The sequence below is a fragment of the Paramormyrops kingsleyae genome, chromosome 11, assembly GCF_048594095.1.
Source record: "Paramormyrops kingsleyae isolate MSU_618 chromosome 11, PKINGS_0.4, whole genome shotgun sequence".
Classification (NCBI taxonomy): domain Eukaryota; kingdom Metazoa; phylum Chordata; class Actinopteri; order Osteoglossiformes; family Mormyridae; genus Paramormyrops; species Paramormyrops kingsleyae.
In genome coordinates, this window is record NC_132807.1 from 7,123,044 (window position 1) to 7,227,623 (window position 104,580).

The 104,580-nt window shown below is 43.8% G+C and overlaps 3 protein-coding genes across 8 annotated transcripts; 1 reads left to right on the forward strand and 2 right to left on the reverse strand.

Moving 5' to 3' along the window:
- The first annotated feature begins 13,692 nt into the window (after positions 1 to 13,692).
- LOC111845071 (fibrillin-1-like) lies at positions 13,693 to 80,676 on the forward strand. Of its 3 annotated transcripts, XM_072717944.1 has the most exons (66): positions 13,826 to 14,231; positions 14,490 to 14,772; positions 16,263 to 16,345; positions 18,609 to 18,707; positions 19,149 to 19,244; positions 19,476 to 19,571; positions 30,307 to 30,504; positions 32,009 to 32,134; positions 33,592 to 33,717; positions 35,051 to 35,203; positions 35,703 to 35,951; positions 36,362 to 36,502; positions 36,591 to 36,710; positions 36,867 to 36,992; positions 37,756 to 37,878; positions 38,681 to 38,803; positions 39,428 to 39,580; positions 40,975 to 41,028; positions 41,183 to 41,308; positions 41,407 to 41,532; positions 41,607 to 41,726; positions 42,481 to 42,618; positions 42,740 to 42,790; positions 43,176 to 43,301; positions 43,883 to 44,110; positions 44,190 to 44,315; positions 44,443 to 44,571; positions 45,130 to 45,255; positions 46,753 to 46,878; positions 46,965 to 47,087; positions 48,639 to 48,764; positions 50,371 to 50,496; positions 55,636 to 55,758; positions 56,125 to 56,247; positions 57,012 to 57,137; positions 57,310 to 57,432; positions 57,553 to 57,675; positions 57,955 to 58,122; positions 59,623 to 59,691; positions 59,806 to 59,931; positions 60,380 to 60,502; positions 60,657 to 60,815; positions 60,917 to 60,988; positions 61,104 to 61,229; positions 61,378 to 61,500; positions 62,144 to 62,269; positions 62,415 to 62,531; positions 62,666 to 62,791; positions 66,458 to 66,577; positions 68,101 to 68,226; positions 69,373 to 69,525; positions 69,659 to 69,721; positions 69,800 to 69,925; positions 70,007 to 70,126; positions 70,233 to 70,355; positions 70,832 to 70,963; positions 71,561 to 71,686; positions 72,075 to 72,281; positions 72,377 to 72,502; positions 73,056 to 73,178; positions 75,761 to 75,877; positions 77,218 to 77,346; positions 77,484 to 77,603; positions 78,021 to 78,252; positions 78,355 to 78,526; positions 79,105 to 80,676. In XM_072717944.1, the coding sequence occupies exons 2-66, from the start codon at positions 14,600 to 14,602 to the stop codon at positions 79,483 to 79,485; spliced, it is 8,685 nt and encodes a 2,894-aa protein (XP_072574045.1). In that variant the 5' UTR covers positions 13,826 to 14,231; positions 14,490 to 14,599; the 3' UTR covers positions 79,486 to 80,676. The 3 variants fall into 3 exon arrangements, with proteins under 3 accessions (XP_072574047.1, XP_072574046.1, XP_072574045.1); XM_072717945.1 differs by lacking the exons at positions 44,190 to 44,315; positions 44,443 to 44,571; positions 45,130 to 45,255; ... (36 more) ...; positions 78,355 to 78,526; positions 79,105 to 80,676 and having other exon boundaries at positions 13,698 to 14,231; positions 43,256 to 43,301; positions 43,883 to 44,019; XM_072717946.1 differs by lacking the exons at positions 41,407 to 41,532; positions 41,607 to 41,726; positions 42,481 to 42,618; ... (42 more) ...; positions 78,355 to 78,526; positions 79,105 to 80,676 and having other exon boundaries at positions 13,693 to 14,231; positions 41,150 to 41,243.
- On the reverse strand, positions 64,413 to 85,453 carry dut (deoxyuridine triphosphatase). Of its 4 annotated transcripts, XR_011993760.1 has the most exons (13): positions 85,218 to 85,453; positions 83,866 to 83,989; positions 83,404 to 83,495; positions 83,275 to 83,319; positions 83,059 to 83,133; positions 82,606 to 82,676; positions 65,781 to 65,979; positions 65,627 to 65,695; positions 65,376 to 65,429; positions 65,190 to 65,285; positions 64,886 to 65,060; positions 64,643 to 64,731; positions 64,413 to 64,534 (listed from the first exon to the last, which is right to left on the reverse strand). XR_011993760.1 is itself a non-coding variant. In XM_072717948.1 (8 exons), exons 3-8 carry the CDS (start codon positions 65,638 to 65,640, stop codon positions 64,495 to 64,497), a joined length of 468 nt encoding a protein of 155 aa, XP_072574049.1. In that variant the 5' UTR covers positions 65,641 to 65,695; positions 65,781 to 65,979; positions 66,056 to 66,462; the 3' UTR covers positions 64,413 to 64,494. The 4 variants fall into 4 exon arrangements, 2 of the variants coding, with proteins under 2 accessions (XP_072574049.1, XP_023669928.2); XR_011993759.1 differs by having other exon boundaries at positions 64,643 to 65,060; XM_072717948.1 differs by lacking the exons at positions 82,606 to 82,676; positions 83,059 to 83,133; positions 83,275 to 83,319; ... (1 more) ...; positions 83,866 to 83,989; positions 85,218 to 85,453 and adding an exon at positions 66,056 to 66,462.
- Positions 85,454 to 85,900: 447 nt separating this feature from the next.
- slc12a1 (solute carrier family 12 member 1) lies at positions 85,901 to 102,637 on the reverse strand. The gene is made up of 26 exons (XM_023814157.2): positions 102,097 to 102,637; positions 100,735 to 100,857; positions 100,412 to 100,487; positions 99,204 to 99,299; positions 98,842 to 98,981; positions 97,976 to 98,086; positions 97,590 to 97,701; positions 97,105 to 97,232; positions 96,398 to 96,482; positions 94,289 to 94,440; positions 94,046 to 94,153; positions 93,696 to 93,819; positions 93,172 to 93,273; positions 92,690 to 92,845; positions 92,473 to 92,572; positions 92,176 to 92,287; positions 91,723 to 91,863; positions 91,415 to 91,521; positions 91,245 to 91,327; positions 90,778 to 90,894; positions 90,371 to 90,499; positions 88,314 to 88,425; positions 88,132 to 88,218; positions 87,899 to 88,034; positions 87,660 to 87,727; positions 85,901 to 86,923 (listed from the first exon to the last, which is right to left on the reverse strand). Exons 1-26 carry the CDS (start codon positions 102,385 to 102,387, stop codon positions 86,788 to 86,790), a joined length of 3,132 nt encoding a protein of 1,043 aa, XP_023669925.2. The 5' UTR covers positions 102,388 to 102,637; the 3' UTR covers positions 85,901 to 86,787.
- Positions 102,638 to 104,580: the final 1,943 nt, after the last annotated feature.

Consider the following 104,580-nt stretch of genomic DNA (forward strand, 5'->3'; position numbering starts at 1 on the left):
CCAGTGATGGGTTGGCACCCCACCCTGGGTTGTTCCCTCCCTTGCTCTCAGTATAGATTCTGGACCCACTATGACCCTGAATAGGACAAGTGACTGCAGGAAATGGATGGATTGTGATTTTTATCTTTCTTTGCTTCTATTAGGTCTTTCCTTTTTGAGCACAGTCCAGGGAGCAGATGGAAGAAGCATTTCACCACATGTATGTTTATTTGTGTATGTGAGGATAAAATTTGAAACTTGAACTTGAATAAAGTGGGAGATCAATGGAAAAACAATGAGGCTGTGTAAGGAGACAGGGGGCAGGTGCAGAATGGGGGCCTGGCAACTGGTCGGCTGTGGACTTGCATCGACTGCTAGCCTGTGCCTACAGATGATACAGAAAATGAAACCCAGCTGACTCCTATTAGGCTGATCACCTTGGCTGGCTTTTGATAGGGTTGGCTGGCCCAGTTTGAGAGTGATGAATTAGTTTGAGGCACGTGCCCATGGACGTGGTTGGTGGGGACTTATAAGGGACCTGTATCACGAAACCAGATTCCGAGCTTAGCCGGAGAACTTGTTGGATTTAAGGTAGTCTGGGCTGCACCTAAACGAACAAAGTTAAACTGAGTTATCTGTTATCTGGCTAAGCACAAAATCTGGCTTTGTGATACAGACCCCAGGTTTGTAGATCTCAATGTTTCTTGCATTTCTGTTGGAGCCTTTTCCTGTTGGTTCTTGGTTGGGGTGAAACCTCTCGCCCTCTGCCCCCTTCCTGTCCTCCACCCAAAAACTGCCTACGATTAGTGGACTTTGAATCCTCTGTTAGCTATTATTAATATTTTTATTATTACCATCAGGCATTGATTCCAACTGTTTTCCATGATGAATCAATAGTTGTTATAACAGTGTTATTAATGCAGGGCGCATTGTACAAAAATCATGATGAATATTCTAAAATGGTGACACATCTCGACTATTCGTTCGTAAAAGTGAATAAATGGTCTGTGCTGGGGTCATTTTATGGGGGACACACTGCAGAATTATCACACATCGGCCATAAGTCGTAGTGAGAGTGGGAACAGCTGCTTTTGAGCTCAAAAAAGCATCTTTCTGTATTTTTTTGGGGGGGGGAGGGTGGTCCTGCTTTTATGGTTTGTAGACAGATGCGACTTGAAGAGGGCAGGAGAACGCCACTGCTATTCCTGTCGGGACGAGCGTGCTGACGTGGAATCAGGATCCCGATTTGGCCTCTGCACGGCGTGTGGAAGAAGAGCAGCGTCACACATTCTACAGACGCACCAACTTATCTTCCGTCTTTGGGATTTTAGTTCTGGGACATTCTTAAGGAAAACATATATTTTCATTGAAGCCCTTTGTTTGAAATGCTTTTACGGAACTGATCGGGGCACTCTTGTCTGTTTGTGTTGCAATAATAAGAAGGTTTGTTCTTCTGATATTAGCAGGTATTTTCATGTTTAGCACTGCTGTGCAGATAGTCTTTGGAGAATGCTGGTTTTCAGGTGCACAGCCCCTCCCATGGTTTGAGAAACACCACCTTCTCGAGATCTGATGTAGCAAATTTCCTGACACAGCTCAGTTTGATGGATTGCATGTTAAGTGCAGCTAATGGGCTGAATTAGTGTGTCTGGTTGTTATGTATATTTAGTGCATTACAGTTGACTTTTGTGTAAAGTTCATTCTGTACAACAATTCCAGGTTATTTAACTGGCTTAAGCAAGCTAGCGCTACTTGGAAATTCTGGTTTTTCTCATCTTCTTCCAATGTAGTTGTTTCCTACTAATATTTATTACACTTTGCTGTTCACAATGAACACCTATGATACCTGTAGTTAACCACAAATATAGAGGATGTGACCCCCCCAGTCCTGCCTGGATGATGTCACTCTCTGTTTGTGTAACAAACATGGGTGGAATTTGATTTAATTAACACATAAGGAAAGCAAGATGTCTTCCCCCCCAAATGCAAACATCCATATCAAGATGGTGGTCATGTGGACACATGGAGCCTTTCTCCCTACTTGGGGTGCAATGAACCATGGGATTGTTCTTGTTTGCAAGGATGCAACCTATGGACTTGTGTTCTTGAGTATTGGAACGGGTGTTCAGCAGTGAAAGATGATTAAAAACGGGTAGGCGAGTGCACAAATACGGTCAAGTGGGCATATTGAGAAACGCCCATGCATATGCTTGCAGCTGACTGAGAGAAAAACACATCAGTCATGGCGTCTGTTCCAGTCGCTTGACACTGACATTTTACAGTGGTAGGCGTCCATCATGCTCAGGGTGGAGGACTGGAGTCATGGGGCTGGCCCGGGGCCGGGGCCACGCTGCCCAGGAGGGTTTCGGCCCTATTTGTGGTTTGTGCAGCGACATGGAGAAAGAGAAAGGTACCCCTTCCAAAATTTTAATACACATGAAAATCATTTTATGGTCCTGGTTTACTCATTAAATGATTAAGGCGGGTTTCTCAAGCCAATGCAAGCAGCTGCCCTGATTTTTTATTATAATTTTTTTTACTTTACCGTGGTCTGGGGGGGGTGGGGTGGCATAGTAAGGGCCTCTGATGATGGGTGTGGCTCTACATCAGTGTTTCCCAGTCTTTCTGCTCCTTCCCAGCTCCCTGCCACACAGTCCACATTTTTGCTCCCTGCGAGGGAGCAAAAACGTGGACTGTCTGTGTGTTCCCAAGGACCGGAATGAGAAATGCTGCTCTACATCATGGGGGAGTCCATAGCTCTAGATTTATAATTTATGCAAAACTGGCCCATTAAAATCAATTGAAACTTGTAGTCATCATGACAACAGTATTTTTCATTATCTCATCTAATGGATAATATGGCATCCAAAAGTTGCTGGTTTTGTTCCTCTAAATATACCTTAAAAACTGATCAGTGTTTTCCATTGTGAAATTAAAGTGAGTCCCAAGAAATGCAAAACCATTCTCATGTATCACATGCATGAGTAGAGTGCTGTACGTAATTAATGTGACACCTCACTCACACAGCACTGTTCCCAGCTTATTAGGCAGATATACTGTAAGAGGCTATAAGCATTCTGTGGTAGTTAATGGGTCCCATTGAACCATGAAACTCCCTGGTTTGGCGTGTATGTTCCGCCAGAGTGACAGGTAAGTAGCTTGCCTGTCACCCTGCTCCGCTTGCAAAAACCCATCAGCCTGAGGCCTGTAAAGACAGAAACACGGCGAACTTCAGGGAAAACAAATCTCCTGTAGTCACAAACATTACGTGCGAGCATTAGCATGGCGTGCTATGTATATGTTAGCATAGACCCTTTTAGGTGTTTATCAACCAGGCGTGTTAACATCAGTCTGGACCAGGGATCATCCTAAATATTTACGCACTGAGCTGCTTTATTAGAAGAACGTGGCTCACTGAGTGAAATATGCACAGACAGAAATGTGTGAGAACCTCACGCCGTGTCCTACAGATGCGTCACCATGATTCCAAGAGAGTGGATTCTCTGGAGGTGCAGACCAGCACTGGAGGAGTCTATTTTGACCAATGGGACCCCCTCCACACCCTCGGCTGTAAGGTCTGCTGAGGGCATCGGCTGGTACCAAGAAAATGACCCAGAGCACCATCAGAAGTTTCTCACCCTTCACCAAACCTTTCATTCTTTCTCTGCCAAGCTTTAGTTAATAAAAATGGCCGTTGCCGTTGATGTCATCCAGTTTTATTAAGTCATGTCTGTCACACGTCCTCTGCCATGGTCAGAAAAACCGGCCATGATACCATTTGTCCCTCGCCGATGTATTAAATACAGCTCATGCTTGTCACCACTCTTAGTGATGTTGGGGCCGCTTGGCTGAGTAACCCACTTCTCGGCATCTGCGTCGGTTTCAACCTCGACTGTTGTGTCACGCTTTAGTCATATTCACGCACACGCACACACACGCACGCACATGCCGAGTCACATCCGAGAGCCCATGCCGGAACCAGGCATAAGCGTGCAGTAGTGCTGCATCATTTCCTGTGAGACGGAGAATGTAAACAGAAGCAGACAAACAGATCTGTTTTTGGTAAAGGATTGGGGGGGGGGCGGGGGGGGGATGTGGGGGCGGGCAGTGGGGGGCGGATTACAGGTCAGAGCGAGTCATTAAAGTTCCAGTAAGGAGCCTCGACTCTCACATCTGCGAATACTCCATTAGCCAGGCAGCCTTTGCTGAACGGCAGGTCTGAGAGGTGGGAGATGTCCGCAGATATGCCATTACTGTGGCCACAACCTGCCGCTTTCATTGACTGGTAGGAGTGTATCGCAGCTGATTACAGCTTGCCCTGCCTCGCTCGCCCACCTCGTTTGCTGCAGGGGCTGGGGGGGTTGGTCTTGCCCTCTCTTTCCAGTTTTCCACTTTTACCAGTAGCGAGGCTCCTCCGGAGAGGCCGGAATCACACTAATGAGCACAGCAGCGGTCGTAGCCCTCAGGGACGCTGGTAGCTGGTAGCTGTACTCGGGGCGCGTTGCTCGCTTCTTCAGGACCTGCAGAAGGTCCCACTCAAGCTGCATTCTGGCCCCGCATATGCTGGCAGTCGGAGACAGGAAGCCAGGCCGCTCAGGTGCCTACTGCCACGCAGCCAAAATTTCCCATAATGCCTCCCTGACTTGAGGAAACTGTGTCCTCACAGCTTCCAAGACAACATGGCCTGAAAGGCCCCCACTTACTGCATCGTAGGAAATTAGGTCAGCTCTACTGTTACGAAATCCCCTGAAATAGCTGTTATTTGTATAAGGGTGTAAATCAGTTTGCAAAGCTCTTTATGTCATTATTTTGAAACCTGTCTCTGTGTACCTAAGGTGACGTGTTCTGTTGGATTCTACATTAATTGGCTTGAAGCCCTTCTCAGTGTTACGGTGGATATAATGCAAAATAGATTATCACCCAAAACCGAGGTGTCCCATCAAACTGCCAGGTGTTACACCCACAGTTCGTTGAAAACAGGCACACACCAACGGATTAAAAATAGCAACACAGGAGTTGGCCAGGAGATGGACTCCATCTAACTAGGAACTATGAAACAATCTGACAGAGGAAAAACAGGAAAATGAGACAATATTTGAATGGTAGACTAAGGGCAGCTTCGCAAAACTTACACAGCGTCATATACTCCATCTTGTCAGGAGAACACCAAACAAAACAGAGCAAAGCTTGCTGCTGTCATTATATAGCTACTGGACCCCTCCGGTATTTCTGGGTTGGAGCATGGGGTCACATGACAGTCAGGCACTCGGTCCGAATGATCAGTGTCGGCATAAGATGCACAGCTTTATCAATACCTTAATGTTGGCTCACATTAAACACTTCAATACTGCATGATACACGAGGTTAACTGTAACAGCTGTAGGGATCCACTGTTACCAGAGAGGGCAGCATTTAGATGGAAAGTTATTAAAGGGCCCCAGTTTCAGAGTGAAGCCCTGACGATGGGTTTTTCTCAATAGCAAGAAAGCAAAGGTTGTATTTGTGGTCTTAGCAAGACCGGTCTTGCTAATTTGCCTCCAAGAACTTGGGGCTCAATGAATCATGGGATTGGTTTCATTTGATGAGGATGCAATCCATGTATCTTTGACATTTGGGGTGGTGCATCAACGACTTCAAGGGATTTTTACCCTCCTCTGTACTTCTGTTGTGGAGTATTGAAACTGGTCTTCAGCAGTGGAAAATTAAGTAAAACTGGTACATGAGAACAGAAGTATGGTCAAGTATGCATGCACATCTTCAATGTGCTTCCTGTCTCCTCTTGTTTCCGATATGCCCTTTGTGCTCCATTTATGCCCTTTGCTCGGACCTGTTTGCATCGAGGAAATGGAATTCTCTGGATTAGAAAACAAGTCGTTGAGTTTATTGAAAACAAATGGGTCGTCTGCGTGGTGTGTGATTGGGGCTGGGTCAACTTCAGGGGTGTGGAGGAGTCATTTGTGTAGCACATTGCTTGTTCATACTGATGATGTCAGGGGTACAGCGAACTGTCGATTTTACGGAAGTGTGGCCCCTGTGACAGCCTGCTGCCCGCCCTCGGGGCCGGTCCCGGGGGCCTAGCTACATACATGCCAGAGCGGTCAACGCAAAGCAGACTGTGGCCACGAGGTCTAACCACTGATAAGGCCCCGGTTCCGAAACTGTTCCAAGTGCACACTCCCTGTCACGTGACACAGGAAGAGTGCAGCCTTGTGTCAAAGCCTCACCGCTCCGTGACCTGTGTTAAACAAAGTGGGCTCTTGCCGTCTCTTTATTTGCTCATTTAAAATAAAGTTCACAAATGTGTTTTGTGTTTCTTAAAGCTCTTCCGCTGTCCTTTACTTGCATTTGCCTTTCAGGGCTACCAAAAATGAAGCCTTTAGTTTTCTGCAGGCCGTCTGGCAAAGGGTGAAGAAAACAATGAATAGATGTGTGCATGTGAAAAAAAAGCCCAGCCAGACAGAGCTCCTTACTTTGACTCTTGGAACGTCTCACTCGAGAGCCTAGACAAGGGGGGGGGGGGGGATTCCTGGATCTGGTGCAAACTTCAGATACTGGAGTGGGAAAATAAATCCACATGTTTCCTGAGGTAAACCTGAAAAAAGAAAAGCCCAACAGCCATTCCTTTGAACGTCTCTGTCTTTATTATACTTTGGCTACTTCCACGAAATTTTCTCAGGGTTTCTGATGAGAAGAAGGACTCCGCAGCTGAAATCTTTGATTTTTTGCAGTAAGAAATCAGGGGTGTGACCACGAATTTAAGTCTGTCCTGGTGCTCTTGCTTATAGCTGTCAATGTTTTGTTTGAGTTTGTGAATGCTGCTTTTGGAAGGAGAAATGTGAGGGGCGGCAAAAGGTGCTAACAAATTATTTTGCTGTAACTTAACGCCCAATCATATCTCCTACAAGACAGATGGCGTTCGTGAATTTCTCTCTGGGTAAACTGCATATTTTCCATTCCAAAGATGGTCAAATATGTGAAAAGGACACTTTGCTAATTTAAATGAAGTGTTTTGTCTGTGTAACAGTCTTGAAAACTTGCTGACTGCAGACAGGTGAAAAATGACTAAGTGCGCTGACTAACTCCTGGGAAGTTAGTTCAGTTTCCAAATGAATTCATCTAAGAATTCCAGAGAATTTGGATAAATAAATATGAATAACAGGTGTGGTACCAACTGAGGATGGAAGCTGAACCACTGCAACCACCAAAATTTAGCAGGCAAGAGGATTAGTCACCTAAATTAAAGACCCCCAATCAGGGAACCAGTCAATGTTTGGGAACTGCTGTCATCATCATAGCAGACATATATGACCCAATACATGTTCTGGGCTATAGCAGAGACAGATAGGAATATACCAGTATTTCATCCTTCTGGGCACATCCCATAGTTTCCTCATATATAATATGGTACATGTTAGTGTCATTAAATATTATGGGTTTCATCAGTTGATTATGGGTGGGCAGTAAAAGTATGGAACAGAAGTGGCTAGTCATATGGATCCTTTAATACTTTTTGGATGGTTCATGAAATCCCTCTTCACATCTACCTTGCATTAATCTTCTCTAATGGGATAACAAAGCTGATTAGCTTGAATTGCAGTATGTATGTTTAACGTGTCTATGCCATGCCTTTGTACTAAAGTTCTGCTTTTATTACCGCTACTACGGCTATAGCTGGAGTCATTTTCTTGATGGATGAAGGTGATTTAACTCTAGCCTTCAGAGACTGATTGTGAGCTCACATGAAACATTCATCCTTGGTTCTCTCCAAGGGGTGGAAAGGGCTGATTCTGAGGCAGGGGCGTCACTAGAATTTCTGGGCCCCTTGGCGAAATGTCCCCCGCCCATTTTTACATATCGTTTTATTATTTAAGGGTAAATGTAAAGTGCTGGGCCTGCTGAATCTGCCAGGGTGCCCATGCCCCTGCTGCGCCTCAGTTCTGAGGTTCCACTACACGCTTCTGGTCCTCTGTCAGCAGTAATGTAGCACCACCAAACTCAGCTAGAGCGTCTGGCCTCATCGCCACAGTAATGCCCCCTAGGAATTGTGTGTAAGAAATAGTGAAGTCGTCTTAGACCAGTCACCGTGCAGTCCTAGCCTGGAGAAACTGAGAAAGCTGCAAGTAAAAATGGTCAGAGATGTCTACAATAGATACAAAACAGCAGAGGGAGAAGAATTATACCTCTTTGCGTAGCATTTGATCTGCATTTTGTAGTAAGTGATGTGACACTGAGCTTTTAAAGTTCAGGTAAGGGACAGTCCAGGGAACTTCCAGACGTCCATCTCCTGACTGTGTCTCTGCATCCACTCCAAGTGTTTGATGAGTGGGATTAATCTAAGCGTGATTCATTCCCATCTATCTCCTCTCTCTTGGCTGGAAACCACAGCAGCCCATATTGCTGGAGCTTGGAAGGTTGGTTTTGGCCTCGCACTGTACCTGCTCAGCGTGACGATCTGGGGGCCTGAGGAAGTCGCTGCACCTGTTGGTTTGTCAGAGAATGCTTGGGTTAGTGCTCGGCGACCAGGGGTGAAACACAAACCGGGCTGCTTCTCCTGAAACCCAGCAGGATCCTTCTGAATGGTGGAGACTAAGTCTAGGTACAAAACAGCAACACGCTCATCTTCCCCCTATCCCAGAGCTTCCTGTTTACTCTTGAACATGTGCCTTATCGATATAAGATAATTGGCAAAATATGCCACAAACAAGCTGCCAGATGACTTAAAACAATAACTGAATAAGCAGGTAGAGTGGGTTTGCTTTAGAGGCAACTACTCAATCTGTCACGGGGAGTGAGCTTAGTGAGTTCAGGCCATACAGATGGGAAAAACAAAGCTGAACCTAATATGAAAAATATACTGAAGGAGATGACGTTGAGGAAGAGTGCGGAGCAGAGAGCCCTGAGGGTTTACAAGCAGATCCCTGCCAATGTCTTCAGCAGAGGATGGCGCAGGGGAAGCAGCTCGTACATCTGAGGGCTAGATCTGATCCTGAGGGCCTCTGCATTCTCTTGGTGCAGAGGATAGGCGAGAGATTAAGATGGATTTGGGAGAGCACAGGGCCTTCCTCATGGTCTGTTTTATTCTGCTCTGACACTTGACACATGAATGACTAGGAAGAGAGGGAGAGATGGTTTTTATCCTCCCTAATCCTACTTTGGATGGTTTAAGTATGAATTTCAATGTTTATCTACCTCCGGTTGCATAAGCATACTGTACATAGAATATACTAATATAGTCTGTCGATGGAAGAGCTAATGATTCATCGATTGGTCATTCGTGGGTTTCTCGTGTGCTGTCCTTTGTTTTTGTTTCTCGTGTTAACTGTGGAAAAATGCACACCTGCTTTGTAGGTGTAAGGTGATAAAATAAGATGTTTGTGGACCACAGGCCATGACTGGGTGCATTTTACTAGGGTGTGTTTTGTTACCATGGACATCAATCTTTGACTAACAAAGGCTCATGGGAAACAGGGAAATAGTACGTAGGTTGTATGAAGGACCTCCGCATTTATTGTAAAAAAGTACAATACAGATGACCATCCATCCATCTCTCCTTCTGTCCATCCATCTGTCCATCCATCCATCTTCTCCTTTACAAGGTAGCTGGGGGCCGGGAGCCTCTTCCATGCCTCACAGGGCTCATGACAGACAGACACCCTGAAGGGATGCCAGTCTATTGCAGGGCAGACATGTTAATTTAAATAATTTCACAACTTGGCTTGTAAAAGGGAACCAGGAATATATAGTCTGTGAGAGTAGTGGATACAGAGATTTGATAAATGTCAGTTTGACTGCCAGTTTTCAGTGTGCAGGAAGTCCACTGTGAATATGCTTCAGATAAAAGCTAGTCTAGATATTTCTCTCTGTGATGTCAGAGGGTTTGTGAAAAAATAAAAGTCCAGCACTCTGTGTAAGGTACATGCAAAAGGAGCTTTTGGATGCTCTGGATCAATATGATTTTCTTGTTTTTAGGTCAGGAAATGCCTTCATTTTTCAGATCGGGGCATTGTTTGATGTTGGACGCTTCACAGGCAAGCTCTAAGCAAAAACGCCTTTTCCACTATGGCAGCCTCTCTCAGTGTCTTGAGGATGTTTGGCAGCTTGTGTGGAAGTTTGCTAAACAGCTCCACAGTGCAGAGAAGACAAAGGGAAAGTCTACAGAGGCCAAAGACAACAAATAATGTGGGGAAGTCTGAGAGAAAGGACCGGTTTGAAGGACATTGATGTGAATCTCTGCAGCTAAGCTGATTTTGTGAGATACGCAGATGATGGTATTTATTTGGGTAGTGCATTAAAAGGGAAATGCAGAAAAGGCAGTAAAAATCAGAGCATAACTAGGTCATGCTTTTTTGGCTGCTGTTTTATTCTGACTATTAAAAGCCCAACTTGATTCCCAATGCAATTTCAGTAATGGGATAAATATTCTAACAGAATAAACAAAAAGCTGAAAATTGAGCTATAAGTGAAACAGTTTTTATTTGACCATGGTTAATATATGGTACGGTGGTCAGACTAATGTGTCAGCGCGTTGGCTTTGGATGGAGACACAGATTTTTTTTTTTCTCTCTCGCTCAGAGCAGAGCGAGATACTACCTTGAAATTCTATACCATTATAGAAAGCATTTATATTAGCAAGCAAAAATGGCCGATGAAAATAGTTTACTGGGTCCGTGGCAGAATATCCATCAAACTGCTCATCAAACAGATACAAACATACTGTGGGTACTCCTACATATACAGTTATATGTACTCAGCACTGCCCAGTTGCATAATTAGAAATACTACATAGTTACAGAGCTCTACTCCCTATTCTGTCATTATTATCCTGTGGTATATTCAGAGCTATACTCTCTGTAGTGTTATTGTTATCCAGGGGTATTTTCTTACAGATATATAGTCTCTGCTGCATCATTATCATCCAAGGGTATTTTCTACAGAGATATATGGTCGTGTGTTAGTATTATCTATGGCTTTTTGCACAGCTGTGTTCTCCATTGTGTCATTATTGTCCAAATGTGTTTTCAGCATTTGAGAGGGGAAAGTTGCAATTCTGTTACTTAGGTGTTCTTCATGCAGCTTTTGCTTACTGTAAAAAGTCTGATTAACATTCTTTTAGCCATATCTGTACCGCACCAATGACAAATCTCAGGCAGCAAGACTTCTGAATGTAATAATAATAATAATACATTTTATTTATAGAGCGCTTTTAAAGGTACTCAAAGACGCTTTACATAGAATTAGAGACACAATAAAGTTAAAATATACATTAAAACACTTACATAAAATCAAAAAGCTTAAAACACCTGAATGTTCAGAACTTATCCAAACAATAAAGTCTGCACAGCGTGGTTGTAAGGCTGTAGTTCCGATATACATTTACACACTTAGCAGATGCTTTTGTCAAAAGCGACGTATCAAGTGAGGCAAATAGCACATTGTAAACATTTGCTATGCTATCGAGGAGTCAACTAGATATCAGTGCAGCTAGGCTGAGCTTCCCAATCAATGCCCAGGTGCAGGAATAAGCAGTTATTGGAGCAGGAGCTACACAAGGAGCTGTAGAACTGCACATAACTCAAAGGAGGAACCTAGTAAAACTATGTGAGGGCCAGTCAATGCTACATTCAGGGAATGTAAAGAGACATCAGTCTAGCAGAGGGATTCATGGAACAGATGGATCTTCAGGCGGCTCTTGAAGGTGGAGAGGGAGTCTATTGTTTGGATGTAGTTCAGCAGCTCATTCCACCACCGGGAACCACACAAGAGAATCTGGTGTGACCCTTCTCACATGGCGGAGGGAGCTCCAGGCAGCGTTGGTCTCCTGACCAGAGGGGGCGGGATGAGACACAGGTGAGGAGCCTTTTGATGGAGATGGGTGCCTGTCCATTGATGGACCTGTAAGCCAGCACCAAGGACTTGAACTTAATGTGAGCACCAATAGGGAGCCAGTGAAGAGAGACAAGGAGGGGCGTGACAGGAGAACATTTGGACTGACGGAGTATCAGATGTGCCGTGGCTTGTTAAGTCATCTCCAGCGGTCTGATGGCACCTGGCAGACCTGCCAGTAGAGTGCTGCTGTCAAGTTGGATAAGTTGGATAAGTTGGATAAGTTGGATAAGTTGGATATAAGCCTAATCTTCCTGTTGCCAAATAAACTTTCAAGTCTCTTTAATGTAAGACAATGAATAAATATCATTTTATTGAGTTGATACTAGCAAGTTGCTGGCTCGTATTTGCAGGGGAAATCACAGAACAGTCTAAATTTTTGAATATGGGAATTGTCATCACATTACTCATACCACTTGTCAAAAACAGAAGTTTTCAGTGACATTGATGGGTCCCTTGACCGCTGCTACTGACGACTGTGGTCTAGCAGTCCTGGTCACATGATCTGGCTACTGCCAGCACGTTACTGTGAGAGGTATGATGTTAACCTGCAGTGCATGCTGAGCACACAATACGATATCAGTGAACACAATGATAAAGGGTAACACCAGCTTTGTTAGTGCTACATATATGCATGCAGTATATGTTGATATTGCTGAAGTGCTGTACTTATCTTCTGTCTCTCAAATGTTTCACCTGACAGAGAACAAAGAATAGATCCCAGCCCCCCAGTAAGACTCTGCATTCCTCCAACTGGAACGGACCTTAGATTTCCAGCACTTTCAAACTCTTTCAAGGCGGCGTAGAAGAAATTGGCTCAGTCATCCAGGAATCACTCCACCAAGAATTGGGTGTGTCTCACAAAACAAATTATTCCCATGCTCTGCAAAATCCCCCATCTTTTTTTCTGACCCACATATCTCTGTGGCTGATTGTTCTGCTAGTAGCATTTTGGCAGATCAGCCTGAATATTTAACAACGCAGCAGGTCACTTCATGTGATTTCACAACGTTTCAGGGAAATTCGGAGTCCATGTGTGTGTGTTTTTTTTAACTTCTTCATGTGGGTAACTGCTGTGGCAGTCATGTAGTACCAACAGCATACTCCCACTGGGAATGCGGGGATGAAATTTACTTCAGCTCGGCTCACAGAGGTCTAGTCCGCATACTGTACGCGCAAGTGTGTGTCTGTTTTCTGTCACCATTGAGCTGTTTATATTATCTATAGATTTAATCAACAGTTATTTGTAACAGTGGTGGCAGTTACTCTTATGTCACAAGGTATCTCAGTGAGCTGCAGGCTTATGGGGTATATTTATGGATTTTGTAGACCTAGGGAAGGTATACACTATGTGTCTCGTTTTTACAATCCAAGGCCATTTTCATTCTTAGCAAAGCGGATGAGTATCGCTTGGCTTCCATTCAAAATGGCGGAAAATACGTCAAGGCACAGAAGCAGGACATGTTTCGGGCATAGGACCAAACGATGATCTAAAATATTATGGTGATGTAATGTTAGAGCACATATGTTGTCTTTCTTTGGGAATACAGTGAATTATAACATATACAGACCGTCTGGTACAAGTAACTCAAATCTAAACGTTAAACACCAAGCTCTCCTGCCCCAAGCCTAGCAGCCTGACAGTGGATAAGGATGCGGATGGGGGTGGGGTGGGGTGGGGGGGGGGGGGCTTTGCCTGTATTTTGCTGCTATTCCAAAATCTACATGTTTAATACAGGGAGCAGCGATATACTGATTCTGACAAGAATAGGCAATTGTTATTCTTTTGTTACAATTAAGTTTTAAAACTATGGAAAAGGAAGAGTTTAAATATTGTATTTTTTTATGCCTTGTTACATGTTTTAATATAGGTAATTTAACACCGGGCGTCTGCCATTAAACGTTCCGAAAATCTGACATTTGTCAAATTGACGGTTTTGCTTACACGCCTCGCATTGAAGTTAAGGCAGGAATTCTGCCATCTGTGTATCGCGAGAATGAGAGCAAAAAGTTACTGAAACGAAAAGGGACGAGAGAGATAGAAGAAAGCGGCGAACAGGGAGGCTGAGTGGGAGAAAGGGAAGGTGCTCACCACCCATCAGAGCCAGAAGTCCCAGCACTTTCAATATTGTTCATATTGGAAACTGATAGCACGACAAGACATTTCCTGCCGAGAAGAATCAGGGTGGTAAACTTTAAAAAGTGTTCAGAACACTGCGTTATCGTTTTGCATGGGTGGATTTTTAATAATTTTTTATTTTCATCTGTTTTCTTGGTAAAAACGTTTATCCAGTACTGTACAGACTGTAAAAAAAAGCATTTGCATATTTTCTGGGGTGTGTGGAAGACTTTCTCCTATTGGAGAGAAGGTACCGTGCAGTCCTCTTTATTGTTTATATATTGGAGTTCAGTTGATATGTGTAATATTTATTCCGTGTATCAACCAAATACGTTTTTCATTTATATAGGTATTTGAACGATGAAGTGCGTTTAATTCCTTATTTAATATTCTGTTAAGGAGAGGCTTCATGCAATACGACATAATTTGTTTGCAGTTTTGAAACATGACTAGGAACCTTAATGCGTATTCTTTTCTTTGCTCTTAAATTATTGTTTTTCTCTCGCAGATTTTCTTTTGAGGCCACGAGAACGTTTTGGATAGAGAAGAGGACTTGATCTCAAATTAAAAGTTTTTTAACGTGGATTTGCTGCCCTATAAGAAGAAAATCTGCAAAGTATGTGGCAGGGAGGAGTGCTGAAGCTTGCATTGGGACTTGGAGCGGTTGTATTGCTGATCGCCGAGACCACGGGGAGTGCAACTGGAGATGTAGAAGCTGACAAACAAGCAGAATTCCAAGTGAAACGGAGATCAAAGCGGAGAGGAGGGGGTGCTCATGATGTTCTTAAGGGGTAATGTGTGAACATAGCATCCGATTGCTTTAATACAGTGTTTCGTGTGTGATTAATGCATTAATGACATAAAAGATATAAGTCCGACTGTTCGCGTTTCATTAGAATGCCAAGCTTGACTGGACGTTAATTAAAACTCACGGCAGACTGACAGAAAATATGTTACAATTGTCAGGTTGAGAAAAGAAACTTTTCGGGAGTTGTGCAATTGTTCAAAGGATATTTTTTTCGGCGAGTTCGTGACACCCATGTTAAAAAGCGTACATACCACTCATTAGACGCCGTGCTGAAGCTGAGAGGTATTTTAATTAAAGATGACTGACGCATTAACATCTGTTCCATTGCGCTCATATTCTGCCAGATAGCACAGTATCATACAGCAACGCGTGTCAACGAAAATAAGTTTTCGATCATCACTTTAACTGAGTGCTGTGTTTACTGTGATACTTTGTTTTTTTTTAATTGTAGGAAAATGCATGAACCGATAACAAAATTCTCCTGAAGGGTAGCTTGGGCTTCTGTAATTAAATTCTGGCAAGGATAGAACATTCCTTTTGGGCTGCAGAAAATAAATTATCCTCTAAACAAAGAACTCCTTTAGAAATTTGTGCCATTCGGAATGTTTGGGGATGTACTATACAACCATTTTACCTCTGTCTTGTGGACATTTTTCCTCCGATTCTGACACCCCATATATGGATATAATGAACTTTAGTACAACATATGCCACATAAGCCGATTTACTTGAGTGTGGACCACAAAGCTAACGGCAAGGTCAATATGCTCTGAGAAACGGCACTACTGTGTAATTAAAAGAGGACAAATGATTCACTTGTATTAAGGGATTTGGGGCATTAAAGTCTATGAAAAATACAAACAACCGTCGTACTACGATGTGGGCCTGCATCCCTGTAGAAATTAGGCTATAATTATAACAAATTTCAAAGAGATAAAATCTGTTTGCTTAGAAGCGCGTATTAAAGTTTTATTTCTGTCACTTTGTTGAATACCGCTCTCTGATTTATTCTTCGAAATGCTTCCAGATTTTTCACAATCGGTATTCACCACCAGATGTCACTGTTTTCAGCACAACAATGAGTCTGGATCACTGTACTTGCACTAGGTGGACCACCGGGCAACAGAATTTCTCAAACGTTCTGCATTTAGTTTGCTTATAAAAATGTTCAAATGTATTTTTTCACCTTGCTCCAGAAGGAGTCTTTTAAAGCTTTTAAGCCCTGATCCTTTATGTGAACAAACTTTAATATACCATGAATGTGGTGTCAACCCAGAGAAAACAGATTTCTAAACATTTATGTCATTCAGTATAAATGTAGATTGAGTTTTGAGCTGCTGAAGGTGGAGAAAGTCTGAAAATTAAAAAGTGTTTTACATGTATGATGCTGAATTTCACGTCACCCGCACATACATGTGCAATGATAAAAGCATGTACTACACTACATACTTCATCATGTGTTTCTTTTCTTCAGGCCAAATGTTTGTGGATCACGATCCAGTGCATACTGCTGCCCAGGATGGAAGACTCTTTCTGGAGGAAACCAATGCATTGTTCGTAAGTGTCTCTGATTGGCCAGTTGTCTGATGGGTTTTACTCCTGATAGGATAAAGTTAATGGGCCTCATTCACCAATATTTTCTTAAGAATTATCTTAAATTTGTTCCTGCGAAATTTGTTAAGAACAACCTACGTCGGATTCATGACGTGTTCTTAAGTATCAGCATTTTTGACACCTTTGTTCTTAAGAATGGTGAATCCCACGTCTTCGTAACTGAAAGCGCGTGCCAGTTTGTCCTAATTGTCCTAATTAGCATAGGGAATTTCCCATAAAAGGGCATGAGACTGTAGGGCCGTGTGCAAGGAATGGCGAAGAGGCGCGCCAGTTGTGAGCTGCTTGGCACTAAGAGGGAAAAAAACTTAAGTAATGCTGAAGTAGAAGCATTAATACAGTAAAGTCCCGATATAGTAGACTCGCTTATAACGGAACCTCATCTATAACAGACGAGGTCCGCTGGTCCCGGCCGTGCGCCTTTAGAACATGCAGAAAAAGTATCGGATGTAGCGGACTCGCATTTAACGGAATTTCGCTTATAACGGACAAACAATTTAGTTCCCAGCGCCGCTTTTAGCTGTAGTTTTGTTCGGCTATAACGGACATGAAGCTCCGCCGACAAGGCGCGTGGCGTATCGGTGATATACAGCGCAGATACGTAGTCGGGATTATTAATAGTCACGCATCTGCTGAGGTAAAGTTGGATTACTACATATACAATATAATAATTTAATGGGGTGTGCCATGAGTAAATGGTGTCCTGTAGTTGTGTTCTGGGCATACAGCAACTCTGCATATAACGGACTTTGGATATAACGGACTGTTTTGCCAGGTCCCTTGAAGTCCGTTATAACTATCTTACTGTACAGGAGGTAAATGCAAATAGACACGTTATTTAGTAGCGTAATCAGTGGATATAAAGCCCCAAAGAAAGCTGATACATGGAAAGATATCACCTTCTCTGTGAACGCTGTGTGACAAATAAATCTAAATGATCTTCAAACATGCGTACGCCCCTTCTCAGAGCACGATTGGCAAGCTCTGCAAGAAGTAACAGAAATGCCATTTTGATTGCAAGGCCAATACGCAGAAACAGACTTATTTATAATCCGCATGATCGCCGTTACTACCATGAAAATAATTTGTACACTTTAAAATTATTTTTTATATTTTACTTTTATAAATTATTCAAATACTTTCATTTTATAAACTGTAGAATGAAGAAAACTGCTACAACCGATTATTTTGAACAAACTATCATTACTCAAATGTGCGTACGAATGGTCTTAAGTGTGCGTAGATTCTGTTCTTAGCTAAGAACAAATTCAGATAAGAAAACATTGGCGAATGTCAGAATCTTCGTAAAAAAATTGCGTACGTTTAAGAACAAATTTGTTCGCATGAACGGTTGGTGAATGAGGCCCAATGAGTGTAGAAATGTTTTCGTATATTTTCACTTTGTCAAAAAAGGAAATTTATTTCACCTTGTCAAGTATTCTATATTATATCTGGCCACAAAACCATTACATATGAGCCAGAAAATAAAAATTAATGCTTTAGTAAATGTCGCGATATGGCTGGAGAAGGATGATCCAAAGGCAGGCAGGCTGCAAGTGAAACCATTAGAAGGGGAGTTTATTATGGAGACTGGAGAGGGCAGCACACATGGAGAGAGAACAATGAGCAAACAGGGCAGCATAGGACTAGGAGACTCCTTTATACATGATTAACAGAGGAGTGAACATGAGGCAGCTGTGGCTGGTTAACGAAAGCAGGAAGAAGAGGTAAGACTAAGGGGCTTCAGGCGTGGCTGATTAGCAGCCACACCCCCGGGGAAACGCTGGGAACAGACAAGCAGGGTGGGGCTGGACGTGACAGTAAACTCTATCTTGAAGATTAGCTAAAAAAATTTTGGTGGAAAAAATGTTCTTCCCTGATAGTAGCATTCAAACGGCCCACCCAGAATAAAAATGCAAGCAGATGCCAACAGAAAGAAAATTCAACTCAAACACACGCTGTCTTTGTGGAGATTTTCTACTGAGTCTCCTTATAATGATTTCTAACCTCATTAAAATTGACAAACAAATGTAAACTGATAAAAAAAAAAACAAAAGTAATGTTTGTTTAGTTTTCTTTTCAAATCTGACTTTCCAAATAGATAGCCTACTTGGGCTTTGCCATCTTTGTGGAGCAGTTTTAGTGAAAAGTCTTTTTTTTCTTCCTCCCCCGTCCACCTGTGGTTGCATCATGACCGACGCACCCGCAGCGATCTGCAGGAGCTCTTGTGGAGATGGGTTTTGCTCCAGGCCCAACATGTGCACTTGTCCTAATGGTCAGATTGCTCCTTCCTGTGGCTCTAAGTCAGGTATGCATGTATCATGGGAAGCAGAACAGATCTTAAATGAACTGCATGTTTCCTTTTTTACATGTCCATTATATATTGCTTAGATTGTGGAAAATAATTAAAAATAAGGTTTGCTAAATTATTTCTTATGCCAGTGTTTACCGACTGGTCCTTGGGGACCCACAGTCGGTCCATGTTTTTGCTCCCTCCCAGCTCCCTGCCAGACAGTCCACATTTTCGCTCCTTCCCAGCTCCCAGGAGGAGCAAAAACATGGACTGTCTGTAGGTCCCTGAGGACTGGATTGGGAAATATTGCCTTATATGTAAGCCAATGTTTAACAATTGTCTATACAAGCAGATTAGTAGGCATGTTCCCTGGTCTCGAGGAGGGTGCATGTGGCAGCCTGGCAGAAGCTGTGCACTCACTAGCTTACATTCTGCTGTCCCTCTCTCCTGGAACAGTCCAGCACTGTAACATCCGCTGCATGAATGGAGGCACATGTGTGGAAGACAGCTGCCGTTGCCAGAAGGGATACAACGGTGCTCACTGTGGCCAGTGTAAGCAGCCCCATCCGTATCCCAGCGAGCCCGAGAAGCCCAGCAGGCTGCTGTACTCTTGAACCCAGTACTCAGAGCTGGTCTGGTAAAAACATGCAGATGTAACAGTGTGCAAAGTCACATGTTACGTTGCGTGGAAGTGCCGAGTCAGCGGATATTGACAACGTGACATTTGCGATGTTGTGCAGTCCCAAAGAACCCTCAGCTGAATCCTCCTCTCTCGCCACACAGCTATCTGCGAATCGGGATGCTTGAACGGAGGGAGGTGTGTTGCCCCAAACCGCTGTGCCTGTACTTACGGCTTCACTGGGGCCCAGTGTGAAAGAGGTAAGCCATCCTCATCCTGTCTTTTGCCCAAACTGCTAAACCTTCTGGTGGTTGATTACAGCAATCTCTCTTGATGAGCAAGTGTGGAATTTCATCTAGACAAATGAAAGTCCAGTGCTCCTCCTGAAAGTCTCGTCACCCCATCGGGATACTTGCCTCCACCTTACCAAAAAGGGATTGTCAATTTGTACCTGTTCCATGTTGTTTTTCTGTAATTGGGCTCATGTGGGAGCAGCGTAGAATATGTACATATACCTGGATACCTGAGTGCTTAACCAAGCAGCCAATGGGAATGCAGATCTTTAAGATGCAGCTGCCACGAAATTAATTTAAAAACTGGTAAGTTAGAGTATATCCTGCATATTATCATTCCATGAAGTCACAAAGGTGGGACAATGAAATAGCGATTTGCATGTCCGTAGTAGTGTTGGCTATTTAGTGATGCAGCATATGAAATTGAGGAATTGGTCCAGACAGCACGTGGGATTGGGCACTTTGGTCAGGTTAAGAAGGTGCCCTGTTATTGCATGCTTAAATAAAAAGATTTAGCTGTATCAATGGCCAAACCTTTGGTTTGTAAATTGTAGTGCTTGATTGTAAATTGGTGGAATTATCTTGGTCTCCATGGAGTTTCAGGACTTTTGTAGCATCTGGGTTTGGTGCAAAGGAGATTAATGAGGTTAAATGTAGCACGTTGGCTACATCTGTAACATTGTTTCCAGTTATCACTTGTCACTTTGCATTTACTTGCATGTGCTGTGGCCTTTTGTTTTGCTTTCATTTTCATTTCATATCCCTATAAACTTCATTGACGGGAACTAATTACGGTTGTGTGTCGGACACTGTGTTTGAGTATATATAGACAGTTTGGATGATAATGCTACTTTACAGTTTAGTATATATATCACGGAGCTTTTATTTTTTTGCTGAAATGTGACCACACTGGCAACCTGAATGTGGCTTGCAGTTATGTAACACAATCTTTAATTTAGCTTTCACGGCATAATGACTTATTTTTCTTCATTTATCCGAGGTACAACGTACAATGTAATGCAGCTTAATAAATCATCAAAATGTCAGTTCAAGGTGGATAATTATGATCCATTTGTTTATCAGTAGTAGTTAGTGGTGTACCAATGTGGAAATCTTTTTTTTGTCTGATGTGGCCAATACTGATAACGGGCTGACCTCTGAGGCACTTACAGAGTGGCCAATTTTTAATTACTTAAAATTATGTCATGGTCTGTGTAAAACTGTCTCACGGTTGTCACTTTGAGACCATTTTTTAGTGGCGAATGAGCCAACAGAATCCATCATCCTCCACTATGGAAAATAGCTGACCATCCAGTACAATCATCTCCATTGTTTTAGCAATTAGTGCTTCTAATGCTGATTGTAAATATTGATGAAGATTATATACAGTATCAGGCACCAGTATTTGCCAAGATGAAGACATCAGACCGATGGGCCATGAATATGGGCCAGTGCTGATACTGTATGTTAAGCGAAATCGTCCTGCATCTCTGCTACTAGCGTTTTCTGTTGTTATATAGTCAGCCTGACAGGATAGCACTTGCGTGGAGAAAAAAAACTAATATTTGGAATTTTGATTTCATACAGGTTTATTTCAATAAAAGCGTAGCCTGGCTGATTAAAAGGGTTGGTCCTGACATCTACGGTACCGACAAGACGAAAGCATACGAGAATGAAATTAAAGAGGAGCATTTTAATTAATAGGCTAGCGTGAGGGGAGGGTTTGAATCCCGCCCGCCTCTGCTCCATTTCTGTGGGGTTTGCACATTCTCCTGTGTTGTGTACGTTTTCTCTGGGTCCTCCAGTTTCCTCCCACAGTCTAACATCATGCTTTAAGATTAATTGTCATCTCCAAGTTGCTTGTCCTATGAGCAATTTACCTGTGCCTTGTTCCCTGTACTTCTGTGGGTAGAGCACAAGCCTCCCTGCAAATTGGAAATAGGATAAGCAGTGGGAAGGTGGATAGAAAAGTTTTAATTTGATACTTCAATATCTTGAAAAGGGAAGGTTTTTAACCTTGTGGTGTGTTAGTGTATTTAGTAACTGGATCTTACTTAAGTAAATGGTCTTGAATAGGCTGGCGTTCTGTTTAATATTTATCATGAACATTTAACAGCTATTCTGGTACCTGCGATGTTCTCTATCAAGCAGAAACATTAAAGACAGTAAGCAGCCTCTAGGATATAGCCATCCTACACGCTGTGTACTGTAGGTGACCATTAAACGTTCATTTTTTTAAATGTCGCAGTGTTTACATCCCGCAGACATGCTTAATAAATACGGCCGCCTGCTTTTCTCGTCTTTGCTGGAGTGCATGCAGTGCCATGTTAGGGCATTCGTTATTGCCACAGATCAGGATTCCACCCCAAAAACTCTCTCATGCCACTTATACAACAGAGACTGAAGTTGGCTAGCTATATTTGTAAGTGTCCAACACTGGTGTTACGAGCAGCAGTTTATCGGCAATGATGGAAAAACAATCCTGTAACCAAGAGGTTCTTTCAGACTTGCAAATTATAGCTTTATTTATATGTTATAGTTACATGCTCATTTATATGGCTTATATTTATTTTCCTTAAATGTCATGTGATTTCAGCAATAAGGATATTATTTAGAGCACGGGCCGCCATCCTATTTTACAGTGAGAACTACATTTACAACAAAAATTTACCAGGGAGTCACCACTTCTGCAAACATGGCAATATAAAAATGGCAATTGATGAATACGGTTGTAAATTATGTATGAAAATAACTTGAGTGTAGCTGATAGCAACTGCCGATGGTCAGGTGACAGAGCAGCTGCAGAGGGGGGCTGATGCAGATCACTGTGTCAGTACACAGGGTCATAGCAACACGTGGCCTCATTCTCGCTGTTGCAGGCCGGATGTCTGGGTCTGGTTGATGGTCTGGTAACTTGCGGCCAGGTGGCTCCATGTGGGAGGCAGCAAGAAAAGCAGCAAAACTATTTTGCTTTTGCTGATAATTATTTTGCACAAAAATAGAGACAACCAAGTTCAGCACAGAGCAGCCTCAGGCAATAGACAGCATAATGATGTATGCGAACGCAAAAGAGACGTGACACAGTACAAACATACAGGGTGAGGATGTAATTATACGCCGTATTAGAGTAACAGCACTGACTGCTTGTCTAACAAACGGTTCTGTGGTTAGAATATATCCTGCATTCAGCTCCTGTAGCAACCAGAGCAGTTTAAGCAGTTGAAGACCCTTGGGGAAAGAATTTGTGCAGTGAAATAGCATAGGATTACGATAATTTGGTCAAGAGCTAATGAATGTTGGGCCAGCTTGTCTGCATCATTCAAAGGCAGCATTTTTTCACCTTGCCAATATTCCATAGATGAAACAAAGACACTTTATGTGTATTAACATTGTAAGAATCAAAGTCAAATGTTTAGTTGCTGGAACTTTGTGTCGCCCAAACAAGATTCAGGTTTGAAGTTAAAACATTTTACTTTGATTGGCAGATACATGTAAATGTCCATCCATCCATCCATCCATTATCTATACCGCTTAATCCATCTGGGTCGCGGGGAAGCTGGAGCCAATCCCAGCATCTTCGGGCGAGAGGCAGGGTACACCCTGGGCATGTTGCCAGTCCACCACAGTATATGTAAATGTGTTTCATCAAAACAGCAATGGTAATGAAAATGATGGTAGTGGACACTGTCAACAAGGAACAACATATACAGATAAACGAGTAACTGACCCTCTGTGAGCCATACAGTATATCTGACCAGAGAGTATTTCAACAGTCCATCGTATTGTCAAGCATATAACAGTCTCATAGATAAAACCTAATTGCGAAAGGAACTGTCCACTAACATTGAGGTTTTATTGTCTGCTTGTCATCTATAGTGTCAAAGTTGCACATAAATCCAGAATTAAAGGAACACAGACATTAACACAATCAGAGGAGAAAGGGTTAGAGTCATTCATTACTCTGACAAGTTCTGCTTCAGTGTTATTCTGTTGTCTAAACCCAGACTGAAACATGTCGTGGACATTATCGGAGGACAGGCAGCTGTTGGGTAACACGTTTCTCTGAAATTGTGGATAAAAATGGAATTTTTCAGCCAGGCCTGTAACTAGATAGATCACTCAGAACCAGATTAGGCTTCTTGAATAAGGGCTTAATTACAGCTCTCTTAGAAGACTTGGAACAAATCCAGAAGATAAGGGTGTATTTGTCTTATCTAACATGGGCTCTCCGATTACAGTCTGAAGCTTCTTCACTAACTTTGTAGGTATGGGAGCCAGTAAACAAAGGGATGGTTTACGAACTCTAACTAGTGTAACCTTGTCCCTTTGTTTAAACAAAACAAATGACTCAGCGTGCTGAGAATGCGTAGCAGCATAACACGCATTACAGACCCACGGGTGGCTGTAAGGACTGGTCAAGATGCCTTGGATCTTATCCGTGATGTTCAAAAGTCATGATTCTTCCAATCATCATTTATAATCTCTCGTCCAGTTCAGGGTCATGATAAAGAAGTTAATTATTTGTTCTTTGAGGTGATTAATAAAGACATGCAAGATCTGTTCTGAATCCATCAATTAGACTGGAGAATTATACTGACCGACCTACAGTCTAATTGTTTGTTTTATTAGGTAAGATGAAAAGCCTGAAATTTTGCACACTACCATTGGTGCCCTGAGCTTTCAGAAATCTGTTTCATGCTGGGCTGAGCTTATCATACCTGGAGGCTATGCGCTTGAAGTGTGACCGTTTTAGAGGTATCTCTGTATCTATGGTAATGATAACGGTGATGGGACACATGCTGGATGAGATGCTTGTCCTGTGCAGGGCACACACACACACACACACACACGTCTGTATTCATATCTCCATGGGGACTGATCCATTCATTTCTATGGGCAAAACCCTAATCCCAGCAATGACAGCTTTAACCCCTACCCAGCCCTAACCTTAACCATAAGCAACCTGACAAAATACAAGACTTGGCATTTTTCGTTTTTTGATTGCAGTCAAAGATTTTTATAAAATTGAGTTTTCCCTAATGGGGAACGGAAAAAATGAACCCAACAAGTCAAATGACATCTGATCCCCACAATGCAATATATATATAACCCTCACACGCACAGATAGACACACATTCTCATATACGGTATTGTTTTCTATAGTGAGATGACTTACCACAAATGCATGCCTTGACATTAATTGTAATTAGAAAGAGGTCCAGTAGAACAGGATGCTGAGGAATGACAAAAGCCTATGTGAAATAGTTTCATGAAAGAGGGCTGTAATCATGATAATGAGTAGGGTTTATGTTAATGGACAGAATGTATATGATCAGGAATATACAGTGGTACCTGAGAACTTGAACTTAATCCGTTCAGAACTCGGGTTTGAATCCTAAAAAGTTCGAGTTCTGATCTAATTTTCCCCATAAGAAATAATAGAAAACCAATTAATTGGTTCCCAGCCCCAAAGAATTACACCTAAATATGTTTTTTTAGCCTTTAAACACAAAATGAACAGGATAAAACAAGAAGAGCATATACTAAACACATTTTCGCAATTTCTCGCAAACACTGCGCCAACACTGTACACTGTGCGTAACATTTTTTTCTTAATGGCTTCCAAAACGATAAAGAATGTACCCCAACACTACCCCAAGCCATGCCCCAACACTGCCCCAACACTAGACTATGCCATGCGGTCCATTGTTTATTTTTATTATTACTCTGTATTCATTAATTTGTTCGTAAATCGCAAACTTTTAGGTTGTAACATTTGTACAACTATTGCGTAACTTTTTGGTGAGCAATGGCTACCAAAATGATATAAAGTACAGTGTATTACCTGATACAGTATTTTCAATAAAAAAAGCACTATCACCAATAACATATTAACTATCACCATAATATATTAACAGAATCGAAATTAATGGCATATTGTATATTATTTTTACTTTTTAAATTAATTCCATTGCTGTATCACTGTCAGTATACTGTATCAATTTTAATTTTGTAAAAAATAGTTTATTTTGGACTGAATCCTGTGCACGCTTGGTCGCACCCAGGAAACACATGCTGTTGGCTGTCTGATGCCTCACTCAGGACATGTTCCAAACTGCATACTTGTTTCGGTATTTAACAAAGGGTGGAGGCTGGCAGCCTCAAACCTAAGGTGGCGTCCAGTTTTTATGGGCCTGCACCCTTGAACTCTTAAATGTGTCTTTCATATCAGTGCTGCAAAACATATACAACTATAAAAGAATAATTTTCAAATGAAATACTATTGGAATGTGTTGCCTTTACTGCATGAGAATCAGGGAGAATGTAGAAGGTTTGGGTTCTGGCAATAGCACAAGTGTGCAGGAGCTTAGGTTAGACTAAAAACAGCAGTTGACGTATACAGTAAACTGATTTAATAATAATGATGATGATGCACTATTGGTCCCTGCAGAGAAATTCTCTTTTTGCCTATCTCACCTTGATCTCTGTAGCATACATGCAGGTGAGAGCAAGCTTGGTGCTGAAAGGCAGCCACCTGCAGAGGCACCCGTGGAGCTGAGGGTTAGGGCTTGTCACAGACATGACTATTTCGCTGAGGTCAGGCTTGAACCAGCAACCTTCCAATCACAGGTTTAGGCTTAGCCCACTGAGCCAAATGCTTCCCCCCGGTTCTGTAGTTCTAGATAGCAGAGTGCGGTCATTTTGGAGCCTGGTTTTCCACGTCATTCTTGGGCTAATATTTCCTTCCAGCAGAAGAAAATGTGGCCTCGTACCATTTTAGTTTTCTCATCAGCTTGTTGGTTTTTTATATCTGAACTTGTTGGAGCACAAACTGTTATGCCCCAAGGAATTAAGATTTTTGGATTTTTTTCTCATGGTATTTTCTTATGTTTATTCTTGAATAGAGTTTATGTGAGGTCATGGATCTAATTAGTAAATGTTTGCCATTCCCTGTTGCACGGCATATTTTTTAAATGTGATTTGTTTTCTCCCTTGTGATTTGCTCTGGGATTCCCCTGGTTGTGCTTAATATTCTCGGGTATCACACGATGTCATATTACATTAATTATATATGCTTTTCACAGTTATCTGACCAGTGGCATTTTCTGTTTTCTGTTCCAGTCTGTTGCAAGCGGGGTTAGAAAACGTGTTGTCTGACTGATATTATGACTGATACCAGTGAAATCGTCCTCTGAGTTCATGGCTTATGTTCATGCCGTGTGAGCCGTTATCGCTTGACACGCTTCAAGATGTGTCCCTTGCGGGCTTTTCCTCATTAAAGCAGCGATTTCACACCAAGCACTGAAAATGCCGTGACATCCAGTCACTTTTCAGTGGCTTCTGGGCTTATATATTTTTAAACTGGCATACCAGGACATTTACTTGCTATAGCGTGTGCAGACCTACACAGACATACGTTATCCAACCTGAGACCAGTCTAAAGAAGCTGTTTAAGGGTGGAATTTTCTGAAAATAGTAACTGACGTGATGTACTCAAGCACATTAGTTATATTCAAGCTTAAGCTTGAGATTGGACCTGCACAACACAACTGTTCTTTGTCTGACAAATTGAATGGGTCGGGCTGATTCAGCTCTGATACAGCTCACTGCAAAAGGCAATAAATAATCCAAACTCCTTATCTTGCACCATTGAGTCAGATTTGCCTTCGCTGAATTTTGTGGGTTTATCTGCATGCTAGAGTAGCGCTATGTGCAGTGAATCAGGGCATTTTGAAAAACAGTATGATGTCATGAAGTTGGATTTCATAAATGCAGATTGAATGTTTGTTAATGTTTTATGTGGTTTCTGACGAAGGAACATGGTAATTAAAGCAGTGGGGAAAGATAATGCTGCCCGTAAGGAGTTTGTATATTTGCCATTCAACAACTGGAAAGGTCTTGGTTTGGACTACCTGGGTTTTTGACCACAGAGATAAATGATCTCATTCATTCTTTGGTCTTCATTCTTCACATCATGTGTGATTTGCTGTTTTGGGTCAGTCCTCGAAACGTATTCCGACTACAAGTGAGGGAACAAACCTGAATGCCCTCAAAGTCTAATTATTTACAGAGAATCAAAGTGTAATGGAGACCTAGAGCATCTGGTGAAGCGACTCATGTCAGACTGCGCTCTGGCAGATATGGACTCCAGCAAGCAATGGACACAAGGCAGCTTGTTAGTAGGACAGATGTAACCAGTAGGATGACAACTCCAAAGCTACAGTATTAAAGTATTGACCTGGTGGTATTCGAGTGATGAGGACTGCTGAACTGAGGCTGCTTCTGGAAGGTTCTGCAGAATGAAGTTCCTCAGGTGCCCTGCAGTACTAAACTCCCATACTCATATAAATAATCTCTGCTACACTCATAGTAAAAATTGCTGCCACAAGTGGTTTCCTGGAAAGTCTTATTATTTTTTTCATTTGTTCTTATTTTCTGTCACGGGTAATTACAGGCTTGCTGTTAGAAAAATAAACCCAAAGGCATCATACACACAAATGTTTGCAATATGCAAAAAAAAAGACTGATCAGATAAGGGAAGGGAAAAGAAGGGGATTTCTAGAAGGTGCGTTTAGGAAATGGGGATAAAGCTGAAGTAAAAAAAGGCGCAATCATTTTCTTAATAATGCACAACTGCACAAAGATATTCAGATGGTGCATCTATTGACTATATGAAACACAAATTAATGGGTACGATGAAACTTTAAATGACTGGTTAAATGATGCACTGTTATGAAAAAATACTAGTGATCTACAATAAATAGCCAATCATGAAAGAATGGTTCAGAGACCATGAATTCAGGTAGGTGTACCAGACATGCATAGTCAAAGCAAAGGGGGGAGGTTTTATTTGTTTCACAATATTGTTGTTTGGAATGGAATGCTTGTTTAGTATGTTGTCTGCTTGTAAAATGTGGAAACAATTCCTGAATCTAGATAATCGCCACTTGTAATTAGGAGCTTACATGCTGATGTATATCTTATGTTTTTACTTCAATAGACCAGATCTTGTATTTGTAGCTGAGCTGGATGTTTTAAATTACAGTGCCATTTTCACCACTGCTTAAACATGAGTCAAAATACCAGCATAGCAAAAACCTTGACATAAATATAACATGGGTTTGGATAATAAGGTAACACAAAGGCTTCAGCGTCTGTTGACACAGGTTTGGCTAAAAGCGGCGATGGTGTTCTGTTGTGGTACATAAATCAAGAAGCTTACTGCAGAAAACCAAACATGGTGCATTGAATGTGAATTGGTCAAAACGTATGTAGCCTTATTTATTCATTCAGTCTAAGAGACACAGACATTCTGACCTTAAAATGTTCTGCTCAATGGCTCTCTACACATCTGCACATACAACGTTTTGTCATTATTGGCTCTTTAGATGGGTGGCACAGTGGTGCAGTGATTAGCACTTTTTTCCTCATCCTTCTGGGACCAGCGTCAAAGCCTCTGCCACGGCTTCATGAGTGAGGAACATGTCTTTGCATGTTCTCCGTATGTCATCATGGGATTTCTGTCTCTCCCGAGACCAAAAACATTCCCAGGTTAATTTGAGTTACCAAATCGCCCATATGGTGACTGCCCTGTGATGGGTTGGCACCCCATCCTGGGTTGTTCCCTGCCTTCTACTCATAAGCTCTGGACCCCCTGTGAGACTTAGTAGGGCAAGTGGTTACAGAAAATGGATGGACAGATTCTTAAACACAACTTCATTCCTACATGCCATTGTCCTTAGTAATGTTTGGGTAGCTGAACCTAACATATTCAGACGTCTTGCTTGAGTAATTCGAATGAAATTGTAATTGAAATAAGCCTTTCATTGTGATTATGCAAATAACACATGCTATGAACTGATGACATTATTGAAGAGACTTTCATGTCTTGTGGTCTTGGTTCCTGCCCTAGTTCCCTGTGTGTTTCTTCATGTTTTCCTCATGTCCGTATGGGTTTCTTCTGGCTCTTACAGGTTCTTCCCACAGTTCAAAGACTTGCTCTGTAGGTGTCTTTGTATTGTCCGAGATGTACATGTGAGTAACCAGTGATGAGCTGGTGTCCCATTTACAATCCCCTCCCTTGGGCATTTCCCCTGCTGGAGCTGATATGTTATACGAAGAAATTATCTAAGAAAATAATTTATGATCAGTTTATTCAAACCGCCTGGAGCACAATGAAAACTTTGAAACAACAGACTTTGTTTTTGTTTGGGATCTTTTTGCGGTCGGATTTCTGCCAGAAAATTTTACTGTGTAATTTTACCAAAAGAACATGATGAGTTTTATTGCTGAGAAGCACATTGTGAGCAGAGATCTATTCAGATTGTAATATACAGTGTATATTACACTGTAATGTGAATGAATGGTCTTATCCATAGCAGTTACCAAAGATCATAACCTGTTTAAGGGACACTGCCCATGATCTTGAAAATAAATGTAAATATAGTGAGACTTTAAGTACAGTTTTATGGAAATGGGCTGTGTGGGTGAGCAGTGCGTGCTGGCAGTCTGTGTTTTGGTTGTACATATGTTTGCATCACAGTTACCGGGAGGTTTCCTTGGTGATTGCCGCCTGTCGGAGCTCTGATTTTCGTATCAGCTCGCAAAGCCGTATTGTTTATTAGCCACCACAGGCTGGTAGCGAAGTGACGCGTAAGTAACCAGTCGTTCTCATGATGGCCTCATGTTTGCTGCTCCACAGATTACAGGACCGGGCCCTGCTTTGCTTCAGTCAGCAACCAGATGTGCCAGGGCCAGCTGACGGGCATCGTCTGCACCAAGACGCTGTGCTGCGCCACCGTGGGTCGGGCCTGGGGGCATCCCTGCGAGATGTGCCCCGCCCAGCCCCACCCCTGTCGTCGAGGTTTCATCCCCAACCACCGAACTGGAGCCTGTCAAGGTATCTTTGGGGGAGCGGGGCTCTATCTTTCACTGGCTGTACCATTAACAATGAGCATCAGTTTCAGGACATTTTCAGCGAAATTGCTTTAACAGTGATCTGAAATTTTATAATTTCCTGTCGAGTGCATTATACAATTAATGCAAAAGTGTGCTGTGATGTGGGTCCTCATGTTTCAGAGTTACCTTAATGGGTGACGCCAGAAAATGAATATAAACATCTGTTTTTCCTCTCTGGTGTTTTTTTGGAGGATGGAAGTCGGGAAGCTGCTATAAGACGTGAATAACACTGTGAGGGCGGCATGCAGGTTGTGTTAGATGTGTATGCTTTACAGGGGCAATCTGGAATTAAATAGCGCTCTTTTACCTTGACGGGAAAAGCCATTTTTTAATACGGTGAGAGTGAAAGCCATGCCTACAGCTCTCAAGAGTCTGTATAAATAAGCGCAAGCAGATTGCAGAGCTGACAAAATCACAGGTTACCCATGGTGCACTGCTGCCAACGTCATGGCAGCCCGCTGTTCCCTCTCCTGGCCGATGGCTTCAGGCTGGGCTTTATTTATGGGCTGGTGACACACAGTGCCCCCAGCAACCCCTGCAGGAACGGACTCAGCAGCCTGAAATGAAGCCTCCCATTGCACTTTCATCGCACACACTGGGTCTTTTGTTCGTCTTCTGATATCGAGGAGAATCACTGTTTGCTACTAAACCCAAGACAAGCTATTTAAGTTTGCTGAGGTGCCTCTTCACTGCATGGCTTTTAGCGGTGGGTCCTTCAGATAAAGGACTGGACATCTCCATCTTAATGCAGCCCCTCAGGCGCTCTGGCCACCTCCGCCGATTCCTCCAGCTGTTCAAACTCTGTAATTATGTCAGGGATGGAGGGAGGGGTGAGAAGGGACCCCACCATTTAATTGAGCTCCTCTGCCTGCCCTCTGGTTCACCCTCCTCAGTGCACCTGCAGCCTCAGAAAGGACCCTCGCTATGCCAGGCTTTACTGGTGCCCTCTTCATCATTTTCTGCTTCAGAAACTGGCCCAGGATCTGAGCCGGGACCTGTGCAGGGTTTGAGGTCCTGTCCTGGGGTTTTTCGGGAGGAGTGGGGGGTGCGGCGGCTAGGGTCCTGGCCCTCAAGCCTGCGTGTTCGGTTCAGAGCAGACCAGCGTCAGCGTTTACCCCGAACTGCTGCCTTTAGGCATCCAGCTGCACTTATAATATACTTCATGAAGAGTGTCAGCTGCCCGGCTGCACGGTGCCATACAGATATTCAGGCAAAAAAAACATTCAAGTTCTCATTATTTTAACCATGATTTGTTTATCTAGTTCTAGTGCGGGACAATGAACAGAATCGGTGTTCACTTTGTGAGTTTTGTACATGTTAGTACACATTACATTTTTTTGGTTGGCCCTTAATCTCTAAGGCAGAGTGATGTGGTGTAATTTTTTACAGCTGAGCCATTTTGTTGAATGCAACTTAATTGCGTAATATTTTTTTTTCCTCGGCAGATGTGGACGAATGCCAGGCCATTCCTGGACTCTGTCAGGGGGGAAACTGTATTAACACGGTGGGATCCTTTGAATGCAAATGTCCTGCTGGCCACAAATTCAACGAGATCACACAGAAATGTGAAGGTGAGACTCAACAGACTCAAATTCTAAAAATTTAAATTTTAGGTTTTCTGTTGAATGTAATAAAATACAGGGTCTTTTTTTTAACAAATAAAAATAAACGTTGTTATTTTTTAATGGCTGCTTAGTTCTGCACGAGCTCCCCTACCTCAGTGTCCCAGAATGAGCTGGGATGAGGTTCCCCTACCTCAGTGTCCCAGAATGAGCTGGGATGAGGTTCCCCTACCTCAGTGTCCCAGAATGAGCTGGGACGAGCCTCGGAATGGCCGCCATTGTGATGCTCTCGCTCCCCACGTTACAGCAACTCCCGAGAGCAGAGCTCGGGGGCCCTGACACACACCAGCTGTGGGCTGCAGGGGGGGGGGGGGTGCCATAGTGCTGGCCCCCATCACTCACCAGTCCCGCAGGGTGACATCAGGTCCTCTCAGGAGTCCCGGATCCCTGACGGGGAGTCCTCTGGCAGACTTGGGGGGGGGCAGCAGATGATTGGTCTATAAACATTGTGTGAGAGCAGACAGCATTCAGATGGCTGTTCATTTCCATGTGCTCTGCTAAGACATTCTCAAATCTTATCCTTTGCTAAAAGTAAGTGAGTGGCTCAGTGGGCTAAATCTCTGTGCCTGTGAACAGAAGATCGCTGGTTCACGCCCCAGCAGAAGAGTCACATGTCTGTGGGCCCTTGAGCGAGGCCCTTAACCCCCAGCTCCATGGGCGCTGTATGTTAGCTGTGCCATGACACCCCCAAGCTATAGAGAGCAAGATGGGGTCACCAAAGAGAAGAATTCCAATGTACTTGTACAAATGGCTAATAAAGGAACTGCTTTATCTCTTTATAAAATCATCAGTAACCCCACCAGCTTCTCCACCTGCATGTTGAAATTGCACCTGAAATTGGCATTGATACATGTTGTGGTTTTCAGTTTAATGGCATTAAGATATTTTGAGATTTATTTGGCCAGGGAAGTGAGAGTTTTCATTTTTAAATGCAACCTCAGCATCTCTAAAATTACATAGAAATAAAAGTTCTGTTTGACTGGATTTTTTTAAGTGTAAAGAACGCTGGCTTGTTAAGAAGGTTCTGTGACAAATTCCAGGGCAGCACAAGTCTGATTTGCTAAAAAGACATATTTGCGGTTGTCATGAGCAGGAAAAAATCTTAGGTACATTTTGCCAAGAAATAACAAGCAAAATCTTAGAACATTTCTGAAGGCTGAGGTTTCAGATCTGCCTTATTTTTTAAGCTCTCGTTAGCTTCATATGCCGGTTCTCCTGTTGCCGTGGCATTGAAATGGTTTCCCAGATTATTACTATGTACCTTGGCTTTTCACGTTAACCATTTTAGATCGTGTTACCTCAGTGTTTTACTTTATTGAAACATTACTTGAGCATCTCTTCCGTGTCCTGTTAGCCTTTAGCTTGTGTTTTGTGTTTTTAAATGATGCTTATTTATCCTCTGGCAGATATCGATGAGTGTGCCAACATCCCTGGCCTTTGTGTTGCTGGTGAATGTTCCAATACAGTTGGCAGCTACTTCTGCAAGTGTCCCCAGGGTTACTACACCCCCCCGGATGGCTCCAGGTGCATAGGTACGATTCCATCCATCTGTTCTTTGCCTCATATTTGGATGCCGTCAATGGCAAAATGACAGGTGACAATGGGGGCGCAGAAATTACACTGAGAGGAACTGACACGGTACAAAATGGTGATATGTGACTTTGTGATGCAAATACAGAAGATGTCTTCAGCTTGTTCAGGTTAAATGGGCTGGGTGAGTCTGGATGAGCTTCTTCTGTAAGGTTTTTATACTCCTGGAGATCTGTGGGAACATGTTCTAGTGCAAATACAAACAGACAGAAGGCCCAACTCACAGGGGTGAACATGGTGGTTGGCCATGGTGTAATACACAAAGCAGCCTTAAGGTTTCTCGTGGTCAGCCATGGCGTTCCCACACAACCCTGGAAGTGTCAAACAGGGATGCCAGCCCTGTGCTTTTATCAGTGACCTCTACTTTCCCCGTTTGCCTTTTGTGATGTAAGCTCCAGAGCAAGAACTTAGGTCTGTTTCTTTTAGCAGCTGTGAATGGTCAGTTACGGTTAGCTTGACGTCACACTGTGCTTATGGAAGTTATGGAAGTGTACCAGTTCTCCCCCATCATGGTCTGGGGGGACACCAGAGCTCACTCTGCTCAGTAGAGACAGGTCGTCCCCCATGCCAGGCAGAGTGATGTAGTATCTTCTACTATAACCCCATCCTAGATGAAGAGGTATTAAAACGTGGAAAGGTGGAGCCTTTTTCTTCTGTGACAACTATGTGAGAATCAAAGGTGTTTTTAATACTCAAAAGTGTGTTTAGTAGAGTTATTGGTATGTCAGACTGGTCTTTGTGTCACACGGCTGCATAGGCGCCTCCCTGTGGATGTGTTAGGAGGTGCGGGAGGGGACCAGCCCCAGGTATACTGGCTGGATATGGAAACCGGGGTTGGCCATCAGGATTGACTTCCATAGCAATGACATGTCGAAAATCTCGACCCAAACAAAGGACAGAAAACCCCCAGAAATGAATGGAGTCAAGGTGCGGCGGAGATGAGGTCTCAGGAAGAACAGAGGAGAATCTGGGTCAGAGATCTCCAGCTGATCCACACTGGCCCCAGCCTCAGGAGGATGTTTATTTGGAAAGAATGTCCACTATGAGCTTTTTTTCCTTCTAAAAAGGTTGTTTTGCCAAACATTTCTATCTGTCTCCCATGCAGCACATGCGGGGTCAAAGTCCACTACTAGCAATGTTTTGATTTTTTTTCCCTGCTTTTCCTGGATCTGTGATCAGTTTGGAAGGTAGTAAATAGCTGTTACAAACGCGAATGTCACACTGTCCTCCGCGCAGTGCATGTTGAAGTGACGCCAACAGGCCTTCCTTCCACAGATAGCCGACCCGGATACTGCTTCTCCAGTATCCTGAGCGGTCGCTGTGCCAACCAGCTCTCCCAGCCGCTGACTAAGATGCAGTGCTGCTGTGACAGTGGCCGGTGCTGGTCGGAGGGCTCCGCTCCGGAGATGTGCCCCATTCCCGGGACAGGTCTGTGTGCCGTCTTGGCTTGCGACACTGTGGGAGTGTTACTGGCATTCCGTTAATCCCTTCGACTGCAGTAATGTGTTTCGTGAATTCTTCCCGTTCTCTGTGCAGTGGGCTGACTGTCCTTGCTTTTCCTGAGCTGCCGCCAAGGCCCAGGCTCCCTTCTGCTCTGTGCCGCTGGACACTTCATGCTGTTTACACTCTTCATTCTGTCAGTACTCTTTACTCTGCTTATATTTCTTGCTCTGTTTATATTGTCCCTACTTTCTGCTCATGCTGTTTATTTGTTTGCTTTTTTGTGCTGGTTCTGATGCTGTTTCATTGTTTATGTGCTACTTACTGCCTTTTTTTATCTCTGCGCTCTACCTTTAATTTATTATCAGAAATAAGGTTGAATATGGAAGCTGCAGGCGAAATCTTATTGTACCAGTGCAGTGACAGTTGTACTTATGCAATAACAAAACTATTCTATTCTATTCCATTCTATTTTATCTCATTCCAGAGGACTACCACAAACTTTGCTTACAAATCCTGCCCATCGATCCTATTGGTCCACATGTTCCGCTTGTTCCTGTCGGTCCCGTGGGCCCTGTCGGTCCCGTGGGCCCTGTCCGTCCCGTGGGCCCTGTCGGTCCCGTGGGTCCAGTCAGGCCAGACCTGGTTTATCCTCTACAGCCACAACCCCAACCGGTGCCGTTTCAGCCTGTCCCGCCAGTTATCATGCCAATTCCTCCTCCAATTGAACCTCCAAGTATGTCCATCTAATACGACATTAGCCATTGCAATGCTAGTTTGTGTTTGTGCAGTCTGTGTTATAAGGCATTTGATAAGATGATGGTGTTGGAGAAGTTACTCAAAAAAGTAACATTGCAGACAGAGGAGGAAAGTTCAGTCCAGAAAATACAAATCCAGACCAAGGTTTTGTTTCAGTTGAGTACTCTGTGACTGTGACTCTTTATACTCAACTGTTTGGTTGAAACAAAACCTTGATCTGGATTTTTACTTTCTGGACTGAACTTTCTGCCTCTGTCTGTAATGGATAACTTTTGTGAGTAACTTTCCCACCACTGTTGTATAAAACCTTTTCTGTTTTCTTTTCTCAATAGTATGATACAATCAGATGGTTAACATCGAGATAAATAACAGTATGTTGTCGTGCAGTTATTGTGACCCAAAACATCACCGACATCTGCCAGGCGTACCGCAACCTGTGTCTCAACGGCCAGTGCGTCCCCACGCCAGGAAGCTACCGTTGCCAATGCAACATGGGCTTCAAGCTGGACAGGCGCGGGGAGTGTGTCGGTAAGACTGTAAGACTGTTGCTCAGGCCGCTTGGTAGGCCTAATATCTGGGCAGGCCTCCCAAACATCCACTTTGCCTCGCTGTCCAGATGAAGACGAGTGTGAGCGGAGCCCCTGCCTGCACGGCGAGTGTGTCAACATGGCTGGATCATACTTCTGCCACTGTCCTGCTGGCTTCCAGAGCACTGTCACCCGAACTGAATGTCGAGGTGAGCGGGGAGGCTGGGTCCAGTTCCAGGGGTCCGGGTCAGGTGATTTAGTGACTGGAGGGAACCACCAAGGAAAAGTGTGAGGGAATAAACCATAAACCTGAGAGTCTCGATAATGTGATACGTTGTGCCTTTCTGAGCATGTGCATCACGCAGATCTGGATGAGTGCGTGGCCAATGGGCGCATCTGCAACAACGGCCGCTGTGTCAACACCGAGGGCAGCTTCCACTGTGTGTGCAACGCTGGCTTTGAGCTCACCACCGACAGGAGGAACTGCCAAGGTGAAATATCCCTTTTAAGGGAAATCTTTTGAGTTGCCTTTCTGGGATGCTTCGTAATGCATCAGTGGTATGCAAATGTCTTCAGTCTGACGTGTCATGATGATAGAGAGGGAGTAGTGGGAAAGAGAAGCTGAGAAATGACACCAGTCACCATTGTGGTCTCCTGTTCCAGTATACATCTGTTTAGCCCATAATGGGGCACTTTGACATTTTGCATGGATGTTCCTGACCTCCTTATTGCGCTCAAGATATGCTTTACTCACTCTAGAGGGATATTCCACAAAGCAGGATTTCTTCATTAGTCAGATAACTTAAGCCAAATGTAAGGATTGTCCAAGGATCGTCCAAAAGGGATATCACTAACTCGTCCTATTGGGCAGTTTCCGCGTTTGGCTTAAGTTATCCAGTTAACTGGGAAACTCTGCTTTGTAAAACACCCCCCAGGTCACAAATGTACGTCTCTAAGCTGCAATATGACCCTACACCTAGAGATTGTTAGTTGATGTTCTGAGAAAATGGCAGGTCATGGAAATGGAAATTAATGGAAATGGAAATTATTTGGGCATCTTTTGTTAAATCCAACACATTGATTGTAAGCTTAAAATGAGGATGAGAGATCTTGCGAGTCTCTGGAAGCTGCTGGTGCCTTCAAGCTGTATGGAGGTGGCTTGGAGCAGTCCACCTGCGTGCTGAAGAACATGCCGTGCACGGGAAGTGTGAAGCGTCGAAGGTGACAGACACATGAGTGGCCATTCCCTTTCAGATCAGGACGAGTGTCTCCTCACCAACATCTGCCTCAACGGCATGTGCATCAACGATGATGGCAGCTTCAAATGCATCTGCAAGTCTGGCTTCCAACTGGATTCCACAGGTCGACACTGCCTAGGTACGAACCCAAATGCCTGATTCCTCTTCCAGTGAAGCTGCGGAATGTTCCTTTCTTTCTACAAGTGAAGTACACCTTTGCCAAAATCACCTCAAAGTCATTAGCGGGGGAGAGCGCACAAGCCTCAGCCCACAGTTTGGAAATTACCACCTAGTGAATAAGCTCATTAACATTTTATTTTCACCCAAAAATGAACCTTAACATTGACGCAATTGTATGTTGAATATCTGAAGGATTATAATTTTGTATCATTTTAATTCATTCATTTGAACAGATTCCTGCTTTGTGTGACATAAATGACATAATTACAGTTCAGGTCTCTCAAAGTATTTTCTCAGGTACTTTATGTGGGAGGCGGAGCAGCCAAATTCATTCTGAAGTAGTTACTTCATTCTCAGCAAGTGCTGGGGGATCTTTCACCTCTGCTGCTTTTAAATGGTTTGTAGCAGTGGTTTCACGGTTTGGGAAAAACTAAAGCAGTCGTATCGCTTTGGGGCCTAGGCTTCCCGTTTCGGAAAGCCAGATACATGGAAAAATACAGATGGGTGAAAGACTAATGAATTACAAATGCTCAATGGTATGCTAAAAAGAATTAAATTAAACCTCACAAGGATGACATGGAGAACATTAGTATGTTCTTAAGGCAGTCAGGAGGCTGCAGGTTATAAAATCTCAATAATTGCCATGTGGAATTATAGTAATTTCCTTCAAGTTTGGGTACCCTCAGTGGTTTTTTGTGTTTTTTCAATGACCTGGAGGTTTAACATACTTGTGCTTTGCTGAGAATCTGTCCTCCCCCTAGACATCGACGAGTGTGAAACTCAGGGCATATGCATGAATGGCCAGTGCGTCAACACGGCGGGCTCCTTCCGGTGTGATTGCATGCCAGGCCTGGCCGTGGGCCTGGGTGGCCGAGTCTGTGTGGGTGAGTCTCCCTACGTCCAGCACGCCAAAGTCCAGCACGTTATTCATCTCATGAAAAAACTCCTAGCCTGGGTGTTGGGTGAAAAAACCAGCTGAAAACCACCTTCTGCTGGTAACTTGTTTTAGCTAGTCTTAGATGGTCTAAGATGGTCTTAGATGACCTAAGATGGTCTTAGATGGTCATTTCCCAGTTCTTACTGCTCTTTGTTGGTTCAGCTGGGTAGGACACCAGTTGGTCATGCTGGTATGGCCAGCTTATCAAGCTAACCCAGCTCGAATGAACATCAGAAGTGGGTATGTCCAGCTAAACCATCAAACCATCATGTGAAAACATACCTTAAGCTGGTCCACTATCACTAATTAGGCAACCAGCTTAAGCTGTGTTTTTCAGCAGGAAATTCTCTTCGAAATTCAGGTATAATGGTAATTATTTCACACTTTAATTGGTATAATTTCCTTGAATTCTGCTATTGGATTGTCCTTTTCACTGGTGATTCTAACTAGCATTTAATCAATGCAAGTATATTATTCAGGCAGTGCTTGGATACTTCCTGCCTGCCTGTTGTTCTTCCTGAATGGGAGCACTTGACTGTCCCTCTTCCCTTTGTCTCCTGCTCTGACTTAGACACACATATGCGGAGCACGTGTTATGGAGGTTACAAGAGGGGACAGTGCGTGAAGCCATTTATTGGTGCTGTGACCAAGTCCGAGTGCTGCTGTGCCAACCCTGACTATGCTTTTGGCGAGCCGTGCCAGCCTTGTCCCTCACAGAGCTCAGGTGAGGCCAATCTCTGTCCCTTTTTATCATGAAAGGTGTGGCTTCAAAACTGGTGACGTTAATGGCTCCCTACTGCATCAGGACGGCGAGTGTTAGTTAGGAAAGCCAGCTGAGTACCATTTACGTTCCTGCTGACATTTGGATGGTGTGGTGAGCATACTTGAGCGTGGACCCCAAAAGGTTTTTTTTTTGTTTTTTTCTCTACTGGGTTTTATTCCTCTTTTCCATTATCTTTTGTGTTTGCATAGTGTATCTTGTTTGTTTATATATATGAATTTGAAGTGTTTTGGGGGGAGGGGGGCAGATTAATGCATAGGCTGTCCTATCATACCCAATCAATCTTTACCTCCAGCACTCTGCATGCTGATTGGTCGAAAACTGATTACACATTGTTTTTTGTTCTCTCTCAGCTGATTGGGGGTACAATGTTGGGAGAAAATAAATCGAATTGAATTAGTCTGCAGTTTGTACACAGCTACTGAAGTCTATGAAAAAATGTGTTGCATTCTGACAAATTCTTAACTCTTAAGTGGAAACTGGCCTAAACGTGACCTACTTTCCATCTGAAAGACCTTTTTCTTCCGTTTAGAGGAGTTAAAAAGCAGCTTTCCTCAATAGTCAGAGCAGAGTGAGGCAGATTTAGCTTGCCCTACAATTACATGCACATACCACAGCAAAATAGCTGTCTAGTGCCAAACCCCAGTCGGATGTAATAATTAAGATAGCTCAGGCTTTCTGCAGGTCAGGTTCTAACACCCGGCTCTGCAGGGTGCGGTGTGTTGCTGCCCTGATATGTTTTGGTGACTCTGTGTTGGCGTCATTCCGCCAAAGTCATTAAAACACCGAACTTGAAAACTCCCAATAAAGGCTTAATTTACCCTATTTACACTAGTTGTAATTTGGCTTAATTGGTTGCAGAAAACTGTCCTAGTGATCTGAAAATGCTGAAGTCGGGCAGTATTTATAGTTGTCAGTTCTTTGCTGGACTGGAGTGTTAGACCATTTACAAAATTTATCAACTGCTTAAAACAAACGACTAAAAAGTGAAAATTTTAATTGAGATTCTTTGTATTCAACTTTGTAATTTGCCTGTTGGAGAAATAATTTTCGGCTTTCTGACATTGAACTGAAGTGTTAGAATATGAAATCTGCAATTCTTGTTTATGTTTTAATCTACAAATGTCTTTTAAACACTACTTTTCACGTTTTCTTCTGCCACATTAAGGAACCAGTTTTATGTGTTATATAAGTGAAATGAGAAAGAACAGAAATAGGTCATAACATAGTATTTAGTCTGCTGACGTAAGGTTTTCAAGCACCTGACGTTTCAGGACAAACTGTTCGTGTATGTTTAGGGTTCTTTAAAGCAAATATGTTGTTTGTGTGTTTTCCAGCTGAATTTTTGGCACTGTGCAACCACGGAATAGGAAGCAGTACTGATGGCAGGGGTACGTACTTATGAAGTACACAATCCACTGCATAAAATACACTCTGTGAAATGCGATATGAAATGTATTTCATGACGTGTAAGGAGGGTATGTCTCTTTTCCTTTTCGTGATGTCTCACAGAACACACGCAAGTTCTATAATGTTCCCTTGCAGATATAAACGAATGCGCTTTGGACCCTGACATATGCCAAAATGGCGTCTGTGAGAACATGCTACGTACCTATAAATGTAACTGCAACACTGGATTTGAAGTCGACACAACCGGCAAAAATTGTTTCGGTGGGTTCTTTGTTTTTTGAACCACTTTCCCGGCTCCTGTCTCTCGCCCGTTGTTAGTGTGACGGGTGATTAATGGACCCTTGTGCGTCATTTCGCAGATATCGACGAGTGCGCTATCAACCGGTTGCTGTGTGATAACGGCCTGTGCCGAAATACCCCTGGCAGCTTCACCTGTCACTGCCAGAAAGGCTTCAGCTTCAATGCGGAGACCGACGTGTGTGAGGGTGAGAGGTGTCGCCATGGCGTTTCCCGGGGAAACCAGCTCCTTCTTCTCCTGACGTTGAGGTTCTCCCCACAGACATCAATGAATGCGAGTCCAAGCCTTGCGTGAACGCTGAGTGCAGGAACACGGCGGGGTCCTTCTTTTGCCAGTGCTCGTCAGGCAGTATTCTAGACGGCTCTGGCCTTCTGTGTGTCGGTAAGTTGGACCTGGCAAAGTAGTGAGGAGGAATCTATGTATGGAACAGCAGTACCGGAAAAAGCTATGCGTGGGGTAATAGCTAAAGTCTCCGTGTGTGGTAACAGCAAGGACAAACCCGACAAGGCTGCGTGTGAGGTTACGTCGAGCTCCTGTGGGAAGGGATGTGGTGATTATTTTCTGGCAAGGCCGGGCTTGTGTTGTAAATGATTAAGGAACGGCAGCTTTGTGTGCAGTGGCATAAATACGTTTAATTTGCATAATTACCTCCAGAGCACATGGTTACGTCGACCACAACAACACAGGCGGCAGACAGCAGACCATCTGAGAGGGTCATTAAAACAAACGATGTAATTCGACAGCTCAGAAGTGTCATGCAAATTTGTTTATTTTGGGGTTGGGCATGTGTTTGATATATCTGGTAAACTGCAATCACTGAAATTATTTCATTTACTTAAATGCTACCGTGTAGATTTATATGGAAACTGCACGGGCCCAGAATGTTTCAGCTTCTAATTCCGGGTGGGCCGGCATGGTGGCAGCCTTCAGTGAGACAGTTAATGTTAATTGATTCAGTAAAAACAAACTGTAAATAGGTATCCATGTCTGCTTAGCATCTGTAGCTCCCGACAGTAATGATTTTTTTTTTGTAAAATATGATGGCCTGATTGTGAACTCGCTCAAAACTTTGCAGCACAGACAAAATACGTATATATTTCCTTTCTGAATGGGCAGAACTGTCTTCCCTTGACAGAAACGAGCAAAGGCACGTGCTGGCTGAAAGCTATCAACGGCCGGTGCGAGGTCAACATCAACGGGGCCACGCTGAAGTCTCACTGCTGCGCCACGCTGGGGGAGGCCTGGGGCAGCCCGTGTAGCCAGTGTGAGGCAGGTGAGGGCAGAGGCCGAGGCCCGAGGCACCGAGGTCGCCACGCACCGTAAGGCCGTCCCATTCAGTCAGCAGGCGCTGGCATTGTGACGCTGTGGAAAAAATGGCTCTCCTCTGTTTTCAGATCCCTTTTGTCCTAAGGGACATGCCCGAATTAGAGGGACAGTGTGTGAAGGTAAGGCTGCTCTGAGCCGGGAGAGAAAATCCACCACAGCCCAGCTCAGTTTTACTGTCCCCCCAGGGGTTAATGACGCGCTGTTAAACTGATCAATATAAACAGATCACAGCGTAATTATATGATGTGCTTGAAGGTATTCTTAAATTTCGATGTGTTATTATTTAATTATGTGTTTAACCAGGGACCCACCTGTATTTTTAGATAATGTACTGCACATGTTGCTTCATATTAAACCCATCGATGTAGGGGTTTACACATTGCATTTAGAGTAACCTGGTATGTTTCTAAAAGGACTAAGTATGTGCATATTCAGGCATTGGCCATGTTAGTGCTGTGGATAGTGCTGTTAGGGTGTGTTCTTAACTTTTTTTTCCGGTGATAGATGTGAATGAGTGTGAAGTGTTTCCTGGAGTTTGCATCAACGGAAAGTGTGTAAATACCGTGGGATCTTTTGTTTGCCAGTGTCCCAGTGGGATGACAGTGGATGCCACTGGTAGAACATGTATTGGTACGTAGCCCCAAGTCTTGCCAGTGTACTCCCTCGTTAGGGCGATGGACCATAATGCTTAGCGTGTGTATTATGCTGTTTGTCTCTGAATGTCATTCGTAAGACGCTTTATTTGGGCTTGAAGATGTAATTCTTTGGCTGTCTGACTGCTGTCAGTGATTTGAGAGTCTCGCTTGTGTGTGTGTGTGTGTGGTGTGTGTGTGTGTGTGTGTGTGTGTGTGTGTGTGTGTGTGTGTGTGTGTGTGTGTGTGTGTGTGTGTGTGTGTGTGTGTGTGTGTGTGGGTGGGTGGGTGGGCATGTATACCTTGCTAATGTCCCCACAATGTCATAAAGATATTTTGGGGACATTTTTCCAGTAATTTTTCCGGAAACTCAATTTTATAAAAATCTGTAACTGCAATTGAAAACTAAATAGTCTTGTCTTTTCTTTTGGTTACTTATGGTTAAGGATAGGGTTGGGTAGGGGTTAAGGTTGTCATTGCTGGGATTAGGGTTTTTCCCATAGAAATGAATGGACAGTCCCCACAAAGATATGAATATATACATGTGTGTGTACATATGTGTGTGTCCGTGCCCCGCAGACTTACGCACTGAGCTGTGTTACCTGAGCCACGAGGACGAGCGCTGTGGCGCCTCCATCCCAGGCCGGCACCGTGTGGACGCCTGCTGCTGCTCAGTGGGCGTGGCCTGGGGTCCCGAGTGCGACGAGTGCCCTGAGAAGGGCAGCCCCGAGTTCAGCCAGCTCTGCCCCCGTGGCCCTGGCTTCTCCCACAGGGGCGACTTCATCAACGGGAAGCCCTTCCTGAAAGGTGCCACTCCGCCGCCTTACGCACCTAGCGGGCGCCTCTCCAGTCGGGGTTCACTCACGTTCCTGTTGTCACCCCCTAGATATCAATGAGTGCAAGATGATCCACAGCCTGTGCACCAACGGAAAATGCCGGAACACCATCGGCAGCTTCAGATGCAAGTGCGATAGCGGATTTGCCCTGGATTCGGATGAAAGGAACTGCACTGGTAAATATCCACCCCCCCCCAGCACTCCCTGGATGGCCTTTGAGTCTGAAGTTGCCATTGAGTAGTTGCTGTCTCATATCTCACACAGTGCTCAATTTTTTCGTGAAAATGTCCCCTGTCCCTGCAGACATCGACGAGTGTCGGATCTCGCCCGACCTCTGCGGCCAGGGCACCTGCGTCAACACGGCGGGGGACTTTGAGTGCGAGTGCTTCTCTGGCTACGAGAGCGGCTTCATGATGATGAAGAACTGCATGGGTGGGTGTCGGCGACGGGCGACCTAGGAGCCGCTCCTGGGCCGGCTTCTGCGGAGGGAAGCTCGTTTCCTACAGGAAGGGGAAGCCTCACTCAACTCGCTCCTGGAGTTTCAGGCACAGCTATGTCATAACCACAGATATTTTAAGGGTTACAAATGAACTGCGTGAGGAGAAGCTGGCTATGCTCGTAACTGAACTCCGCTTGGAAGGCTGTTGGGCCAATTTCCTTTAAAGGCTGTGCAACATGTAGAATCGACTTTATGGGAATCGGGGCGGTGTGATTTAAATACTCACTGTATTTCCAGCTGTAGGAGCGAGTCGGGTGCTGGCTGGTCCCAGAAGCCATCATTTACTGGGCCTCCTCAAGTATTTTAATGTGCAATTATTTCTTTTTATGTCTCCCCCATCTGCAAAAATGGGAGTTTATTTATTTATAGATCTTCATGCTTACTTTTCCTTCTTGAGTGCTGCTATTCGAGATTTCATTTTTTTAAATTCGTCAACATGCCCTCGACCTCTCACTCGTGCACCCGGGCGGACGTGTGTGTCTCCTTTGCAGACATCGATGAGTGCGAGAGGAATCCGTTGCTGTGCCGAGGTGGGGAGTGCGTCAACACTGAGGGCAGCTTCACCTGTGTCTGCCCCGAGGGCCATGAGATCGCCCTGGATGGGTCTGCCTGTCTGGGTGAGAATGGGGGATGTCTGGGATTTCATCTGTGTGGAAGAACTGGGCTCGACTGACTGAACGTACATAGGGATTTTAATGCTAGAAAAAACAATACCTTTGGCTGGTGTGGAGTGTTGGTACAGCACAACGAGTAACAACATTTTAACCTGAAGTTTCTAATTGGTTGCCGGTTCGAGTCATAGACCGTCATGCCCTCTCGCTTCATCCTGGATCTGACTTCCTCCAGGAAAAACGTTCAGCTGTATAAATAAAAAAAAAATTGTAAGCTGCTTTGGATAAAGGCGTTGGCTAAGCAATGAAATAACAGTACTGGTCCAGATTGCAGAAACCAGGCTGGGAGCAGAACTGCCCCGAGCATGGGTTTCTGCCTGGTGCCAAACCACGCCATGTCCCTGAGGGCGTCCTGAGCTCAGAGGCTCGTGTCTGTGCTGCTAAGGACAGGATGTCAGTTCACATTAATAGACTTGGGATCCCATCAACGTGGCCACCCTACGTTATGCTACGAAACGCACCTGGTCACATGCTACTTTTATGTATCGCGCCCCCCCAGACTTTAATTCTGATTTTATATTGCCATATAAAACATTTTCAAAAAGGAATGACTGGCTAATGAATATATGCCATAACTATTAATCTCTAAATTTCTAATATTTGCTGTTTTTTACAGGATATTGTTGATAAACCTTTTTACAGTATATATATCAATGGTAATACGCTGGATGTGGTTAACAGTAACATAGCGCCCTTGTAAACAGTCTGTGATTAATGTGCAGACAGATAAATAGCGATGGCTTTGGTCAGTGGCTTTGTGTGCATGTTGTATTGCGGTCAAATTCTGCCAGCAGCTCAGTTTACAGTCCAGTTTGCTACAATTTAGAGTGAAAGCTTAACAACCGTATTAGATGGGATTATCCTCACATTTGTACTGCGAAGGGGGGCTTGACCCACGGCCCCCAAGTGTTTAGGCAGACTGACCCCTGGGTAGCGAAGAGCCGTCAGAGTACATGTTCTGCTGGGCGGCTGGTGGAAACCGGCCATGGAGACCAACCTTCTTCTCTCCAGAGTCTGTCATAGCTTCCCCGCATGAAAAGACAAATAGACCGACTCCAGAGCAGACCAGAGATGCATATCATGGAATTAAATATAGCATTAAAGAAGAATCTTTCTTGGTGAAATACTGAGCATCCATGCAAGCTATGCTACGACAGCCCTGCACTGTTTTGGGTTTATTATGATTATTGTTGTTCAGGACTCACCCGCCCTCTGGGGTCTCCCCTGTGAGTGTAACACCCACGCAATACCAATATATCAGTGGATCACTTTTGAAAAACGCTCACTTTGACTAGGCAACATGCATCTGAATGAAATTACGGCACCGGATGGTTTTATGCAGCTCATGTGAATCTATTGCCAAATCAGTGTGAGTAAATGCAAAAAAAAATAATAATTTCCAGCTGCTGAAAGTTAAAGTGGTTCTTTTTATGTCCCGTCCAGATATCAATGAGTGTGAACTAAGTGACAAGCTGTGCAGGAATGGCCAGTGTGTGAACGTGATTGGTGGTTACCAGTGCTCATGCAACATGGGCTACAAATCTACAGAGGACAGGCTGTCCTGCGTGGGTAAGCGCCTCACTGGGCCCAGGGAGGATTGCCGCACGCGTATGTGCACGCTGGGCTGGCTGTGTGACGTGCGGCTGCATTTGCAGACGTTGACGAGTGCACCATCCAAAATGGCGGCTGTGATAACTTCTGCACCAACTCAGAGGGCAGCTACGAGTGCAGCTGCCACAGCGGCTACGCCTTAATGCCGGATCACAGGAGCTGCACAGGTGAGGACCTCCGCTTAAGACCTCCACCCTCCGACAGAAACGCCTTGCCAGACAACTGGGCTTAGTCACCTACAACATGTGCTGCAGTGCATGCTGTTGGGAACCACTATTCAATCACCTGACAAGACCGGATTGCTACCGTTACCTGGAAGTCGAACTCCATTTTAATTTATACCTTTCAGGAGATAACTGCTGGATGATTTCTAAAGATCTGTTTACATTTCAGCCTTTTCCCAAGAAAGTCATGAGCTTGACAGATGGATTGTCATGAGCAGTAAAGAGCATGAAAGGGGCAAGAATTAAAACACACTATTGGTTACCTGCCAGTATTAAAAGTCGCCATTAGTTACCTGCCAGAATTAAAGCATGCTATTGGGTACCCTCCAGTATTAAAACATGTCATTGGCTACCAGCCAGTATGAAAACACATGAGCATAATTATATCGTTTCATGGTTCATTAGCTAGTATGACAGTGGGCTAAATGTTCCACCCATCCAGGAATGTCATTATTTCATGCCCAATAAAACAAAATCTAAAACATTTCTGTCTCTGGGCAATCAAACATACAGTAGAATCTTTCAGTAGATCAAGTATAGTATATGGCATCATTAAATGTCAGTTTGGCTTTGTTAATCATTTCAGTCTAAGTGTTTGACCTATTTTAGGTTAACCACATGAATTGATATAATATCGTACAGCAGGCTTAGTTACAGCAGTTTTAGGCTTACATCTATAATAGGCTAACATCTGTAAAGGAAACCACATCAGACCTTGATGAATGGCAGTTAGCAAGTCCAACTGTCAGACCCATTCTGACTGGAGAGAAGATGCTGGAGCTGGTCACCAGCACCGAAGACGAATCGTTATATCCGTTAGCTTCATGGCTGGCATGATTACTCACTGACAGTCCTTTAACATTTCACGGTATGCATAAAAGATTAGTAATTGTTTTAAAAAGAGAGACTGGGCACTATTTTGCATCCGGCATAAAGCACCGCTGGGTATGTGGCGAGTGTTTTTGCTGGCATGATCCCGACGCAATTGTCATTTAAGTAGCATATGTATTTGCGCCAGTCTGAGTGCCAGTGGGCGTGTCAGTCTTACTATGAGGCGGAGTCAGGGGCATTGTTGGCACATTGCTATCTTGTGGCAGCGGAAAGCGATTGTGCTACTGACCAACAAAAACCTGGTGTTAAGTAAATGGCTCAGTATTTTACTGTTATCAAGATAGTGCTGTGGGCCTCCTCATGCGCACAGGCATGCAAGAGATTTTAAGAAAGATTGCAATGTGAAATGATTAATCTGTACATCAAAATATGGTAAGAATTATATGTCATAATGGCTGGTCATAATATTCACAGTTAGCTAATCAGAATTAAATTATTACAGTGGGACCCCTGTATCCGAGGTTTACCATGGTCCGAAAAAAAGTTTACGAATTCCAGAATTGAAACTGGTTTCAAAGTTTCAAACGGCCACAGTGGCACACTGAAGTGGTACTTGCTTTTCTGGTGCTGAGTTAGAGCCTTTATAGCCTGTTTTCTCTCCAGATATCGATGAATGTGAAGACAGTCCAGACATCTGCCATGGAGGCCAGTGCACAAACATCCCTGGAGAATACCAGTGCCTATGCTTTGATGGGTTCATGTCCTCGGATGACATGAAGACCTGTCTGGGTAATTTATTCTGTAATTGTTTCTGTGAAATATTTTTTATTTATTGTCTTAATATTATTTTATTATTATTGTGTTAAATTATGTTATTATTATTATTATTATTATTATTATTATTATTATTGCTGTTGTTGCTGTTATTAGCTCATGATTGTCGATTCAAACATATATCTGTGTGTGAAAAGTGAGGTCTGTGTTTCTGCCTGCCTGAAATATGGCATGATCTTCATGTGAGTCATAATTAGCAACATTGTAATATAAAGCTAATTTTATCAGCCTAAGTCATCGATGGAAAAAGACTCAAGGATAATGACCTCTTGAAAGTCAGGTGTTCCAGTTAATCCAGATGTGGGTTTGAACTGCCCTCTCACATGGAAACACTGCACAGTGCCAATTACCTGCTCCTCACAACACAGTTCTGCTCAAGAGCAATATGGCATGATTAAAAATGATTTCAGAGGACCTCAGGAGAAGAGTTATTGAAGCCTGTAAATGGTTACAAAAGTAATTGGACCTCCACTAGCTCTGGCAAATAGCTGTTGGTTTGCTTTGGGGCTTTGAGCCCTTCTTTGAACACAGAGCACCATCTAGTGGGGTCAGAAAATACAGCAAATGGTTCATGACGCTTCATTTGACCAAACATAGCAAATACTTTGCAAAATGAAGAAAGTAGGGCCCATTGCTACTGTCTGTGGGATCAGGCATGCAAGGATGCAAGGGCATTTCAGGGTAAGGGCACACTGCGGTCTCTCACAGGTGACAATGAATCCTCGGGTGATGGTTAGGGATCTGTAGATATCTCAAACACCAAGATTTTTGGGTGCCTGAAGTGTGCTACAGACCACCTGGACGCTCCGGAGCACTCCAGAAACTAAGATCTGTGGAGAGGTAAAGCAAAAGTGGAAGCTTTTAGTAAATGTAACACTGCGTATACAGACTTAAACTGCATCCCATCTGTGAAGCATGGTGGGGAGGGTATATGGTGTGACACTATTTAACTGCCTGGGGAGCTGAACAGCTTGCAAGCATTGAGGGACCGAAGAATTCCAAGTTGTATCAAGAAATTCTACAGCAGGGTGCTTGCCTGTGACATACATCTCAAACGAAACTGGGTCGTGCGAGACGACGATGATCCAAAACACAGGGGTAAATCAGCAACAGAGTGGATCAAACAGAAGAAGTTACGTACAGTATTTTAGAAAGTCCTGACCTCATTCCAGTTGAAATGTTGTGGCGTGATCTGAAGCAGGCTGTTCGAGACATCCCAAAACTACACAGGAACAGAGACCAAAACGCGTGCAAAATCTTACAGTTCTAGTCAGCAGCTACAGAGAGACTGAGACTATTACCAACAAAGGAGTTTTCTCTAGTTAATAAATGTAAGAATTCAAATAGTTTTTCCATCAATGAGCCTACTTGTTTAAACTATTTGTTCAATAAAGATATGGCAATGTAAGTGGTGCGTGTTGTTTGATAAGTAAGACTGTTGTTTGATAAGTATATGACAGTCCTTTCAGGCATATAGCAGACAGACATTTATTTGCTCTTTATTTTTAGGTGAAAATGGATGAAATGTGAAAACCTGTCACTCCTCTCTTTGTTTTTTAAGATGTCGACGAGTGCAATCTCAATCCCAACATCTGCTTGAATGGGAACTGTGAAAACACGAAGGGCTCGTTCATATGCCACTGCGACCGGGGCTACTCCGTGAGGAAAGGCTCGACGGGCTGCACAGGTAGGCCTGTCTCCATGGTGCAAATATCTATGCCCATCCTGTCCGCAACAGTCAAACGTCCCACTCAAAATAAGTAGCCAATCAAACCATGTGAGTTAAAATAGTGACCAATCAAACTGTGTCCTGTAAAGCTAACTATCAATTGAACTGCTGCTATTTTGACGGTGTCTGCTCAAGCTGTGTCCAATGAGCTGGCATTCAGTCAAAATATGTCCAGTTAAATTAGTGCCCCGATTTCAGTGAGCCGTTTGATGTGAAACATATGGAATAAAAACCAGCCAGGGAACTCCATAAAATGTGAATAGTGCAAATTCAGGTTGCTACGGGATGTTTTTCAAGAACTCATGGTGAGTCAGTGAAACCAAACAGATTGGCCTGGGCTGGCCGTCAACCGCAGATGCTTACTAGGTCATATCGTTGGTCCTTTGGTGTTTTCAAACTCCTTTTCAAATGATTCATAGAGCAAAGCGAACAACTGGACAAATGTATCCCTGATGTGTTCAATTTACAAAGGGAATTAAAATACACTTATCATTGGCCTCTGTGCTGTGATATATTGTTCCTTTAATAAAGTAATTATTGTGTCATGCACTCAGCATCAGACAGGCTTCTGAATTACCCCAATGAATCATAAATCTGACCTGAGTGATTCAGCTACATAAAAACAGACAAACCGCCTAGTACTACGATGTGGTCAAAGTCTTACCGCCGGTGTCAGGAGCTGAAATTGGCAGAATTTGGTGGGTTGTGTGGTGTGTGGATTCTGCTGATGTTTCACAGAAACGGGCGTCTTCGTTTTCAAACATTTCAAATGAAACGTCAGGGAGAATTTCACTCAAAATAGGTGAAACGTCAGGGCCGTTTTCGGCTAATATGAGTGGAACAGCGGAAAATCAAACGTGTTGGACTAAAGGCGGGATACTGGATCCAGGAAAGGGGGTTTCCATGGGTAGTTTCAGGCTCTTTTGGAGTTTTGCCATCCTAACTGGGCAGAACATGGCAGTGATTAAGGGCAAGCATGGGCTTGGATCTAACTGCCTACTGGTTTAGGGTTTTGAGGAGCCCTACTGTTCTATACTTGAAATACTCTCCCTGAGATCCATCTCTGTGTCGCTCTACCACCAGACCATAATGCCAGAACAACAAGGCTAACGTTTCTGGGAGTGTGTGAAGATTGCAGACTGTGTAATGGTGGTACGATAGTCATGAATGGGAGCCAGTGGTCAGCTGTTGTTAGTTAGGGCCCTTTGATTGTTGGAGGTCTTGGTGTAACCAGTAAGGTGTAACAGTTCACTACATTATCAGCATGCCTTGGGAGGGAACACGATTAAGAATGTCTCTTGCTGGAGTTTGTGTCCCCTGTAGTTATACGATGAAATTTGTTTTGTAATTAGGCTACGCCATGCCAGTAAATCAGAAGAAATCATCCAAAACAAATAAATATGGGGGTTCAGCAGACTTGAGTTCTCACCACTCGTCCATTTGGGTCGCTAAATTATTTAGCGTGGGAAAGCTGGTGCATCTGGATGACAGAACGAAAGATGAAACGGACTGGGGCTTCATTCGGGGGAATCCCCTGTTCTGAACAAAAAATTGGGGGGATGGCGGAACTGTACAACAAAGGAAATACTTTGGAATAAACACACTCGCCGTCTTGGCAGGGAAGAACTGAGTAGGAAAAAAAAGCAAAACAGGACACAGAACGCTTTCCTGGGAAAATTCGGGAATGAGAAACAGGTGCAAGGGCCGGTCACCTGACTTCCTCCGCCAAGGTGGATGCTGGCCCCTATCAGTTAGTCGAAATCTCCCTTGTGGCTCGATGCTGATGAGGGCTTCCTCGGTGCTGGTGATGTCACAGGCCCAGCCACACGAAGGGGCTGCTTTAGGAGACGTGAGGTGCACAGGGCTCCCCACATGCCGCGATGTTCAGTGCACAGTGCCAGTAAGCAGCTAGTTTCAGAGTGTTGGGAACACTTCTGGTTTTGATGTTATCCATACCCCTGGAACCAGTTAACTAGTTATACTTGATTAATCAGTGGAATGACACGCTTTACTGTTCGCATAGTCTGAGAAAAGCTCTCCAGCTGGAGGTAATTCCAGGACAAGTCCTTCATGCTAATTTCTGTTGCTTGTTGGCGATGTCATCGCTGAGGGCATTGTCGTTGTGACGTCGCCGCATGGCGGCTCTGCTTCTGTCGTGAGGAGGGAGCCAAATGCCACATTCGGAATGCAGCAATTTGTCTTTGTCATCAGACGGGCCATAGGGCAGCTATTGTAAATGTGCGCAGCCCAATTTTCAGCAGACCCACTAAGGTGGCTGCCTGCTGGTTTTAATTAACTTCCAGACCACGTGACTTGTCATCTGTGATTTGTTCCCCGTTGATAAACGGACAGATCTTTCCTAATTGGGAAGGCTTTGGAGAATCCTGCTTTTCCCCACATATGCTTCCCACATAGATGTCTATATTGTGCCTGTTTGAAGAAGTGATATTGCAATGGGGATCGTGTGGAATTACACAGAGATATGAGTCTTGGCAGCTTGGCACATTTTGACACACCAATCTGTCTGGCAGCTCAGTGGCTCAGTGCACAGTGGTATTGCTGCTTCATACCTCCAGGGCTGGGAGTTTGGATACCCTCCCTTGGTCTGTCTGTGGAGTTTGCCCATAGGGATAGGCTGTAGGATCACCATGACTCATGAATCTGGATTTATAGTATGGATGGTGAATTTAAAACATTAATATCAAATTTTATGATTTACTGTACCATTTGTCATTGAATAATACTGTCATACCTATCCATTGTTCAGCCTGTCAGGGTTGCTGGTGCCTCAGAGTCTGTCCCAGGCAACAGAGGGCACAAAGCTGGGTGCCACACAAAAACATGCTCACTGTCTCTCTTTGGACCGTGGAATAAGACCACAGAACATTCAGGTCCCCCCCCCCCCCCTCAGAGCAGAGGCAGCATTCGAACCCTCATGCCTAGAAGTGTGAGGTGACAGTGCCCCCCACTGAGCCACCCCAATACTGCACAGCCTCACATGCTACAAAACACACATCATCTGAAATAACTTCTCAGTGGCTGAAGTATGCTAACATATAAATGACTTCTAACAGTATAATTTTCGTTTTGCCTTTAACAGTATATTAACTGTGGACACTCATGGCGACAAAACAGTTTGAGACATTATTTCAAGATTTTGATACTTTTACTGGATTTACTTGAGGCATTTATAAACCTGTGGAACAGTTCTGTAGGAAAGTGGTGTCTGGTTCACGGTCATTTTCAGCATTAGCTAAAGCTTTCGCTCAATCGCGGACCTGATCCGGCTGTAAACGTTTGCCTATGGGGAATAATTACCCTTTTATGTAGCATTACTTGAGCGCATAAAGATAGGGTGGGAATACATTTGTGCAGCAGAGAGTTTTAGGAGAGGCTCTGTGCGGGTCACATTAAATCACTTGCACAGAGACTTCTTTGTAATCGGCATGGGAAGTCCACAGCAAACAGCGAAAATGCTTTAAATCACATTCGGTGATGCCTGAAGTCATTCTCTTCTTTTCTTCCTTGACAGATAGAATCATCCCCCATCATATGAGAAGCATTAGCCTCTAAAACAGTCCAAACCCATCTTTATCGTTACCAAGGCCTGGCCGCACGGGTCCACGACAGCCCCTCGCATGCGATGACGACCTTGCTTTTCCAAGCGGAGTTCCTGCATTCTTTGCAAGATGTACATATTTTTCCTCATGAGGCTTCCAGGCACCATGAGAGATATCTTTAAATCACAGGCATCCTGTACTCAGACAGAGTATAATGTGTTCTTTAGACCCCATATTAAGAATCATTTTATGGGCTGGGAATTTAAAACAGTCGGTGTGAAAATGAAGACTGGAGCTGTGCGAGATTCTGGGGCAGCCTGTAATTTTGGGGTTACTAAGTAGATGCACTGAGAAATAAGTACATACCGCATTCTGTGAAGCCTGGCGTGGCTGGTTTTATGGTTGCCACCTATTCTGTTCAGCATAACCAGTTTCATGCTGCTAGGGAGGTTCCTTTCCAGATACTGTTTTTGTCATGTGGCTGGGCACAGAATTTTTTTTCAATACCACATCATTATAACATTTGGTTAAAAACAGATGGGCTTCAGATTATGGCGTATTATTCAGGACTTCATGACAAAACAAGGCTTTCACCTCTCTGGAGGTTGGGACAGGACTTCTGAGCTGGAAGTAGATGGTTCCCCAACACCTTTGGACCTTCGGGAATCCTGGGTCCCTTTCTGCTCAGTAGGACCATGTACTGGTTCTCTTGGACCCTCCAGGGGAATCATCTAAAACAAAGGCTTGAAACATCCGCTGAAGCGTGATCTGGGTTCATAAGCAGGAGCTTAATTCTAGTGGTTAATAGCAAAGCCTGTAATCCTCATTTTCTTGAGAGACTGTGATTTAATTATAATTGGAAAGGCCTTTAAAAGCATATTAAGTTTTGCTTTAGGTTAGGCATGATTTGACTCATCTGTTTTATTTTTGATATTTTCAATATCTGGAGTTTCCAATTAAACATCTGGACATGTACATTTGCCAAGTGGGAACATATAAAAGAATTCAGCTAAAAAGCAGTAAGAGCACATAATACTCTCTCTGTTTATTTGTCCATCTGCCCGTCTCGCAGAGTGTCGTTAAGCGTGCCAGCGTACGCAGATTTAACACGCCTGCAGGGAGCTTTCTCCCCACTACCATGTTCAGCCTTTTCGCTTTGTCTGCTTGGCGTTATTTGCCCCCTGCTCTCTGCATCCATAGCGTCCTCCCGATCGTCACAGGAAACTGTGGCTGCAGGGCCAGTTAATTTGGGGCTTAATTTTTAGTCGGACCCAGAATGCTCCGGAGCCGGCAGCATGCACGGCGAGTCATCACGCAGCAAGTTTGGCGTACTGAAAAGTATGATTTTGTAATGTGGGCTGTTTTTGTGACCTTTATGCAGGTGTGGTGGGCAGTGCCTAATCCCTCAGGATAGGTAGCCAGTATGTGTAGCAGTCAGATCGTTCTGGCAGCTACTATTTTCGGTGACTTTACTGGGTTGCCCTGCTTGTGATGGACAGTGTGTTTATTCCCGTCTGTCTGGATGGCTTCTCCGCAGATATTAACGAGTGTGAGATCGGCGCGCACAACTGTGACCGGCACGCCTTGTGCACCAACACGGCAGGGAGCTTCAAGTGCAGCTGTGGGCCCGGCTGGATCGGCGACGGCATAACCTGCACCGGTGAGCGCGACGCGCCCGCCTGCCACCAGGGGGCATTTCTGGTTTGCTTCAGTCAATGACTCCGGCTGGAAGTGAGGATGCCTGAGCTCTGCTGTATAGCTCTTGCATTCTGATCCTCCATACACTTCTTACTGGGTATTTATCTGTCACAAGCCTGGCTCAACTTATACCTATTCGAGTCCTTGACAGCTGCCATGTACTGTCTGCCTTGCTTGTACGTGGGATTTGGAGAAAAGCATATGCTAAATTAAAAAAATAAATAAACAGATGTGAATGTTAGCTGAACTGTTGTATGTCTGAGACCCCTCCCCCACGCTGTTGTACATCTGGGACCCCTTGTGAACCCCACCCACCTGTACGCTGCAGACCTGGACGAGTGCTCCACCGACACCAACCAATGCAACCACAACGCGGAGTGCAGGAACACCATGGGCTCCTACCGCTGTGTCTGCAAGGAGGGCTTCACCGGGAACGGCTTCTTCTGCACAGGTCTCTGCAGCCCCCGCGCTGTCCACCCGCCCCGCAATACACGCTAACAGAGCTCCGGCCCTGTGCTTTCATGCTTGCAGGTTAATTCAGGGCGTCTGAGTAGAGAAGTCGTTTCATATCCCTGATGAAAACGTATCTCTTACAGTACAAACTCTGATGGTATTTCTTGTTATGTCTAGGAAGGTTATGGTGGATAATGTTGCTGTTTTATATGTATTTCTGTTATTGGCTTGACTCATTTCAGTGAACTCAGACCCCAAATGCTTTGCTAATTTCTCACATGAACACGAATTACAATTAAAATGCAAAGCTCATTACATTTGAAAACCACTTCCCAATTCTCCGAATATAATCACTGCAGATTACAGCAACCTTCGAATGGTTATTACTGGAAATATATAGACGTGACTAAATGGATCCAGCATGCGTTGGCGCTGACGTTCCGTGTGCACTGACCGCCGTCCACTTGGGGGATTTCATCACAGCACTACTGCTAATCTTACCGGCGTTAAGGCTGCAGGGTAAAACTTGGCAGCCGGTGAAAATGCGGCCCACAATTTGTTACCGAGCACGGGTGGGATCACGGTCAAGGTCGCTGAAGCGTGGATTTTTAAAAGAGGCAGTAACTGTACTCCTGTGATGAGGAATATGTGACGCCTGGTGCTGTTTCAGTAGCTCAGCACTCACCGCTTTTGGCTGGACCTGTTCTGAAACTGTGAACGTCTGTTTCTTTTTGTGTTCCGCCTCGCCGGGTTCGGAGACAGACGTCGACGAGTGTGCAGAGAACGTCGACCTGTGCGAGAACGGCCACTGCCTGAATGTGCCGGGCGGCTACCGCTGCGAGTGTGACATGGCCTTCATCCCAACTCCAGATGGGAAGGCGTGTGAGGGTGAGCTTGCACCTCCGTGCTGAGAACCAGCTCCATCCAGCTATACAGGATCCATTTACTGTCTCCCAAGTCTGCTATTGGCTATGACAAGACAAGTCAACTGAATTGTTGTGGACTTGATTTCTGTATCACCATGGCTAGTTAAGTGTCTGTCTCATCTTTCTGTTCACAGACATAGACGAGTGCACCTTTGAAGATATCTGCCTCAACGGGAGGTGCAAGAATACACCAGGCTTTTTTCATTGTGAATGCGACACAGGGTACGAGCTGGACAAGAGCAGGGTCAACTGCACAGGTAGAGGCTGCCCCCCCGCCCACTGGGACCCATTACAGGACCCAGAATCTCTGCCTGTCAAACCAAGAGTCTGGTTCGCTCACCCCAAAGGCACTCATTAATTCCTGGTATATTTTCCAGATATAAACGAGTGCTCCATTCCAACCACGTGCATCAGCGGCATCTGCATCAACACTCAAGGCAGCTACATCTGCAACTGCCCACCGGACTTCAGGCTGAACCCGACCGGGGTTGGCTGCGTGGGTGAGACGCGTAGTCAGGGCCTCATGGGAAAGGAATCCTCTCGGGTCCCTGCACCCACTGTAAACTCCCAGTTTTAGCTTGTGTGCAATTTAACACAGTTATATTTAAGGCTAACAGGTGTGTCTGAGCAGAGAAACATCCAGAATGGCCTCATGGAAATTTATGAATGATGCAGGAGTCCAGTCAGTAGGACCATATTGAATCACCTTTTTTCAATTAAGGACAAGATTACCATACACTAAAGACTCATCTTCCATTAATATGTGCGCTGTTTCCTAGACACTCGATCTGGCAACTGCTACCTGGATGTGATTCTGCGAGGCGACGCGTCTGAGAATCTGGACTGTTCCAACGAGATCGGTGTGGCGGTGTCCAAGGCCTCGTGCTGCTGCTCTCAGGGCCGCGCCTGGGGACACCCGTGTGAGGCCTGCCCCCCTGTCAACTCCAGTGAGTCTTGCTGTAGTTGGATAATCCTCTAATCAGTTACCAAAATTCCAGTTTAGTAGGGTTCTGCAGAACACATATAACAAATACAGAATGTTCCAGAAACAGCACATCTCATTCAGGCAATTAAGTATTTATCAAGGCCTTTATTATTTGAAACACAGGCTTCAGTAATGTAGACTTATTCAGACAATGTAGAATTAGATGTGTGTGTGTGTGTGTGTGTTTATTATGGGTGTAATGGTAAACAAAGGTCACAGTTCTGCACAAACCTTGGTTTTGGGTTCACAGTTTGGTGCAGGTTCTAAACATCAGTGAAAACAATTTGTTTTGAAGAGAGAGTTGAGCCAGAAGGCAAAGTGATCCATGTACCAGTCAATCTGTGTTCCTCACCTGTGGTCCTTTGCAGAGCATCTTCACTCAGCCTTAGAGGTAGGGTGAGATGATTGGGCATTCAGGACTCAAAGGAGCCGCTCTTCCTCCAACAGGAGTCTGTTGAGGTGGCAGAACCAGCACATGCTGGAGAGATTATATCTCTCAGCTGGCCTGAGAGCACCTTGGTATTCCCCTGGGGGAGGTGGCTGGAGGAGATGGCTGGAGAGAGAGAGGTCTGGGCATCCCTGTCTCATTATAAAAACAGGAGCAGGAAAGAAACAGGACTGCGAGGGGTCAAAATGGGAAGGCTGGGACTGGGAAGGACACAGGCAACAGGAAGACTGACGTTAATGATTGGACTGGGGAACACCAGACTGGGAAGCACGTATATACGGGACTAATGAGGGACTGAAAAGAATGGGATGTAGTTGGGAAGAAACAGGAGGGTTCTGGAGGAGCAGCAGTGACCCCTGCTGGTCATACTGGGCGATGGCCAGGACGGGTCATGACACTACTGAGTATGGTACCATATTTGTAGCGATAAACAGAACAAACAGAAAGCCAGAACTGAGCCTGATCTGAATTTCCCAGCAAAATTAAAATTATTATATTGTTAAAAATGCCACAGGGAGACTAACTTGCAGAGGCTATTTCTGCCGTCCCTGGACATAAACACACCAATCTCTAATGAGTTAGTATATTGGATGTGTTTCCAGCAACATAACCAAGGTGACAAACAGTCTTGATCCTATTAAGTACTCTCTCTTCTGTATTGGTATTAATTATTGGGACCACTTAAATTTTCCTAAACTGCCCATAACAGACTGTAACCACCTCACAGCTACAATCAGAATAATGTTTTTAGTGTTGAACATTTATTTTTCAATTTTGGTTCCACCTGTGTCAATAAATATATTCATTCATTTCATTGTGTACCGAACTGAAAATGGTGTACTGAACAGTAGATGACAGATATGTGTATCGTATAGCATTAGTACTCACGCTGTGTTTCTCTTGTATTTGACTTTATTGTATTTTATTTTGGCTGTCGTTAAATAACATGAAATAAGGGATTAGGTGACATGGGGAACAGCCCCTATTATGCTAAATTTTCATGCTCTCCTTCAGCCTTATACAAAACCCTGTGTCCTGGAGGGGAAGGATTCCGGCCCAACCCCATCACTGTCATTTTGGAAGGTGAGACTCATCTTCATTGCCTTTGCTCTCATAATGCAGTTATAGGGGATCAATTTTAAGGTGCAGTAGAGTGTGTCCCTTGGAGATTGTCCTTCCTCATTTTGTTTTTGACAGACATCAACGAGTGTCAGGAACTTCCAGGCCTGTGCCAAGGAGGATCCTGCATCAACACCTTTGGGAGTTTCCATTGCGAATGTCCTAAGGGTTTTGAACTGAACGAGGAGACCAGAATCTGTGAAGGTAAAAAAAATGGGGGATCATTAACTGAAATGAAATCGAGACCAGGTCTGTCATGCGGCCCGTCTTGACAAAAACTGATGCATTTTTACTGCCAGACCTGCACCAACATGTCACACAAGCTGAGGAATTGTAGCAGTGTGGTTGAATTTGCCCTTGTGCTGAGCCCAAGGCAACCCACAGCAGTTACAGGGCCTTGTGTTGTGGTCCCAAGCCTGGACAAGGGCAAGCTCTGCTAAATACATAGTTTAGAATTCAGAAAACCGTACTGTGAGAGACAGAACTCACTGTACTTAAGTCTTTTCAGTGGAGTGTTCTTACTGGAGAGGAATCAAGAATCTGTATTCATCTGCTTATGTGTCCCAAGTTTCACAATCAACAGGCAAAATGGCTTTTGTTGTTTTTAACGTGCTTGGTCAGCAGTGTAGAGAATGAATGACTGTTGCCGTAGATGTTGATGAATGCGAGAGACCAGGGATCTGTGGACCGGGCCAGTGTTACAACACCATTGGAAACTACACTTGCATCTGCCCACCGGACTACATGCAGGTCAACGGTGGAAACAACTGCATGGGTAAGATGGCCGCTCTTCAAACCAGCTTCAGTCAGTCTGGAAGCCATATTTATAGGCAGGCGGTGCTGTCGAAGACCTCAAGAAGTCGTCCGTGTTGACAGCGTCTGCATGTCGCCTAGTTTGGTTATTTTTCTTCTTTGTCTTTTGACTCCAGACATGAGAAAGAGCCTGTGCTTCCGGCATTTCCACTCGGAAAATGGCACCTGCGACGGCGAGCTGGCCTTCAACATGACCAAGAAGATGTGCTGCTGCTCGTACAACATCGGCCGGGCCTGGAACAAGCCGTGCGAACAGTGCCCTGTGCCCAGCACCAGTGAGTCATGCACCCGGGAGGGTGTCGGGGCGACCAGCAGGACTCGCTGAAGCCCCGAGGGCCCACTAATCCACTGCTGGCTCTCTCGCTCTGTACTGTAGATGACTTCACCATCCTGTGTGGCAGTGAGAGGCCTGGATATTACATTGACATTTACACCGGACAGGTCATTGGTAAAGAAAACGCTTGTAAACTTCACCTAATATACACTAATGCTACTCATAACAGTTATCATTGATATGTGTACAGTGTATTGTTGCCTGTGAGGAATCCGTTGTTGTTTGTCAGATATCGACGAGTGCCGAGAGATTCCAGGTGTGTGTGAGAACGGGGTCTGCATCAACATGATCGGCAGCTTCAGGTGCGAGTGTCCGGCAGGCTTCATCTACAATGACAAGCTCCTCATCTGCGAAGGTCGGTTCCTGCTTTTCAGTCCCCGTGTCCATCCCGTTCACTGGGAAGCGGACAATTCTGAACTTTCTCGGATGTTGGCAAAAGCCGACTCGCGTGTCACATGTCTGTGACCTGATGAGTTTCATGTCTTGCTGTGTGTCCTATGAAGACATCGACGAGTGCCAGAACGGGCCGGTGTGTCAGCACAACGCAGAGTGCCTGAACCTGCCGGGGAGCTTCCGCTGCGAATGCAAGCAGGGTTATCGTCTCACCCCCACCGGACAGTGCCTGGGTGCGTCCTCAGCCTAGAGAAGGCTCTCCATCCTCCACTATCCTGCTGAGCAGAGCAGAGGCACCTGAACATAAGAAATATGTATTGTGGATGTGGTTCCTCAGTCTAACGCTGGACTGGCAGAAAATAAGATTTGCAATGATAGAGTTTGCAGTGATAGAGTTTGAACAACAAATTTTCATAATACTGAAGATTTTAGTAGTGCAAAGAGCAAAACACTTCATTTCTTGTCTCCTATGCATACAGCAGTTTTAATAATGTAGTGATTAGTCAAGATTTTCCGAAAAGATCTACTAGGTTAAATAATGTTTCAGAAATTGTCTGTTGACTGTGGTTTTATTTCCCTTGTTCGGGAAAATTGAGACATGAGAACATTTGTTATTTAGCAGAGAAAAATTTAAGTTATTTTAAGCATTGGATATTATTCAAAACTGTTATTCATCGATTTGTTGCTCGCTTCTAAGCAAGAGTTTTATGTATTAAACTTTGCTCCAGCATATTGTGTGTGTGTGTGTGTGTGTGAGTGAGTGAGGCTCTGGCTGTAATAGTTTCCTATTCCTGTTGTTGCTAAATTATTCAGTTACATCACATTGGACCAGGGTTCCCTAACCCCCAAAGACCTACCATTCTCCTCCCCTTTCAGATCGCAATGAATGCATTGAGAACCCCAGCATCTGTAATCCTGGGAAGTGTTATGACACTGACGGCAGTTACAAATGTGTGTGTCCAAACGGCTTCAAGGCCACTCCCGATCTGTCTATGTGTATAGGTGAGTTTCACTGGCTCAAGGCATGAACAGTGAACATAGATATATGTATATAGAGAAGAGGAAATGCAGGCCTACAGAACCGATAGTAGAGGCCTGTGATACTAGAAGGCTGGGCCACATGACATATCTGTGCTGTCGGATACAGATGTGGACGAGTGTGAAAGACAGCCGTGTGCGAACGGGATCTGCAAGAACACAGTGGGGTCCTACAACTGCCTGTGCTACCCTGGCTTTGAGCTGTCCCACAACAACGACTGTATCGGTGAGCGTTTCCCCAACGTTCCCTCTCTTTTTGCCATCTCCTATGAGGTCGGTGGTCTGACCTGCCATATCGCCAGCTCTCCCCTGCCCATCCTTGCTGTCACGGCTGCCATTTAACCACACCTCCTTTCTCAGACATGGACGAATGCTCCTCGCAGAGGACCCTCTGCCATAACGGGCACTGCATCAACACGCTGGGCTCCTTCACATGCGTGTGTCGTGAAGGATACGAGCTGACGGCCGACGGCAGGATCTGTGTAGGTGAGGAACCTGTCTGTCTGCGTGTCTCTCTCTCTCTGCATCTCTCTGTCTCTCTCAGCAAAAACATAGGCCATCACAAAGAAGCAGTGCATCTAGGGCCAAACTGAACACCTTTGACCTTTATACAAAAGGTTAATTGCAGGTTCTGACCTAGATTTAAAGAGGTATCTGTGTCTGGATCATCATGGATGGGTAAAAACTGTAAGTAAATGGTAAATGTATCAACCAAGCAGCTAAATGTCATTTGTAGACTTGCACAATAACACGTTGTACTGATTCATTTTACGGCCAATTTTATGGCTTGTTGCGCCATGTAAAGTGGTTTTACTTTTGCAAGTTGCATCACGTGTTGTGTTCTGAAACCTAGATTTATTTACACTTTAGTGGTTCATTGTTTATCTGTGCAAAGGTCAGTGGGCTCCTTGAAAGCGCAGAAAAGACTAGGCTTCACAACAAAGAGGATTTTTAAAAGGGTTGCATGTCTTCCATTCAGGACTGTAGTTAGAAGGTCCTCGCTGCAGCCTGCGGGATGGGGTGGGGCGAGATGTGGGCGGACTGAGATGTGGGCGGACTGAGATGTGGGCGGAGTGAGATGTGGGCGGACTGAGATGTGGGCGGACTGAGATGTGGGCGGAGTGAGATGTAGGCGGAGTGAGATGTGGGCGGACTGAGATGTGGGCGGACTGGGATGTGGGGGGACTGAGATGTGGGCGGACTGGGATGTGGGCGGACTGGGATGTGGGCGGACTGAGATGTGGCCGGAGTGAGATGTGGGCGGAGTGAGATGTGGGCGGACTGGGATGTGGGCGGACTGGGATGTGGGCGGACTGAGATGTGGGTGGACTGGGATGTGGGCGGAGTGAGATGTGGGCGGAGTGAGATGTGGGCGGACTGAGATGTGGGCGGACTGAGATGTCACACAGTAGCCTTATATGGGTACGCGGATGGGCAGGACCAGTTCGAAACTCCGCTCCGTGACTATGGCAGCCTTGCGAAGACATAATGGTTTGACTACAACAACTATTGTGTAAACTTCACCGATTTATGAGATTTCTGCGCTTCTTTCACATTTGGATTGGAATATGTCATACGTTTGTATATATACCCTAATTATCGTATGATATATTGCAATCCAGATGTGAGAAATATTTTATATATATATATTAAAATATTAATTTAATGAAAAAAATTCAAGATTAAAAATTCTTTTCTTCAGCGCATACACTATTAAGAATTTATCTGCGTCAAGTTGGGGGAGGCATAAAAGAGAATTTCTTCATGTTATCAATAAAGTTTTGATTATTATATTGTTTAATAGCATACATACATTATAATTCTGTAATGCTTTCACCGTTTCAAAGATCCTTATCTTTTATGCAATAACGTTCCTCAAGTTGCTACAAACAACTGTGTTAAGAACACCCAGCGTACATGATCAATGAAAGCTCTAGTGTATTACAGAATATTTCATATTGTTATTTAAAAGTTTGGTAGTGTTTAAAGTTGAATTAAGACATACAAATTTGTTACATGTTACAGGTGTGCGAAATGTTATTTTACTCTCCAACAAACACCATTAAATTCACATCAGAAACAACCAACCCAGATAAATATGGGGGAAATGGTTTATTTTATTTACATTATTTACAAATCCTTGAAGAAAAATCAAACAGAGTAAACAGCAGTGTCTCCTCAGGTTCCTCTTAAACTCCTGATAACCTGGTTGTCAAATCATTTCTTTCACTGGTAAGAAAGGATATTACAAAATTATAACCATTGAAATACTTTCAAATATCTTGGTAATTTTCAGCTTTAAACATCATTCAAGATTATTCTAAATATTAATCTTACCTCCATTCATACTGTGGTCCACGCAGATACATCTGCCTTGCTGCTTCTTCACACAGGGAGTGTACCCCTGCAAGAGCGTGTATTGTTGCCTGTAGCATAAAGATTGATTCAAACAAGTCAGTTATTAAATAAAATAAATCAAAACATGGCTTTAAAACAAATTTTAATAAAATAGTCACTACAATGTTATAATTAATGTGAAGAAATATGCATAAATAATTAATAAACTTCTGGTAGAAGCACATCCAGGATGAAGGAAATCTCATCCGTGAGTTGCCTGGCTTCAGCCGTATTCTTCACAATGCCAGACAGAAATGCAAAGACTTCATCCATCTGCTCATCATCCTCAAAGTGAACCATCGGCTTTTGGGCTTTTTCTGTTTCCCATGGAGACTCCAACTTTCCTGTGCAGATGGGCCTGGAAATGAATGGGAGCTGGTCAGATAAGGGGGATGTTACACAATACTGCAAAAACCTAATAACAGTTCATATGAAGATTAATAAAAAGTAAATTAAATTAAATAATTTCCATCTTGGCTACACTTACTTCAAGGTGTTGTCGTACATTATAGTTCTTAGTAATGTATCCAATAAGCACAGAACAGTCTTGCTTCCGCTTTTGTTGGACTTCATGGGCTTGTTCCTGTTGTTAAATTAGTGATGGAAAATTACAAAGTGTGCTGCAAAAAACAGGGATTAATTTAACTATGTTATAATGCAGATAGCTACTGACTTCCAGCCTCTGAATGTAGAGATCTGAAGTGAAACTGATTGGTGCCTCATCATCCTACAAAACAGATATTGAATTAATTACTACATAAACATTTCTTCTTTTCTTTCCAGTGCCTGTTTATTAGGAGAGCATTGCAGTACCATACCAACTTTTGCAAACATGATCATGTTTATATAAAAACATGTTATCTGATGTTGCTAGTATAGTACAGGTATGATAAAATGCATATATATAAAAAAAAAAGAATTCACCCAATCAGATTCATCACTACTGAGTACCATGCTGGCAGTCTTCTTTAGGGCTGGTTCTTCATCTGTTTCCTGTTTCAAAAAGACATGTAGTGTGACTCTATGGTCAAATCTCGACCCTCTACACTTACATTGATACGCAACACAAAATACTTACCTTTTGTCTTTCAGCTCTCCTTTTCTTCCTGTCTCTCTCTCTACTTTCCTGTGACCTATCATTTCACAGTAAAAACCCAAACAAGCATCCAGCGTCATAGCTGGCACACATCACGTAGTGTCCAAATGAATACATACAGCATAGGGAAGTTCCTCAGAAGTACTAAGCACCACAATTTTCTGATGTTGTGCATGTCCATCTGCAGAAACAAAATTTTCAGTTTTTGAAGGACTACGTGAACTGGTAAAGCACACTTCACTTTGCCCACAACATACCTCAGTAAAATCAAACTGTGTTCCCATCACAAAGTAGAGGGCATACTGGTAATGAGAAACAGTAACATTTAAATTATATCTGTATACATCTTAGACTCAATCATTTGAAGAGCATATCTGTGGGTGTGATATTACCATCAAAACAAAAATCCCACAGTTATTGGAGAGTTATCCATCGTAACGTGAAAATTGTTGCTTTCCCTCATTCTTGTTGGACTCATGCATGTTGTTTCAACTATCACCACCTGCAGTATGGGAGTGTATGGGTATTTCATCATATAAGGCCACTGTGTGACATCTCGCCCCGTCCACATCTCGCCCCGCCCCACCCCGCAAGCTGCAGCGAGGTGTACTTGACTGTAGTTGGAAAAGTGTAACGACTGGATCATCTTTCTCATACAGACATAAACGAGTGCCTGGTGAATCCGGGGACATGCAGTCCAGGAACGTGTCAGAATCTCGATGGCACCTACCGGTGCATCTGCCCATCCGGTTACTACGTGACTGATGAGAGATGTGAAGGTAGGTATGCGTCACTCTGCTTGGTGTGTATCACTCCGCTGGTGTGCGTCACTCTGATTGGTGTGCATCACTCCGCTTGGTGTGCGTCACTCTGATTGGTGTGCGTTACTCTGATTGGTGTGCTTCACGCCACTTGGTGTGCATCGCGCCGCTTGGTATGCGTCACTCTGATTGGTGTGCATCATGCCGTTTGGTGTGCGTCACTCTGATTGGTGTGCGTCACTCTGATTGGTGTGCGTTACTCTGATTGGTGTGCGTCACTCTGATTGGTGTGCGTTACTCTGATTGGTGTGCGTCACTCTGATTGGTGTGCATCATGTCACTTGGTGTGCGTCACTCTGATTGGTGTGCGTCACTCTGATTGGTGTGCATCGTGTCACTTGGTGTGCGTCACTCTGATTGGTGTGCATCATGCCACTTGGTGTGCGTCACTCTGATCGGTGTGCGTCACGCCGCTTTACAGCCACAGCAGCCTGCTTGATGCCCCTGGCTGTGCTTAGTGTGCTAAGCATTCACTTAGCAACCTGTCCCGTAAAACGTAGTGCCGCTTTAAATTATAAAACAAACAACGCTGTAGGTCAAAGCCAATACTTTTTGGAAGCTCAAATTTTTGCATACGTGGCTCTTAGACCTTCTAGTGTGTTTTTTAAGCAAATCCAAAAAAATCTGTTTGAAAAGCAAAAAAAAATAAACTTCCCTTCTCGACAAATGTGCTCTGGCCTGTGCTGACAAGCTAAATACCTCACATATGAAACCCTTCTCCGACAGGAAGGTCTGCTAGACATGCACCTGTTGGGATTAAATTGCAGCTAAACGCGACCATAGCTGTAAATGCTGAAATCGCATCTGATTTCTGAAGGGTGCCAGGCTCTGCTGACGCAGGCAGGAAATGCACACCTGCTGTTTGCCTGCGTGCAGAGCCACACATAAGCAGTATTATTGCAATCATCCTGTTATGGATTTTGGGGTACAGGATAAAAGGAAAGTAGATTGACAGCACCTGGATTTCTTTACAGATGTAAAATTAGGCCATTACAGTGCCGAAAAGGTAGCACTTAACATCCATCCATCCATCCATAACCACATATTGAGGGACGGGTTCCAGAGCCAGTCCATCACAGGGCACATACAGTAGCACTAATGCCAGTTCACCTAACTGCATGTTGGACAGTGAGAAGGACCCAGATTACCTGGAGGAAACCAAACCCACCCAAGCACAGGGGGAACCACTCACATATAATATATATATATACTGTAATATAATATATGGAGTATCACAGAGACTGGAGTGAATTCTCATCTTTACATTTATGTATTCTTGTAGCTATGGTTTATTTTATTAATATGTACCTTTATCTGTAATCTTATGTATTCTGCCTCTTTTCCTATGTGCATCTCAGTTTTTGTTACCAGAATGTCCTAATTTCCTTCCAGGGGTCAATAAAGTGCCGTCTCTGCCTGTATCTCTTTGAAGACGGGGTTATTTGTGTACGCCGGACTGAGACACTCTTTTCACGTTGCAGATATTGATGAGTGTGCGCATAGCGCCGACTTCTGCGTGTTGGGGACCTGCTCGAACACTGAAGGCAGCTTCCGTTGCCTTTGTCCAGAAGGCTTCCTTCTCTCCCCTTCTGGAAGGAGATGCCTTGGTAAGCCAGCCTCACCTCTCTAATCGTGGTCACATGACATGATCACCTGACACATTCCGGGACTCTTTGAATCTTTTTTTTATCTTAAGCTGAATGGATTAGTAATAAAATAAATTAATTTCTATGCCATTCAGCAGTGTAGTTAAGACAGTAAGAAGGGAATAGTGGTATAGATAAGGCTTGCAGAGAAAACTGTAAAAAACTGATATGAAAATGATATAATATAGAGTTTTTTCTCTCACACACATGCAGTCCAATCTTAGCCATCTGTTAGCAGAAAAATAGCCTATAACATTTGATTTGTACAATAGGAGGGTTTCATCTTGTTCTCAGGGGTGTGAGGCAGCTAACACTGCCCAGATGTCTCAGTCTGAGGCTCCGTGTTGCTCTTGGGCCTCAGCACGCTGCGGTTTTTCCATTTCCTCACCTTTTGAGCTGAAGGGGCTGTTCACTCACACGGCTGGGAGTTCCCCGCCAAAGCTTGCGTTGATGTCATCAGCTAAAAGGGGGGAAATGTTTACATTTCCTGGTTTACCCTTACACAGATGGACTGCGAGAGGGTGGGAGAGCGCAGCTCAGAAAATGAGAAGCATGCCATAGAAATTATGAGAGTAACGAGCTAATAAACAGCTCCAGAACGCCTTTTCCAGTCCTTCAGGCTGCGTTATTTAGGTTTTGTTATCATAAGGTATGACATCTCTTTGAGTAATGCTACATTTCATGGTTAAACATACCATTCTGCTTTCATGGAGCCGTCATGAATGACGGTGTGGGATATAAATCTCTTTTACGTAGGGAATGCTGACCAATCGGTGAGAAGGGAACCATAACACAGCATTTTTCCATTGAGTCTGAGCCAGGTGAATGTATTTTATGGCCTGTAGAGGTTGTAGGTCATCTGTGTGGGAAGTGTAGCAAAGGTACAAGCACAGAAAAGAACAAATTCTTGCCCTTGGTTTCAGTTAAAAACTGGAAAAGTATTTAGCTACTGAAATTAACGGTAAATGTACTTAGCTACTAAATTTAACAGTAAAGCGTTGAACTGAACAAATGGGAGCAAATGTAATTGTTCATCATGCTGGACAGAGTATCAGCAGTTCAGTGAACAGTAACTAACATGTCGTAACTGTTCCTCTGCCCACCCAGATCTCCGCGTTAACTACTGCTTCACCAGATTCGAAAATGGCATTTGCCTGGCACCCAAGCCCCACAACACCACCAAAGGAGAGTGTTGCTGCAGTGCCATGCCAGGACAGGGCTGGGGACAGCCCTGTGAGATCTGTCCCGACATGAATGATGGTGAGTGGCGGACAGGGAAAGCATGGCAGTGAAGAGAGTAGGGGAAAGTGATTGGCTGCTGCTCTGGGCTCAACTGTATGTCATGAATGATCAGCAGATATTTAGATATAAAGTCTGATATTTTTGCTTCCAGAGGCATTTGCTTTGCTGTGCCCCGCAGTTGGTCAGACCACCGACAAAGACAACAATCCAATAGGTAAGGTGTCTTTGATGGCCCGTGACACAGACTGACCACAAGGGGGTACTGCCACACCTCATTTCCTCTCTGTTTCAGACATAGATGAGTGCACAACAAACCCTAACATATGCAACAACGGGCAATGCATCAACACAGACAGGTCTTACCGCTGCGAATGTCCCTTTGGATACCGGCTGGACTACAGCGGCGTCAGATGTGAAGGTAAGGGGCAGGTGTGAGTCGGCCTGATCTCGAAAGGTTGCTTCAACGTTACCCATGAAACGGAACATATATTCCCCCAAGATATCGACGAGTGTGATGTGGGCAACCCTTGCGGTAATGGGACGTGCACCAACGTTGTTGGGGCCTTTGAGTGCAGCTGTGATGATGGCTTTGAGCCTGGGCCCATGGTCACTTGTGAAGGTGAGTCAGGGAGAATTTTGATATTTTGACAAACCAGCTTGAGACAAACCAGCTTGTGAAGACAGAGACTAAATTGTCTGTACACCTTCTGTCTCGCTCCCCCCAGATGTGAACGAATGCTCCCAGAATCCCCTGCTCTGTGCGTTCCGCTGCATCAACACGGTGGGCTCGTACGAGTGCACGTGCCCCGCAGGCTACATCCTGCGTGAGGACGGGAGGATGTGCAAAGGTACAGCAGCTCTGTGCTTTACAGGGTTTGTGGCGCTGTGTCTGAATGGACAGACCCGAAGTAAAGGTGTCCTATATTAACACAGACTGAGAGAGTATTTTTTCTGTCTATAAAGGAAGAGAAATGAGGATCTCTGGACACGTGTTCCTTGCAGACCTGAAAAGGCCGTGGATGTAAACAGATAACGTTTAAAAACCACAGCTGGTCCAGTCTGGAGCTATACCGCTTTTATTTATGTTTCATTATAAACAGAACATTAGCTCGGTTTTTAAACATGTCAGCCAAGAACAATCTGTGCATGAAGTGGGTTACATGGCTTTTCTGACTTTATAAAGGATTGCATTGCGTCTAATGTCATGCATTGAATTTCCTCACAATATCACGGTCATGCCTAGATCTGTGCCAGCGCCACACCCAAACAGGAAACCATGAACCATTGATTAGTATGAATATAAACAAATGTCTCTGTCTTCCAGATCAGAATGAGTGTGAGGATGGGATTGATGACTGTGGAAGCAGAGGAATGATCTGCAAGAACCTGATCGGCACTTACATGTGCATCTGTGCCCCTGGCTACGTCCGACAGCCCAACGGTGACGGCTGCGTAGGTGAGGCGGATGGCCCATGTCTTTCCTGAAGCGTATTCCCATTTGTACTTCCATATTTGCAGGTATGGCTCTGTTTTCCTTGGATCTACATTCCATGCAGCGACAGAAAATCAAATCTACTCAAAGTCCCAGAACCCATAAAACTGTCATGACGTCTGCTAATGTCTGTATCTTCTCCCTTTGACAAATATACGCAGACTCCTAGCAACTAAACCTTAGTCACCCACTCCCAGACCTGTCTGTTCAGTTTAAGGTCACTAAATAACAGTAAGCCTTTAATAGTGTGCTCTTTCTGTTTTATTGTGTCTTATTTGTGAAGGGATTTTTCAGCAATAATACTTGATATGACTGAAATCCCGTAAAACTCAGCATTGCATCTCAATGAAAGAATGTGAGTCTTCTTGCCAGTTGTTCTGTGACGCCATTCAGAAACCATACTTTGCCTTTTGCACAATTCTTCACGTAATCTGGTAGAAGAGTAGTTCAGTTCGCTTCTCACATGAACGCGCCTGCCGGAGTGCTTATTGTTGATGTCCCCTTGTGTAAGGAATAGCAGCACATATTTGACTTGCCCCTCTGTGTTTCTTCACACCCCAGACCTGAACGAGTGCTCAGCCAAACCGGGTATCTGTGCAAACGGCCGCTGTGAGAACACGATAGGGAGTTACCGTTGCAGGTGCGACTCGGGCTTCGCCCCAAGCCCCTCGCACACGGAGTGCATTGGTACGTTCCAAAAGCTTTCTGTGTTTTTTCGATCTGATTTATTTCACTTGTTGAAGTGACATTTAGGAAAATATTTCTTTTTTAAAAGACGAAATAAAAAACAGTTGCTAGCATTTCTTGGGGGGGGGGGGGGTGGTGGTTTGCATTTATTTAAGTGTCCTGAGTGAAGGGCTAGGTTCAAGGTTTGAAGTCGTACCTATAAGCCATGAAAGCAATCATATTGCTAGGCCATATTGTCCCTCTTCAGTTACCTGCGCGTCTGTGTTTATAATACAGTAACATGCAGTAACCCGGCACCATGGCATTGTGGGAAATATGGACGCCATGGACATGGTTGTCTTTGTGGTGGGTGTCATGGCCGCTCAGGGCTTCACCGGTCTCCCCACAGACAACAGGCAGGGATTCTGCTTCACGGAGGTTTTGCAGACTTTGTGCCAGATGACCTCCACCAGCCGCACCAGCGTCACCAAGTCTGAGTGCTGCTGCAATGGCGGGCGAGGCTGGGGCCACAACTGCGAGCTCTGCCCCCTACCGGGCACCACACAGTATAAGAAGATGTGCCCGCTGGGCCCAGGATACACCACTGACCGCAGAGGTACCGCCGCGGACGGCCCGTGTCACTCGGTGCTGGATCACTTGACACGGAATTCTTGCAGACAGTTTCCCAGCCTGCTCTCTGTTCTTGTTAAGATATCGACGAGTGTCACGTCATGGGGAACTTGTGCCATAACGGGCAGTGCGTCAACACTCAGGGATCCTACAGATGCATCTGCAAACCCGGCTACACCACAGACATCACATTGACCACCTGCGTGGGTAGGTGCCTTCGCTAAAAACAAACGTGCGTAGCGGGACATACTTTCCCTGCCAGGTGTTTCCTGTTTGTATATTTTTTTTCTTAGGTGCTTGAAATCAAAGCCCATTAAGTGGCCAGTTCTCTCCATCTGCATGATTACAGAAGGAGCGTATACATGAGAGCAGGTCAACCCAGTGGGATTTGGTTGCTTGTACAATCCCCTTTGCCAGTGGCCAGGGTGGGACCAGAGGTCATTTTGGGGCAGCACATAAATCAAAATATGAATATAAGGCCTCTAGAAAATAAGGGAACATTTAAGGTACATAGACACTATAACTCTACATTGTTTATAATTCAGGCACTGGTTACCAGGTGTCTTGCGGCTGCAGAGCAAAGGTCCGCCTCTTAAAGAAACGTAATTCTGGGCAAGAAAAAAAAGATACGACAGGGGTGGCCAATGGGGGGGGGGGGCAGGTTTCGGTCTAGGGTGGCCATGGCCGCCACTTACCTCCCCCCTGATCTGCGTGTGACCTAAGCGTCTCCCTGAACCATCTCTCTTTGTTGGAAGCGCAGATGTGGATGAGTGCATCCAGGCGCCGAAGCCATGTAACTTCATCTGCAAGAACACGGACGGAGGCTTCCTGTGCTCCTGCCCGAGGGGATACATCCTCCAGGAGGATAGGAAGAGCTGCAGAGGTAACAAGGAAGCCCAGTCCTGGAGGTGGGGTCTGCTCATACCCCTAAGCAGTCGTATCACTGCGCAGAAGATGCAGTGTGCTCGCATCTTCTGCGCAGTGATACGATTGGTGCGCGCAGTTCAGTAGAAGAAAATAGTTCCTACATCAGACTGCTCACTACAAAGTATATGGGTTATCACTGTTAAATTTTTCAAATGTTTTTTTTTTTGGTGCCTTAATTATCACAGAAAGAATGCCATTCAGTCCTATTATATTTGGGAGAAGATCGACATTTCTACGGCTGACATCTCCAAAACTAGTCAACACCTGCAGAAAAACCTAGGCAGATAGATAGCACTAAAGCCCCTCTAAAACATGTCTTTTTCAGTGTTGGGGTGAACTGCCCCTTTAATGACGGGTGAAATTCTTGTACCTTCCCTAGGAATCTTAAAGAAGCATGCAAAGCCATTTTTATAACAGTGTATTCAAAGACCCGCAGACTGTTGCATTTCTCTGGTAGGGTGATCCTGCTTCACTCTGTCGTTTTCTGCCATTGTCTGGCTGTATTGAGTCAGTAAGGGTTGATGCTGCTCGCTCTGGCTTAGCTTCTTGCAGTGGAGAAACAGCATTTGATGTTTCCATAAAGGGGACGGACAGCGCAGTTCGGCACACAGGAGTGATCCTGCCTACAGTCTCCAGTGCCTGCCTGTGTGTGCACCAGGGACTCCCCACTGCCACCTAATGGTCACTCTGAAAACCACTGAAGTTCTTTCCATTATTTGTAGTATCTTTTCTGGATGTTTAACAAAGATTGCAAAATGACTAGGAATGAACACCATCCGCAGCCGTGGAAGATATCTAGGGTGACCATCTAATCCATGTCGGGGGGACACTGAGCTAGGACAGGATTTGTAAATTACCATTTCAGTTAAAAAGACCTGGATTTCACTTGAGCACTGAGCTCTTGCTGTGTGCTGATTGGTCAGTCTCCTATAATCATGTGTGTGTCACTAATGTTAATGTGAAACAGCAGGATGAGTCTTTCAATCAAGGAAACAAATCAGTCAAAGCACAAGAAGACCTGAACTATTTAGGCAAACATGGGAACCTTTCAGTTGTAAAGTAGTTTGTAAAACCTGAAGTAGCTCATATCATATCTGCCCTGACATGGATTACGGTGGTTATCCTAAAGATAACAGCATGTAAAGTTACACAATATCATGAAGCTTTTGTGGCAAAGAAATGCTAGGAGACAACAGGAGTGTAGAAACATCCATGGCTGTAGAAGAAAACTACTGGCTGGTGATATTCAGCTGGGCTCATTGGCCTTAACCAACCAAGAAACAGGTTTTGTGTGAACAATAATAAATATCTGGGTGAGTATTCAGGAGGGTTAACTAGCAGAGTTCAACAGGTCGGCCTGTGGGGGGCACTGTGGCATTTAATGCGTAGCTCACAGTGTGTCATTTACTGTGTAGTTTGCGCTGCGTCGTCCACTGCATACAGTAGCTTGCGGTGTGTCATTTACTGTACTGCATAGATTGCGGTGTGGTACAAGTCTCACGGCGCACATTCAGTCAGCGGTCACCAGGGGTGGAGCAGACAGAGCATAATATAACCGGTGAAGTAATATTAACCTAACAGAGACCCTTATTGCACATTTCAGCCAGTCAGTCAGTTTCTAGGTTAGCATTTGGCAAGCTGAGTGCTGGGCGCGTTGCCCAGTGAGGCCTGTAGTTTGTAAATCACACTCCTAACTTCTCCATGGGCGTAGCAACTGTCTAGTACACAGTCCTGATGAATACAGCCCACTTTGAATTAGCCGTTTACAATGAACTAGTAACTTTGCACCACCCTCATTATTTTTCATCTTTTTAAATCTTTATTTACATATTTCTAGGCTGATTTCTCTCTGGTTTTCCCCGAAGTCCGGTTCACTTGCAGGGCACTGGCTTTGGACGGGAAAATAATGAATAATTAGTGTCTTCTGCCCCACCCGACACGGCCTGTGAAAGCCAGGGGCTTTGATGAGTGTCTGGAGCATGGGGGCACGGGGGCACCAGCCCTCACTCAGCCAGCAGTTTGTGTTGTTTGGCAGCAGATGTCTCTTGCTTCCTGGATTAGGCAGGCCTAGTTTGCAGTTTTCCTCCTGTGCTGGAGGGAGCTGGTCTCCATGAATGCACATACACACACACACACACATGCACACACTCACACGTTTTCATTCATATCTTTGTGGGGACTGTCCATTCATTTCTTTAGGCAAAACCCTAATCCCAGCAATGACAACCCTAACCATAAGTAACCAAACAAAATACAAGACTTTTGGCATTTTCAGATTTTTGATTGCAATCACAGATTTTTACAAAAATTGAGTTTCCCCTTGTGGGGACAGAAAAAATCATCCCCACAATGTCAAAATAACAGGTTTGTATAACATTGTGGGAACAGCATGTACATAACACACACACACACACACACACACACCCCTCCACACCAACAATCTGCCTTCTTACACAGTAACTCCTTCGAAGGCTCAGAGGTAACACTGACCCCAACTTATGTGAGCGTCTGTGTTCATGTGCCTCCGCCCTGCCTCAGATCTGGACGAGTGCTCAGCCAAACAGCACAACTGCCAGTTCCTGTGTGTCAACACCATCGGGGGCTTCACCTGCAAGTGCCCCCCCGGCTTCAGCCAGCACCACACGGCCTGCATCGGTGAGTCACCCGCACACGCGCTCCTTTCCGAGGTAGCCGAGCTGAACTAATGAATCCATTTAGCTTTCATCATACGCCGTAAAATAACTCTCTTTGGGATATCTCAGACTTAATGGTTTCGGTATTATATCTAAAAATCAAATTAAGCCTGACTGATTTGTAGTTATGCTAACTTAACTATGACTTGTTATGGAGCATTGAGCCGTCTGTTGCCATGGATACAGCAGTATTAGTCAGCTCCTGCTGAAACTCCCATGACCTCAGCCTTAAACACTTGGAATTAAGTAAACTCTTTCAGCCAGTCTACTGGGCACTTTTAATAGGGACAGGGCATTGCAGAAACACCTTTTAATGCACCAAATGAATGACTGTGAAATAATAACTATTTCACTGTGTAACATTTTTGTAAGACCATATTGATGAGGACAAATCATACCAGTAACTATCACGGAAAAAAAACCCATGAACACAAATTGAGTAGTTACTAAGAATAGTGAGTAGCAGTAATTTGTCATAGGGATTGTTTTACTGGTTACAACCAAAGTTTTCGAGCCAGGGAGGAATCAAAGTGCACCCAGTCAGCCCCGTCACACTGATCTTCATAGGTGGAAAGTTCAGGTTCAGAAAGTACAAATCCAGACCAAGGCTTTGTTTCAACCAGCCAGTTGAGTACTCTGTGACTGTGACTCTTTATGCTCAACTGGTTGGTTGAACAAAACCTTGGTCTGGATTTGTACTTTCTGGACCTGAACTTTCCACCTCTGCTGATCTTAGGACTACAGATATAACTGTGCTCAACAACACTGTCGGTACTGCGCGCGGTGCCCCGCCACTCTCGCGTGACGCTTGTCTCTGAGTAGCAGAGTACTGGCAACTTGTGAGAAGTGGTGGTACGATAAAGATTAAAATATAGCAGTGCCGGTACTGCTTAATTTTTATTACGTATATGATGACTGCGTATATGATCCCGCATTTGCACTTGTGACACCCCGGCACGCGCCTCCTCTTTACCCCGACCTGCAGAACTGTCGTAAACGTGGAAATGAGTTGGGTTGTGAATCTGCGGCCGATTACTTTTCCTCAAGGACCCGGATGTGTGTCAATAGATTGAAATTGAATTTGCGAACTGAAAACTTTCGAGGTAGGGTAAATGCTGTTTCAAGTTATTGGAATTCAGATTCAAACTATTAAATTCAGATTCAGTTTTTAACTGCAGATTCAAATATACAAAATTCATATTCAGTTTCTAGTGGCACAAATATCAGCCCATATACAGATCCCCGTTCAGTCGTTTGAGGACAGCAGTGGTAGGACTGAGGCTTGTCATCTTGTTCCTGCAGACAACAACGAGTGCGCCATGGACCCCGGCCTGTGTGGCTCAGACGGAGCGTGCCAAAACAGTCCCGGCAGCTTCAGCTGTGAGTGTCACCGTGGATACATCCTGGACCAGAGTGGACAGAAGTGCGAAGGTCAGCCGCATCTCCAGACAAGGAGTTTCCGTATCTCACTGTGACTCGTGGTCTGTCTTCGGACATAAGTTCAGCCTGGATAAGTCCCATTAAACCTTTGCTGCTTGTTTCCTGCTGTCCCTCGCCGCGTCCTACAGACATGAACGAGTGCGAGGGGAACCATCGATGCCAGCATGGCTGTCAGAACCTGGTGGGCGCATATCGCTGCAGTTGTCCCCAGGGATACCTCCAGCACTACCAGTGGAACCAGTGCGTAGGTGAGACCACTTGTCTCTTTCGACCGGATGTTGCATCCTGATGTTCGCCAAGACCGCCTGCTTGCCCATTCTCCTTCTAGAAGGACCTCCCTTCAAAGATCACTTTGAGGTTAAAGACCTCATTTTACCCGAATCTGAAAATATACCTTAGCACACAGGTATGGCAGTCAGAAGGAGGCGGGCCTGTCCCAGTTTAGATGACAGTGTGATGTAACACATGGAAACCTTCATAAAAGGACTCGATTTACAGTTCTTTTCGTTTCCTGCCGTTGAGGGCATCACCGGTGATGTCACTAGTCAGCCGCACCCCCTCCCTTGGAGCACCTGGCCCTCAAAAAATCAGTGTTCGTCACTGGCTCACTGCACCACATTGCTTCTTCATCTCTCCGTTTTCTGTCCGTCGTCTTTTGCACTCAGACGAAAACGAGTGCCAGAACAGCCAGGTGTGTGGCGACGCTTCCTGCCACAACACGCTGGGCAGTTTCCGCTGCCTCTGCCCCACCGGCTTCAACTACCGGGCATTCAGCGGGGCCTGCGAGGACATCAACGAGTGCTCGTCCTCCCAGAAACCCTGCAGCCACGGCTGCTCCAACACTGAAGGGGGCTACCTGTGCGGCTGCCCGCTAGGCTACTACCGGGCAGGACAAGGGTTAGCGCCCCCCGGCTGCTGCACATTGAAACCTTAGCATAGCATCTATGCCTGCTGGAGGTCTCTCCAAATCATGTGTAATTTTGTCCCTCTTCCTTACAGGCACTGCGTCACCGGTCTGGCCTTTGGGAGCGGAGACCAGGGTGCCGAAAGTGATGACAACGCCCTCTCCCCTGAGGCCTGCTATGAATGCAAAGTTAACGGTTACCCCAAAAAAGGCAGAAAGCGCAGGAGTGCCAATGTAACAGGCGATGTTGCGCTAAGCGGCTCACAGGTAAGCTTCAAGGCCAGTTTAGCACCCCTAAAATCACATGCAGCGGCTGTGATGTATGATTTCCAGCCTTCAAGTCACAGATATGTAGCTCAATTCCCAGAAAAGCAACAGACTTTAAGTATTTGACCTGTCATCTAATGCAGGAAAGATCACTGAAGTGAAAAACCGTCGTTGCTGACACACCACAGCACACAGTGCACAACAACGAAACGTGTCCTTTGCATTTAATTTATATGTGACATAACAGGGGCAGCTATTTAGTGCCTGGGGAGCAGTGCATGCGGGCGGTACGTTGCTGGTTGGGGATTCTAACCAACAACCTTTCGATCAAAAGCACATGTTCTGAACCATTAGGTTACCACTGCCCCAAAACTCAGCTTCTGCTGAAACTTGAGCTCGGATCACTGGATTCAGAGTCCAGAGTACCAACCATTGCTCCCAGGAACCACACTGGAATCACATCCCACCATCATGGGAGATTAACTATTAATCCCTGAGGGGAATTTTTTTTTTTAAATGCTTGTGTTTTTGTTTATTGAGTCTTCAGCTGATCGCACAATGGTCTGTTATATTTTCAGGATGAGCAAGAGATTGTGAGCCTCGCAAGTGTGGATGTGGAAAACACTTTCCTTCTGAACCTCAGCATCAGCAATATAAGCAGCAAAAAACGCATCCTGGAGTTCACACCCGCTCTGTCCACCCTCAGCAACCACATCCGTTACTTGATTGACTTCGGGAACGAGGAGGGCCTCTTCAAGATCAACCAGAAGGAAGGAATAAGCTACCTTCATTTAACCAAGATGAAGCTTCAACCTGGAGCACATTATTTACAAATCAGCAGTATTTCGCTGTACAAAAAGAGGGAACTGGCGCAGCTGGAAGACAAGAATGACAAAGACTACCTCACCGGTCAGCTGGGGGACACGCTGAAAATGAAAGTGCAGATCATTCTCCACTAACAGCACAAGGAAACGGTGAAATTACGTGTAACCAAAGAGACAGAACAGCATAGTTGATTCCCAAAGACGATTCCACATATCATGGATTCAATCTCTTATTGCCTGCAGCGAGTGCACAAAAGCAGCCTCTTCCGGAGCAGCCACAGAGTAGGGAAAATAAAGCGTGAGGGGAAAAATCAGCCCCATAGTTTGTCGTCTTCTCAGGCTTTGTGCAGAAAGCTCCTCGTTGAATAAGGGTTTGCATAATGATATGTTGAATCTTGCGACAATCCGAGGGACACAAATTGCAGAAAGGCACTGATGCTAAGACTTTTTTATATATAAAGAAAACCGCTTAGCTAATGTTGAGGATTTGGATCGGCCTTGAAGGACTTTTTCATACTTCTGCTTTTCCATCTTTTCAGCTGACTAGATTGGCATTGTATTACGTATTAACTTCTGCTGGCAACGTGACATCCTAGGATTAAAAAATGAACCGTAAAATGTCAGATTGCCCAAGTCTGAGGGAAGGAGACCCAAAAGCGGAAAAAAGGGGAGGTTTGCAGCTGTACCTTAACAGCCACCATGTTGGTGCCAAGAGACTCTTTATTTCATTATGTTTTGGGTTTGAATTTTGCACCGTGCCAGTAAATTGTGGCATTTTATTATTTCAGTGACAAGACTTAAGTCACTGTTTACCATTCAAGGATGAAATTCTTTTAAGCAGGTTCCTGTGAATGTTTCTCTGGATCACTAAGGAAAATACTTGGGCCTTCTGAAGTTTTACAGAGCAGATAGCCAAAAAGCAACTTTACTGTCTGAAAATTAAATCTGCAACCAACCAAAGTTTAGCTCAGTAGCCTCTTTGTTTTCAGTTATATCTATATTACATGTAAATGAAGTGTGTTTATACTGTAACCATACCACTTTTTTAATCATCAAAGCAATTGTTAACTACATAAAGCCCTGGAAGGAAGGGTTTTGTAATGGTGCTTATAATGACCAACTACTTAATTGTATACACCATTCTGATGAGGTAATATCTGTGACTGAACATTATGCACTGAGGCCTTGTTGGCCACACCCATTCTCGCAAGTACAATCAGTGCTGTCATCAAAGATGATGCAACCACCTTTCACTACCAGTGTTTGTTCACATCGGTGAGGGATTAGTTTCAGTAAATTCACAATAAAAACAATTTTTTGGTTTAATAGGGCTTGGTTATACTTAAATGTGAAGTGTGCCATTGTCAACATGACTTGACATTTAAGGGTCTAAAACTGGTCTAAAAGATCCTGATTCCAGTGACACATCCTGTTTTTTCCAATTATTAGGTTCACAGAGTGGTAAATGATATTCAGCCTGTGACATTCATCATTACATTCAAAAGAAAAATACACTTCTGCTCATAGAAAAACAGAAATCATAGGGTAGTTACTGGGTTTACTGCCAATGTAACGAGTGTTGATTATGTGCACATGTGTGGTTAGGCGGTATCACAGCCAATGAGACAGACCACCTTAGTTCCTTTGACTACCTACATGTTTGTCCCATCTCTACACTCAGCCTGTGTTCAGTTCAGAAGATGTGAGAACATTCTGGTATGTGGTTTTTGCTCTTGATGGGTGAGGGGAGTAAACAGGTACTGAAAGCTGTGATTAAATGCATCTTTGTCTCCCAGCCAAATACGAGCAATCAGTGTTTAATGGGCAAGGGGCCCTCATGCATTTTTGAAATCTGTAGGAAAAACTCTGCTTTGAAATGATTTAATCTTTAGCCAACAAATCACAGAAAGGACTGCTTGGCTGGTTTTATGTCAGAGGATCAGTATTACCGGCTAACAAGAACAGAAAACCTATGGATTTCTAAATGCCTGATGCATTCCTGAGGCACCAGGTGAGAAGACTTACTTTCAAGGTAATTAGTGCAGTCGCAGGCTGAGGTGTGGCCTGCTGGGATCTCATTTAAATTCTAGGTCTATGGTCAATATGTTTCTTGATGCACAAGTTTTAGAATATATTTTGTATGTGATTAATCCCCAAATTATCATTCGAGGGGGTGGTACAATGGTTAGTACTGCTGCCTCACACCTCTGGAACCAGGGTTTGAGTCTCTGCCAGGGTTCCGTGTGTGGAGTTTGCATGTTGTCGTTTTTGCACACCTCCAGGTGCTCTGGTTTCCCCCCACGGTCCAAAAACATGCTAGAGTGAATTGGCATTCCCAAATACCCCAATGGTGTGAATGGTGTGAGAGTGTGCCCTATGATGGGGTGACACCCCATCCTCTAGGATAGAGTCCAGTGGTTACAGAAAACGGATGGATGGATAATTCCAGAAGTGTATTTTTCAGTAAGTATGACTGGATAACTAGCTCAATAATGAGTCCATTCCATATTCTGAATATCAGCTATGAAAGTGTTTTGGCCTATTGGACACTAAAGTTATGCAATTTTCGTTCACCAAAAGCATGTTGTACATGAGTCTGGAAAATTCATTGTCTCAGTTCATGTCATTACAGTCAGTTATGGGCACAAGTTCCATGTTTAGATGGGAACTGGTGGTTGCCAAAACTAATGGTATTAATTCACAACCTACAAATATACACCGGACTCATGTTACTTAATACTCAGCAACTAAAAGAGCATTGTGGAATGTAAAGGTGTCTTTAGGAAGACAAACTGGCAATATACTGCTATGATATTCTAAGTTTGCTGGAATCTAAAAATCAAAAGCAAATGGTTTTCTTCAATGTACATGTAGCACAGTACAGTGGCAAATGCAAGGTCAATTAACTTGGCTGATTTAAGGCTGGGAAAGGAAACTTTATGACCATAGTTTTGCTGCATCTCCTCATGACATTAACATATGTAGGTTATCTAAGGAAATAAACGAGGAGACAAGATGTTCCAAAGCTATTACACTTTATGTAAGAAAATAAAAATCCGAATAAAGTTCAAGTATCCAAATAATAACATTTAAAGTAGAGTCAGTCAGCTTCGACCAGTCGATCCAAAACCATCAGCCCCGCGTTCTGTTTCATCAAGTGCCTGGGTAAAATAATAATTTAAGTTGGGGGGGGGGGGGGGACGTGCATGAAGGAATTGGGTTATTTTCATATTGTAAGCTGCACAGACAGATTACCTCACACTGCTCCAGGTCGGGATGGCAGATTCTCTCACAGATCAGCTGGGCGATGCGCTCCCCTTTGCGGACTACGGTTAGAACAACAGCATTGTTGTGGTTTTTTTCCTTTCCTAATACACCTTGCAATTGCATGTACATACCACCATACCCAAAAACAAATCCAAAAAAATGCATATTCTATTAACCGTACAGAAGAGCAGGTGATGAAATAAAAGCTTAATCTGGGACTGCTGTATTTAAAAAACACGCAACAATGGCTTCTGTATAATGAATACGATCTTACTTTACCAGAATATTTTTAAGCCAGCTGGTGACCTACGAATTTAATTGTGAGCTGCTCTAAAAAATACCACATTATAGGTTTAGTTGTCTATTCCAGAGAGCTGAAAAAGGTCACCTATTCCACTTTAGTATGTGGGTAATAATTAAACATTTTGAAACAAGTCTTACCTTGAAATGTTTCTTTGCTGAAATTGAAAAGGACAACACCGACATTCCCTCTGTAATCCTCATCTACAACTCCACCTTAGGGAAAAAAACGTATTAGAAATCTGCTTAGAAAGCCACAGACTGCATGCCTTAGGGTGGCTTACATGTGCCAGTGACACAGCCCAGTCCGAAATCCGAATTAATATCGGAACACTGAATGTTTAAAAATATTATTACCTCCGACGTCTATGAAGTGTTTTACAGCTAATCCGGATCGTGGTGCTTAAAAACAAAAAATGAGTTAATTTTATTCGTTTGTTTTTACACGTCTGGATCAAGGAAAGAAGCAGGCAATAAAGAACATACCCACTCTACCATAGCATCCAGGGGGGACGGCGATCTGGATATCAGTATTTATTACAGCTTTTTCCATTGGGGCTATAGAGTAGTCATAAGCACTGTCAAAAAATAAATAGGTAGTTATTGTAATTTTAATGTTACTTCATTTTATAAATACTGACATGTTTTTGTTTCGGGCTGAATGTGAGGAAAACTTAACTTTAATTTCTGATGCCTCACTTTAATTGCACCTTGCTTAAATTTAAACCCACAGCACCTACCTGGGCTTATAAAAAATAATTCAAAACACGTCTGCGATTTAAAAACTTAATATTAAAACATGCGACAATAAATCAGAAAGTTTTTTTCCGTTTAATTTGATGTTTGTAGCTCCATTTCCGCCGCACGCAATTGCTAAAAATGACATCATTGATTGTACGTGGATATACGTCAGTGTAACACCGCTTATGTATCACAAATGTAACCAACCTGTACAGATCATAACCGGCGGCTTTCGCTGATGCCTTTGTTGGGATGGTAGCATTTTCCGAAAGTCTGGCGACCTTCAGTACCGGCTTGACATGCTTAGGGGCGCCGCTCGTACTTCCAGTGGCTGTTGAGGTAATCAAGCTGCAGACCAGGGCTTACTGCCACACAGCACAGGTGTTGTACCCTGCCGTAGAATACATGCCTGTCTCTAAATGACCGATTGGTCGCTGATCTGAAACGAGTTGAGCTACTTTGTCGAGTTAGGCTACCGTAGTGCTAGATGATAGCCCTAACCCTTACCCTAACCCCTAAAACCCTAACCCCCCAAAACACCCCTAAAACCCTAACCCCCAAAACACCCCTAAAAGCTCAACTCGTCAGAACACCGGCATGCATTCTACGGCAGGGATGCCTTATCGATAGCCCTGGCCCTAACCCCCAAAACCCTTACCTTAACTTTGTCGAGTTAGGCTACCGTAGTGCTAGATGATAGCCCTAACCCCTAAAACCCTAACATTAACCCCCAAAACACCCCTAAAAGCTCAACTCGTCAGAACACCGGTATGCATTCTACGGCAGGGATGCCTAATCGATATCGATAGCCCTGGCCCTAACCCCCCAAAAAAACCCCGAAACCCTTACCTTAACCCTAACCCAAACCCCTAAAACATAATCCTAATCACAAAACGGTGGAACTACACAGGCGCAGAAAGGCTGGATAGCACGTCTCGATAGGTAGAATGTTATGACATCAACTGTGACACTACGCTTTTGTTCCATGCCGATCAGTATATTTTGCAGCTGTTTATCTAGTATAGGGTCGCGGGGCTTTTATAACACTAATTACATACCATTTAAAAGAGCATCAATTATTCATATATATATAATTTTATATATATATATATAATATATATAATATATATATATTTTATATATATATATAATATATATATATTTTATATATATATATATAATATATATAATATATATATATATTATTTTACCCACAACCGGTTAACTGGGAAGGAAGTAATCTCAATAATGTAATACTTGAAATAGATTTTACTTGGATGTTTTCGCTTTGTGCAAACAAAATATAAAATACTTGTACAGTGGTCCTCGTAACATTGTTACCGTTGGATAATCGGATTACTGTCAGCTCATGGTGCGCAGCCCGCCGCAATATGCATGCGCTGTTTGTCACAAAACATAACGAATGTTTGGTTAGCTCATTTATGCTAAGCTACTATAAATACACTAGTGAGCCAGAAAACGAAGCTACACGTACACAGTGACTGCCGTAGTATGCTAAGATCACGCTTAGTCAGGAGTACTTAAGTATGCTAAAATACCTGGGTTAAATATATCTCCGTTTTTTCTTGTAGCGATGGCGCATTTCTGAAAGTGAGGACAAGGTCTTCTTTGTAATAACCGTACGTACAGACGACAGTGTACCGAAACACAACTGAAGATATGTCTGGTTTTGTAAAAGAGACAAGCCATTTCTTGAAACTAAGCTAATTTCTGCAGCCCACGGAATGATGAATGATGGGAAATTTTGAAACAAGTTTTGTCGTTGAAAGCGTCACCGCAGTAAGCCTGCTGCGCAATGACTTAGCAGACCAAGCAGAATCATGCCAGATGTAGCAGAGGAAAATATTGCACTCAAGCGTAACTTATGGGTGTTCTAGGTACATAAAACGTAGCCTTAGTACGTTTAATCATTGCATTGCTGATTTTAATAATTTTTTTCGTCGCAAATGCAGTGGAATCAAAAGTAACATTGTATTAAGTATTAGTATAAGCCTGTTTCTAGCTACAGGTTATGTCTGTCATCCATCCATCAATCCATTTGAGTTGACTGCTTATTCCGCATTTTATATCAACTTTATGCTTTTTTTCATTAGATAATTAAAAGACACCAATGCAGTGTTTCTGTAGAACTTGAAAATGAACACATTGTATGCCAAAATCAAACACTTAGTAAATATTTCACTTGCATTTTAAAAAACAATACATTTTACCACACACAGCAACAAAGTACATGAAATTTAATTGCAGCATGAAAAGTGCTTTTATTTGCAAACTAAGTGCCTAAAAATGATTTAAGCGCAACTTAAACTGAAGTCCATAGAAAGAACAATACAGCAATAAATTAAGATGATTTAAAAATATGTGTGCAAAGTTTACAACCCCATTAGGTTTTAGATGAAACATGTATGTAAGTGTATAATATCATATTTCTTAAATAACAGATTCTGCTCAAACCGAAATGACTGGGTAGGGCTATTCAGCATCATGGGCTACTGTTTCGCATGTCTCGCACCTTACAGATAGTGTCATTGCCATCAACAGATGAACCAGAGCTTTCAAACTGCATACAAAATCTCCCTTAACTCTACTTTGCAACCACTATAAAAATTTTTGGCTGTGTACCGCCTCTGCCTCCATCCATACATTGTACTAACTGGGTAATCACGGAGACCAAGAGATTTATCTCTCAATAGCATTAAGAATGCATGATTGACTCATTTGACTCATTGACTCATTAATATGTATTTACGTCAAGTTCAATTTAAATGGGGCACTGTACTGTAAAATATGTTTATTTCAGCAATGTAGCAAATATGAAAAAGCTTATATGTTGTTTAAATAATGTACAAGATGTGAGGCTTGTGATATGTCAAACTAACCTTTTATCCTGTGTTAAATCCTTTAATTTAATGTAAATTCATAACATTTATACAATATTTTCAACATCTTCATCCTGCAAAGACAGTACATGGACTAAATGCAGTTGAATATGATATTAAATGGGTATTTCCACTAGAGGGCAGCAGAAAGAGCTACACATGTAACCATTTTCCACATTGGATGTTACATTACTGAAGCTGTTGTGGTGTTTGGCCATGAGGGGGCCACTTAAGAGTAGAAGGTTAGCACACTCTTATGGTTTCCTCTGATAAGCAAGACTGGTGGGAGATTTTTGGTTAGGACATCCAGCCAAGCCATATAGAGGTGGTCAGAGATGGTGCCTTTCCGAGCTATAGGCGTGCTCCTGCAAGAAAGGTACGGTGCATGTAAGGGTTGATATGGTAGCTGCACACTACAGACTACTGAACATACTCAATGTAATTTAAGCCTAAAATGTACAGGTCTAAAAATGCACAAAAAGACCGCAATTCAATCCAGGTCAGCCTTAGGCGCAACGGAGCATTAACCGGGGGATTGATACATTTTAATTGCATGATATAAACATTGTAGCAATTTGCAGGCCTTCATGTCATATAACATGATCCTGCATGCTTCAAGCTTGCCATTAGGGCCAAACTGATTTTGGAAATACAGTTGACCCTTCTGCATCATGACCTTCCCCATCGCGGTTTTATAAGCCATAAATGCATAAAATATATGTACAGTGCTGGTTTGGAGGACGTCAAGTGTGTTTACGGCAGCCTCTCACGGAATATCTCACAGTGATCTCACAGTGGTCTTTGTATCTCGCATTTTCTCACATTTTTCCGCTTTACTTTATTTTATGCAGTTTTTCCAGAACGCAGAGGGCCAGCGTCCCTAAGCCCTTCTACTGTATGTGGAAGGGTCAACTGTACTTTCCATGATAGCATTACTGTAAAAATGCCAGTCCATCACCGGGCATACAAACATGCACTATGGCCTATATAGATATGAACGAATATGATTATTATTGATTTTCTGTAGGTACATGCTAATTAAATGTACATAATTCTTGGAATAATTAAAATCCAGAGGCTGTATGAGTCCTGTGTACTTACACAATGATAAGGTTGGCTGCCCTTGAATTCTCTTGCAGCAGTTCATTCAGGCGAACTTGCAGGTATGTCTGTGTAGGGAAAAGTACCCACTGTTTATGTCTTGATTAAAGAATGCAGTGAAGTGTCTATTTTAGGTATTTGCTGTTTCCTTTGTCTTTGCTCTTTGCTGGCCTGAATCTAAATCTGTGTGGCAATAAAGATTTTCTAATCTTTCTTCAGCTACTGAGAACTTGAGTTACCTTCTCCTCATGCATTTCCAGCTCGGCATCTGTGATCTTCCACGAGTTCTCCTTCTTCTGTGCGTCAGAAATGGCTGTCTCCTTGGTGCCATCGCGAAGGCGGAAAGGCTCAATCATGTCCTCAAAGTTTTTCCAGCTGAGAAAAGTAGATGCATATAGTTGCATCAAATTGGATCGGAGTGAGAAAAGCTTATTGTATTAAACCTGATTATGTGAGCCAAAAGTTTTTTTACCTCTCAGAGCTTGGCTTGGAGGCGATGTCAGTGATGACGCTGATGTTTATGTATTTGATCCTGAATTGTTTAAGAAGGCCCTCCATCCTATGCAACAAACAGAAATCCTGCTAACTACACATTTTCTTACAAACATGATGCCCTTTGTTTTTATGCATTCATTGGGTTTTCCCCCCACATACTCTGCCCAGTCTTGCTCTATGCGGTCAGTCTGCCCCGCAATGAAGATCCTCAACTTGCAGTCCTTCCACTTCTTGCGTGTGGTTAGGATGTAGGGGATGAGCAGAGTCAGGCCTTGGGTAGAGAGAGTGTTCATCACTATTTCATATTATTATTGCCAGGGCCAGTCAAATCAATACACAAAATAGGAGGCCACCAAGGATTCCAGCTTCTGTGGTCACACATCCTCCAAGACATGGAATTGACTGGCTGAGCAGAAGTACTCTGCAGTGCTCATAGTATTGACTTTGGACTTGGTGATAACAATTCATCACCCACCTCTCACCTATATTCACGCACCAGGGACTCAAGTTGTATGATATTCTTTAATGGTATCCTGATGTACGGACTGAACCTAGACACTAAAGGCTTCATTTGTTTCCAAAAAGCATAAGAATAAATTTGAATATGACATAATCTGTGTCACCAACAATTGTTTCTGTCTTAAACATACACCGATCGACCATAACATTAAAGCTGCCTGCTTGATATTGTGTAGGTCCTCCTCATGCTGCCAAAACAAGCTCTGACCCATCGAGGCCTGGACTCCACAAGACCTCTGAAGGTGTCCTGTGGTATCTGACACCAAGACAGCAGCAAATCCTTTAAGTCTTATAAATTGCGAGGTGGGGGGCTCCATGGATCAGACTTGTTTGTCCAGCACATCCCACAGATGCTAGATTGGATTGAGATCTGGGGAATTTGGAGGCCAAGTCAACACTTTGAACTATTTTTCATGTTCCTCAAACCATTCCAGAACAATCTTTGCATTGTGGAAGGTTGCATTATCCTGCTGAGAGAGGCCACAGCCATCAAGGATTTCCATTGCCATGAAGGGATGTACTTGGTCTGCAACAGTGTTAGGTGATGTGTGTCAAAGTAACATCCACATGAATGCCAGGACCCAAGGATTCCCAGCAGAACATTGCCCAGAGCATCACACTGCCTCTGCTGGCTTGCCTTCTTCCCATAGTGCATCCTGGTGCCACCTCTTGTGTAGGTCCAATGTGGAAAATATGCATCGAGCCCTCCACATGATATAACAGAAAACGTGACTCATCAGACCAGGCCACCTTCTTCCATTGCTTCATGGTTGAGTTCTGACGCTCCCATGCCCATTGTTGGCATTTTTGATGATGGACAGGGGTCAGCATGCTACGCACCCCCATACACAGCAAAATGCGATGGACTGTATGTTCTTATACCTTTCTATCATAGCCAGCATTAACTTTTTCAGCTGTTTGTGCTACAGTAGCTAGACCAGACGGGCTAACCTCGATCCCCATGCGCATCAATGAGCCTTGGGCACCCATGACCCCATCGCCGCAGTCACCCTTCCTTGGACCGCTTTTGGTAGGTACTTAAATGCTGACCACTGCATACTGGGAACACCCCCACAAGACCTGTCGTTATGGAAATGCCCTGACCCAGTCGTCTAGCCATCACAATTTAGCCCTTGTCAAAGTCACTCAGAACCTTCCTCTTGGCTATTTTTCCTGCTTCCAACACATCAACTTCAAGAACTGACTGTTCACTTTCCTAACATGTAATGGCACCATTTAGAGGTGCCATTTTAACAAGGTGATCAATGTTATTCACTTCAGTGGCTTTAATGTTATGGCTGATCAGTGTATATCTTTAACTTCAATATGCCTTTTTTGTATAACGAAGTTGGCTGGATGTTGCTGATTTCCAGAAGTGTGTATGAGTTAATATCAAGATTACTATTAACCAGATAACAGATTGCATATGCAGAGTATGGCGTAAGATCAGTGTTTAGCTAAGAGAACAGATCACACCACCTGGATCTGGCCAATAGAAAAAGAAATGAAGAAAGGTGCATGCTTAGCAAAAAAATAACATAAATCTTGTGTGATGTTGAAATTCCAGGATGAAGGTGTGTAATCCAGCAACCCATCCATCTTCCAAGCTTTTATGCAAACCAGGAAAGCAAAAAAGTCATAAAATGCAACATACAATAAACCTAACTGTGACTATAAATGACATAACTGGCTTTTACCTCCGTCGTCAAAGAGCCACCACACATCAATTGTGCCTTTGGTTTGTTTCTTCTGGAACTGGGTGCTTGCTTCCATTAACCTCTGATTTACTTTTGGTACCTGAGAAGTTTGTGGGCCATTCACAGACACTGCAGGGGTGGGGGGAGATGGGGAGGGAGTGGAGTGGAGTATGGATTTTTTGACTTCACACTGATTTTAACCTACAGAATTGAATACAACTGTCATGAATATAAACAATAAACAAAAACGTATAAATTGCGTTAAATGTTATAGACAAGAATGACCTTTTAATGTGCATTTCTCATTTTGCACGTTCTCATTAGAAAACTTCAATGTAATGGTATTTGTGCAATTGTACGGTTTGTGGTAATACCAGTACAAGAAGCCTATAAATGAATTGTTGTACCTTGTGGTGTTAGCATTTGTTTAGATGTTTTCCTGGACCAGAAGGGGCCCTTTCCAGCCTGCTGAAACTCCTCAGCCTCCACAGCCTGCTGCTCTAGGGCCAACCTCTCCATCTCCTCTGCAGCCCAACACAAATGCTACCGAATTACACTCAGCTGAAAATGGTCGGACTCTATGGTATTTAACTTGGCTTCAGCCTTCAAATTTACTACCCTGATATGGAAGGAAAACATTTATCAAGTCATATGTAAACGGCCTTCGGATCGGTTCCTTTGATGATAAGATTCCAGTGTATTTTAAACCTGGAGAGTTTAAATTCCACCATAAACCATCAATATATGTAATGAAGGCACGGTGCGCTATATGGCCTTTTAATCAATTATATTGTCATTGTGCCACATTGTTATCAATGCTCTGCAGATGATTACGCCCATTTCAGGCCATGCATGTCTAGCACTGCATACCAACCTTCTGCCTCGATGATGGAGGAAATGTCCAGGCCCTGATTGACTCTCAGTATCACAAGGCCGTATTCGAAGTCGAATGCATCGCTGCCACAAACAGGACCAGAGCAGACAATTAAGACTCAGACCCACTTCAGCATCAGTGTTAATGGCAGTACAGCTGGAGGCACTTACTGCAGCACGCCAACGTAGTTCTGCACTTCCTCTCTGGTTGCAGTCCTCCAGTCTTTCTTAAACCCAATCACGATAGTGTTGGGCCTCAGTCGACCCAGTCCAGATGCCTATTAACCAATAACCAATAGATACGTGCTTTATGGTCCCCAAATTAGTTGTTCAAATCAGCTGAACATGGTAAACTCTACACATAAAGTGTAATGATGGTATGAGGACGGTGCATTTAGATATTTAAAATCCTGATAACGTATCAGCTGTAACACTGTCTTGCTCTGTCATCAACTTTACGTTGTCCTGAATGCGCTTACCTGTAGGAGATTTTCCACGCCTTCCCTGAAGGAATCGCTCGCTACCGCTGTGTAGAAAGCTTTGCGTTTTTTCGTGTTCAGCCATGCCTGGTTAGGCTCTATTCCCGCATTCATCTCTTGGAGCATCTTTAACCGTGGTCCCTGGTTGAATTGAATCCGTGTCACAAAAGTGGCATCCCTGTCTTGCTCCGTGAGTGTAATGTAATTTGATTGTAAATTTCAACTTGTGTTTGGGGTTTCAGTTTGACTCGTGTGTCATTCCCTTTGTTATGGGCTGTATTCAAGCAGGCCGCGTATTAATGACTGAATGAAGTCACCAGGTGAGGTTTAACTGCTGGTGTATAAAATCTCTAATCTATCTGAAGAAAATTCAAGTTTGACCCTCTACAAAGACCATGAACATCTGAATGCCATCCAAGTTCAAGTTTACAACACTATAAAGTGTGTCCTCACCACAAACACTTGGCAGGTGAGACAAAGCCCATAGCCCTTGGTGATGGAGTGGGCCAAGTCAAGGAGCGCAGGGCGGGACCTGGGGGCTCCAGTCAGCACGATGCACTGGGGCCTGAGGGGAACAGGAGATTAAAGGTGCCTGCATCTTGTAAATGACTGTAATAAATGATGCATCATTTCCAGTTCTAAATAATGGTCACAGTGATGAACACATGCTCAAGAAACTTCAACAATTAAAACTTTAGAATAGTTTAACGTCTTTTTTTTCCTGAACGCCTCCATCTTTTTTCACAGCACCTGAAGTTTTTGATGTGGTCGTCCACTCCAGATAAGGTCAAAGCATTGTTTACAGCGTTGACAAATGTCACTGCCTGTGTCGAGGAACCCCAGTTCACATCTGCAGGGCAAAAATGAAATGAAAACAGACAAGAAATGGTGCTCTGTGAAAGGTCACATGGTCCAGCTAACAGGAGGCTAACAATGACAATGTCATAGGACTGTGTTTTTCGGTCACCTGGCTTTTTCACTGTAACATAGATGTACAGGAAGATCTCAATGCCATAGGTCAGCAGCGCAGCCCACCAGTTGATGACGAACATCACAGAGCAGCACAATATGGCACCCAGCAGAGACAGCCACATGTTGTAGTATTTGTAAGCCGGTCTCCATCCTGCCAGACCAAATCTCTCCAGTTATACCATGTACAGACGGGAGACTCGAGCATTATGACGAGTGCCTTAATAAAATCCATGCATTGTCTAACGCAAATTTACAAGAAACTGCAAAATGGCTCTTGCTTGGAAATAGGTTCTGTTGTATCTCTCAGGTTGTTTCGCAGAAAAACACGTTTCTGACGTGTGATTTGTTTTATATCTCATTGAGGAGTACATCAGGACTCCGTATTGGGACCTATAATTTTAGTTCAGCCCTACTATTGAATATGAGGCTTTGCATTCTTCTTAGCACAGCTCACATAAGAATTAAGAAGTGAATTACCTGGTGACTTTGCATAGGAAGCGTGGAAGCAGGAGAAGTTGATGAGGGCATAAGAGGCTAGGAAGAAGTTTGAAATGATGGGAGCGATTACGTTGAGCTCCGCTGAGAAACAGAGATGAAAACATAAACGTCAAGGGGATCCTGGTAAAACCTTCTGCTGGAGAGTTTCTGAGTTACGCCGACACATACGGGGGAAACGATATATTATTGGGATTTAGTTTTTTTGTTTCGTTTTTTTAGGATTTCGTTTTTTCCCCCCACACTTTACCCAGTTTTGTCATTGAAGATTGGTTGAACTATTTTAGATTAGGTGCATAATTTCAGGACACAACAATATACAAAGTTCCAAAAGTAGAGTACTTTGATGTAGGCCATGTAGAGTACCTTGATACCAGTTTTGTTATCAAATGTCAAAATGTTGTCTTGTATGTAAAATCTGGGTGGACTTATACTTTATGTTGAAATGTGACTTGTGTTGGATGTCAGGCTGGGTTTTTCCAGTGCTCAGTTTCAGATATAGTCACCTATAAGAATGAATGCCACGGCGATGGCAAACGTGAGGACGTAGCCACGGAAGGGCTCGTTGTTTTTGCCATGTCCCTTGGCGAAGAAATGTAGCGCTGTGTAGATGTTATCTTTGCACAGTGCCTATGAGTGGAGAATTTTTTCAAGGTTACATTTATGGCACTCATGACAGAATTGAGAGAATAATAACCATATTCAAAAAACCAGGCATTCTTCATCCGTTTAAAAATAGCTGAAGCTGTATTTTGTGCAGTGATTTGAAACTCAAAGGTCCTGAGTTCCCCAGAACCTAGAAGTGAACAGCTCAGTTCAAATGAACGTCAGTGTGTGAAAAGGTCACAGCACCTACCTGGAAGACTTTGGGGGCGCTAACAAGAGAGGCAAGGGCTGATGAAAGAGTAGCTGAGAACGTTCCTGCCGTTATAAGTGGGCCAAAGCCAGACACCATAGTCATGACCTGGGCGGAATGGGACACAGACTGACTCAGCACCACAGAGAGTTCCTCTCATTCCAAGTAATACGAACATGACGTGAATCCTTGTTTCAAGTCACCAGTTTCATTTAAATGTTGAAGTTGCATGTGTCTGGCTACCTGGAAATTGTTCATGAGTCCGAATCTGCAGGGCTCTGTTTTGCAGGATGTAAAGTTGTAGCCGAATTCACAGGCTACTGAGCCGTTGCAGTTCATCGGCCCTGAGAAGGTGCTGTTGACATTGCCAGTTGCATCCCGCACAACTGTAGAGGCTAAAAGGAAAGTAACAAGACAACAGGGTCACTCATTGTTAATTGGGTGATGAATCCAAATAAAAATTACACAAACCCTATTCACCAACACAGTTTTGTATGGTGTTCTAAGGGAGGAATTCTGGGTAACTTTTAGAAGGACTCATTGTATTCATAATAGGTGGATATAAAAATGATTCATATAATTTGTTGACGTGGCTGCTCAACACAGATTGAGCATAAAATTTGAAGTACCACCTTGTTTCTGAGACACCACGTTCAATTATGGAGGCAATGTGACTTGAATCCAACATATATCTAGAACATTCAACCACGAGTTTACCATCTGGTCCAGGATGGTAGTAAGCATGTGGCTACCTGGTCAATTCTGGACGGGACGGGCAAACTGCTCACTGACAAAGGGCTGCATGGAATGCAGTAACATAGATGACTAACAAGTCAGGCTGCAAAGTATGCCTTCTTAAAGAAATATTTAACATGGCATATTGGACAGGCAGTACTGTGGGAGTACATCTCACATCATTGTAGGACTGCCAGAATTCCATGATTTGGGGACCAGGTGGTGCTTCAGATTGTATTACATTTGTCTATATCTGGGGTGGCCAATCTTATCCAGAAAGGGCCGTTGTGTGTGCTGGTTTTCACGGCAACTCCCTAATTATATTACTAATTAGAGGACTGATTGGCTGATGAGTCCTCACACCTGGGTTTGAACAGCTGACCTAAAGGTTACCCCAAAAACCTGCATACACACCGACCCTTTGCGGATAAGACTGGCCACCCCTGGTCTATATCCTTCACTGTCTGTTTTGGGAAACCGGATACCGAGCTTTTTGACGTTGCTTTTTGCAGGTACATGACATTGGACTCTGGTTTTGTCAGTCGCCGCCATGGTATGTGACCATGGACTTTCACCTTGTATCACTGATATCACTTTTAGCGCAGTTCACTTTTAGCGCAGTCCACATGTTACTGCTTTTTGTTGTCTTTGATAATGGAGCACATGCCAAGCATGACACACAGATGTGCTCCATCAAAGTCATAATTTCAGTTTTCCCCGCAGGGACATTTTGACATATTTCATATGCCAATTGAATGATATAGCAGGTGCCATATACTTTTTAGATGAATTCGGACTGCATTTATAGTCCTGCATTTGAGTCCATGGATTTGGTATTTAATTTGATATGCAAATTATGCAGTCAAATTTATGATATTACAGCAGTGTTTTCCAACTATAGTCCTTGCAGGACATAGTGCATGCTGAGCTCTTAATTAATTAAGCCTCATTGAGCTATTTATTGAATTAATCCCTGGAATTAAAAATGGTAAAGACTTTAAAATCATGTTAAACTGAATCCATTAACTAAAGACCTGATTCTCCTGTTATACTAAGTCAAAGTGTCATTTGCAATAATATGAGATTAAGAACTGAATGGACTGAATGTATACCATACTTAGTATATTTCAGGGACTGTGGTTGAGAAATGATGTGGTATACACATTTATCTGGATGTGTAAAATCACTACTAATATAATAACATTCCACTAGGTGGTGTGGAGGCTCTGAGGAGAAACATGAACGCATGTGTTGTGACAGGCAGGCTTTTTCGTCCTAGTCTGTTTTCTCAATGGGTCTTTGGAAGTGGAAGCTGGCAATTGATTTTAGACTTTGCTGCAAAAGACTCACAGCGGCATCAAGCCAGGTTTTTGATTAGACCAGGGATTCTGTGAGCCATTATGTGCATTGATTTTCAAGCAAGCTTTTGTGCCATTTCAATTAATATTCAAACACCAGTGTATTTAAGCATCCCCAAGCATCCCTAATTAATTTGTAGAGACTGCAAGGGCAGCTATGAAATAACTCATAATTCTCAAAGAGTGACAATTTGATGAAACGAAAGTTTTGGAGGTCGAAGGTATGTGCCCTTAAGAAAATGCAGGATTGTTTACTTACACACACAAATGGCTACACACAGATACGTCATTCCTGTGATGAAAATAGCCAGCAGAGTCCCCTGTGGAATTGCAGCTTGGGGGTTCTTAACAAAAGAAATCCAATTACGTGTTAAAGTAGGACGACACGTAAATCATAGCAACATTTTCCCCTGAATGGTCTGGAATCACCTATCACACATTTTAATAAGACATTCTGAATATAAGCATTAGGTAATTCAATTCTGTTAAATAAATGATGTACAGCATGGCAGTTTTACAGATAAATGTTAAACTTTTGTGAGTGTTTTCTGAGTGTTAGTGCCCCATAGAGCAAAGTCATTTAGTTTGTGTTCTTAGGGTGGCATTGTATGCAAAGTCTAAAAATGTACCAATTTCGTTGTATCTAGCTAGTTGTAAAGCCAGTACTATTCCTCTTGGGAGTTGCTGATTTGTGCTTCTTTTTTTTACAGCTGTATATTTTGCTCAAAGATACTAAAACCTAGATCCTGATCCAGGAAGCTTCATTATTTGGGTCTGAAAATGATTGAAGTCAGTTTGTGAACATAAAGGCAAAGCTTTGTTTTCCTCAGTGTTTTTAAAGTGGTTGCAGTTTTATTTTTTAATAATCTGCTCTATGAAATGATTTCCTGAGGGGAAGTGACATAGAGCAACAGCTAGGTGCCCCCTTCCGGCACTTTGGGGTTGTCCCTGACCCCCGGCACCTACCTTCAGATCCCCAGAAATATTGGCACCTGCCAGAATGCCTGTGGCTGCAGGGAAGAAGATGGCAAATACGGAGAAAAAGGTCTCTTTGTCTCGAAAATTGGGGACGAAGTTTTCCACAAATATGGATGCTGCAATACAGGTGGAAACGTTTATTTCACACGGGGCACCTCTAGAGATTTTGGGCCACATTAAAGGCCCCCCTACCCAGACCAATCCAATTATGTTCCATAATTTTTAGAACTCCTGTCACTCAGGGGCCCTTAGAATCATCCTAAATCCCCCCCCTCTCTCAGGACACCCCTGATTTCACATCCTGTGGAGTTTAATTGTTGCACAAGAGCACAGAACTCACACAGTTCTGGTTGCAGTAAATTATATCATTATTATGATTATCATGATCATATATTATCCGGTGCAGTTGACCTACTGCAGCACATGGAGGTACAGTGTGAGTCGCTGGTGGAACACCTTCACCTTTCTCTCACCTTGGTAATTGAAAAAGCCTTTAGATTTCTTTTCCTTGGTCGCAGGGATAACTGTTCCTACGAAGAAATTTGCGATGGCCAACAGCAAAATAATCAACAGGATGATTTGAGCCTGAAGTAAAAAATAATAAGTTAATTGGGGAAAGTATGGGGAAGAACATGTTTATAAATCAGGTGAGGGGAAAAAAACTAGTGGGCGTATCGGAAAACTCAAGAGCAAATCCAGGAAGTGATGTAACAGGAAGGTGGGGCATAAATATGGCACATGGCATTGCTGGGGTTCAGTGGGGGAGGGGTGTCTGCTCATACATGCAAATTACCCACTTTGTAAATGGGGTGTCCCACCAGAAATAAAAACCAAGGCTTGCATTTCATTTTGGTCTCACCTTGGCCTCCCACTCCATTCCGGCCAATGAAATCCCCAGGAGCAGCACCACTGTGATGCAGCCAACAATTCTGATGTCATTGACCTCATCCACCATGATGGCATTGCTGTCCTATGAAGCATCACGGTGGATGACATCATTAAGACAAATGATACTGCCATTTTCCTTGCTGAATAATGAGTTGGTCACGAGACAATCATTACAAATTAAATTCAGACAAATGTCTTGTCCTTCCCCCCTTTGGTTAGGACTCAGTGAATGAAATATTTTAGCGCATGCCTGTGTGTGTGTGTGTTGTTCTCAATGTGTTTGCTACTTGAGGTTGGCTTAGAGCCCAAAGCTGGCTGCTTTGCTCTGTCCCCAAACCCCTAGAAAAGGAGAGCATGGGGCAGCAGTATTACTGCATGACTGTGAAGCTATGTTGTGTTTGCAATGCTTCCTGCTAAAGCTGATAATAACTATTTTACTCGCAACTGATTTTACATTTTATTTGTTTGTTTGTTTTTACATATTTTGTTTAACTTTCTTGTGAAACGATTTGCTATTATTTAATGTTTTATTTCCACATTGAGTGTTTAAGATAGCAATAGATTTTTCGTAATGCTATACATCACGCATGTCACGCAGGGTGAACCCTGCCAGGGACTGGTGCCGGGCTCATTCCAACCCTGCCGTTCTGGGAGATGGGTGGATGGATGGATTTTTTAAGTAATGATAGTTTAATTATATTACGTGACAGCTCTTATAAAATATACTGCCATTATATGATAGCAGTGTATTTTTAACTTGAAATAACGCAAGATTACAAAAAAAGAAACGTCACAACAAGAGTATAATAATACAGTGGCAAAAAAATGCATCTATACCTTAAGGAGATCCACGACTGTCTCAGCAAAGCCCACCACATACATGGCCACAGCCACTGCATTGGCGAAGGCAAAAATCAAGCCGATGGAGCCACCAAACTCGGGCCCCAGGCTACGGGAGATCAGGTAGTAAGCACCCCCTGAAACAGACACGCAAAAAGACGGGTATCTAGAGGCGAATCCAGAATCAAATGAACAAAACACTGTTTGAAATACGGCCGAAAATTCTCAGAGATAGCAAAATTGTAAGTGTAACCTACCAAAGTTCATAATTGAATTTTAAGCCTCATAAATATCTATCTATGCGTAAGAATAATCATGCATGCATTTCCTGTTTACCCCCCACCCCCACGATTACCTACCTCCCCGAACTACGCCATTGGTGCAGATCGCAGACATGGAGAGACCAGTGACAGTGGTCACCACGAGGCTCAGGAGGATGATGACAATCCCTAGACCTTGAAAGCAAAGGCTGTCTGTCAGAGCAGCTGGGCTGTTCTCGCAACACTAAGAACCGAAACCCTTCATGCAAATGACAGTGAGTTACTATTCTATTTCAAATCACTAAACTCTTTAAAGGTACATCACGTAGCAGTGTGATACAGGGGCAGATCTAAGGGGTGGCCAAGCCCCCCCACCCCCAGTAAATAAGTAGCCCCCCTCCCCCCAACAACCACCCCTTCCTCAGGGTCTGGCTCCGCCCCTGGTGTGATACATTGCTCTCCTGTGTGTGGGGTTCTAATTCTCTTTATTGAGCTGTACCTCTCTAAGGATTAAGCAATATGCTTTCTATTGCATAGGTGCACAGTGAGCTCTTCTTGGCTATAAAGAACGATGGCCCGCAGCTCTCCTTAACACCTCAAAAGGCAAAATAAAGCAGCAATAAGTCACAAATTGCCCACTTGAAAGAGTAATTGAGCTGCAAGGCTTAAGGCCACGTCTTAACTCAAGAATCTTTTGTATGTTTTTCTTTCCCCACCTGGAGCTTATGACTTTAAATCATCATTAGTTACGCATCATAAAACCTCTAATTCCAGTATGTCAGGCCCAAAATAATAAGGGACACACATAAGCAATGGCTCCCCCCCCCCCCCCCCATAGCATGAGCTGCATTGTTGGCTAATGGTCTTTGTAATATTCCACTAGGCCCAGTTTGGAGTCGAGCAGTGATTTCCAGCCTCATTGACTGACATGCCCAATGTCTGTTACTGACTTTCACCAGAAGGACAGAGGGAACACGTAATGATTAGCTCTCTGTTGGCTTCGGCGAGTGGCACAGGTGCTCCTTAACATTGTCACACAATCCCCTTCGTTTCATGTTAGCCTCCCTAATCAACGGGGTTTAGGTCTGAGTAGCACCGACTTTAGTGACTGTACTTGTTTTAGTAACCAGGGAGCAAAAAACGTTGCTAGAACTCTGCACATTTTTGGATGAAATGAAATGCAGTGTAACCTATGTCAATGTATCATTCTGGTGATCTGATAACATAAATATGTACACACAAAAAACACAAAAGAAACAGCAGACAGGCCAGCATGTCTAATGGGGACTGGAGATACATCTACTCACCGATGCCAGCTTGACCAAACACCCATGAAAGACGGATGAAAAGCATCACTCCCCAGATGTTCAGCATGCATCGTACCTGGGAAGGCAGGGATCGAGGCAGGGATCAAGGCAGGGGTCGTGGCAGGGGTATAGTCCTGTCAAATACTGTGGTGCCTGATTTGAGAGACTCTTAGCATCCAAGGAGATGACAGTGGGCCACACAGATACATTCCTCAAGGTTTAAACATACAGTAAGAGTTAAATGGGATTTCATCCGCGCCTTCAAACTTTCATAACTAGAACCTCTCTGCAACTGCTCTTGGTGGGGACATTCTCACACACACCAATACACCCTTGATCCAGCCAAATTTGACTAATCCTCCTGTGTCCTCGGGCGGTGAGACCGACTCCAGGTCGACCGGCGTTCCATCACTCCCAGTTGTCTCGTCATTAATGGGTCCACCATTCTGTGGGGGGAGAAGGTGAATTATAAACGAACAATGTCACCAAGCAATGCTCAATCTTAACATAAGACAAGAGAAGAGAAGAGAAGAGAAGAGAAGGTGCTGAATCGAGTTCAGTTTGTAGACTGGGCATATTACATGTTTCTGCTGTGGCTGTGTTACCCCTCCCCACAACAGTACAGCTGACCTGCTGATTTTCTCTAAGTTCTCTGAGCTCATTTCCATTAATTACTCAATTTAAAGACAAACAGATCAATGCATTTGCTCAAAGGAGCCGTTTTTCACCAGCTAAATGCGGACGAAATGGCTTCCTGGCCGGCGTCCGTCACCGAGCGCGACCCCCGTTTCGGGCAGGCCGATGATGATCGGCGTGTCGTCTGTTCGGCCTGGCTTGCCTGTTCCGCTTCATTACCGGTGCAAAGACGTGTTACTGGAAGATGCCAGACCTCCTGGCGCTAACGGGTGCCAGCGGTCAAGGTGTAGGAGCAGAGAGGCCCAGTCTGACAAGCTGCTACAGTAAAAACGGCACAGCATGCTTTATGTTCTCTGCTCCTGCCGACCTGCTCAAACAATAATTGAATAGAAGCTTTGGTTTATACTTCTTCTACAGTAACCTGCTCCCTCATTGCACAAAAATCGGTACAAAGAGCTTTACGTTATGAAGGCTTCTCCTGCTTGACAAAGGCAGGACACAGAGTCATATTCTGATTGTTGTTTCTCATTGATTTAAGTGGAGCTTTTCATTATATTGAATATGAACATCCGAAGCGCTGATGGAGACTTGAATGACTTGGAATGGGTTCTGTTGCTTGGTGCTATTCATTTCAATTTTCCTTGAAAGAGGAATCCCGCTCCACTAAAAGGCTTTAAATTTTAACTGTAGGCTGTCACTGGTATTCGTACAGCTAGCTACAGCAGATATCGTTAATTTTATGTTTTTGAAGCTATGGCTAAGTAGAAGACTTACATGTTTATTTGTGGCCTGACGCACTAGAACAGTCCCAATCTGATCCTCGGGGATCTGCAGACAGTCCACGTTTTTGTTCCCTCTCTGGTCCCAGTAGAGAGCTGGGAGGGAGCAAAAATGTGGACTGTCTGGCAGGGAACTGGGATGGAGCAAAAACATGGACTGGCTGAGGACCGGATTGGGAGACACTGCACTAGAATAATAACAATCCTTCTCCTGCTGGGGGTGAATTAACTTCCACACCTTTGTATAGTGTCTGCCAGATGGACACTCACCTGGAAGACGCTGTGAAGCTCCTGCAGGGAGGGCCGGATTGCACGGTGCCCGCTGACACTGCCCGGGTTGCGGTAGAAGTCTATGTTGGGCACCCTGTCCAGCGTGTTGTGGCCAAAGGCACTGACGACCGAGTGTCGAACCTCCCTGGCTTTGCCCTTGTCTCCGGCCATGTAGCCGTTCCCCGCCGAGTCTGAGAAGGACGACTCCTCGTAGTGTGGCGGCTCGTCAAGGGACGCATCGTATCCCAGGTTCACCCTCTCGCTTCCAGCTGCAGAGTAGTCCTCCATCATCGTACCTTGGTGCTTCACACCCTCAGTCGGTCAGGATCAGTCGGTAATATGCAACACACTAAAATCCTCCAGTCAGTTATGCATCCAGTAAAAATCACCCTGTGTTGCTGTTTCTTATTTAAACATCAGTGCCAACGTGTCCAACAAATAATCTTATAAAACACAAGCCCTTCGTGTACAGCGGCAATTTAGCATCTACTTTTATACTTGGGGCTGTTCATAGGGTATGACCATTGGCTCTACCCTATTGGTTCAACCGAAGAACTTTAAACGGCCGAGGAACAAGGCTTCCTCAATAAAGAGGACAAATAGGGGATGGTTAATAATTAATCAAGCCATAAACACCACAAAGACTTGTCCTTTAAATCAAGGATCCTCCTTTTCCAGCTTCCATACCAATTAATACCAAGAGAAGCCTTTTAAATTAAATTACCAGTTAAGACAGCCAGAGCCTCAGAAGGACAATTAAAATTACAAGAAGTAGCACCCCATGGTAGTGATAAGCATTTTTATTTATTATAATATACCAATAATTATTGTAACTGGGATGAGTGTTGCTTTACAGATTTTCTCAACATTTCTACAGATCTACAAGTGGACCTTGGCTTTTTGTTGCTGATGGAATTTGGCCCTCAGGGATAAAATAGTTGGGGACCTCAGTGGAGCACAATCTGCATTAAAGAACAGCATTAGGCTGAGTAAGAAGGCAGTTCAGGATTGGGCCTGTAGACAAATCATGGCTTTATTTGTACTTAGTCAGGTCAAAAATAGCAGAATTGAAATGAGCACAGAAGGTTCTTGAGAAATTTATTACATTTTATTAGGTTTTGAACATCTAGTAGCGTTTCAGAGATTGCTGAGAATTGGCGTGTATTGTTCAGAAGCATGATAAGCACTTATCCACATGTCAGATCTTTCATGTGCGTAAGGTCTTTGATAAGTGAACAGATGATAATATTAATTACACGTCAGTGCTATCTTGCTTGAAAAGAATAGAGTAGCACTTAATGCCAAGTGTTTGTAAAAGTTAATATGAGACCACAATTAACCAGAGCTGCCCTAAGGCAATTCTTTACAGACACATGACGTATTTCCCTCACTTTTCCAGAAGTCATTAAGAAAATGTTTCCTTATTACTCTGACATTGCTGCTACTTTGTGTTCACTGTGAATTTCAGAAAGAGTCTTGTTACCTGACCTTGAAAAAGCATTCAGAACATTCATCCAGTATTTGTAACCAGAACCAATGCAGTGAAACTTTAAATAGCCAATTCTGTACTGGGATTCTAAATTTACTGAATAATTAAATTCCCCCTGATAAATTCTGTATAGTGTGGCTCCCTATTGAAAATGAATAGTAGGAAGTTATACAATCAAATCATTTCCCACAGCAAATGTAAACTGTTTCTCTAGATCCGCTGTGTTTGTGGTTGTGTGTGAATTTCTTGGATCTTATAATCATCTCAGTTCAGCACAGCCAGCCTGACATTAGAATTTCTTTATGAAATTACATCAGCCTGGATCCCCAGTAGCTGATATCTGGATGCCTTTGGGCAGAACAGCCAGGTAAAGTTGAACCACTGTCTGTCTTACAAGTTGTCTATCTGGATAAGGGCACAAGAACAGCAACAGGTGAGGCAATTAAAATGATTAAAATACATCTGACGATAATCATGGATGTCAATGGCCAGTAGAGCAGAAATATCTGCATGTTACACACATGACAGATCTTCACGTATTTGTATCATTCTTTGTGTCGTCCTACTTTAACACAATTAAGAGAAAAATTAAATGGAAAAAAGGAAATTGTTTTTTTTGTTGCTACTTTAAAGCAGGAAAGAAGCTGTACAAAATCCCTGTTTACTTTGTCACACAAACTGTTTATCCAAAATGCTGTTTATGTGTTTTTGTGCATGTGGGCGTCTCTGAGCTACACAAAGATGCGTCATGTTGTAATTCACACGATGGCTTCCCAGAGGGGTGGTGTAGCCTTTGGATGACGTAATGCGTGTTTGTGTGATGTTGTCTGTGTTGGAGTGATGTCACGCATGTTTGTGTGTGTGTGCGCTGTGCGAGGGGGGGTGTACATGCAGGGCACGTGCTGAGTTTAGACAGCAGAGCTGGCCTGTGGGCCGCCACCGACTTCTTTGTGAGCCACCAGCCCGTTCAGTGCTTAGACTCCCAGATCCCAATC

Bases quoted from the DNA above. Each gene is read 5' to 3' on its own strand.
- LOC111845071 (XM_072717944.1), top strand. From the start codon at position 14,600: ATGTGGCAGGGAGGAGTGCTGAAGCTTGCATTGGGACTTGGAGCGGTT. The intron at 73,179-75,760 runs GTAACAAGGAAG...GCCCTGCCTCAG, and splicing joins GGATAGGAAGAGCTGCAGAG to ATCTGGACGAGTGCTCAGCC. The intron at 77,347-77,483 runs GTCAGCCGCATC...CGCGTCCTACAG, and splicing joins GAGTGGACAGAAGTGCGAAG to ACATGAACGAGTGCGAGGGG.
- dut (XM_023814160.2), bottom strand. From the start codon at position 85,368: ATGGCTTGTCTCTTTTACAAAACCAGACATATCTTCAGTTGTGTTTCG. The intron at 83,990-85,217 runs GTATTTTAGCAT...TTACCTCAACAG, and splicing joins CGGAGATATATTTAACCCAG to CCACTGGAAGTACGAGCGGC. The intron at 83,134-83,274 runs GTAATAATATTT...TTTTTCCCTAAG, and splicing joins ACACTTCATAGACGTCGGAG to GTGGAGTTGTAGATGAGGAT.
- slc12a1 (XM_023814157.2), bottom strand. From the start codon at position 102,387: ATGATGGAGGACTACTCTGCAGCTGGAAGCGAGAGGGTGAACCTGGGA. The intron at 92,573-92,689 runs GTGACCGAAAAA...TTTGCCCTGCAG, and splicing joins TGTTACAGTGAAAAAGCCAG to ATGTGAACTGGGGTTCCTCG. The intron at 87,728-87,898 runs GTAACTCAAGTT...TTCCCTACACAG, and splicing joins TGGAAATGCATGAGGAGAAG to ACATACCTGCAAGTTCGCCT.